General features: G+C 39.5%; 1 protein-coding gene across 3 annotated transcripts; it reads right to left on the reverse strand.

The window, feature by feature from the left end:
• Positions 1–1,629: 1,629 nt before the first annotated feature.
• ZNF608 (zinc finger protein 608) lies at positions 1,630–106,087 on the reverse strand. Of its 3 annotated transcripts, none has more exons than XM_048850855.2 (10): positions 105,958–106,087; positions 101,852–102,912; positions 58,309–58,564; positions 11,893–11,980; positions 8,953–11,404; positions 6,816–7,233; positions 6,104–6,276; positions 5,034–5,187; positions 3,690–3,771; positions 1,630–2,617 (listed from the first exon to the last, which is right to left on the reverse strand). In XM_048850855.2, the coding sequence occupies exons 2-10, from the start codon at positions 102,740–102,742 to the stop codon at positions 2,611–2,613; spliced, it is 4,521 nt and encodes a 1,506-aa protein (XP_048706812.1). In that variant the 5' UTR covers positions 102,743–102,912; positions 105,958–106,087; the 3' UTR covers positions 1,630–2,610. The 3 variants fall into 3 exon arrangements, with proteins under 3 accessions (XP_048706812.1, XP_048706810.1, XP_048706813.1); XM_048850853.2 differs by lacking the exon at positions 105,958–106,087 and adding an exon at positions 103,791–104,403; XM_048850856.2 differs by lacking the exons at positions 1,630–2,617; positions 105,958–106,087 and adding an exon at positions 103,791–104,403 and having other exon boundaries at positions 3,686–3,771.
• Between the last annotated feature and the right edge of the window lie 38,092 nt (positions 106,088–144,179).

Consider the following 144,179-nt stretch of genomic DNA (forward strand, 5'->3'; position numbering starts at 1 on the left):
CTGTCATTAATCATCTTTTAAATGTCTGCTTACCCCATATAAATCAGAGTAATTCATTCTGGTTACTTACGGACACTCATTCTTAAGCCACACTAAATCAGAATCACCAATAGTGTGAATATGAGGTCTGTTTTGCTGTGGAAGTGTTAAAGGCGAAGGCTGCAAATCAATGGCACATTTCAATACAAAACCAATTGAAATTTTAATGAAGTAATACAACACTTATCTAAGTGGTCAAGAATTCTGTATTTGAAGGACACCCCACCTCCCCAAGGAATACATCCTTTTTTCCCCATTTCTTGATTAAGTTAATTTGAACTGTGTCAGCACTACAAGCTTCCCACATGTGTTCAAGACTAGATGATAAGAGCAGCCCAGAGATGAATAATGTATAGTAAAATCAATAAACCTTATTACTAGCCACTAAGGGGGCTGATTTTATGTCCATAAAAGTAAAACAATTATAGCAACATTAATGGCAGATTCATCAAAGTAATATAACAAATTCAAGTATGCTTGTCTGTTGGGAATCTTTAATTCACCCTTGTGCATTTAGTATCCACTAAGCAAGAAAAATGGTACCCACTTCATATACAAGCTCTGATCTCTGGCAGTGCAAGTTGTCATCAGAATAGAGAATGAGAGTTCAAACACCCCTGTATTTGCTGAGGAATGTATCAGTGGTACACAATCAAGGATAAAGTTGACACCCAAAATAACCTGGCTAACCATCTGTTTCTTTCATGCATTAATTTTATTATCATTTTGTACTCTACTTACTGCAGTGGAACAAAACTATCGGACAACCATAGGATCATAGAACTGGAAGGGACCTCGAGAGGTCATCTTGTCCAGTCCCCTGAACTCATGGCAGGACTAAGTATTATCTAGACCATTCCTGACCGGTGTTTGTCTAACCTGCTCTTAAAAATCTCCAGTGATAGAGATTCCACAACCTCCCTAGGCAATTTACTCCCATGCTTAACCACTCTGACAGTTAGGAAGTTTTCCCTAATGTCCAACCTAAACTTCCCTTGCTGCAATTTAAGCCCAGTGCTTTAAGCTCATTGTTTCTTGTTAACGCAACAACATGTTCTTGGGTAGTATGGGTAGGAATATTTAAAATAAAGGTGGCCTAGTTCTGTCCACAGGTACACACAATCAACTCCACACCGTGAGGCTGCAAAGGTTAAATCCGGGGCAAAGTTTGGCTAGCGTTTCTAGTGCACACAGCCAGTCATTTCTCAGCTGAAGGTATTAGAGGTGTAAATATCAGAAAGATCACTCATGGGTACTAGGGACCTGATCCAAAGCCTACTGAGGTAGATGGAAAGACCTCCTTTAACGGCAGTTTTGGCTCAGGCCCTATGTGCCCAAAAGGAAGAAGGGGCAAGGAGAAAATGGAACAGGCTGGGCATGGAGAGTGTGGATTCATGCTTCACCTTATTCAAGGATAGCTTAGCTGCCAAACTGGTGAGTGCTGCTTGGGAACCAAGCCAAAAGTCCTTCTGGGGACACTAACAACTGTATAGTGCCTCCAGAGTCTGTCAAACATACCTGTTGGTAACTAGGACACAATCTCTCTCTGAGCTGGGCAGAGGACAGCAAAGTGAGACAGACGCCAAAAAGTACAAAAACAACTTTTTTTTTTTATTCTGATTGCCAAATTATTTAAGGCAGGTATAAAAATGAAAGCATTCAATATACATTTTACATAAAATAAACTAGATTACAGCATAAAACAAGTAACCAGGCAATGGCATTAAAGTCTCTCTTCTAAAACTGGATAATTGTAAACATTAAAAAAAAGACTGCAGGACTATTCAAGTAATAGAACAATCACAGATGTCTTCTGGTATGCAGGCTATTGGGTTATTTGCCATTCAAGATTATAAAAAAAAAAAAAAAGACATTTCATTATTCACAGATACTCATTATTTCCCCATTTAAAATCTATACATTATGTACAACACAGTTTTTGTGGTACTGGCAACCCCATGCCTTCCAAATGTATATTTCTCACAATACACAATTACAATGAAACAGTGAGTACAGTAACATTTTACACTGATGCATCTTAACAGGAGCCACCAAATAGACATCTAAATTGTACCAAAGTGTCATCATCACAGTTAGCCTCTCTGAGGGCTTGTGGGCAATATTAGAAGGGTATGCAAGGTTCAGGCACACTGATACATAATATTATTTATTTACAATTAAAAAGCAAAAAGCAAAAAAAAAACAAAAAAAAACGGCCTTTTGTGGTTAACATTTTTCTAAACATGACAAATACATTTTTCCTTTATTGTGTGGTTTGCAACTTAGCAGCAGACCCAGTGTGCGAGCCTGGTTACCGATACAAAAAAAAGTAAAGAATATATATATATTTATATATATATATACGCGCATATATATATATATATATAAAAACAGAAGTCTAATTACAGCAACATTTGTTACTCTGTGATAAAATCTGCAATTTACAAAAACGAAATGACTGGTTTTTGCCTGCCATTAAGGCATTTCAAATTAACACCATGGAACTGATGTCTGTAATAAAGCGCTTCCTCATGTGATCCAGTCACATGACAATGTACATTTCCAAACTCCTCATTCTCTAAAAAAAAAAAAAGAAAAAAAAAGAGGTTTTAGTAGGATATCCTTTTCCATCATTTAACTCTGAACTCTTGAAATGCACAAAAACTGTGAAACTAAACACATGTAATTAGTATTGCCAACCCTAGCCCCCTGCTCCAAATCATGAGATTTTTAAAAAATAATAAAATTGAGAGGGGGGAAAGGAATAGTTTGTGTCTCTTCTAGTTTCTGAACCTTTAGGGTGCACTTGGGTCATGTGCTCAGGCTTTTCTCTACAACACTGAGTGCTAAAAACTTGCTTTTTATTCAAATGAAAGGTGAGATTCTCATGTAATCACTGCCTCTGGGGAGCTGGGACTTTAAGAAAAACACCATATATCACGGCACTTGTGATAAAGTCATGAAAATTGGTAATTTTAGTGCGTAAGATTTATTCTGGAAGTGTTCGTGGATACTCCATTGTTAAGGCAGAGTTGAGCTTTTCACTTAAGACAGAATTTTTATTATATATCAGGTTTTCATTTCCTTTAGAGGTTGAAAAGTAAATTCTATTTAAAAGCAAGTAAATCGTTTACATTTGATTCTTAGGTAACTTTAAAATAATATAATCTTTAATGTACCTTCTAAAAATATTTTATTTCCAATAAAAGTATCTGCAAATCAGGAAGCCAGATAGACTTGTACTTATACATAAGAGCAGAAGTTTACTCAACTTTAGATGGATCTACTCCAAAATGAATCCCTTGCTTGCCTTTTATGAAAATATTTTGAATCCTAATTATATACTTCATAATAACTTGTTTTACTTTAATAGTACCAAGAGGTAAAGGATATTCTCTGAAAATCTCAGACAAGAAGCAGTCTATTTCATTGATTAATTATCTACATTATGATTATAGTATGAGGGTCAACGACAAGTGTCTTGTTTGGAAGAATAGAGCTACAATTAACCAAAAAAACCCCCTCCCTTCTCAATAAAAGCTGCTGTCTATAGGGATGCAGATCTCCAGTCTTAGAAACCTATAATTTGCTTCCTCCCTCCCTATTAAGATGTCTATGTAAGTATAATTCAAGGGTTACAAGATATTTACCTTCTTTGTGCAGGAAACATACCAGATGCAGATGCCTGAGCAGCCACCTGCTGAGTGGCAACAAGGGCAGCAGAGGTCAACCCTGAAGGAAAGAAGAAACAGAAGACTGTGGATATACTTTTGGATTTTATGGTGTTCAGGAAGATAAGTATTGTCGTCAGTTCAAAAACCATAAATAGCAGCCAATCACTTTTTGCAGGATGCATACATCAAATATTTCAGGTAAGAGAGGTAAGACAATTTGCCTGGTCTGACCAATTTGCCTTAATATAATGTACTGAATTCTCCTTAATAGGCATTTTACAAGAAAATATGGCATTTTACCTTATTGTATTTCTTTCCAAGCACTGCACTGCATGGTGCTAAACGGTTTGTATGAATTCCTGAATAGGAAGCTCAGTTGAAATAATGGGTACCAGGAAACAACAAGAATCAAAAGTCACAGTGAATTACAGAAACGACATGCTAGCTGCTTGGAATACAATACTTCCGTAGTAACTTATCATTTTAAATTTCTCCCACTGAATGAGCATAATGCATCCCATAAGGCGTATGGAATCACTGAATCCAATTTAGAAATATTCAAGACTTTTGCATAGGAAAATGACTCTAAGGCACTGAGAGAACACAATGAATTAATGTCATTTTAGCTACAAACTGTACTAGTGTGTACTTCACTGCAGGGGAGGAAATCTTAATTCTGCTAGAACAGTGTCAGAAAAGGAAGAAAACCTGGGGTAAATCAAGAGAGAATGAATGATCTTTCATGCATCTCTTATTGTGCTTCTTTTTCCTTGACTGCAACAATACGTGCTGAATTCACCTAAATAAAAACAGATCATGTGCTATTGAGAAGCTGTACCTGTGAAAATCTCAAGGTTGACTGCAGGGTCTCTCTTGTACATAAAATTTGTTCAAAATTAAAAGCTTTTCTCTTTGCCATGCTCTCTCCATTGTTTACACAAGACTAATTGTGTAAAAAAGTTTATTTTTTTACTTCCTTTGGGTCTTTCTAATCAGTTAGTGTCAGTTTTTATCATCGTTGAAAATACTCATGTGAATGATATCCTAGCTGACAAGTAAAATTTTAATAATTTACTGGCAATCAGTGGTTGAGTTCTAAAACAGTATTACTCAAGCATGAAGCTGTAGCTATAGTGTCATTTGGTGTTACCAGCTTAGTCCTTGCTGAGTGTTTTCAAACTTTCTCCCTAGATGTAAACTATTTTTTCTGGTTTCCGTAAAACACGGGTTTCTATTAAAATAGCTTCACATCACACTTGCAACATCAATTAAATGACTTTAAAAGACACATCGATCCTACAGTCAGAAGCCACAGCTCACCTTGAAATGGGTCATATTGCCCGGGTATAAGTGGGTAGCCCATTCCAACGTGTGTGTGGTGGTGTGTATGAAGGTGCCGCTGGCTAAAGGGGGAGTGACGATCTCGCTCCCTCTCTGCTTCCCGCTCACGCTCAGCTGTAGATTTTTCCACAGGCTGACAATAAAAAGGTAAAAGAAAATGTATATAATATTTTTTAAATTGAGAATATCACAACCAATACACTCACTCTGGGTATCTAGCAAAGGACATTTAAACACGAACTATGAGATCTGATTCTCCAGTACACTGGAGCGGATTTGCTTTGCTCCCCAGAATAGAAAGCTGCCCTAAGGCTGGTGTAGCCATACTCTCAGGATAAAGGGATCCTCAGGCATCACACAGCAGCCACAAACCACCTCTTCTCCCACCAATTCTGCAGGAGGAGGTGGCCTATAGGCTCCCTTATGCCCGGCTGATTCCTGGCTGCTCTAACAGCCTATTTGAGCTGGTGGCAGCCGGTGTAAATCAGTCCTTGGACTTCTTTCATTTGCACTGGGGACTGAACCAACTCTCAGGATCAAGAGAGCTATTTCAAAACTATCTTTCATCAATTACAACTTTACTGACTTATCTGAAGGCAAAATAACACGGTTTACTCTGACATGGAAGTCTCCAAAACAGGATTTTAGTAATTTGCTATTCAGAAGATAACAGCTCCGCAGCAAATATATTGAAGGGATATTACCAAATCCCGGAGTTCAACTTTTTAATCTCATTATCTGTTTTCAAACAGGATCTTCTTGGTAAACTTTAATAAAGTGTACCATGTACCAAGAGCTATCTATGAATCTGGATTTCCATATAAATCTGCTACTTATATTAGGAAGTATATTAGCAAGAATCCTATTATACTTGTCACTTCCAGTATATGCCAGGGAAGCACCCTGATTTTAAATTACTTTGGATTTAGATGCGGATATTAAAAATATAGTCATAGCTTGACTATGCACATGTTTGGATGATGTTCTCTGCCCTTTCCCTACCCAACCCCAAATGTATTGCTGTTCAATAACAACAGATGAAGCCTTACAGCAGGGGACTTGCTGCGGTACTGGTTGGCATGCTGCTGGAGCAAATCCAGTGCTTTAGATTCAGTGGTTGATTTTGCGTTGATGCTAGGGCTGGTATTGACTTTCTCCGCCTCTTCTCTCCCTGACATCTTCCCATAAACAGGATAATGAAATCCTGGCGAGAGATAGGCCCCTGCAGATAAACAATAAATGCCACATCAAGTTACTGTTTTTACATTTGGTTATACATTGGGGTGGAGAGATTCCTATACAGGGGATTACATCAAAAATGGATCACGTGACTATAAAATTGTATCTTTGTTCTTCGATTTTTTCAGCTAATTCACCCTGATGAATGGAGGTTATAAAGAGGGTTGAGCTTACAGACATTTCAGACATTTATGGGTCCTCTTAAGTGAAAGGAATAGTAACTATAATGGTTCTGACAGTAAGTGCTTAGAATATTTTTATAGGCAATAAACTATCTGTCAGTCTAACAGCAACAGCAGCCTGTCAGGGGTTGTGGAAACTGTAACTGGGAACTCTGACAGTTCATAAAAGGAACATCTTGTATTAAATCAGTTTAATCTGCAGAACTTTCCCTAGCATAAGAACAAGCAAAACAAATGTCATCCGTGAAGCTGCTAACAGCCAATATTAAAATGTAGGTTTTACTCCACTGTTAGTGTGTAAATCTTTACTAGTGTACAATGCCAGTTACAGAACACATACCAGGATAGCTGTGCATTAGAACAGGAGAGACTGCACGGTATGCAGGATGGTTGGGATCATACATCTGTGGGTAAGGATAAGCGTGCAAGTACTGTATATAGGACTGATGCTGACTCATTGGTGAGGAAACGGCCACTCTAGCACCCCGAGAGTCCTTCCAATTTACAGGAGTCTTTCGATCATCGTTTTTGATCTTGCTCTCCTCCAATGACTGGGAATCAGAACGCTTGACCTCTTTCGGCTCCTCTTTAATGCTTGTTAATGAGACAGGGAGGTTGGGTATGGAACCTTCCTTATTAGGTGTTTTTCTAGGGCTGTCTTCTTTTAGTTTTTTCTCCCGATCAAGTTCTTCTGATTTTTGCTGATCAAGGTATTTGGGCTGGTAGACATAATGATGCCATGTTCTTGAATCTGCGTCCTAATATGAGGGAGAAATACATTTGGTTCTAAATGCACACTGTGAAACAAGATAGTTATTGATATTTCTCATACTTCTGTAGAGGTCTTTTTTTTATAGAAGTGTTAACAACACACCCAGATTATGTATACTGTAGGACAGACATGCTTCTTATAGGTTCATTATACTTTTAAGCTCAAACTCCAGCCAATATTACAATGTAATAGCAATGTAATAAACTTCTATCATAATCTGATTGAATTATTTTATTTTATATCCTTTCCATGCCTTTGACTAGTTTAATCATGAATTACATATATATTAGGTGTTAACATTATGTGATCATACTATATATGTATTTTGATTAATGGCCATAGAGAGAGAGATTTTCCCATCTGTGAACTACAACATTGCTAATGCTACGTCAAAGGACTTAGATAACCTGGAATGATGAACCTGAAAAATGGATCTTGCTGGAAAGGTGCTTATATTGGCCTTGATCCTGCCAACATTTGTACACTTGAGTAACTCTACGCATTACAGTCCCATTCAATTAAGTGGGACTGTTCACATGTGAAAAGTTATAAAATCACTGTTCACCGAGATTGAGGTCAGGGTTTGAGAAATGTGTGTAGAATATGTCTAACTATTATAAAACAGTTTATAAACATGCTAAAGAGTGGGTACATGGTTTCTTTACAGGATTACTTAAAACAGCACTATCTTTACTGAATAACAAAAGAACATTATTTTTTATGAGATGTACAAGGGCTAATTACTATTACTTTACTTTAATGGTCAATGTTCACAGCATAAGAAATACTAATAGGTAAACTGGATCAGCGTTGGTTCAGATACTCATCATAGTCCATGGAAATCTTCTCCTATCCAAACTTGAACCATCCCACTTTCCTTCTAGTTCCATGACCCTCAGCCTTACCTTGAAAGATGGCTTATGAAGATGAAATCTAGGAGTCAATCTAGTGCCAAATGCCAGAGCATGAGGATATTCAGTGTGGGAGCACTGGATCACAGCAAAGAAACAGTAAAATGTCTTGGCAGGGGTGTGTATGGGAAGGCTGTCTAAAATGTGAGAAGGCCAGGAGGAGCCAGAGTGGTAAAACCATCATTGGCTTCAGTGGGGCCAGGATTCTACCCATTGTGTGGGCCTGCAGAGGTCAGGAGCTTACTGACGACAGATAGGGAATGATGTCCCCGATTTTGAAAAGGTCACGTCGGATTAGGATAAAGAGTTGAGCATCAAAGAACCTGCTTGCCCTTCTTTAGTAAATGCCAGCTGTCATCAAAAAACAAAACAAAACCAAAAAAAAACCCAAGCCATTTTTTAAATCTACTTTGCACTTCATTCATAGTGAAGAGTGCTTATTTCTTGAAATTTCACTCTGCTGCACTAAGCAGAATGACTTAAATTTACATTTAAGAGTTTTAATTCTACTTGTTTCTATATGGAAACCATGAATTCTGTTTAATTAAGATTAAAAATTTTCTAACTAATTTCTTAAACCTGGATTCTGTCACCTCTACTCATGCTCAGTTTCCTCTCTCTCAGAAGCCCCACTGAAAGCAATAGATCTATTCAAGGAATAAGGTACTACTCAACGTCAGAAAGGGTGCCAGAGTTTGGCCATTTAGGTAAGATAGAAAAATACAATAAAATCGTGCCAGTAAAACCTTAAGAATAATTCAAGATTATCCGTGTTCAAGTTCCAGTGGCCTCACCTGTTTAAATCTTGTGGTAGGATCTACTCCTGTTTGTTTCATTGAATCCATAACAGATTTCATTTCCACAGCCTCCTTTATAAGCTGATGGTTTTCCATTTGTTTGGCTTTGAAGCTATCAGACTGAAGCTGCTGCTGGTGAGTGGAAAGAATCTGTGATTTGCTTGTCTCTTCAGCTTTGCTGGGGACTGATGACCCCATTTTAGTGTTATTTTTGCTTGTCTCTGGAACTGAAGGAGCCTTTGAGATAGTAGCAGAGGGGATATTTTTCTGCTTGTTGTCATCCTTTCCTAGTTCCTTCAGTGGAGGTTCACTCTTCCTTTCACAGTCTCTCCCAGTTTGTGCCATTTTCTGCTCTGCCAGTCTCTGGTCCTCATAATATCTTTCATACTGCTGCCTATAGGCAGGGTTAGAGGCCATTAAGGACTTTTGGTCCATGTAAAGCCCATAGGCATACTGTCCATAATAAAGTGACTGGGCAAGTGCAGGATGTCTCTGAGTTATTACTGACTGGTGCTGAGGCTGTAAATTAGTGGAATTGGTATCATTTTTCTTGGAATCTGATGGTTCTGTCTTGTCTTTCTTTTCAGCCTCTTCCTCAGCCTCCTTTTTGATCTTCAGTCCCTGTGAGGTACTGCTGTTCCCAGCTGCAGGGGTGCTGACCTGTCCAGAGTGCATGTAACTTGGAGAATAATAAGGATCGTAGCCATGGTAATAGGGAGAATGGGACTCTTTTACTTGTGATGATTGTGCTGTGATTGAAGAATGTCCTTTTACAACACTTTCCTTATTAGAAATAATATCTGAAGGAGAGCTGGCCTTTGACCTCATGCCCTCTGACCTGCTGTCAGAACCACCATCGTCCACAGCATCAGAAATATCAGAGTAAGCCGGGCTGTTGGTTTTAGCAGCTCCACTATCTGCACCATTTTGTGTCAACACATGCAGTGGCGCCAGAGAAGATTGTCCATTCACCAAAGTGCTGCATTCCATTCTGGAGGCACTCCCTATAGAAGGGCTGGGTGCATTGTCTGTGAAAGTGTAAACCTTATCCGCTTCAGCTTTAATACTTGCCATCCTGCTCTCTTGAGACTCTGACAGTCCATTAGCTAACACTTCATTCTTGTTGAGATGGTCCTTTAAAAAATGTCCAGATAAATCTTTCCCAGACCCTTTTGAATCCTCTAGCTTTCCCAGCTTAGAATCCATTTTAGGACTTCCAGACTCTTTGCTTTCTTTGTCCTTCAGCTTTCTCTTCTCCTTTTTCTTTTTGTCTTTGAGTGACGTGAGAGCGGGGTTTACAGTGCTTGGCTCTCCCATAATAGTGGGCTTTGGTTGAATAGGTTTTAATGGAGGGCTCTTTGGTGTAGCCTGAACAACAGTAGTTGTGAGTGAGGGCAATCCGGGTATTGTCCCTGTAGTGGTGGTTGTAAAGGCTGTAGTGGGTATAGCTATTAATTGGGGAGGAGTAGGAGCTGGAGCTGGGGCAATGGGCCTAGCTGTTTTAAGTTTTGACAGATTTTTATCCACTTTGCAGGTATTGGCTTTTTTGCCCCTGTCTTTGTCTCCCAAATTTTTCTTGTCCACTAATCCTTCAGCTTCCAGTTTGGGCATTTCAGAGGCCAAACTGCCATCTGCTACTGAACAATTGTCCAGTGAGGCTGCCATATTAGAAATTACAGGAAGGGTGTTCAATTCACTGTTTGGGCCCTTCTTTTTACCAGAATTTTTGCCAGTTTTAGAACTGATGATTGAAGTTGGGCCATTATTGGTCAACTCTCTTTTCCCCTTGGGTGTCCCAGGGGTATTAAGAGGGCAAGGAGATGTTGGTGCTTTTAGCTGATCAAAACTTGATATACTTGTGCTTGGCTCACTGCATTCAAGTGCCACATTACTTAATGCTTCCTCACAGTCTGAAATTTTATCTTCGCTGTCAGGCTCAAACTCCAGTTTGTTTTCTGGATCTAAATGTGCATGAGCCTGGTGGTAACGCAGTCCATTAATGTGCTTGTACTTTTTGTTGCAATTGGGGTGAGGGCAATCAATCAATACTGGAGAAGAGCAGCCTTGGTCCAAAAACGTAGTCTCAAGTTTCCCCTGTGGAGTGGTTGGAGTGCTTCTAGAATTGGTGCGAATGCGCTTTCCAGATTTATTGTCCTCTGAACTGGAGTTCAAGTCTAGCTCCATTGAAGGCTTATTTTTCCTCTTATTTGTGGATGAGGGGCTAGCTTTGACATCCTCCACTGCACAATTTGGGGGTGTCCTGCGTCCACTTGAATTAAGGCTGCCCCGCCTCCCCTTCCCATTGGCACCACCCCTGTTCTTGTTCTGCAGTCCTCTTGACTCTGTAAAGCTAACATCATTTCCAGGTGCAGCTGCAGCAGACCTTGCTCGCTTTCCTCTCCCCCGACCTCCTCGCATTTCCAGGTCACTTGTTGGCGATTCACAAAACCTAAGTTAAGAAGAACAGATGTCAGAACAGATACTAAAACATCACCACCAGACACCATCAGCTGTTTCAGCCATGAACTGATATTTCAAATATCAGAACGACACAGCTTTATGTAACAGAATCTGCAATGCTGTTAGAGGAAGGGTGCTCTCTTCCAAATATTAATGTCATGAAAGAAAAAACATTTGCTTCAGGAATATTACTGACACAGAGAAAAAAAGTAGTTCTTGTATCCAAGAAAATATTTTAAAATAAACTCAATTTCAATTTAATTCCAGAGATATTTTTTCAGTAACACAACAATAGAAAATACAAATTGCCAGCTCAACGTCTGCATTTTGCAGTGTGAAAGAGAGAATTACTCATTCTTCTTCTGAATGGTGTCAATTATATACAGTTGTTCTTTATTAATCTCTATTTGGTTTCTTGCCAAAGATGGGGGTGGGGGGGAAGAGTGGAGAAAAAACAGTCCCAGAATGACTGCCTACCTGGGAGGGGCCCAATCATGCTTTGTACAATCCAGCAGGGTCCCGACATAAGTCTTGTTCCGCCATGTAACATTTACCACTAGGACACCTGTAGGAGGAAGAGAAACAAAATATTACCACAGTTACAACTTTTTTTAAAAAACGAACAGAGCCCCATTCTTATTTGCTTTCAAAAGCTGTGGTCTACACTCTTCCTCTTTTCTGGTTTCAGGGACCTCAAGTTAAAACCCACAGGAAAGACTGTGTGTGTGGGTGCGCGCGTGTGTGAGATCAAGATACAGCTGACAGAAGGAAATGGTTTTTGCCATGTCCTGCTGTAAAACGGCAACATTCACCTCTTAATTTTGCTATTACTGCACATAATTGCTTTCATTTGGCAGGCAGCCAGCATAAACTGAGCACCAGTTACCAGTGCTTAAATCAGTAGGTGACCCAGAAGAATGTGCTTTGTTTTCAACAATACTATAGTGGTGATATTATTGATCTGAAATTACAAATATCCAAATCACCACACACACAAGTTTTGTTATATAGGGATATCTACAAACCCTCTATATTATTTGCATTCTCTCTGTCATTGTGAGCCTTCCATTAACCTGGCCTCCAACCTAAATTGAGGCATTTAGGAAGACAAATAATAATAATAATAAATAATAATAAACCAATGTGCTGTTTCAATGTTAATGTCTTTATCATTTAAAGCTTTGCTTTAAAAATACTTATGTTAAAATTTAAATAAATCTGCACAATAAACGTGGGCTTAAAATTTTGTTTTATCTGAAAAATCAATGTATTATTAAGTATGTACATTAGGGGCTTCTTTTAAAAAAAATTAAATGGAGGGTTTCATTCAAACTCATTCAGCTTTCTCTCAAACACTTTCACAGACAGAGACAATTTATACTTTCATTTTCACAGACAGAGACAATTAATCATGTTTGTTGACCAGTCAACATAATTACCCCTTTAATTCATTAGATACTGTAGATAAACATAAGGTAATATTCTGAATCAGTTATCATTTCTCTTTAGAATGCATGCTGAAAAGATTAATTTCACCTAGGCAGAAGAAGAGGCATGGTGCAAAATGTTAGCAGATTCACAGAAATTCATTCTAAAGAACTAAATATTTAACTAAAACTACACACGCGAATCTCATGGTTTGTATTTCTCTACACTCCCCTTGTTCTAGCTAGCTTTAGCTTTCCTACAATGGAAATAATAATGGCACTGTGCCAAATACGTTTCTAGCCTGTCTGCTTGCTTTGTGTTACCAGTGTGATTTCTAATTTTACACTAAAACTATCCCACTCTGCAGCACCAATGTAAAGTAAACATGTAACCTCCAGCTTATTTCCTTAGGGACCTTTTAACAGCAGGAAAGTATTTGAAGTGCTGTTAGCTAAAGTACTAGGGAAGAAGGGATTTCCTTGAAAATTCTCAATAGCAGATTTGAAAATTGTTCCCCATATGGTTTTAAGTTGCTATTATTATAAGTTGACAGTAGAATACCATATATTGTGGTAAGATGGTCTAAAGGACAAAAAATAAATCACTCTTCAACGAAGGCTAAAAACAGGCTCCCAGGATATAAAAGATCAGGCTAAAATTCCTATTTAGACAATCAGTATATTAAATTTATTTTTTATCATCTGTGCTTTGATATTAACAAAATGGAATAGCTGGGGACATATATTTTATTCTGACCCCTTTAAAATAAAAAACAAACACCTGACAAAGCTATGGGGGGGGGAGGGAGTGAAGGTTTTTCCCATCATTTGCTCTCTAGGGCATCGTGTGTGGTGTCAGAGACCTTTCCAGCTGCTTAAAATTCTTCAGCATGTCAGCTATATTTACAACACTGGAATATATTTGTATTGCCAGAAGGTTACTGCATTTTAGCTTTAGATGCAATAGGCTGAATCACTGTGTTTCAAAGTCTCTGATGTAGCACAAATGTATAATTAAAATTGCTTGAAAGGAAACATGAAAGAAACAACAAACCGTCCATTCTTAGAGTAATAAAATTAAAAACGAGAAAAGTCTGCACAGACACTTAACATTTGTCTGCAGTGAAAGGCTTTTGTTATTGCATTCCCCTAAGGGTTTCACGTTTCCAGCAAAAGCAGGCTTTGGATTGGCCAACTCCTACTGCGAGCATTACTATCTGATTGGCTGGGCAGAGCACTGCAGCACAGACCACAAAAAGCAAGTGCCTCGGATAAGTAAGCTTCAAAGGGAAAAAATGATGCAACACCACAGAACAGAGCAGTAAGTGAGAGGGTGACTGACTGAGTGAGAGAGACTGTATATGCAGAAACTGTTTTATCAGGCAGGAATAATCCGAACAATGAGAGAGGCTTGCCTAATGCTTCTTGACTCTGTAAATCAAACACTGGTTTATTTGCACTAACTAGGCTTGTCAATGTGACGAAAGGTTACTGTCTGCTAAACTGCGTTGTGTTTATACACTCAGACTCATGTCATTGAACTGTTTAAGATAGCATTCAAACCTATTCAAAACTGTAAGAACTGAATTTGCTCACAGGAAAACAGGATTAAGAAAAGGATTACTTAAAAAATAAGTTATTAATCATTAATCATCTGTGGCACCGTTTAAGGCAGGGTAAGATTTTATAAATAACGGCCTAAATGAAACTGATACCTCAAAATAGTAAACCATTAGAGGCTCAACTTAAATGTATACCCCAAATTAAAAAACACAGTAAAAGAACTAAAAAAAGAGCCACCGTGGCTTAACAACCACGTAAAAGAAGCAGTGAGAGATAAAAGGCATCTTTTAAAAAGTGGAAGTCAAATCCTAGTGAGGTAAATAGAAAGGAGCATAAACACTACCAAATTAAATGTAAAAATGTAATAAGAAAAGCCCAGAAGGAGTTTGAAGAACTAGCCAAAAACTCAAAAGGTAATAACAAAATATTTTTAAAGTACATCAGAAGCAGGAAGCCTGCTAAACAACCAGTGGGGCCCCTGGATGATCGAGAGCACTTAAAGACGATAAAGTCATCGCAGAGAAACTAAATGAATTCTTTGCTTCAGTCTTCACGGCTGAGGATGTTAGGGAGATTCCCAAACCTGAGCCATTTTTTGTAGGTGACAAATCTTAGGAATTATCATCACTAGAGGAGGTTTTGGAATTAATTGAGAAACTTAACAGTAACAAGTCACCGGGATCAGATGGCATTCACCCAAGAGCTCTGAAGGAACTCAAATGTGAAATTGCGGAACTATTAACTATGGTTTGTAACCTGTCCTTTAAATCAGCTACTGTACCCAATGACTGGAAGATAGCTAATGTAACACCAATATTTAAAGAAGTGCTCTAGTCTAGAGGTGATCCTGGCAATTACAGACCGGTAAGTCTAAACATCAGTACCAATCAAATTAGTTGAGACAATAGCAAAGAATAAAATTGTCAGACACATAGAAGAACATAAATTGTTGCGCAAAAATCAACATGGTTTCTGCAAAGGGAGATCATGTCTTACTAATCTATTAGAGTTCTTTGAGGGGGTCAACAAACATGTGGACAAGGGGGATCCAGTGGACATAGTGTACTTAGATTTTCAGAAAGCCTTTGACAAGGTCCCTCACCAAAGGCTCTTATGTAAATTAAGTTGTCATGGGATAAGAGGGAAGATCCTTTCATGGATTGAGAACTGGATAAAAGACAGGGAACAAAGGGTAGGAATAAATGGTAAATTTTCAGAATGGAGAGGGGTAACTAGTGGTGTTCCCCAAGGGTCAGTCCTAGGACCAATCCTATCCAACTTATTCATAAATGATCTGGAGAAAGGGGTAAACAGTGAGGTGGCAAAGTTTGCAGATGATACTAAACTGCTCAAGATAGTTAAGACCAAAGCAGACTGTGAAGAACTTCAAAAAGATCTCACAAAACTAAGTGATTGGGCAACAAAATGGCAAATGAAATTTAATGTGGATAAATGTAAAGTAATGCACATCGGAAAAAAATAACGCCAACCAAACATACAATATGATGGGGGCTAATTTAGCTACAACTAAACAGGAGAAGGATCTTGGAGTCATCGTGGATAGTTCTCTGAAGACGTCCACGCAGTGTGTAGCAGCAGTCAAAAAAGCAAACGGGATGTTAGGATTAATTAAAAAAGGGATAGAGAATAAAACGGAGAATATTTTATTGCCCTTATATAAATCCATAGTACGCCCACATCTTGAATACTGCGTACAGATGTGGTCCCCTCATCTCAAAAAAGATATACTGGAATTAGAAATGGTTCAAAAATGATCAGGGGTTTGGGACGGGTCCCATATGAGGGGAGATTAAAGAGGCTAGGCCTTTTCAGCTTGGAAAAGAGGAGACTAAGTGGGGATATGACAGAAGTATATAAAATCATAAGTGGTGTGGAGAAAGTGAATAAGAAAAAGTTATTTACTTGTTCCCATAATATAAGAACTAGGGGCCAGCAAATGAAATTAATGGGTAGCAGGTTTAAAACAAATAAAAGGAAGTTCTTCACTCAGTGCACAGTGGAACTCCTTGCCTGAGGAGGTTGTGAAGGCTAGGACTATAACAGAGTTTAAAAGAGAAATGAATAAATTCATGGAGGTTAAGTCCATTAATGGCTATCAGCCAGGATGGGTAAGGAATGGTGTCCCTAGCCTCTGTTTGTCAGAGGTGGAGATAGATGGCAGGAGAGAGATCACTAGATCATTACCTGTTAGGTTCACTCCCTCTGGGGTACCTGGCATTGGCCACTGTCGGTCGACAGGATACTGGGCTGGATGGACCTTTGGTCTGTATGGCTATTCTTATGTTATGTTCTATTCCAATCTGTTATCATTTATAGAAGCTTTAGCTGAGTGGTCAATAAAACCAGAGCAATATTATACTGTGATTGATAAAAACAAATAAATGAAGGAAGTTTCATCTTCAAGGAGGAGGGGAGAGAGTAGTTATACTCTTTGAGAAATCTCATCCATCTACAATGTTCCTCTGCATGAGAGCTTTACAGTTGCAGACAGATATTCCTATATACACATATCTATTTAGAACTGTGTGTCTGTATTATGTCCATATGTCTTGCATATAAATTCCTGTGTGGATTGCTCTCATATAGGGAAGTGTACATTCAGTCCACATATGCCACTAGAGCCAAATGAGAATGGCAAGTTTTGGCTTTGGGAAAATAAATGGTATAGCATTTTACTCAAGTGCTGAAATCATTTATTTAATGTCCCCCCCCCACTCTCCTGCTGGTAATAGCTCACCTTAAGTGATCACTCTGGTTACAGTGTGTATGGTAACACCCATTGTTTCATGTTCTCTATGTATATAAATCTCCCCACCGTATTTTCATGCACTGCATGCATCCGATGAAGTGAGTTGTAGCTCACAAAAGCTTCTGCTCAAATAAATTTGTTAGTCTCTAAGGTTCCACAAGTACTCCTTTTCTTTTTATTTACTATTTTGCGATCCCTGGACCTACTCAAGTGAATGGGCAAAAACTTAAAAGAAGGAAGGAAGTGCCAGTGAAGATATATGATGACAATTAATGATTGGTCACTGGAAATTTGGTTTCTGCAAATTAGAAGCTCCAAACTAAATGTCAACTCTACATTTCTGAACCATGGAGATACATTAAAATTATTTCAGTGGTAATGTTAATACTTTCATCTCATTTTATTCTAACGACCATAACCCTGAGAGTGGAAATCATAGATCTTCCCCATCTTTAAATTCTATTATGCTATCTAGCCCATCTCTCTCTGCTACTACAGAATTGTTCCCTAACGTAGATTTTCAGTATGTTGTCCAGTTTTGTTCTAAATGTACAAAGCAACTGGGCTTCTACGTCTTCTCTTGGGAGATTATGCCAAAGCATTAGAATGCTCTCTGTATTTTCCTAATATTCTGTCTACATTTAACCTTAGTTAAATTCATTTTGTTACTTCTTGTTAAAACCACATGTATCATCCTCAACGATTCGTCTCCCTCTTTGGTGTTTATATACTTGTATTCCATTATATTTCCCTGTACTTAATAATGTTAAATGTATGTAGCTTTTATATTGTGTATATATAGAGTATATGCATGTTACATTTTAAAAAAAGAAAAAGCACAGAGACAGGCATCAGAAGTAGCCACAAGCACAGAATAACTGAAATCAATAAGAAATTCAATCATTCACATGACCTTCCAGTATAAGAAAGTCAATACTGTATATTTAAAAAAATAATTGTCAAGCAAATAGGAGTAAGTTCTTTCCTTATAAATCAGTTCTACTAATATCCTACTCATTTTTGTTGGTCATTTCTACTGCATCAATCCTTAACTTTAAGCATGTGTATAGTTCCATTTCAATGGGATTGCTCACATGTTTAAGTTAATGATGTGCTTAAATTTTTTGCTGGAATTGGGTCTAAACTTCCTTCTAAATTTGCCAATATCTTTTTGGTAACAACATGCCCAGAACGAAACAGAATGATCTAGGTCACCTCAGAGACATCTGTAGAAAGGAAGCCTTCACTCTCTACTCTTTAAGAAAAGTTATGGAAGAGGATGAATTCTCATTCCTTCATGTACAGAATACAGAATCTCTTTAGCCACAGGCAAGTTCTCTAAGAACGTGCTGTGAAGGAAGCACTTTTAATCAACTAAAATTATAACAGACATGCTTTGAGAGAACAGAAGCAACATGGGATTTTAGGAATGCCTCATAAAGAGACACAACTGGAAGGCCCACTGCAGCAGAGCTCTGGAAGATGAAAATGGAGGTGATCAAAATACTGGATAGCTGGAAAAAAATGACTTATTGAATCTAGTTAAGATGTACTATTATAATTGGTTCCTTTAGTCCAAATCTTTATCCTGGCACATAACTCAAGTAACAAAGCTACATAACTGGGAATTCGCTGGGGATTGAGGGGGAAGGGATCTTCTTGCCAGGTTTCAGAAGCATTACACGGCCAGTAGCTTCTAATCTTGCTGCATCTGAATCCACATGGAGTGTACCTGCAGATTCACTGGCCCTTCCCTGACCTCACCCACAAAACTCCCCTATATGCTGAGGTGTTGAGAGCACATGTGCTTTAGTGGTTACAGACTCTTGTGTGGTTCTTCACATCCTGACAGATGCTTCTTCCTGTTCAGAAGAAACTCAATTGACGGAGATGAAAAAAATGTCTGTGTGCACATCTCATGAGTCATAGCACTACTACAAATTATGCCACTCTGTCTTCACTAGCTTTCCATCCACAATTCCCAGACAGGACAAACCATTTCTCTGATAACACACAGCAAAAGCATTCACAGACTCTTAGAGGTGTGGCACATTATCTCACCTTAGGTGGGTGCCAAGGTATAGGAAACAGCTGTAAAAAATAATTACTTCCCTTTCCATAACTATTGTTCTTTGAGATGTGTTGCACATGTCCATTTCACTATAGGTGTGTGCATGCCTCGTGCACAGTTGTCGGAGATTTATACCCCAGCAGTACCTGTCGGGACACCATGAGTGCTCTCTGGTGCCTTGCACCATTGCAAGCATATATAAAGGGCTCTGCTGCCCCTGAACCCACTCAGTTCCTTCCTACCAGAAAGACTCCAATAGAGAGGGGAAGGAGGACAGGTTGTGGAATGGACACATGCAACACATCTTTAAGAACCACAGTTACATAAAGGTAGGTAACTATTTTTAGTTCTTCAAGTGATAGCACTTGTCCATTCCACTGTAGATGACTCACAAGCAGTTCGAATTGGAGATGGGCGAGAAGTCTATTTGAACAGGGATTGCAGCACGTCGTGTCCAAATCTGGCATCCTCTCTAGATTAATGTGAGATGTCATAGTGAAAGGGAAATGTATGGACTGATGACCAGGTTGCCACCCAACAAATGTCCAGTATGGGTACACAAGCCAGAAAGGCTATGGAAGTTGCCTGTGACCTGGTTGAATGAGCCACCACTTTGGCTAATATTGCACCTCAGGGTAATCAGTAGCTCAAATGCATATAGCTGGAAATCCAGGAAGAGATCATCTGGGTGGATACTGCCTGGCCCTTTACTCTGTCTGAAACAGCAATGAAGAGCTGAGACAAAGACTTAAAAGGCCTAGTCCGATCCAAGTAAAAAAACCAAGGCTCTTCTAGCATCCTGAGTATGGAACTTTTCTTTTCCTTTATTTAAATGAAGCTTTGGAAAGAAAATCAGTAAATCAACGGCTTGATCAATGTGAAAATCGGAAACCATTTAATTTTGGGTGAGGTTGAAGGAAAACGGTGCCCCTAAAGAAAATTCTATAGGGAGGCTCCCGTACTCTCCTAACTGAAGTAATAGCTACCCATAAAGCCACCTTCACAGACGGGTGCAACAGAGAACAAGTCACTAGCGGCTCAAAGGGGGAACCCATCCACTTTCCTAGAACTAAATTTAAACTCCACTGTGGAGGGTATTATCTGAGCAAACATTTTAGAAATCTGAGGGACACTGGGGTTTGAAAAAAGTTATCAGTTATACAGGGAGGATAGAAGCTTGAGTTAGTTCCATCAGAGTCCATTTGGTGGCTAAGTGCTAACCCTTGTTTCCAAAACAAAAAATAGTCCGAGATATAGCAAACTGGTGCCTGAGCTGAGGGGATGTCTCTTAAAAAGGAACAAATGGATAATCTCTTCCATTTAGCAAGATAAATAGACCCAGTTGAAAGCTTCCTACTATTTAGAAGAATTTTCTGCATCCCCTTAGAGAAAAACTCATTCTGAGGTTGTCAGCCATGAAGCTTCCACAGTGTCAGGAGGAGGTCCTGAAGATTGGAATGAAGGAGACAGCTGTGGAGGTTTGACGGATAGAGCTAGTAGAATTGAAAACGAATGCTGATAGGGCCATGCTGGGACTATTAGAATAAGGTAAGCAGACTATTTCTTGACTTTGGATATAACTTTGGGAAGGAGTGGAACTGGAGAGAAAGCATCCAGACGACCTTCTGACCAGGGTAGGAGGAAAGCATCTGTCAGTGAACCTGGGCTGTGATCCCCTTGCGAACAAAAAAGATAACATTTTTTGTTTGCTATTGTTGCAAACAGGTCCACTTGGGAAGTTCCTCACCACTGGAAAATGGATGTAAACACATCTGGATAAAGAGACCACTTGTGATGACCTGTGAACGACCTGATTAGGTGGTCTACTGAAGTGTTTTGAACTCCCAGAAGATAAACAGCTCTCAGGTTGATGGGTCTGGTGATGCATAAATCCCAGAGGAAGATCACCTCTTGGCATAACTTTGTCAAAGGTGTCCCCCTTGTTTGTTTACACTGATCATGGCTGCTATGTTGCCTATGAGTACCAACAAATTTTGCCCCTTTATATGCGGAAGGAACTCCACACAAGTTAAACAGATGGCCCAAAGCTCCCTTGATATTCATATGGACACAGATATGAGGCGACCAAAGGCCATGAGTCTGAAGGGGACTGAAGGGACCCCCCCGCAACCTAGATCTAATGCATCTCTGACTAGAGTGAGTGACTGTTCTTGAGAGTAAAAAGGTATCTCCCTCACAAAAATGTGCAAGTTCTAACCACCAGTCCCGGGAGGATAAAACTTGTGCAGGTACTTGAACCACCATGTCCATATGATGATGGGCCACTGAGTACACCAAGGCCAGCCAACCACGTTGTTCTCTGGGTTGTAGCCTGGCATGCTACACAACACAAGTGCATGCCGCCATCATGTGTCCTAGAATTTTGAGACAATTCCAAACTAAAGTGAGAGGGTGCACTTTTAGATCTAAAGCAGTGATGCGCATTGTTTGGAACCTCTGTTCTAGCAGCAAAGCCCCGGCCTTTGTAGAGTCCAGAGCTGCCCTAATAAATTCTGTTCTTTGAAAGGCATGAGGATAGATTTCTTTGTATTGATTAGGAGCTCCAGAGAGAGTGTCAAAAGTGGACTGAATAGTGGTTAGGGTTGAAGAGTACCTGAGACCTGGTGCAGCCTCTTAGCCAATCATCCAAGTAGGGGAACACATGAACACCCAACTTTTGCAGGAATGCCACTACTACAGCCATGCGCTTTTGTTGGATCATATTAAAGAAGTTCTGTATTAAAATCACAAATGAGTTTGATTCCCCATAGTTTAAATTCTAGGGTATTACTAACTAAGAGGTCTCTTGGTTTTTGGTACTGTTTCTCTCCCTCTACGTGTGAAACTTGCAAGCTGCTAATTGTGTTAGTACATTCTAAGACAGAGTCTGTTCTCAAAGCAATTCACACAGAGAGAGACTCAAAGCAATACTCTGTAACAACAGAAACAGCACCCAGAGACTCCCCGCCCTTTTGTTGTATTAACAATTGTGATTAAAATAGAGATAGAGGATGTATGTGGATGGATGCTTGGTGTGGATAATAACTGAATGATCAGGGAGGTGCCAGCCTAAGAATCCAGTGTCCATCGGCTGAAGAAGGCGTCAAGTGGAAATAACCAGAGGACCCCCCCGGAGGGCAGACTGGAATCCACCCAACAGCCTCAAGAATGGGAGAACCAAAGAACAAGATAACATCTTGGAGCCGTCAGAAATGTGCTATCTGCTGATTGATTCAGCAACAGCATGATGAAGCAATTCCCATAGACTGGCATAGGAAGAAATTCCTATAAAAATAGACTCTAAAAAGTGAGAACTTTGGGGTCTGATTCTGCAAACCAACTTCCAGGAGCATCAGATGAGCATCTGACAAGGCCCTGCTCCCGCCTCATGTCCAGGCCACCTGGCCAGTGGCTTGGCATGAGCAACTCTAAGGCTGGTAACTACGGCAACAACCTTGCAGAACCTGTGTGTGTGTGTGTGTTTGTATGAATGAATGTGTGAATAAATATGAGATTGAATGGAATGTTATAACTATAACTAACTGCTAACTATGATTCTTTCTGTATTCACAATAAATGTGGTATTTTGCCTTTTCCCCTTTAATAAGATCCTGCTGGTTTTTATTTTATTGGTATAACATTTTGTGACTAAGCTAGGGGATGCTGACAAGCCGAAAAGCAATACTGCAGTTTGGTTGTGGGATCTGTTGACCATGAATCTGAGAAACTTTCTGTCAATCTCCATGTGAAAAGAAGCATCCCTTTAAGCTAAGAGCAACGTACTAGTCCCCAGGATTGAAGGAAGGGATAATAGACACTAGAGTAATCATACAGCCTTTTGTTTTCATTGTTTAGCTGCCTTAGATCTAAAATAGGCCTCAGAGCGCTGGGACATGAAGGACTGAAACCATTGGGACTGCTGTAGGAGGAACAGCTTTCTTTTTGTTGTTGGTGTATAGATCTCCAGAGACTTAAGGGTCTCCCTTGAATCCTTAAGACTATGAAGCCTCTCATTTGTTGTATTGGAAAAGAGCAAGGGACCTTCAAATGGGAGGACTGGATGGTTTGTTGCTCCTCTGGGGGAAGACCTGATGACTGCAGCCAAGATGAACATCACATAATGATGGCGAAAGCCATTGCTTGAGCCACAGAGTCCGTTGCATCCCAGCTCACTTGCAATGATATTTTGACAATTAATTTCCCCATCTCCCCCACAGCACTGAACTCCTGCTTTGCCTCATCAGGGAGCTTGTCTTTGAACTTCACGATACTATCCCACAGGCTGAAATCGTAGAGACCTAGCAGAGACTCTGGGTTCATGATCCTCAACTATAAAATTCCTCTGGAATAAAACTTTCTGCTTTATCAAATGGGTCCACCTTGTTTGTTTACACAGACCATTGCTGCTATGTTGTCTATGAATACCGACAAATTTTGCCCCTTGATACGCGCAAGGAACTCCACCCAAGCTAAACAGATGGTCCAATGCTCCCTTGATATTTATATGGAGACACAGATCCTAAGGAAACCAAAGTCTAGCTTTTTTTGCTTCTTTTCTTTTCAGGGTAGAGGCCCGGTATCTCTGTCTCTCTTTATGTTAGCAGCAGCAACTACCAGGGAGCCTGGATGTGGGTGGTTATAGAAGTGCTCAAATCCCTTTTCCATCCTTTTAGCAGTAGGAGGCAGGGAAGATGGGGTTTGCCATAAAACCTTGATAGGTTCCAGCTTAGCTTCATTAATAGGGACAGCTATCCTAGACCAGTGTTTCTCAAACTTTTGTATTGGTGATCCCTTTCACACAGCAAACCAATGAATACGACCCCCCCTTATAAATTAAAAATACTTTTTTTTTAAATTTAACACTATTATAAATGCTGGAGGCAAAGCGGGGTTCGGGGGTGGAGGCTGACAGCTCACAACCCCCCATTTAATAACCTTGTGACCCCCTGAGAGGTCATGACCTCCAGTTTGAGAACCCCTGCCCTAGACAGTCCTGCAAAGGCTAAAATATCCATGGGCCTGTGTGACCCTTGCTGCACCTCTTCTGGGTGGAAATACAGAGCTGCAGCCACCTCCTCAACAAGTATTGATGAGCTCTGAAATCATCAGGAGAGGGAAAAACAGACTCAGTCACTACCACCTCATCAGGCCATGAAGAAGAAGCAGCAACAGCTAAGGGTTGTTGAGGGGGTCCCTACTCCAGTTACTCCACAGGAGAGTCCCAAGCACACTGTCCGACACCAGTCCTGGGGGGAAGGAAGATGTTTACCTTGCTGCAGATGGTCCCTGTGTCTAGCCAATATTGAAGGGTGGAAAGGGAGCGGAGAGGCTCTAGAATGTGGAGGGAAGCCCAAAAGAGCCACTGATACAGAGGCAGAACCCAGCTATGTGCAGGCCATTGGCTCATACAGTGCTGAAGTTGTGGCTGGTACCACAATGGGAAGGCACCCACCTCAGAGTCTGATAAGGATTCCACTTTCTCAGACCACAGACCAGCTCCAAGTCTGAAGATGGGGGTACCAACAAGATCATTGCTGGCTTCCCTCTAAATGGAGCCCCACGTAGAGGAGCCACAACTGTAGAGGCCACTGGTACCAAACAGTGCTCTGGGGCTGGAGCTGGGACTCCAGAAGCATATGCTTCCAATCCCAGTAATGGGTAAGATTCCTGAACAGCAGGGGAAGCTGGCACTGACAGGTTATGCAACTCTCTGGCTACTACAAAAGTCAGAATTGTAGATGGCACTGAAAAGGGCTCCTGAGTCTGCAGTACCGAAAGATATGCCAGTCTTTTAGGGATTGATCTCCTTGGACAATTATGGTCCTCCAGATTCAGCAATCCCTCCTGTCTTATGAACTGTGTCAGGAGGTGACACTTCTTTGAGTGTACCTTTGAGTCCTTGCCTCCATTCGGTCCCTTCACCGTAGAATTTGAAGGCCGCGGTACAGAGTCTTTGGTGTCTTTTCTTAGGTACCGGCAACAAGGATCTGCCTCTGGACTCAGAAAAGGGGGAGCACTCCTAACTGAGTCAGATGTGCTCAGTACCCGTTCTGAACAGGAAGGTTCTGACAGCAGGCGAAGTGCAGACTTCAATAGCAAGTACTTGAGTCTGGCAACCCTGTCCTTTTTCTATTGGGGTTTGAACCCCCTACAAATGTGACATTTGTTACTCACACGCACCTCTCACAGACACTCAAGGCAGCTGGGGTGTGGGTCGCTCACTGACAAATTTATTACATGGCTGACAGGCCTTGAAGTCAGGAGAATGAGGCATTAGTCTGGTATAGACCCCAGTATCCAAACAGGAACCCAACTCTAGAAAATTACTATTCCAAACTTATTCTTATCTCTAAATATGTACAAACACACTACACTAGACTAAAAACTAACTCTACAGGTACCATATACACTATTAGAGAGAAGATTTACAGACACAAAGATCAGCACTCCAACAGTCATCACTGGCAGTAGGAAGGAACTGAGTGGGTCAGGGCAGCATGGCCCCTCATACCTGCGTGCAGTGGCGAAAAGCGCCAGAGGGCACTCATACCGCCCTATATGAGAGACATTTATTCTTAGTTCACACTTTGAGGACCTTTCATTGCTCTTCAGCTTCACAGCCACATTGTAGGATGTGATAATTATGGCAAAAATGAAGCTAAACCAGTTGCGAAAACAGAATATACATAAATATCCCCAAGGACACAACAGGGTGTTCCCAAAAACATTTTGGGATAGTATTACTCAGTTTAGTGCATATGAAGGGTAGAAACTGTAAGCAGGTACTGGCGTTTTGTTATTGGATGAAAGAATGACATGAAAAGTGAAAATTTAAAATACAGTCCTCAGCAAGTTTAAAGAAGAAGTATTTTGTATGTTTTCGTGATGTTTTCATGAACCCACTTTTCTTTTCCTTCCTTCTTTTCACTCATTGGATACCAAATAGCAGGCCTGAAATTCATTGGCTACTGAATATAAATCTAGATAATAAGGTATGTAACACAATTTTGGTGGGGGAAAAGTCTATATTATTTCAGCAGTGATTTAAAAACAAAATCAGTAAAAGTAAATATCATAGCAGTGCTATATATGCTAAGCATTACAATACATATAACTCTAAATTCTTTCTTAGTGTTAACTACACTGTATACAACTTAGGAGACCGGTTGTGACATCAGTAAAAGAGAGAAAGCATAAATACTGTCTACACTGTTCACCACAAGGATCTCAGCTGGGCACTGGGGATCGCCAAGGTAAGGGTGGCAGTAGGGAGGGAGTAATTCTTCTCCCCCAGACTTTAGATTAGGAATGGGGCCACCTCAAGCCTAATGCTCTGAGTAGCTTCAGAAACCCTTGTAGTCACCCCAACAGCCCTGCAGCTGAAAGAACTAGACAATACATGTAAGATTATGATAATACATTATTTGCTTTCATAGTTCTGTTACTAAATCATAATAATAAACTTAAGCCAAGATTTTTTGATGCCAGGGCTCAAAAGTTTGAAAATGAGATTACTAATTTAGGTTCACCATTAACAATTTAGGAGCCTAACTTTAGACCCCAATTTTTGAAAATCATGACTTCATAAAATATGTCATACTTTCAAAGCACTACACAAGTAGCCACTAAATGAATTATAATAGGAGAGCAATGAAATGCTCACATGAGATGTAGATCACAGCAACTACCAGAGAAATGCTAGTTTACTTAGATCAACTCTAACCTATCTTCCTAAATAACTCAAGGGCTCGATTATAGGGCCAAATTCTCTACTGGTGTGAATGGGTGCAGCACTGATGCCAATAGTGCTGTTTCTATTTACTTCCATTTATTTGGCCAGTAAAATGAAGTCAGCAGGTTTACACAAAGATTGTCTGAATATCTTCCAGATGATCTTCTAAAGGTGAGAACCATTTTTTTCAATCAAATGCCTCAACATGGATGACAGTCAAGCCTAATTGCCTTGGCATGCTGGTGTACCGTGGAGACTTTTCCACTTTCAGACAGTTTTTGCTCACTTGAAGCTGCAGAGAAAAACTCCCAGACAGTAAGTACTGCACTTCTTTTTTTGTCATTGTGTCCCAAACAAAGTCAAATTGGAGAGACTTTTATACCAAAGCTTTTCTGATTTAGCAGCTCTTGAACATCGAGAGACCAATCGCAGGACTTCAAAACGGCATATTACCACATGTGTCACTTGATGCACACACACAAGCACACAAAATCAATTCTGAATATCTTCACTATCGGTAAATTTGTACACAAATCAAATTCAAATTGGTATTTGGCCCCTCTCTGCTGAATATACATAACACAGATTGGGACACCTAAGATAGCCCAAACTATGGGAAACGGTCAGCCATGAAATAAATTGCTACCCAAGGATTAAGCTAGCTTTATTCTACACTTGTGACCGTCAACTAAGTTCTGCTCATACCTATTTGACATCATTATGTCCACAGTAACTAAAGTATTTCAAGTGTCAAAATGTATGGGAAGGAGAGGAGAAGGAAAAGCCACAATTTAGGAGACTAAGACTCGTATATGGTCTGAACTTTTTATTGTCACTCATTTAGGAGGACCAGTATAACTCCTGTGTTAAAAATTTTATACAACAGCACCATCCATCATATAATCCTCCATCTATCCATCCATCCACGTTCAACAAAAACAAAAACCCATACAAAATTTCATATTTTTCTTTCAATGAAAATTATACAGTATTTTTTCCTGTTCCATGACTTCCAAGTATTTTTTCAATAGCCTAAAACCCACATGAAATTCTTATAAATCTACACTGAAGAGTGAATTTGTGTTATAGTGATCCAGAAACTCTATATTTTTCACTAGTTTTATCACGTAATACACGTAACACCACCTAAGAATCTCACCATCTACAGCAGGTATATATGTTGCAGAAACCAAGATCAACAAGTCTGGAACTGTAATGTTTGTCAGGTGACCAGAAAATGCAAGATGGGTTTGTTTGTTCCCCCCTCCAGAGAGCCCTACTGCTGGGCCGAATGTTTGAAGAGTTGCTTTACCCACATCCTGTAATCAAACCATCTGGAACACAGATCTGTGATTAGTCATCCTGAACATTAGGCTTTATCTGAACAAATAATGGACAGCAATGGAGCAGAGGAGATAGGGCAGCATTAACAAAGAGAACCGTAATGAAACACTTCATGCCTTAGGGTGCTGCTGCTACAGTCACAAACCTTTGAAACACATCACGCTAGTATTAATGTACTACTTTATGAAAGCACAGTGATCTTAAAGATTAAAGGTCTGAAGGAGGACTAAACATTTCTGGTTTAGATAGTGTTGCTCTGTCGAAGGCTAGCGAAGGTTGGCCTTACTCTATCCACATTAATTTATAGCCTCATCAACAAGGTACCAGACTCCATTCATTTTCATGTGATTTCCAGTAGGTTTTGAATAATGTCAGTTTACATTTGCCAGGTGCTTAATCCAAATACTGCGCCTTTTTTATTTCTCCCTTAACTAAGACGTCATCACCACAAGTTACTTAAAACAACAAGCACCTTGACTTGAAATGATTTGTTATTCATTTGGCTAGTTGCAACATTTACGTAACAAAGAATATGTCTTGTACCTATTGTTTCTGGGCATCAAGATGACAACCTTTTTATCCCATGTAAAAAAACTCACAAAAACCTAAAGATTTCTCCCAAAGCACACAGAACAAGCATTGAAAACCATAACTGAAGAAAGCCCGTTTCCCCACGGGCCCACATGCTTTAATTCACAAAAGAACATACAGCCACTTCCATCACTGTCACATCCCCTGCAGCCTTTGTTCTGAAGCCTGATGAGCTGTATTGATTTGGGAAAATCGTTGAGCTTCCTGGAAAACTAGACTCTAGCTTATTCACCACCATCTATTTCTTTCTCATGAAGACAGTTGGTCAATATTCAGTTGACTGGTCAGCCAAAAGAAGCTCTTGCTGCTTTTCTTTTTCTTGCCTCCCTAGTAACATTATCCTTTCCCAGCTCTAGAATAAAATACAACAGCATGTTAGGAAGGCTTGTTGCTAAGGGTGATATGAAATGGTAATGTCTGTGTGCACAAAGCAACCACCTAAATGCTAATGTTAGTGAAGTTTTAGAAGCTAGTACAGTGTAAAAGCCAAGCCCTAGTATACCTTATCGACTTTTCTGTATTATATTTTCACTGTAGGTTTCCGTTAAATAATTTTTAAAAATGCCTTCGTTAAAGTATAAGTGAACTCTATTATTCTATTTCCACCATCTACATATGAGTAGATAACTGATAATGCAGAAGTTCCTAATTAATGAAGGGCAAAATCCTGCATTCTTTTCCTGGGCAGCAAAAGACTTACTGAAGAGTGAGTTACCCACACTGCAGATTTGGCCCAAAATGACTAGTAGACTTACTGCAAATTGAATAACTACACAAAAATATAAGCCACTTGGAAGAATGGTTTCCAAAACTATGAAGCCATAGCCATCAACACAGATAGTTCTTTCTTCTGTCAAACTGACCTGAAAATGGTTAGATCTTCCCAGAATTAGGAAAGGTTTTGATCAACTGCTGCTACACTCTTGCTTTTGTTTACAAACATTAGACCACCCTTTGCATCCTTCACAGGAAAAAGTGCAATTAACGTTACTGTAAACTAACTACTCTTATCTGACCTCCAGAGTACAACTTGAGTTTTATTATTTTTAATCTCTATCTTTTCCATGGTCACAGCAACTGAACCATTTCACTGTTCTTCGAACGTTTGAAAACAAAGCTGCAGACCTAAGGTTTCGGTGTCAACTGAAAGATAGTTAGTTGAAAAAATCTTTTAATATCCACATATTCTGAACAAGATCAAATCTGTTTCAGAAAAAAAAATCAATTATTTTTTCTCCAGCAGTACTTTTTGTTCTTTAACTGCAATATTCACAATTTGTGATTCATATTCTCTAACATTAAAGTCATATGGTAACAATTTTGATATAGAAAAGGAAACGCTCTTTTGTAATCTCCCAAATTTACCACTCGTTTCTCAAGGAGAGTTATTTTGGTCAACGGCTTTCCACACTATGTTATTGCTTTGTGGAACACATGGCCAGTCTTCTGCATTATACTGCAGAGGAAAGAAAAAAAAAATCCACTGTCTTTGCTTATACTCCCAGCACCACATGTCACTTGAGATAAGCAACAGAATGCAAGGCCTTTCAACTCATCTGTCACACTCACTTCCTGCAGTCTATATTAATTACAGGATCTCTTCAGCTAGTTACTCCTCCCTCAAACTCTTTCACCTTAAAAACCAAGTAAACAGAAAAGTAAAACAAGATTAGCGTAAAAGAGCCATAGTGTTTAAATCAAAATAGTGTAAGACAAAAGAGGAAAATCAAAACCATTCTTCCCCACATGGTCAGGCACTCAGGAGTCCTTTAACGATTATCTGCCTCCTTCCTATTCTCTCTCAGATGTCAGATCACGTAAGCGCTGTTTAGAGCAGTAAACTGTTGAGAAACAGCTGAAGAAATAGGGAAGCTCATATTTTAAAACAAAAATTGCTAAAAGAGCTCATAGTACTAAATAAACAAACAAATAGCTAGTCAGCATTAACACACATCAACAGAACTTTGTTTCCTGGCTCTAAGTTATACCTTTGTAGGAAAAACGCACTGGGAGTGTAAATGCAAAAAAGCACCAAACAACAAGTGTCTTCAGTGATTAGTCCCCCATTGCTATCTATGGTGATAAAATGTTGCCACGTGTGAACACTGGCGCAATTATTTGTCAGAAGTGTGGAACAATTAATGAAACATAAGCCAGCAGGGGACAGGAGTGAAGGAAGTGGAGTTTGGGGGAAGAGAGGAGTAAGGATACAAACAAAACCCCCACAAAAAACAAATCTGTGGACTGCAGATATCAAAATGCAATGGGAACAGAAAGACAGTTCAGCTCAACCTCAAAAAGCTGCTGCTGATCCATGTATCTCGTTGGGACCAAAAAGCAGAGCCTGATATAAATTATGATGCTTTATTTAAAGTCAAAACGTTTATTTGCTTTTGTGTCAGCTTTGGAGCCTTTTCATCTCTAGATACCAGGCCCAAGAGAGAACACATTCCTATAGCTCTGTTTGCAGCCAGCTGTGGCTTCACTAAATCATAAAGCCTCCTAACAAGCCATTCTTTACAAAGGCCAACAGCAGTTACTAGACATGATCACTTCTCTATTATTTCACTCACTGGAATTTAAAACAGCAGCTGAAAATACTGAAAGCCACTGAACTGCATTCTACCAGCGTGTGTGTCTGCATTAAGTTTCACATATCGTTTAAAGGCTTCATTGTCCTCAGTCTGGGGAAAGGGTAAGTAATGAGGGAAACACCTGAACCAGATGCTCTCAAGACAAATGGGGATAGAGTTTGCATGGGATTTCTTTTACATGAGTCTCTAAGGAGTTCCTATTACAGTTAATAAAAGACCAGTTCCCCATTTTTATTTGTCATGAGGCTTTGGCCCACATCTTACATGTCTGTGGCGGGTGAAATCTTTCAAGCTCTTCAGGCAATAACATCACATAATGAAATGTCACAGTAAAATAACCAAAGCTAGGAAATGATGAACTCTAGCTAAGAATGGTCAACAATAAAATGTACACTAGAGTAACCTTAATAATTTCCAGTTACAATGATTCCAGTGTTACGATTTACAGTGTTAGCCTCTTAACACTGTGAATCATTGTAACTGAAAATTATTAATGTTACTCATCTTCCAGTTTACTGTTTTACTCCCCAACCCCACTTCCCCACACCTCTTCATATTGATTAATTCAGATTAGTACAAAACAAACATCTCTCACCAAGAACCTACTAAGCTTGACCTGTTCCATCTCCTAAACTATCTAGAAAAAGGAGAGTGGGAGGCTTGTGAATTTGAGGACATCCCTCACTTAAAATTCTTTACAACCACCAGCTCGGTTGAAGCATCCGATGAAGTGAGCTGTAGCTCATGAAAGCTTATGCTCAAATAAATTTGTTAGTCTCTAAGGTGCCACAAGTACTCCTTTTCTTTTTGTGAATACAGACTAACACGGCTGCTACTCTGAAACCTGTCAAAATAATCTTCCCTCTGACAAACCAGTTTTTCTAGAAAATAATAGTGGTTTTCTTGCCACCTTCCCCTGCTGTCCACATTCCAAAATTCTTATCTTTTAGTAGGGGAAAAGAAGCCCAACACAGTTACAAGTATTTCAATAACATGCTTAGAGACCAGCTCTCTTCTGTAAACAAGCCTAATGAAGTGTGACTAATAGTGTTCTCCTTGAGCAGAGGAAAGACAAAAAGGGCCTTTGTTAGCATTTACTGAAGCAAAGTAGGCATTTTGCTGGGGCAGAACAAAAGTTAGCTAGCTATTGACTGACCAACCTCAGTAGGCATCATAGTCCAGTTCAACTTTTTTCTTTAAATTACCCCGCAAGTGGGTGAAACTGGTAGACTCTCTGATGACCAACTGGTTAACCAATATTGATGGAATGCAGTGGGAAACTACCAGAAAACCAGTTTCCCTGTAGTGATCAGTACACTTTGAGGTAGGTATCTCTTCTTTTGTCTGTGATTGCATGGACAGTTTTCCTAACACTCTCCTTTGTGCAGTGTGTCCCAATTTCTCTGTTTATGAGTAAGAGACAAGCTAGCTTTCCTTGACCTGCTGTGATCCATACAGCTGCTACAGTTTTACCCCACTTGTAAAGCTGATCCGCCTTTGACTTTCATAGATTTAGAAACAAAACTGTGTTAGACACTGAGCACAGGACAATCATACCCACAATTTCAGCAGAATCTTATAGTTTGTGTGTTAATAGCCCTAATATAATCAGCTGAAAAACTCCACAGACCATGTTACCTGGGAAGCTTTGCACAGATGACCCCACATTTCTCTCACTCTCTCTCTCCTGTGAAACTGACACGATGACAGAAGCACATTTCAGCATTAATGAAAACTTGCCTGGCTTCAGCAAGAGCAAGAAGAGGCTGAACTCTCAGCCATGACTTAATTCTCACCTTGGTCAGACAAACAAAGTCAAGATAAAACTTGCCTTACTTGAGAATCTATGCACAAATTTCTGTATAAATTATTGGCTGAACTTTGGCCTCGTCTGAAACATTGGCCCCTCAGGCTGATAAGCTATGACCCCAGGTGGCACATCAAGTCCTCTCAGTTGAGGCAGGAACATTATTGCTTTGCACAGGGGATTGCAGCGTGAGAGCCAATCAATCAAGCTCCTTGACAGTTTTTACAGCCTCCTAACGTTAGGCCTAAGTCAAACTCCACAGCTCCTATTGTTCACATTATTATCTTTTTTTCTCTACTCTGATGAAGTTAGGGCAAGTCCAAGGCTTCAATGAGAAAGAAGGCTATTATGAGCAGCTCAGGGTTTATTGACTCTGATCTGCGGAACAATGTCCCAAAAGCCTTTCCCGGAAAGTAACACATTCTTAATTGCTAATAATAGTCAGTAAAAATAATCTCTTCCATACATCCTCTCATGAAGGAAAGATAAACAGTCAGACATCTCTTCTGATAAGTTTCCATTTATTACACAGCATGCACTAAGCATGCACACAAATAAAGACTATAAGCTTTCAATCAGCTACATTGACTTGCTGTAAAAATACTGAATGTTTAACAGAATACACCTAACACACCAAAAAAACCCAAAACAAACAAAAAACCCTATAGAGACTAAAAACAGAATAGGACTAAAAAAAGCAAATGCATGTCACATTATGCTAGGTAAACAGACAAAAGGATATTTTTTCTGTTAAGACTAGTGCATTTTAAGTTCTATACTATCCTTTGCTCAAAATGATGCGAGGAAAAACAGTTTAGGAACGATTTGATGGTGTTATATTTCCTTCTAGCATTCTTCATGAAGGTCTAGATGTCTTGTTCAGATTAAACATTTTCAACTCCTACATGGAAGTAACTGAATTTGTAGTTTAAGTACATTATGCACTAATTCTCGTTATTTTTGAGTACCAGTCTGTCACTCTAGCTCAGGGATTCTCAAACTTTTGTACTGGCGACCCCTTTCACATAGCAAGCCTGTGAGAACGAGCCCCCCCTTATAAATTGAAAACACTTTTTAATATTTTTAACACCATTATAGATGCTGGAGGCAAAGCGGGGTTTGTGGTGGAGGCTGACAGCTCGCGACCCCCCCCCATGTAATAACCTCACGACCCCCTGAGGGGTCTCGACCTCCAGTTTGAGAACCCCTGCTCTAGCTGTATGTACAAATCTTATTACCAACAGGCTGTAGTCATGATGCACCACAGTTAAAGCCTATACATGACCTCCTTTTGTGTAAGGATTTCAGTCTTCCTTTACAAAACTAATTTCTACTGCTGGGGAGGATGCATCTGTAAATGAAAAATTGGAAATATACTTTCTTTTCTTCTGATCAAATTTAGAGCTGGAACTCCAAAAATAATAATAAAAAAGGGTCGTTCTGGTACGAATGGAACTCTTGATCATAAGGACATAAATCAGAATTTATGAATCAATTCTGCTGGATGCTAAAGAAACAGAATGGCTCGTTTTTATCTTAACTGTAGCGTTAGATGATTCTGCCGTAAAATCTCCAGCCTTTAGGAAAGCATTATGTCATTTTAAATTCTAAAATAGAACTTGATAGCAGTACATGAATATTTACTTACTTTCTTAAACCTGAATACCAGTACAAAGCTGACATTTCATCCACGTATGTTAGGGTACTGACTTCAAAATGTGAATGGAACCAGTAAACTACTCAGTGAGCTTTCTGCAGAGGTGCTGGTTGAGAGAACAGCAGTTTCTTTCTGCTAACTCCTCTTGATACAGCAGCTTGCCCTTTCAGCTGTCATTCAGCCCAACAGCACTTCTCATACAAAACAAGAGGATATCACGTACTTGTTTCAAATTAAGGATTCCCCCCTTTCATCTTGCCACATTTATACCCTGAAGAATGAAAAGAATTCATATTGTATAATATATCCAATAACGTGTTTTCAGACAGTGCCAAAAACAGAATTTAATGATTATTTAGGAAAACATCCGAATAAACTGATCACAGTCAATGAAGCACTAGACTTTTTAAAAGAAGCATAACAGAAATCGGAGTAAGGCAGGCCTTTCAAATTACTGATGTAATTATTGTAAATATAAACAGCTTTTATGTTTATACCTATTCTGTTATTCTATCCCAAAATAATAACTAAATGCCCCATGACATATCATGTTTCTTGTCCTTTAAGACTAAAGTCCATCTTCTGGCTTTTATATACATTTTAAAAGACACTGGAAATCAGCAGTTAGGTCGAGTAGAGACTAAACAGCTCTCTCATCACTAGAGGGTTGAAGAACATTGGAGGCAGAATGAAGAGGCTTGCACTGGTGTAGCCTGAACTCTATTTGTTCTGAAGATATATAGTGGATTCCAGTTTCCAGCACAGTCAATCAGACACAACATTCATTTTGATGTTGGTGTGTGTGTGTGTGTTTTGTGTGTGTGTTTTTAAAAAGAAATAAGAGTGTAAAAAAAAACAAACTCCAATACATCGAGAAGGAAGCTTCTCTTTTCAATTTTCAGCTGCGGGATAAAGCATTCAATGTGAGTGCTGTGTTTTAATGGGTGCTCCATAAAGCAAACAACATAGAAGTTAGAGGAATGAGAACACTTTTACTGGTCTTTCCAAAATAAACACCTATTTTAGTTTAACAAAACAACAGGAGACTGTTGAGGTGTATTTGTCTTTCAGCTGATGTATATGCACTAAGTACAGCCCATAACCCACCTACCCACAGTAGCTCCATACAGTTAGCCTCACCCACAGCTCTTTGCAATTTAATGAACAGTCATATCCAACAAATCTCTTTCCAACAGCCTGACAGTAGTTATTCTCTTAGACTCTGGGCCCAAAAGAGAGATTTGTCATTGCTTAAATAAATTTTACAGATGTAATAGATAAAGGCAATAAAGAAAACAGGGCTTTTATAAAACAAAGTCGACAGAGCAGAAAGCTATTCCTCTATAATGTGCATGTCTCTGTGTGCGCACACGTGTGCTTGTGTGTACCAAAGGGAAATAGACAATGAAGGTTAGGAAGCATGAAATGACAGCATTCTTTGCCTTTCAGGGAACGTAAATTTTATTTGCAGAATGTAAATCTTGAAGCCATGGTTTTCAATCTGCATGTGTGATCACCATAAATTGATTTCAAGGAGATTTTAAAGTATTTAACTTATTGTTCAGAAATGCAAATCCCATCCAACACATTCATTACTGTAAAACAGAGAAAAATCTAGAAGACATTTGAGGACTCTGTTTACGTATTGCAGTTTTTCAGGCACACACTGGTTATCAAGCTTTCAGTTAAAATTAAGCCTGTCTATACTAAGGAACAAAATGTATATTTTCAGTTGGGTTTAAGTCAGTTTAATTCTGCTAAAGGATAATATAGTTAAATTCAACCAGCTTTAGAACACATTTTTAAAAACACTGTTTAAACATGGTTATGCCCCATCCACAATGACCAGCAGAATATTGTTTAAAACTGCTTCAGCAAACATGGTAGTGAGGATGAGACCTATATTGGAAATGTGTAAATATAGCTAGTCTTCAACATGTGACTTCTGAGTCTCCACAGTGACATTCTTAGTGCAAACTGTAATGTAAAAAAAAAAAAAATTTTTTTTTTTTTGATACTTCAGTTTACTACTAAACCCAGAAGCTAGAAGAAGGAATTAACTTCAGAAATCCAAAACAATGTGTTCCTTTAACATAGTAGGGATGCCTGACAGTAAATCTCTCTGATGCTAATTGCTGCTTCTTCCAAGGAGGGGGGGGGGGAGGGGAAATCTACTCTTAAACACGAGCGTCTTGATTTGCCTGCACTTAAAACACAAAGAAAATGGGTTCATTTCTATCTCATAATTTTTACAAAGCAATACAAAACTTTGTAGTACATGCTGAGTGTTTTGTTTCGCTTCCTTGTCACATAAATTGACAAAGAGTTTTCCTCCCCGAAATTCTTTCTCCATACTAACTAAATTTTACACTAAAAAGTACCTTTGCTGAATACATAAAAAACTGAAATCAACAGTCCTCGAAGACTAAATTCTCATTTCCATTCCCTCATTCTCAAAGATTTTTAAAGTATGGTGAGGTACTGCCTACACTTCTTCTTATACTTGGCCATAGTTCTGAATGAATTTCTGAATGAATAGTAGTTCAGTCTAATTACCTTAAAAAGACGGAAATCGTGTTTTTTAAACTGAGTAAGTTTAGGAAGATCATGCTAGCACAATCTCGTTTTCTAGACATCCTGAAAGTTCTGCCTATATATTTTCAATTTTTGAGATTCTAGGATAGGAGCATAAGAAAAAAAAAGTATTGTTATATGTTTGGGTAGGTACAAGGAATGGTGAACACTTCAGACAGATTAAGTATAAGTCTTTACTGCATGTTTTATTGTCATTTAAGTTTTACCTGACCACATGAGGAAAGCTGCTTTTGACAAACCATGATTTGTTCCCGCACTGCAAATCCCATGATGCATTCATTTTCTGACCTCTCTCCAAATATAAAATTGCAGCTCACTCCCTACATGATCATCTTTGTCAGAACAACTTCCACTCAGACAGCAGCTCTAATCCACTGCAGCTAATGGTTTCTGTCAGGAAGGAAGCAAGGGAGATGATACCATCATTATGCTGTACAGAATCTTCCACATATCTCATGGGTAGCTCTCCTTTCATCGAACGCAGGGTGATAGATCAAGCGCATAAGGAAACTATTTTTCTTAACAATAAAATGAGCAAACACATTTCTCCCTACTTGTCAATATATTTACACATGGTAGCTAATCACAAGAAGAGAGTTTTGCACCGCTCTCCTTCATCTTGCTCCTCCTATTATGGCTTCCAAAAAATCCTAAAGCAATACGCCTTACGGAAAGCAGCCTCTGTGAGTGTTTCTGCAAAGAAGACTGCTTAGGTGACTTTTCTGAAGCTACAGAATCACAGAAGAAGAAGAATTAGCCAGTAAGAAATACAGTAACTTGTTTTCTCTGTAACTTAGTTGCTCAGGAAGGACTGGTGTTCCTGGGAAACTGGTATGTAGAGGCAAGAAGCCTTCAAACCAATAGGTGGTTTTCTCAGGCATGTAGCCTTCAAGGTAGTCCAGAATGTCTCCATCCCAAATTTTATCTATATCACTGATTTTACCATTTCAAGCGCAATATTGACCCTTTAACCAACTCTAATAATTTTGGAAATCACAAAACAGTAGGAGTCTCATTCTTGGGATACCATTCTTTAGTAGAACAACGAGGAGTCCGGTGGCACCTTAAAAACTAACATCCTTCTCCTAAAGATTGAGGGGATAGCCATGTTAGTCTGTATCCACAAAAACAAAGAGGAGTCCAGTGGCACCTCAAAGACAAACGGATTTATCTGGGCATAAGCTTTCGAAAGCCTAACATGGCTACCCCTCTCATTCTTTAGGAGAAGAATATGAGAAATGGCCACTTTTCCTGCAGGAGGGAATTCAGAGACCTCCACATTTCTTTTGCTTTGCACAGAAAGAGCCAGCTTGTTTGTAGCAGTTTCCTGAAAAACCTGGAGTCTTTGAAAAGGAATACGATCATTCTCAGCTCTAACAAAGTCATCCCATTTGATAGATCTAGGGGCTTTGAGAGTCATAATAGAGAGTTTCCTGAGTTAGAGGCCGTGATTCCAAGAGGACCTGATTCAGTCAACAGTGGGCTGTGTTACTGAGGTTACTGATGGTAAAGACATTTTAGACAGAATCTTCTAAACTCCTTTGGATTTCAGACATCCATGCAATAGCTGCTATGACATGTATTGAAAACTGACCTGCCCCAAACTCAAATTTTTTTCTAACTGTACCTCCCACTCTTTCCTGTCTAGTTGATACATTAGAAGCATAGTTGAATCCAAGGGAAAGTCGGGCTGTCATTACTTGATGATCTCTTTTCTTCAGGGCTTTTGGATAGATTAATCAATTATTCATATTGTAAAAAGAAACACTTCTAGAGGGATTTGGGGTTTCTGTACTGGCTCTGAGCAAATTTGCCCTTTCCGTTGACAGAGATTCTGAAGAGAGAAAGAAACAGAATCCTTTACAGTGACTTTGCACCTACGTTTCTTGGTGTGGCAGAGGAAGCAAATATGCACAGAGCCCACTCCTTGGCCAGCTGTGGATCAGTTTCAGGATGGGAGATTATGTGGTGTACCAACCCATAAAGTCATGTGAACAATTTAAACCTGACTAATCCAGACTATGGACATCTGTGGCCCAGGGCTGTCATACTTTATGAGCAAAGGAATTCTTCTTGTCACTAATTCTTGGTGCTTAGATACCAAAGTTCTTCATGCCTCAGAAATACTATGGATTGACAGACAGACTAATGCTGGTTTTTAAGGTACCTGGAAGGACGTTTGCCTCATAATTTGCATTTGGGATAGGTCTGCCAGAAATGACTACTCAGTATAGCTATATTTGCTGCTTCTTTGATCCTGATGGTGGATGTAATAAATGACTGCAGAAAGAACCAAAGGATTCCATGATGAAAGGAAGAGTTTTGCTGCACAGGGCATATTTCGTTCTTCTCTCTCTCCATGGTGCTGGAACTTGGAGAAAGTAACACTAAGAGAAAACAAGATGGTGACTGAGAATATCCCACTATGAGCTGCCTTGACATGAGACAGGAAATAACTGGGAAAGAACAAGAGGAGTGGAAAGAGCTGGAGGACATAAAAACCTCATCATATGATTGACTGCCACTTGCCTTATGATGCAGAGAGATAACACCTATTAGACTCAGTAAAACATACTAGATTACAACTGTGAGCCCTTGGAGGGAAATGTTTTCTGTGGTCCAATCAAGATTCAAAATGCAGCCAACACCACTAAAAGAACAGGCAAACACCAATAAATACTTACTGCTGGTGCTTTCCAAAAATATCCAGTTGGAGATGTTCTCTTTTAACTCGTCAGACTAACAATAAATTCCACTCATCCTGCCAAATGAAAACTAACAGCCATCTTCACTGAGCCTAGATTGCATTATTTATGTGCTTTGCTCAGAATCAGCAGTTCATTTCTTGGATTTTAATATGGGCTGCCATGTTTACAGCTCTGCCTTCTTCTGCCATTTATAACATAACTCGAAAAGGTTATTTATTTTATTGAGAAGGGTAGATAACTGAGGAAGTGCCCTTCAAAATTTATGAGACAGGAACTGACTTGATGCTGGCATGAAAGATGGAGGCCCAAGAAGGGCCAGGTGCAGCATTCTAGTAGAAATACCAGCACCCTCTCCCTTCCCAACACACAGGGAAAGGACAGTTGTTCATCAGTGTGTTGCCCATAGAAAGTGGGGTCTTATTTTTCCTATCAGCCGCTGGCTAATAGAGTAGCTATTCTGACTAACAGGTATCGAGTATAATTTTCACGCTCTGACTTTTAGCAGTCTTTACACCTAGCCTTTAAGTATTATAAGCCACACTTGTCACACTTTCTAGGTGGGTTACTGAATGTCAGGCCAACTGCAGACTAGTATTCAGCTGAACAACATGCTTGTACCTAACATAAAACAGATCACTCCATTTGGATTATGCTGGGGTTTACAGAAAAAGAGGGAAGTGATGGAAAAGCACACACTCAACATTACACCTTTTAGATTGTTTTTTTTTTAAAGCTGGACAAAAAGCTAGCCTTCAGAAAGAAGTCACCATGGCAAATAGTGTGGGGCCAAAGTCTAGTGAACACATTTCTACATTTATTACCTTCTATCAGTATGACTACTGTAAGAATGAGAAATCCTTTGTTGTAATTTGTGGTCTCCATTAATCTATTAAGAATTTTTAGCCATATATTTTTTCCATTCTATGTTATTCACAACAGTGTCATTCTTACATGCATGCAACCTGCCTCCGCCAATGTTGTTTTAAATATGACTAGTTTTAGGTGTAAAAGAAATTAAGGATTACATACTAACTTCACAGCAATTCCTTGTATGACAAAGGAAAGTGGAAAAAAACAACTTCAGTTTATCACAGGACCTTAGTTCAGAAAATTCATCTAGATCTAAATGAACTTTATTTTTTTTATTGCAATCACATGGTAATGAATGCTTTGCAAAATAAATCTACGAAAAGCAGATTTACAACTTCACATTTTAACATGCACTTTAAATATTGTGATAATTCCTAAAAAGAAAAGGAGTACTTGTGGCACCTTAGAGACTAACCAATTTATTTGAGCATAAACTTTCGTGAGCTACAGCTCACTTCATCGGATGCATACTGTGGAAAGTGTAGGAGATCTTTTTATACACGCAAAGCATGAAAAAATACCTCCCCCCACCCCACTCTCCTGCTGGTAATAGCTTATCTAAAGTGATCACTCTCCTTACAATGTGTATGATAATCAAGTTGGGCCATTTCCAGCACAAATCCAAACCTGAAACCTGTGATAATTCCTGATACTCTTCTACCACTGTACTTTCCTTCATCTTGTTTGATTACAGAAGACAAGGGTCTAAACAGATCATGGGGCAATATGATGATTGATTAATTAATTTAAGCTCTACTAGAGACAGGGAGATTTATTAGTCACCTCTCCACCAAAGGATGCTTCCTGCAGGTATGCATCTCTGGCTGAGCCGGAGTACAACTTCTGTCTTTCACCATAATCACCCCATATTAGAATTGCACTTAACCATTACCCTTTTTCATGGAGTTTATCAAAGAGCTTTTCCTTTAAAGGACTGAAGGGGAAAGACTGTTGGCTTTACTGCACTGCTTAACCACAAAACCCTCTTGTGAGGTCTTCAAAAATAACAATTCAGCAAAAAGTAAGAGTGTTGCAGCCACCGAGTCAGCCCCTATAAACCCTTTTCTAAAAGGCAGCTTTCAATGAATCCGTTTTCAATGTTTTTTCAGTTATTCTTATATAGAAACTTCCCTCCCACACCCGCTTTCTCTTTGGAAATTTGGTAACCATAGTTTCTGTATCCTGCTGAGACTTGATATGTAGAGCTGTATTCTACCTGCTATTAAGCTGCTGATAGCAGTGTTTCTGTTGCAATTTATGAGAAATGTCAGTTGAAGGCAGAGAGTATTGTACATACTATATTTTCCCAGCTGGATACCTCCGTGAATGGAAAGCAAAAACATGAGTATACATGCACTGTAGATTTGAGGGGGGAAATGAAGAAAAACGCTGCAGGTTAGATCTGCTGGGTGGTCTCAACCCACCAATGAGTAAACACATGAATGGGAAGATGCAACTAAGATTATCAAGAAACAGTGGAGACACCCAACACATTGATGCTAAATCACCTCCTCTAGGTGGTTTAAACCCATAAACACCCCCCATCTTTTCACACATTCAGCTTATCTGCTTGAATTTACAACATAAATTTGTTTGCCTGGCTGACCTAAACTTCAGGGTTTTGTTTAACATTTTAGTATGAAGACAGACATTTTAATCCTAAATGCAGGCATCTGTTTCCATATTAATCACACTTTTTTTATAAAACGAGTACTGAGTTGCTAGACACAGGAAACATGATCAATTTTCTACTCCCCCTTCAAGATCAATTTTGCCTACTTTTAATTTTGTCAATCTGTTTGCTAACGAAAATATTTTAACCTTTCCTGGCAAATATATATTCCCTGTAAAAGCTCTTGGTTTCTTCATCACACAAAGGAGGCAGTTGCAGGTAATAGTCCTGACAGCACAGTAAGATGGAAGCCCAATGCAACGAAGACTGGTGGAGAAATCATGAGTCAATGTCTGCTATATCTGTCTTCTGAAAATATGGGACTATAATCTTTTCCCCCACCAGTACTGGGGATTACAGTAGAAAACACTGACAAATGATTATTATCTAAACATTGTCAATCTGAACCAGATTCAAAATTCTGTGGTCCAGGTTTTGCCTCTCCAGAGATTATTATATTAGACTAAATGTTTTAAGGCAAATGAATTGATCAAGTTCCGTAGTTTGTGCTTACCGTACAGTCCACAATATATGAAAGCATTCAGTTGTCTGAGAGAAAACTACTATAAAGTTTCACATCTGGAGTAAAGGAGAGACAGATGATTACAAAAGCAGAATCATTTACTTAAAAACACATGTTTCTCAAGTAACTTGTTTGCCTTACCAAAAAGCTGTCAACTCCTACCACAAGTAACTGGCTCCAAATTTGCAATTAGTCTTTGTCAGTTCCCAAATCACCCTCTCTGTTAGAAACACAAAACTGAAATAATGAAAGTCCAAAAGCTGCTAAACTTAGTCAAACTGAGGAAAGAGCCAAATTACCATTTAAATAACAATATGAAACTCTTTGAAGGAAGGGCCTTTTGATCTCAAAGATTCAAACGCTGATCGGTGAGAATCTGCATGCTTCAGATTTCCAGGGGAAAAACTACAGAAAGGAACTATGACCCAAGCTGTCTGTCATATGCTAAATTCCTAGCATATTTTAGTGTTGAAACATAGGGCTCTTGGCTTGTACTTAAAGGCAGTTTCATTGTCAATACCCTAGTTATCAAATGTGTATTGCTTTTTAAACAGGTTTTGATAGGAAGGGACATTAGCAAATAGTAGGGGTGAATAAAGTTAGACTGATTAACATCCTCTTGCTCACCCCAAAGTTTCATGAGTGAATCACTCTTGCTTTTTGTGCCAATTTTACACATTTAATGTTTTGTTTTATTTCATATTCATAAAATACGGATGGTCAAACAGAATGACAAGTTTATGACAGAAACAATGATCCCAACCCTTTTGAAGAGGAGAATCAAACAATAAAACTGTGATGAACTGTGGCTCTGAATGCTGTCATTTTTGCATTTATTTTCTGAAAAAAAAAACATGAACAGTTGATGCTTTTGAAAACTACTCTAGCCTTTGAGAGCTTACGGAGTTTGCTGATGTCACGCCTGGTAATTGACACAATGCAAGGTCTTCATGGCACATTGCTACAACATTTGTTTTACAAGTGCACATTTCACAGGAAACCAAGGATTAATATTCCCCAAGACTTATAGACATACACTTCCAAAAAGAGAAAAATAAAAAACAGTTACATATCCATACAAATCAAAAAAGTCATAGAATGGTGGCAGGCAGCCAGCCAAACTATTTCAGGTCTGCTTTCCCATCTGCTTGGCCTGTTAACTATTGTAAAATACAAGCAAATTGCTTTTTCTCCAAACTAATTCTCAGAAGGACTCCTTAGAAAACAGATTCCATGATAGAACTTTAATAAAACAGGATGCCTTATGATGATCAATAAACCTTCTAGCACTGAAAAAGGTAGGAAAACCATCTCAAAAACGAATAGCAAGAAAAACTGTTCCCTTCCTCCACCTTGGCACTGAGCCATGAAGCTACCACAGACCAGGAAACAGTTTTATCTTGATCCCTCTGCTAGCAAACAAAGTTATTATCAAGTCATAGTAAATTACTGCACCAATATACATTATTTAATTTACTGCAAGTTTTTTATTTATAGATTAAAAATAGAGTCTTGCATAGCTGTAGGCAATTTAGCACTGCACCAATATACAGTAATTAATTTACTACAGGTTCTTAATTCATAGATTAAAAAATAATTTGCCTAGAAGCATTTTCAACAGCTGCCCATAAATCAGCCCCTTATGCCTGTAAAGTTCAACTCAGGAGTTATTGTGTCTATTGTGCATTTTAAGGTTCAAAGTAAGAATTATTATTGCATTCATTCATAGCCAAGAATGTATCCCAGCAATGAAATTTACCCTTCAAGGCTGACCCAAGCTTTACCATTGGACTGACTAAACAAATTAATTTCTCAATGATTGCTAGCTCCCTTTTCTAAAGACTATTTTTGGTGAGCATATCTAGGATTATGACCAATAGTATGTAATAGCACAAATTGTAAAGATGTAAACACTTGCTGTCTACAAACAATGCCAAATTGTGAATAATGGAGTATGAACAAACCTCCCGGGGATACAGTTGGGTTCTAAAAAAAATGTTTGAATTATAGGGTTATAAAATGAGTTTGTGGAAATAAGGATACAGAAGATGCACTGCAGACTAAAGCAAAGGTATTATTTGCAGAATGCCCCATGTGAAATATGCAAGGTATAAGTAATGTCACCAGCACAAAGTGATAGCTCTGTCACCTCTCCATAGCCAGCAACTGAATTTTTCCCCACTTACTGTGTGAGGTTTTGTTATTAGACACAAGCGAAGTGTGTTTTCATAATATACCAACAAGTCAGAATAGTCCCTGTGCAACTTCTCCGTGTCCTTCAGAATGAGGACTCTGGTACAGCAAATTCAGTAAACATTCCAGCCTTTCCTTGCTACATTAATCCAATGCAACTAGACTGACGATTAAGGAGCAGGAAAACAATTACACTGTGTGCTACTGCCAAGGATGCAAAGACTCTAAATCTCCTTGAAGCCGAAAACAAATTAGCAGTTTTGCCTGCATCAAGCTGTCTGTCCAAATGGAGGCTGCTCTTCACAACGACATTACTAACTGTGCTCCTCTCAGATAACGCTTTAGGGATACAAAAACATTTTCTCTAGCTTATTTCCTGTCATTTCTTGTCTAGACCAACAGAACAGTTTGTAACCCAATCACCACCTTCACCCCTGGAGCAACACCAGGCTGGGAATTCCTACCTCCTCTGAAAAAGCCCCCCACTTCGTTTCTACTAATCTAATAAGGTCACTTGGTCTGGCAGAATTAAGATAAGAGTGAAGAAATGGGTTAACTTAGTTTCCCCGTTTCATAAAAATACACCATCAATGGAAAAATCCAAACCTCTCAGAGTAATCAGTTGTCACCTTTTACTTTAATCTCTATCTCAAGAAGAGACTGTCTACCTATTCTTGTGGGAAAACCTCCAGGCTGAAATCAGGATATAAACTAACTCATTTCTGTTGTTAATGGAGAAGAGTTAGCAGTAAGATAACATAGTCATTCAAAACATGGGTGAGACGTCATGATGGAGCTCACTGCTTCTCTAGTCAGCAGTTTGAAATATATCTCAGTTTAACAAAACAAGAGGGTGAAGGCCCTTCAGAACCTTCCTCTGCTGAGGAAAGAAAAAGTTAAAGATATCAACTGGAGCAGCTCGTGCTGCTAAAACATGCAGTGCTCAGATGGAATAATAGGCCTCTGACACCCTATTTTTAAGTGAGATGTAAGGGTTTTGCTGCAGAGGTCCATAGGAAATTTGAAAATGGGCTAGTTTGTTGGAAAGTGCCCCACGCAATATGGCAGGCTCATACTGGATTGGGAAAAGCAGTATGGAGATGCTTTCAGATTTGTGGTGGTGGCGTTTGTGGGGAGAACTATTTTGCTCTCTTTAGCTCTTTCCACACTGGAACGGATTAAGGAGCAGTGTTTAAACTTTGTTCCAGTTAATATGGTTTCTAACAAATCTTGGCTAGCCAGCGTGGTTACAAAGAAACTGGTTAAAAAACGTATTGAAAAGCCATGATGTTTATCTCCCATCTTAACTAGCTTTTTGGTACAAAAGAAGTGAAGCCCAGTTGCATAGCTGTCAACTTTCAGCAAGTTTAGCAAGGGACAGTTACCCAAATAAGCTAAATTTCTGAGGCTGTGACCGGAAAGTTCAGCGATTGGAAGGTTACACAGGCATTTTGATGTGCTTACATACATTACATTCTTAATGGTCACAACACTCCTGGGAGGCTGGGTGTATATCCTTTATATGTTAAAGAAACAGGCAAAGAGAAGTTTAAGCGAATACTTTCAAGCTTGGATGTACACAGTTAAGTATGCAGGTCTATATTTTAGCACCTAGATAAAAGTGGCCTGCATTTTAAAGGTGATGAGCACATATACCACTCACTGAACTCAATGAAAGCTTCTGGTTCTCAACATCTCAGTATTTAGATGCCTAACATCAAGGACCCATGTTTGGAAATACTGACCTATGTGATAAGTCTTTTGTTCTCAGCATCATTTAGCACACTGCCCATGGGGCCTCTTTCTCTATTGACTTGCCCCTTCTTATGCTCATATGCAGGAAGAGGAAGGTTGTAGAGGACCCAGTGCCACCAGTGGTAGCTTGGGCACAAATGCTCCCTGCAGATGTGAACTGATCTGGAGTTTTCATCAAAAAAATGCACAGCCCAGAGCCATGATTATTCTAGACTCTAGAGACCAGTCCTAGAAAATAATTTGTGAAATTTGATTTTTTTCACAATGACAAGCTTTCAAACCTCCCAAGGAAAAGTGTTTGAAAAACATACTCATTTAATTAAATCTGAGATTCTCCTTTATATTTCTAGGCTCTCCAAATGGAGGTTACACAGATGCACTGAAAAGGCTAGCTCTACTTAAATGGAAGCTCCCTTTACACAAAAGCATATGAACAAGTCTGGTGGTAAAGTCAATCTCAGCAAGAGAAAGCAGGCAGTAAACCCTAATAAAACATTGTCCCATCTGAGGGCAGAAATTTTAAAGTGAATTTTTAAGCACCAGATTAACTGAAGATTTTTTCTGGAATTGTCTTTGCTTGTAACCATTGTTTCAATGTTAAGCACAAGATATGGAATCAGTAGCTACTGAAAATTAGCTTCAGCTCAGTTTTATGAATGGAGATCTTTATGCTACTGACTCCCTTTTTTGTACAGCTTGACCTACTTCTGGTGAAATGAAAACAAACAAAATACATCCTACAGCTGCTTTTGAATTAGTCAAACCACTTAAATACAGAAAAACATAATGCAATGCGTTCTGTCATTATCTCTCTGACCTTCCCTGAAAAGCGACTATTTAACAAATAAGTCACACACATTAAAAAGAATGACAGCTACACACTGTATGGGAAAAGAGGTTTTAAAAATACTTTTCCCCCCTGTATTAAAAAATAGAAACACGAGAACAACTTCCTCATTTCTGTATTTACATTCACTTAAAAAAATCTATATGAGATTCAAAAGTCTGCATCAAGGTAAAAGTTAAAAGAAAATGCAAACAAACCCTCTGAGTCTTGATGTAAATAAAAAACACTTTCAAAGCTGGTTAACGCTTTTTTAGAACAAAGGATTAGAAAGAATTTTGTCATACTGGAATGAACTGTGGATTAATCAGATTTTATGTTGTTGTTTTTTCACAAATCTAGAGGCGTTTAGGACAATAGACTTGATGAACTTCACTGAAGTTTCCATTGCAACATTAACTTTGTGAGTGAAATTGTAGGATGCGTTGCTTGTGATAGTAGGGGGCAGGGTTCAACAGCCCTGGGGCTCACTTCCAGTGTATTTCTTTTGTTCCTAAAGCTCATGCTTCAGGGTTTCAGCCAGCCACTGGCAGATCTCAGGAAGGGATTCCACCCTCCTACCCCTCATGTAATCTGGGAAAGTTATTTTTATCTCCTTCTGAAGCATCAGGGATGGCCACAGCCAGAGAGGAGACACGGGTGGGGTGTGTTGGGCTTTGAGGTGGCACCGAATATTCTCTCTCTCTCTCTCAGGTGGTTGGCTGGCTGGTTTCTGCTCACATGCTAGGATCTAATTAGGTGGGGTCGGGAAGGAATTTCCCCCTAGGTCAGATTGGCAGTGACTTGGGAGTTTTTGGACTTCCTCTGCAGTGTATGGGTGTGGGTCACTTCCCAGGATTGTCTGGGTATATCTCATTGAGTCATTCCTCTGATATTGCAGGGGCCTCAGGCACTGATGCACCTAGGGATCCCTTCCACTTCTCTGTCTGTGTCACTTAATGCTCTAGTCTCCTGTGGGCTGTAATACCTTGGTCTCGTTTCAGTTGTTGGGTATAGTGTGCAGGTGCAGGGTGGTACTGGTGTCCTGCGATATACAGGAGGTGAGACTGGATGATCTAATGGTCCCTTCTGGCCTTAAACTCTATCACTGACTAATAAAACTGGACCTAGTTTTTCAGTCCAAATCAAAGCACACCATTTCCCTTGAAATTTTCTTCAGTTGATATTCTCTCTCTCTCTCTCTCCACCCCATTCTCCTTTTTCACACTCCCTCTTTCAGAACAAAAACATAATCTGAAGGCCAAAGATTCATCATAATTTTAGAATTCTGAACTGAGATTTCCCGCGTGGTCTTTGGATTTTCTTTTGGGCAGCAGCAGCCATTCCTGCCAAGTAGCAGTTACTACTAGATTCATTATTAATATGCCCTAAACTAAACGTTAAAAAAAAAATTCAGTTGTTAGTTGCTGCTAATTCTAAAATATTAGGGGCCAAATTCTGTTCACCTCACCGCATGCAAAGCAGTAGAGAAGAGGACAACAAAAGGAAAAGTTCCTATTCTCTAATGTAGAGGTTCTCAAACTGTGGTCTGTGGATCAACAATGGTCCGCGAGCTCCATTCAGGTGGTCCACGGCCGCACACGAGAGAATGAAAGGCCACCCACCTAATTAGTGAAGCCGCACAGGCGTGGCTCCACTAATTAGGTTCCTGGACCCTGGAGAAGACGCACATGTAAGGTGAGGTGGTGGCCTTGGGGGGAGTAGGGGGTAGGTGGGAGGGGGCAGTGGGGTGAGAAGAGGGGGTGGGGGGAATTTGGGATGTGCAAGGCTGCGGTAGCCAGAGAAAGAGGTGATTTTCTCCAGCTCCAGGGCTGCGGTTGCCGGGGAGAGATGGCCCTCCTTCCCAGCCTCAGATCTGTGGATGCTGTGGTGGGGGAGCGACCCCCCCTCCTTCCCAGCCCCAGCTCGGGGGCTGCCGCAGCAGAAGGGAGAGGGCACATCCACCGCATTAGAAAGGTAAGACTACTAATATTAAAATATAAGCTGTGTGCTTTTATTTGTAGAACAAAAAACGCTAATTATTATTAAGGGTTTTTTTATATAGTGCTTTTATCCAATGTGCTTTACAATAGTTAGCTAACGGTACAAACAACATTCGGAAAGATCATTGAGTTGTCCGCCGAGACCCTCAGCAATTTTCAAGTGGCCTGCGAAAAAAAAGTTTGAAAACCACTGTCTGTATGATCTACATATTAATTCATATTAGTGTAGACATACACCTCCAGCAATAAGGGGAACCAAATTTGTTTCTCCTTCCCCTATTGCATACTGTAACCCAATACTGCCAGCATAACATGCATTTCAGAAGACATTCCTAAAGGGAACCGAGATAATTGAAACATTTGCAAAAAATAATGTACAATAGTGGTGCTAGTAGGTAATTTTTAAATAAATTATTTAATCCCTAAAACAAGCTAGATGCATATGTTTTCATTCCTCACTTTGATGGTATTCATTAGTTTAAAAAAATACCCATGCACATTAAAAATATATTCTTGCTTTGCAGTCACTCCACCCTGATGGCCTGTTATAAACAGGAGTAGAACATGCAGTGAGTACTTTATAATGAAATGGTGTCAGTCATAAAAAAACTGCTGCTGAGTGATTTTGCTTTGGAATACTGACTGGCTTCAAGGAACTGCTGTGTTCATACCTCATTGATGGAGCAGGCTCAGTTTCATGCTCAAATAGCTCCAAGCCAATGTTTCTAATCTCAATCATACTCCTTCCTCTTCCTATGCACCCTCCCCACCCCCATATGTTTGTTTGAACAAGGAATAATTTTCTATGTACGTATAAGCAGAGCAGGGAGTCTTGCACTGCTGCAGTTTTGCAAGAAGCAGGTTTTTATGTAAGTATTGTCTGCAATTTGCTAGCTTTTCACATTCTGTGCCTTGGGTTATACTCATTTAGCTGTACTTAATCTTTTCACTGAGCTGTGAAAAGTGGCATTTGCTGGTTCCCTTTAAAGAAGCTGGCCTTTACTGCCCTTGCTAAATAAGACACCTTAGATATTCTTGGTCAGCTATTTCAAATACCGTCAGTAAAAACGGTGGCTATGCTCTGCTTAGCGTTACAGCTGGTCAGTCAATATGAATCATATGAATATGAATCAGTATGGATACACAACCTGCATATTAAACAATGTCATATGGATCTCTCTCTCTAATACAAATTGGCTGAAAGAGAATGAGAATGCTAATGAGAAGCAATATTTTGAAGTTAAATTTAATGTATTTGGCAATAATGTTGCTATGCACGTTTCTTAAATACTTTTCCCTTAAAGGTGACTAGTCAAGTTCACCAAAAAAAAAAAAAAAAGCCACTGCATTGGTGTGGGGTTGGGTTTTTGGGGAGGTGTGGGAGCGAGGAGGGATTGGGTTTTTTATAGCACAAGAAGAAAGCATGAAAGGCTTTTTCCTTTTTTAGATTCTTTTCAAACATGTACAATGCTATAGAAACTAGACAAATAGCCTTGTGATGATATTACAAGACAACAGACTGAAACCTGGGCAACCGAGAGGAGAAAGGAGTTTTAACTGGCTGCTTAAAATATATGTTGACTTTGTTTTTAACACTAATTTAATTTTAATGACTGAGTATTTTAGAAAAGAACATCTTTGTTAGAGACTCAACACCCATAATGAAATTATGAGAGGTCAAAATATACAGCTCTGGTATACAAAGAATGGCTCTTCCTGCTACTTCAGGGAAAACCCAACTTGACATTTCAGCCATTTCTACAGTTAAAAAACTCAAGCAGAAAAAAACTAATTTAGAAAGGGAATTTTAAAGAAAAATACACCACCACACATTTCAGGCTTCCTTTATAAACAACAAAGAAGCAAAAGAAAAAAGGGCACAAACACAATTTTTAAAAAATGGAAGTCATCTTTAACAAAGAAAGAAAGAAAGAAAGAAAAACAAACAAGGTAATTTAAGGAAAACCATGCCTTTTTATAACAACTCATCAAGTGGTTCAGCTTAGAAAACATTGTACTATGTTACTGAAACACCTTAAACTATGCTGTTAATTCAATTTAGACCCAGGATTTGCACTAATTTTTAGTCAATAACAAATACCAGCAGTGGGGGCAATGCTAACGACTGCATTAACCAGATGTCACACCACAGAAACTAATTTTGGCTTTATAAGTGGCCAGGATGGCTCTCAATTTTGGCATGCAAAGTTATATCATCACACACTAAGATGCCAATGGGCTCTACACTTAGCCGTGTTTCAAATCTCTGGCGTGGGAGCTAAATTGCGGGCCATATCAAAAGCGTGGCTAGAGTGTACGGCACCACCACTATTCTCTGCTTCCTAAAGCCCACAGGTGGTACCAGGAAACAACATAAATTATTTTGCTTCAACTTCCAAAGACAGCTGAGCAGGCTTCCGTGCAGCCCCCGAATATATGGGATGGCTTGAAGGCACCTTTATCTCATCCACCTACAACCCTGCAGTCCTGCTGCAAGTGCAGGAATTGAGTAGCTAAGTGTCATTCTTCGGCTATGTCTACACTACTGCGATAAGTCCACTTACGCTACACAACTTCAGCTATGAATAACATAGCTGGAGTCGACATACCTTAGCTTGAGTTACCATGGGGTCTACACCGTGGGGGGGTCGATGGGATAAACTCTCCCGTCTACTTACCTTACTCTTCTCCTTGGGGGTAGAGTACCGGGGTCAACTGGACAGCGATCCGCTGTCGATTTGGCAGGTCTTCACTAGACCTGCTAAATTGACCGCCGGTAGATCGATCTCAGACTGTCGATCCCAGCTGTAGTGTAGACCTGCCCTTCATGTTTTAAAGTTGTTGTATTGCAAAAAAAAAAAAACATGACCCAAAGGCTCCAATGAAGACCAAGGGTTTATGCTTTAAAGTTATAGTTTGGTCCAATTTGTTATAACATACATTTCAGATCAAAATAATTTGGAGAAGTCTTAATAAAAGCACCATTTTAATTTGGAAACCAATAGTTGTGCGCTTAACTGTTAGTTGGTTTGGTCTGAAGTAATTACCTTTCTGCTTAAGACATAGCAAAAGACAACCTGGGTTTTAGACAGATGTGTTATATCCATGAAATATACAGGAACATAATTACTGGCCAGATTAGATCACAACAGTGGTCCACCTAGCCCACTATCCTGTCCCAAACAGTGGCTAGCACCAAATGCTTCAGAGTAAGGTAAAAAAAAATAAAATAAAAAAATCCTGATGGAAATTCCTGTTATCGAATCATCTTTTAATATTGTGCGCATCACTGAGAAATGACTGCAGTTAAAGAGACACTGTTGACTTAATTGCCCTTCTGGTCTATTGTTCTTACACGGAACGCCTAAGATTCCTCTAACAAAGAGATCAGAGAAACCAAAACTTATTTTTCTTTATTTTTTGCATTTGATTACTTGGGCATATGACAGTACTTTCAGTACAGTGAGTTTCACTGTTCCACCACAGTCAAGTTTCCTCTGTATTTATGAGTTTTTCACATGTGAGTCTTGCACACAAAAAAGAAGAGAAAACAATTTTTTGGAAGTAGGAAAATGTGGTTGTTAAACCACAAAAATTGCTAAGGGGATTCAGCGGCAGGTAAACAACTTTTACATTATCTATATATATTTCAACGGAATAGATTTCAAATTGATTGTGTCCCTTTAAATACCTTTGCAAAACCAAAGCCATGTGGGAAGGGAATTCTCAGTCTCAGTTCTGTATAGTAACTACAGTATATTTTCGAAACCGTACCTACACTCAAAAGAGTTGGATGGGGAAGTTGGAAAAGCCTTCTGTAATAGATTTGGGAATGCCTGTATGTGAATGAAGGTGTTTTGTTTTGTTTCCTTACGTGCTCTTCTGCAGAGTTATGGCAGAACTGGCTGCAGAATAAACAATGAGATATATTTAGCCCAATTCCCTATTCGCAGACCCCATTTCATCTCTAATAAGAACCAACATAATGAAATGAAAACAAACCTCAGATTCCTAGGGTTTAAATTTGAGAAATCTCAATTATAAAAAGAACATGCCAACGCTGACAACAGCACTCTTTTCAAAAATACAATTCATTTCTCCATTATTTATTCTATAATGACAAAAACAAATTGTACCCAAACTCCACAAAGAGGAAGACTGTCAATCCAGCAATGTGAGAACCTGAACACCACATGTTGACAGCTTGTTCTGCACACAAAGGCAGCAACGTGACTGATGGCTGTTTCCTGATTCATTTTCAGGCAAACAAGTAATCATCAGTATAAGTACTTCTCACAGCTAACAGCTGACTCCACTGCTAGATGCAGAACCAAAAGCAGGACATAACCCAGGGCAACTGACTGTGAGAAACAAAATAATAAAAACAACCTCTAAGCAGTTTAGAAAGTTGGTAAGTGTTTTTCCCTTTTTTCTAGGAGATTTTTATTTCCTCCAAGCAGTATGAACCAAGAAGCCCACTGCCTTTTTGCACGCTTCAGAACCATTTTAACAGAAGTTAATTAAAACATTCAAGGTTAACCTTATTTCTCAATTTAAAAATACGCACTCTTAACAGTTGTTTCCAAGAGAAAATGTCCAATATTAGATACAAATAAAACAAAGCCAAACCATACTGCTGTTTATCAGTGATTCTTTATGTTCCTAAAATTGTAGTTTATAGTATTATAGTATCAAATATCCACATCATCTGCCAAGTTTCAGGTTGACTTACCTATAAATAATTCCTCATACCACTACTAGAAAGTAGCCCCACCAGTTCTCCTCTTTCCTTTTTCCTCCACAACAATTAAAAACATTCCAAGTCCCAGCCAAACAATGAGATTATGCAGATGAGAACAGTAAATGCCTACAGTACACATGTGTGCAAACTGAACACCCATGGACCATTTAAGAAATACCCATCGGATAACCATCATTTGGTAAAAATTATATTGGTGAAATCACAGACACATTTAGTTACAAAGCTCCATCATAAAATGTGACAGATTTCAATTGTCTGCTTCCCACATCCTAAAATTGAAACATTCAGAGGAAAAAATGGTCTTATGTATGAAATCTTCTGATCAAACTAACTGGATTGATTGGCCTGGGATAAATGAAAAATAGGGTAACAAAAATTCTCTTTGTATCAGCCACAATATTGCTTGAAATCCTATGTGTTTTTTTTTTTTTGCTTTGGACTGGCTACCCTAAAAACAAGACTAATAAAACCACAGCCTTCTTATGACCTAAAAAAAGAGAACAAATGCAGTAGAACGTGCAGAATGTGACATTTTGTGTAATGATCCTAAAAGGGAACCAGTTATTTCAAATACTAGCCATCCTCAAAACATGAATCCTCAAGTATACTTCCCCCTTGTCTAGAAAAGTACGATTAGACTTAGTAAAGAATGCCAAATAAAATATCAGTTCATCTCCTTTACCCACTGTAACTGTTCTCATTATAGCTGTAACCGCCACATCCTCTCTATATTTGCATTCCCACAGCTAGCGTTTGAAAGCTCCTCAGCAAGCACATTTGGTTCATAGTTCCCATATGCAGAAGAATGTAGGGTGTGCAGACATCCTACAAGCACATGCTGATCATTAAGCAACTCGTTTTACCAAATGGCTAATTACATACAAAATTATTCAAATTTCTCATAATTTCTGACCTTTGTCCAAGTTCTTACATACTTTAGTCTGTTACAACTCTTTCGACTGTGCCTTGAAAAAAAAAAACAGTGTAGGTTTTAATTTTTTGTAATGGGCTTTGAAGCGAATGGGAAAGAAGGAAACCCAAATTTCAACTGTGCCTTATAAACAATGGACCAGATTCTGACCTCAGTTACCTTGGTGAAAATTCAGAATAACTTCATTGACTTCAATGGAGTTCCTCTAGATTTAAAGCAGTAGTGCAAAAGGTCAGGCTTTGACCTAATTAAAAGTCGAAATCAGAACTAGAAAAAATAGACACCTGATAATAAACCCAATGTTTAAATTAAATAAAAGGCACATGTGTACCCTGCATTCATAAAAGGATTATGACAAATTTCAGCAAACATCGATTCATGCGAGCTAGAATATAGACCTTCTGTGAAAACGTGAAGTCTGAGCAAATTTGAAAACAGCTAAATACATGTGTGCACCTGTGCTGCAAATGTCAAAACTAAACTATAAAGGAAAGTTAATCATCTGTTCTACTGGTACACTGTTTTTGGAAAGGATAAGAGAATAACCAAACATCCAGATATAGTAATCATATATTCCATTAAGCAGGGTCTGAATTTTTTCGTTTTTTTTTCCTAGAGGGAACCATACATATTATCTTACTCTTTCCACACAATTTAGGCTCAAGCTATACTACCATTGTTGAGTTGCTAGTATTATCATTATTCTAGCAGTATCCACAACCTTTTAGGCACTATCCATAGACATGAAGATACAGCCTGTGCCCTGAAGAGTTTACATGTAAGAGCCTGATTCTGTACCTCCCTGCACTGCATGTAGTCATTTACACCTGCAACCCCGCCACATAATATCTGTTTACCCATAGTAAGATTCATAGGCATTCAAAAACTATTTCACAATTTCATTGCTTCCTCAATTGTTTTAGAAGAGCGTTTTATGCAGGATGGAGAGAGGTTAATGATATTTGGGCATTAATTTTTAATAAACAACAGGTAGAGCACTGAGAGAATGCAGATGGAATGTCATCCTCACAAGTGTGCTAGAACTTTATAAAATACCATATTTCTGGCCTCAGACCTTAAACAAGGAGGGCTTCTTAAAGTCAGTGGGGGTCAGAAGTTTAGATTCAGCAAGAATAACATTATTAAGAACTACTGCTCTTTCATGTCACCACAGTTAACACCCACACATTTCAACACTGGTTAATACAGACCCGTAATGGGAAGATTGTAGCTGCTAAGGACAGCCATCTCTGCTGGAATATTCTAAAACAGAATTTATACTGTGCTTTACAAACAATCTGCTTTATTAATCTGTTGTAGATATACGGAGAGAGAAAAATGGATGGATGAGAGCATACAAAAGTAGGTAAATCTGACTCTCTATATTGATTTTTCAGAGGACACTGTAAAGCACTTTGGTGAGGCCTTATATATCATTGCAAAAGACCAAATGCCATTGTGCTTATATTCCACGGATGTCAGGATATATTATCAACTGATGCACTTTTGTATTCTTTCATTATGTACTTTTATAAATAATCTGGTTTTCATTGCAGAGTTGAACACTACAAACTACAAACCACCTCAAAACAAACAGGAGACAATACTAACAATAGTATCTTTTAGTCGCTTTTAGACATAATTTGGGAAATACCTTATTACAGTTATTATTACATCAAAACTTGCAATGGTTTAAAGTACACACACAGTATTTCTATAACTAACAACAGGAAGCTCAAATTTTAATAATGAGCTTTTAGAAATCAAAATGGAAAAATCTGCATATATTGCAGCATAATCCTCTCTCTATTTATTTTATTCTAAATCACCAGCCAATCAGCATCTCATATTCCCCAAAGCTCTACAGCACTCCTATATGGCCAAGTGCCATCTAAGGATATTGGAGAAATCAGACTGGTTTAGCTAGCACTTCTGCAACCAAGGGAACATTCCTTTTAAAACAAAAATGTTTTCTCCTTAAAACATGTTTCAAACCAGCAAAATGCAAATAATTCATAACATAACATAGGAATAATTTTAATACAAGTCTTTAGAATAGCTTTTATTACATAAACATGCAGTATCGATCAAGGTGCCTGGGGCCAGAATTGCTGTTTTACAGTTTTCACCTGTACTACTCATAGGAGCACTCATAATATACATACCCCTCAAGAAAGACATATAATAAAACTCTATTTTGCTAATGATTTGTTAATATTATGTTTTACTGAATACCATGATAGGAAACGATTAACTACATCACTAAATGATCATTCAGGCTTATACAAAGACAGTTAGCACAACACTTTAACAATAATGTTTTTAAGGAAATGAACAGTCTCACTAAGTTTTTTATAAAACTGTGACAGACACCACAGGTGATGGGAGATGAATAGTCTTGTACCACCTCAGACAGGTAATACAGAGTGAGTCCCCTAATATACCTATCTCATATACAAGCCTAATGGGGAAAAAACAAACAAACAAACACACACAATTTACCTTCTTCGGTTTCATGCCACACAATCCCTTCCAAGTTCACACTGGTCCCAGGCTCACAGGGTCCAAGGCATTCCGGTTCTGTTACTACTCCAACCTCGCAAGTATTTACACCCACTGAACGAGTCCGTACCAAAAGCTGTTCAACTGGTGCAGCAATATTGGATGAAGATGAGGAAAAGTAGGAAGGTAGAATCTGAGGCGTGATACTGCTGGAAATTGGAGGTGGAGGTGCAGGCACTGTAAACAGGGGGTCAACCTGAAAACAACAGACAAACTTACTATAATGGTGCTGAAAGATGTTTTTTTTTTTTTAAATCAGTTTCCTTAGAATTGTATCAGCTTTAGAGTACATAGGTATTTAGTATATCATAGCGTGATTTCAGTCTTGCACTCTCCATTTTTTTTACATGGATCCCACATGCTTCATATGAAAAAATTATAGAAAAATCTGTCTTGCTAAACAAGACAAAACACTAAAGTTCTAAAAGAATATTCCCTGCAGCCTTAGATTACTAGCATGAAATAAAAAAAGAATTAAAACCACTGTTTTTCTTGCCTCTGGCAGAAGACTGATTTGTGGAAGGAAATTAGTTTTGCAAACTGGGAACAGCATTTTTCTTCCTTAAGAAAAACATTTATGAAGGCATAAAGACATAGAAATGTCTTGTTTTTCTGTAGACCATACAGAAGTGATGTACATGGAACAACTCAAACACCCCTATGCCATGAAACATGATCTCTTGTCATTGAAGCTTTTAAAACACATTATTAGGCTCATCCAACCGATAACACTCCGACACAGTTCTGTCTACTATCTATGCACTTACAATGTCAGAGATTATGGACTTCTTTAACAATCACAACTATCCAGCTAATTTATAGGGCTTATCAACACATAGATTTTAGAAGAATAAAATTAATTAGACAGTTACTCTATATGCTGATTTAAAAACACCACCACATTTTTGCAGTATGTTAATTATACCTGTGCAACAGGAGATTTTTCTGCACTGGGGCTTGAGCCTGCAAGGTACTGAGCATTTTGGTCTAACCTAGCAAAGTCCTTAATCATGTGATGGGAATTTGTTTTAGTTTTCCACTCTGCATGCTCAGTCATATATTCACTCTTAAGCACTTCAGAAGCTCAGTACTTTACTGTGGACATAATGTTCTCTTCTTCACATAAAAATGGAAATAAAAAAAGGAGGAAATGAGCTCCCAGTTAAACAGCTGAACCAGGCATCTTGTCAGCTTTGCGTTTATGTTAAACAATCCTCTATACAATCGTACATTAAAAGGATAAACTAATGTTCATTTGGTCCATCTGAGCCAAGACTCAACCAAGAAACACTTCACCCATCTGAATGTTAAAAGTTTCCTGCTTTCAAACCTGTAATAAAATTTCTTTAACTCTATGTTCTTTACTGTTCTGCATACCTGATAATAATGCCCAAGAGAGAAGATATTTAGAAGTCACATCCCTATATGTTTTGATTTATGTTTCATGTAAATGCAGCTTAAAGCAGATCAAAGTTCACATTGATGGTTACTCTTTTAAAGCCAAGTTGACAAATGTACAGAGAGGGAGGGAGATTAGAGAGCACATGCTAATATCCATATTATTTATAGCCTAGAATTTTCATTATGAGAAAATCTAATCAAATATGAAATGACGAAAAACTTTTAAAAATTGTAATCTGTTCTAACAACAAAGACTGCCAATTTCTCTTTTAAGCATCATTCATACAATTGAAAATTGACACTCTCCAGCTATGCACACAATTCTGAATATATGTAAGGACTGAAACTATTTCCTTAAAAATCACTTATTCTTTGTCTTAATTGTTCATAAACATATAGGAAGAAAATTATGATTGCAAGGGCACGAACAAGATGAAATGTAAAGATAACTGGCTGGATTCTCATCTCAGTTATACTGGGGTAAACCAAGTATCAGGGGTAGCCGTGTAAGTCTGTATCCACAAGAACAACAAGGAGTCCGGTGGCACCTTAAAGACTGGGGTAAGTGATGTAATTGAGATCAAATTCTTGTCCAACATACTTATCACATTAGGACTAATAACATTTCTGAGCTAAAAACATAGTGGACCAAACTTCCAAAAAGCAGAGTCTAAATTTTTACCCACAATTCTGCATGTATAAATTTTTTGCATTGTAACTGCATTTCTCAACATGTGTTAGTTATGTATATGTAAAATGCATTTGCATGTACAAGCAGGATAAGTAATGGTCTGACCTACATGCACAAAAGCAATTTGCACACACTTTTAAAAAAAATATTATACGCTATTAATTTTTAAACCGTTATTGCAAGAAACTAAATTTTGTTTCATACAAGATAACACTACACATGGAGAAGAAAAAAAAAATCAAAGAATGCAAATATTACAGCAATTTGTAAAACTGAAGGCCTGATTCTCCATTTATTTACACCATGTTTACACCAGGGTGTGTCTACTGACTTCAGTGGTGTTATTATGGCATAAAAATGATGTGATACAGTACAGAATCAGAGCCTAGCATCCTTATGCTTATCTTTCTGCCATCAAACTTGCAGAGGTAGGCAATAATAAAAGCAAGAAAGCTTTGTACCATGGGCTGAAGCAGGCAGGTCAACTACCAGCTGACTCCCCAATAGATGATCATTGCAAGATTTCCCTGAACTAAATATGAAATAAAAGAATATCTATGTATAAGCAGCATTCAAAAGACACTGATTCTGCGCTACATAGATCCTGACAGTACCTTGCCAGCAGATAATTCCCTGGTGGAGGGGAACTACTAGCTGAGGTAGAGCCCTTGGAACTGGCTCCTGCCATGGCTACCCTTGCCATCCGAGTGTAGCTCTGCATGGTGAATCTCCACTCCTGGTATAAGATGCCTTGGGGATCATATGCCATTGACATAAAAGTAGAGGAGCTCCTAAGATGCTCTACTTCACACTGGCACAGAATCAGGAAGTCATAACTGCACACACATAAGCCTCTACTTATTTCCCTCCTGTGCTGAGTGCAGCTCAGCTGCAGAGGAGAATTTGAGCCCTGTGCCTTTATAAAATTGAAAAATGCTAAATAAATTGCCGGGCTGATGGTTTGCAGCTGGGAAAATTCCTGTGTCATAGATGACATCATTCTTCCATAGGATGTACTCATCACAAAGAGAGGAGAAACACTAAATCTTTGCTTCTGCAGAACTAGAAAAAAAGGACATATTATAAATGGACAAAGACAATATGGCAGACTTTGTTTTTCCATTTCCAAAGTATTACAAACAATTGAATGGGGGGAAAGTGCATATTTGATAGTGTACCCCTTTAGCTATTGATATAAACAGTTTTATTCAGTTCTAGTTTCTCTCCACTTACTAATAAATATTTAGACTTTATTGTTAAAAATACAATACAGCCATAAGGAACCAGGAGGGGGGAAAAGCTGCAAGGTGAATATTACAATAAAAGGAAAGATTGCTCTGTGGAATTAATATAAAACAAAAATCACTGGTAAATAGAAAGATTGTACTGTCCTTTTGAATTTGTGCTTGAGGTGAACATTTCCTCACTCATAATAAAAGTGGTGTGGAGCTTCAACAGTGCTCCAGTTTCCAATATTTTAAAATTATTTTAAAAGGTTGCTTGATAATCATAAAGCAATAGTTCTCAGTGATCAGTGTGGTGTCACAAGTGTTTTTTTTATGAATGCTCAAAAGGGCACTGATGTAATCTATTAGAGTTAAAAAGAGAGAGGCAGGAAGGCCGCCATCTCCAGTGGAAAAAAGGCACATAAGTTTAACATCTGGTGGTGGCAGTCTGTCAACCTGAAGAAAGTTAATGTCAAGAACAGACGCTCTGCCATTTCTCACTGTTATTTTTGCATGATTATTCCCAGATGCTGGTACATACGGAGCAGTAGCCTTGCTATTTAACGCACAAGAGATTCCAAGGGGTGGGGGGAGTTGAAAGACAGGAAGGTTATTTACACAGATCGTAGCTCTTAATGTACATAATCAAAGGGCTTAAAAAATGTACAGAAATAGTAAAGCAATATTTTCTACATTCACTGTATTTCAAGGGCTTTTGAGAGCTGATTAATAATGAAGGCTACAAAACTGGAGTGTTGTTTGTGGCCGCTTTCCATCGCGGAAAGTTTGATTGTATCAAGCAGTGGTGGTTCTCAGGACTAGAAAGCTGACTGCGAATGAAGAATGTCTGCCAATGAAGGGATAGTAAGTGCTCCAGTGAGCACATCTCCAGCTGAAAATGACAAAAAGACATTTTGGTGGCTGCACTATGAATGCCTTGGTGACTGTATTTGGGTGGGAGAGTTTTAAGAGAGAAGAAATGTCATCTGAAGTGGAAACACATGTGAAGCTCTTAATGTATGCAGATTTCCTTCAATTTCTCATTGGTTTTATTTTAGATACTGAAATTAAGCTCTGTGCATGACAGCCAGTCTTTCTGATGCAGTCACTAATCTCCAGAAGTACAGTTTTGGAGCTTTAAAATTCTGCCTCTCCTACAGCGTGGATTCCATTGAAAAACACTGAATTTCTGTAAAAAAAGATAAGGCCTTCTGTCCTGTAGAAAGGAAGTATGTCTCCAAGGGCCTCACTACACCTGTGGAAACCCATGCTGATGAAAAAATAATCTGGACTGTACACAAGCCTATGGATCCTGGGGTTGTGGTGATCGAAAAGTGATTTAGAATTTTGTTCTAATGAAAATGTTCTGACCTTTTCAGAGACTGTAAATAGATTACTTTAAATTATTAAACATTATTACATATGTCTTTGCTGTTACCTGGATATTTAGTTTATTTATTTAAACATATTAAATATTTTTAAAAGGTATCTTGCTGAAACTCTAGATGTTCTTGACACAAATTGCAAAAACACAATAAATTATTAGCAGCTATACAATAGCCAACAAAACTTCGACGATCAGCTCTGGTTCAGCAAAGCACATAAGCAGGTTCATACTATAAGTAATTAAATAGTCTCACTGAAGTCATGACAACTGTCTTGCTGAATTAGGGTCAACAGATCATGATTCTCCCCGCTCCTTTTGAAAAAGTCTGAGTGAACAGATGTCCCTCAGAGAACGCTCTGAAGATCAACAGAACTGAACTATTTCGGATCAAGGTAGAGAAGCAGGTTCCAAGCTGAAGGCCCTTTACGGAGAACACTCTGACACCAAACCTCCTCTTTTAAATCAAGACAAATCTAGCTTGAACACTTCCAGTGATAACTACAGCAGCATGGCTGGGGGAAAGAAACTTTTTTTTCCAGGCAGGAAAGGTTCCAAGACATTTTACGGGTCATTTTATGGCATGCCTGAAAATGAAAGCATGACCCTTACCAAAACACACCCTCCATTTAAAAAAAAAAAAAAAAGGCCTGCAAGGAGGACTGCAATATACAAGAAAATGGCAACTATTAATACTGGCGGCAGCATTCACCTTTTTTTTTTTTTTTTTTAATACAGATGTATTAGCTCACATTTAATGAAACCACCGCTTCTCAAGTAGGGCTGGGGGAGCTTGAATAATCTGTCCTTGAAGCAAGCTCTCCTTTTCTCCAAATGCCTTTCCAAGATTCCAAGGCCAAGCAAAGATTAACTTGGTTTTACTTTAAAAGTATGCCTCTCCTTCGTCAATGGAGCACTGAAACAACAATGGCCCCAGAAGGCCTGATTCTAATCCCATTTACGGTGTGTATAAATAGCAGGAGCTATTCTGTTGAAATTAATGGAATTAAATAATGGGAAAACAAGTATGAGAGGAGAAAAACTGACCAAGAATGTATAGATACAGATCTAAAAACCACTGCTCTCCCTACTAATTCTCCCACTTAATGAAACTGATCATATGAAATAATTCCTTCATCATCACCACAGAAGAATAATCTCAGGCTCATCTGAAAAATCTCAGTTTAATCTCAGTTCACATATCTCATATTTAAATAACTAACTATCAGCTTTGTAACTCTCAACAATCCACCCAACCTAACCAGTCTGACACAGCAGCTCAACAGACTCGGGTACCAAATAACCAAATGTAAAGTGCAGCTGCTTTTTAATCAATCATTTTGAAAGCTTTGGTCACTACTCAACTGCAGTGCTCTCGAAAGACAATGTAAAACAAACCAATATTCTTCTCAACATTAATTGGGAAAAATGTCATGAAATATGTATGGGAAATATCAAGAAATCTTTTGTAAGCTACATATGTTGCTTAAAATCCTCAGTGCTGTACAAGTTTGATATTGTCCAAAAAGGGTCAATTCCCCCTATCTTCAAGATTTACTGTAACAGTCCAACAGCTGGGTTATAGTTTCTCCCAACTGCCAAATACATACAATACACAGAAGTATTTTGATGATCACATATCCTCATATGCATATACGGCTCTACCCATCTCTCAGATTTGAGATGAACACTTCAAAAGTTGTTTCAAAAAACTGGACTGAAAACACAGGAAACCAACTATGTTAATGATAATTCACAACACGAACTAAAACCTTTCAATACATTCTCATGCAGAAATGAACTTGAATAATAGATGCTAAACTACACAGATAGCACTTCAAGACCAGAAGAGAAGATCTTAAAAAAAGAAGATTAACAGGCAACGGTAAAAAAATCCTCTTTTTCCTTTGATCTTCTATACAAGTCCAGATGCTTGAACTTCCCAAAGCAGCTCACCCCTTTTTAGAATGGGACAGATTAGCATTTGACAGCTGCCTGCAATATTCTGCTGCCAAAGACTGCATCTGCAGAAGCCTGTTTGTCAACTCCAATGTTTGGCAGAGGCATGGGATGATGGCCAGATGGCCACCTTGCCAATTTCTAATAAAGAGACTTCTCCTGTCCCAACCAAAGAAAATCCCATTGATTGGGATGAGTATCCCTTAAAAGTCTCTGTCACGACCTTTCTCCACAGTAACATAAGCTTTCCTGATCCACTTCAAAATGGTCACCTCAGGCTGCCTTCTCTAGTGCAAAATAAACAAACAGTCTCTGAAACTCCCTAAATCTAAGGGTAGGTCTTCACTACCAACGTTAAAGCGCTGCCGCGGCAGGACTTTAACATGTCTGTAGTTGCGGCACCAGAGAGAGCTCTCCCAGCACTGTAAAAAAACTCACCCCCACGAGGGGAGTGGCTCCCAGCACCGGTGTACTGTCTACACTGGCACTTTACAGTGCTGAAACTTACATCGCTCGGGGGTTGGGTTGGAGGGTTCACACCCCTGCGCAAGAAAGTGTCTGTGTAGACAAGGTCTCTGTAGATTCACACCCCTCTCGGGACAGCAAGACAATGAGTCTACCTTTCTTTTTACTGTTTGGGTTTGGGCAGAATGTATATAAAATTAACTCCCGTTTCATATGGAAGTCTGATGATATCTTGAGTCTGAATTATGAAGAGTTCTAAGCCCAAGCTTGTCCCAGTGAAGGATCAGTTATGGTTCTTTGCCTGAAGGTGCCTGGAGTTCTGTAACCCTTCCAGATAAGCATTCCACAACAAGGAAAAGAAATGTACATAGATATTTTCCTCAGATGTCTGAAGGAGGAGCCTTCAGGATGCTGATCAAGTTCAAATGCCATTCAGGGAACAGGCAATGCACTACTAGATTCAGTTTATGAAAAGCCTTCGGAAAGCTGAATAAATCAGGGTCCCTGCCTATGGAAATGCTGCTGTCCAAGCACTGAAAGCTGCTACTGCCGATGATTGAACCTTGGAGCAGCTGGTACTTAACTCCATGTCCAGCCTAGCTTGTAGAAACTCCAGATCGCTGGCACTGACATGGAGTGAATACATCCTTGCTCTATCACACCACCAAGATAAGGTTTTCCAATCTCAGGTACATATGTGAAGTTAATAACTTCATTGCTTGCGCCATGATTGTAATAACCTTACCTGATAAGCTTGTCTTCTTCAGGTTTTCACTCTCAGTATCCAGGGTTTCAGAGCAAATCACCAGAGATCTTCAAGGCAAATAGGCCCTTGGCACACTAGTTCTCTTACTGGAAGTCAAATCCAGCTAGTCACTGACATGATTGCTGTATCCTGGGACAGAGGTCTCTTCAGCCAGTCTAGAGCCATTGAAGACGCTGTATGACTCAGTAATCTCTCATAGAGATTACTTACCTTCATACGGGTATGGAGTCTTTCCTGGAGGGAGAGTAGTATGCAGGATTGACTCCTACGGTATTGGGGAGACTTTAAGGCCATAAGGAACCAATATGATCATCTAGGGATCTCCTGAATATTGCAGGCCACAGAACCTCATCCATACACTCCTTTAATAGACCCCTAACTTCTGGCTGAGTTACTGAAGTCCTCAAATCGTGATTTAAAAAGACTTCAAGTTACAGAAAAGCCACAATTTACAATAGTTTATTTAAACCTGCAGTGACCCGTGCCAATGCCACAGAGGAAGGCAATCCCCTCTACCTTGGGTCTCTGCCAATCTGATCTAGGGGAAAATTCCTTCCCAACTCCAAATATGGCAGTCAGTTAGACCCTGAGCATATGGGCAAGACCCACCTGCCAGACACCTGGGAAAGAATTCTCTGTAGTCACTCAGAGCCCTTCGCATCTAGTATCCCGTCAGCAGCTGATGGAGATATTTTCTGCTAGCAGTAGCAGATTGCCTACAATGGCATATAGCCAGTCTCATCATACCATCCCTCTGCAGGATCTGTAAGTGAGGCTGAACCTCATGGGAGAGCTAAAGAATCTATTTTATCTGCTCTGGCCTCCTTAGAATTCACTAAATACTTCTGTACTTTTCTGTTCTTTCTGGTCATCATTAGGTCAACTTGTGGTCTGCACCCCACTTTTTTCCACATTCAGTCAAGCACTGTGATTTAGCTCCCAGTCTTCTCAACTCAGATATATCATCAATTCAGGTGCATCATGCTGAGTCAGTCCATCGTGTTATTTTTATTTCCTGTAATGTGGACTGCCAAAACGAGGGTCTATATCTTTGGACATTTCATGACACCATGTGCTCCCCCGATGTGTGCCACAAACTTGGCATTGTCTGATTAGATCCTTACAGAGGAGACTTTCAATATGTTCTGAAAATGCAATGTCTTTTTGTCTGGTGTATTTATGGATCACTTACTTTCTTTCCATGCCCATTGGCAGCGTCCTAATTACTTATAAATGCTAGATATTATTATTGTCATTATGTAAATTATGACACACACTCATAACCACTACATGACCAAATAAAGTACAACAAAAAATGTCCTCTCTGTTTTCTTTCGCAATCTGGTAGTTCTAATCCTGAAAAGGTATTTATATGATTAGTATTCAACTATCAACTTGAATAACCATAGTTGAAAACACATAGCTAACAAAATACTCTTTTTTCCCCCTAATATCGTTTGCAGTATTTAAGGAATCTTAAATTATCCTAATGAACAAATTCTGCTTTCAGTTACACTGGTGTAAATCCACAGTAACTCCACCGAAAGCAGAATTTGGCGAGGGTGTTTGTTTTAATTGGTAGGGAGGAAGTTAGCTTTTCAAGAGATTTTTAAGGGGCATAAAAACCTTTTGAAAATAATCCAAGTGCAGTGAAGATTTTGAACTGGAAAATAATCCATGTGAGAAAGAAACTGCTAATAACCATTCCTCTCCAAGATGTTTATTTTCTCCCTCTTTTAAAATGGAATTTTGTGCTATGAAAAGTGCCAGACCAATAGCCCTAACCCACAAAGATAGATACACACAGCATAGGAGCTAGCAGTGAAAGCTTTCCCCACATTTACCTATCAGTGTGCCTCAACTCTGAGCTAGCAGACCTTTAAAAGTGTGTGTGTGTGTGGGGGGGGAACAGGACCTGAGATTCTTTGCCCTATTAATTCTTTTTCTCTCTGATGTAAATACTAATACGGCTGTCAATTAATGCCAAGTGTAATTAATTATAGTTTATATGAAGACCATCTGTCCACTAGTAACTAAGATCATCAGATAATTTGTTTATAGGCCACTGAACAGATATCTGATCACCAGAGCTTTTCCTCACTGTGCTGAATTCAAAGCTGTGGCCTTGGCATTGGAACCTATTAACTCAGTGGTTCTCAACCTGCAGCCCAGTCAGCAAATAGCTGCGGCCCAATCATGTGACCGCCTCATGGCCATACGAGCAGTATATATATTGTGTGGACGTGGCTCACATAACACACAGAGAGCTGCGTATGTGGCCCACAATGGTAATTAGGTTGAGACCCACTGCATTAACCCATGCCACCCAATCTCTTTCTCAAGCATGTTCCACATTTCTAATGTTTTGCTTTTTCACTGATACTGTCAAGTTGCTTATACAACCCCATCCCTATAAAATCTAAGCATCCAAATAGTTCTGGAGTTTATGCTTGCAACATTCCTGTTAGGGCATTATTATTTCCATTTTACAGATGCAGAACTGAGACACAGCAAGCCCGTGGTAGAGCCAGGAATTTAACCCAGCTCTCCTGAAGCTCAATCCAGTAATTTAACCACGCAAAACCACTCCTTCCTCCTTTCTTGCATTACTTCATGGATTATTTTTATCAAACAACAGTGTGATAAAAACTGATGGAACTGTAACACCCATCTTCCCCACATAAGAAAACAAAAAAAGAAGTCCTATTTTGGGTAATTAATTACTGTATGTTGTAAATTTCTTGTACAATACGCCATCATTCCACACACCTTTTATTTCCTTCTCTCCCTTTTTCTATTTAGATCACTCTGTGATTAATCCATTACAAGAACAACAACAAAAACACTTATTTACACTTGGAAGAAATTCAAATACTTTGCCCAAGTGAAATGAAAAATAAACATAATCTTAACTGTCATAAAATCACGAAATGCCTCTGGCAGTTCTATCAAAGTATGTAGACCTCCAGACCCTTTGAAGAAATGAAACTGCAGTTTATCAAGTGTGATTTATAAGCAACACTGATTTAGCTAGGAGATAACACTGCTTTCTAATCATTAGTAGTCAAACAACAGCCATGTGAACACATCAATTATGGGCCACTGCCAAAAGCCCTTGAGATCCTGGAGATTAACAGCCAATCCTCTGTTTTACAAGCTCACATCAAAAAGAATATTAATAAGAGGAGGGGCAATGTGAAAGCTTGTCAGAGTAATTCAGCCACTGAAACAAGGCTTTTTTTTTTTTTTGCTCTGCCTTGAACAGGTCCATGAAAGAAGCTGGCATAAGCTATAAAACATGGAGCTGCCAATTTCTCAGAAAATGTTTTGCCATTAACATATGAGAAGTTGTAAATGCCCACAAAAGCTCTGTTTGGTGTATAATGGCTACAACTTCTGAGTCTCTATCTTTAAGGCATCAGTTATACAAGAGCAATCATCATTCAAATATTTGCAAATTAACATCCATACACAGCAGCACTCACTGGCTTTTCCCTTCCCTCAAAATCAGAGATATTTGTAATCATAAAAAGAAAAGGAGTACTTGTGGCACCTTAGAGACTAAGCCACAAGTACTCCTCTTCTTTTTGCGAATACAGACTAACACGGCTGCTACTCTGTAATCTGTAACCATAAACAAATTAGCCAGTCTCCAAGACATCCGTCTAATACACCTGACAAGTGAATTAAAATAACTACAAGTGCTAATAAATAGTCATCTCCATATTCATTTTTTTTCTTCAAACGAAACTAAACGAAAACATTTGCCTACTTGTGGAAAAATCCCATGATTGTTCCTTTCTTACTGAATTTTCTCTTATCCAGGGGTGGCTGAGGAAGCCCAACTAGATGTTTATTCTCATTATCATGTAAGGGAGGTGCATGGAGACAAGAATACACCTCCAAAAGGGAGAAGTAATGCAATATTTATTCTTTCACAAAATGTAAACATTCTCTGTGAGACAAGTTTCAACGGCACATTACTGGCACTTAAATAAAATAATATCAACAATAATACTGTAATAGGCACACTCTTACAACTTGATCCACTTAAGTCAGTCCGACCTTATCTAGATTAGGATAAAGGGTGTTGTTTTAAATAAAATGTGTTAGCTAAACCCTAAGGTTCACTTCAACCAGCTAATCCATTTTAGGTTTTGTCTTCACTATGAAAATAGGTGTGTTCTTAACTCAAGCTAGCTAGATTTACACTAGTTAGCGGGTCAATTAAAACTCAACCTGCTAACTCATGTGTAAAACTACAAACTGGCTTTATACTAGAAGTTTAACCCAATTTAATTAATCTGAGTTAAATAAATCTTATTTGCGTTTTTTTCGCAGTGAGGACAAGACCTCAAAATACAATTTGCCCACTAAGATTACATTAAGATTTTATAGTCTGTTAGTTAAAATGTGCTAACCAACTTTTTTGGTTTTTTAATACCTGTTAGCCTGGTCTAGACAATGCCTGGGAATATTTCCGTGGGCACTGGATTGGGCTCTAGTGCTAAGAGTTCTCTTACAATCCCTTCCAAAAGTCATCAAGACCCCTCCAAAAAGTAAAGGACCCCTCCAAAAAATACTACACTTTTACTTCAGAAAGTTTATTATTTCCTTTGTTTTCTATAAAAGCCACCCATTTTAATATTTAGCTGTTTATTTTAAAGAGAATATCTTTAATTAAGTCAGTTATATTTAGAGTGGCATGTCCGCTTGTGTTACTTCTGCTCTGATAAAAATCAGAAGTGGTTCAAGCATCATGCACCTGCTCATTACAAAAATGCCTTCTCATAGTGGTCAGAAATATTTTTTTAAAAAACGTATGCTTGTTTCAAACTTGTAATTTAACAACAAACCCTTAATATTGAACCAATAAAGTTTCCTATATAGCTGGTGTGGCTATGTAATTGTCATCATTACATCATATTAGGATCCATGACACTTACATTATAATGTATTAGATCTGATTTTGCCAATTAACAAGCAAAATTGGGTCAAGGATACAATAGCCAAACTATAGAATGCCTGCTGGTTTTCTCCAAATCTCCGTAAATTCACCTCTGTTTAGCAGATACTCTGCTACAACCAAAACAAGTTACACGTTAAGAGCCAGATAATAGCTGGCCCTTGCATGGATTTGGGAGGGTACAAGAAGCTTTCCCTCCCTCATATGGTGAGCCCAGTACAGCTACAGTTACAATCCCTGCGATCTCCTAAGCCAGTATCAGCTGGGGTGCAGGGCTGGTATTACTTTGGATGCAAAAGGGATGGGAAGATGGTATTGCCTCATAACTCCCTCTCCTGAGCAGGAGAGCTGAGTGGCTGCAGAGGGAAGTACATGCCATGTATTTCTAAGGGGTAGCACAGGGCCCATGCCACTCCTGAGCAACAGGGAGAGTTCCTGACCTCAAGCTGGGCAATGCAGCTTCACACCACCCCGAACACAGGGTAATGATGACCCTAAAACAAACTGATTGAACTGATAAACTGTTAATCCTACCCACAACTCTGTCACTCATTGTGTCCAAGGTGGTTTCAAGAACAGGATACATTCATCTGCCATCTGGTTTTTGTTTAGTTGCTTGGGACAAGAAAACCAACTTCTTTACTTTCTCTAACGATAACTGTTTTCCAGTGTGAATGAACTAATCCAAATGAAGAAAAAAATACTGAATATTTAAAAATTGATCTCAGTGGGTGTATTCATATGAATTAGTTTTGCAGGATTGAGTTCTCAACGTCTAGCAAATCAGAAATAGAATATTTATCCATTTTTACAATAATGTTAAAATTAGGGAGGAGATTTTCAATAGTGACCAATGTTTTTCGGTTCTTCAATTTTTGTGTGCCCAGCCTTCTGATATTTAGAAAGTGTTGAGCACTCACTGTCTCGTGTCTCAAGATGGGCAACCAAAAGTTGAAGTCCCTTAAATCACTAACCGCTCCTGAAAAACTTGCCCTAAGAACATGAAAAATGAATTTAGGGCCTAGTCCTTTGTAGTCAATGGAAAGCCTCTCACAGCTGACTTAGAACAACCCTTCCTCAGCTCTCGTCCCCTAGCGCCCCTCCTCTACTTACGCTACATTGATGACATCTTCATCACATGGACCCACGGGAAGGAGGCCCTTGAAGAATTCCACATGGATTTCAACAATTTCCACCCCACCATCAACCTCAGCCTGGACCAGTCCATGCAAAAGATCCACTTCCTGGACACTACAGTGCAAATAAGTGATGGTCACATAACCAACCCTATACCGGAAACCTACTACTGACCGCTATACTTACCTACATGCCTCCAGCTTCCATACAGGACACATCACATGATCCATTATCTACAGCCAAGCCCTAAGATACAACTGAATTTGCTCCAATCCCTCAGACAGAGACAAACACCTACAAGATCTTTATCAAGCATTCTTAAAACCACAATACCCACCTGGGGAAGTGAGGAAACAGATTGACAGAGAGAGACAGGTACCCAGAAATCACCTACTACAGGACAGGCCCCACAAGGAAAATAACAGAACACCACTGGCCATCATGTACAGCCCCCAGCGAAAACCTTTCCAGCACATCATCAACGATCTACAACTGATCCTGGAAAACGATCCCTCACTCTCCCAGACCTTGGGAGACAGGCCAATCTTCGCTTACAGACAGCCCCCAACCTGAAGCAAATACTCACCAGCAACTACACATCACACCACACACTAACCTAGGAACTGACCCCTGTAGCAAACCTCGTTGCCTACTCTGTCCCCATATCTACTCTAGTGATACCATCGGAGGACCCAACCACATCAGCCACACCATCAGAGGATCATTCACCTGCACGTCTACTAATGTTATATATGCCAGCAATGCCACTCTGTCATGTACATTGGCCAAACCGGACAGTCCCTACTGTAAAAGAATAAATGAACACAAATCGGACATCAGGAATGGGAACATACAAAAGCCAGTGAGAGAACAGTTCAATCTTCCTGGACATTCAATAACAGATTTGAAAGTAGCTATACTTGAACAAAAAAACTTCAGAAACAGACTTCAAAGAGAAACAGCAGAACTAAAATTCATTTGCAAATTTAACACCGTTAATTTGGGCTTGAAACGGGGACCGGGAGTGGCTGGCTCATTACAAAAGCAGCTTTGTCTCTCCTGGAATTGACACTTCCTCATCTATTGTTGGGAGTGGACTACATCCACCCTGATTGAATTGGCCCCGTCAACACTGGTTCTCCACTTGTGAGGTAACTCCCTTCTCTTCAAGTGTCAGTATATTTATGTCTGCATCTGTAATTTTCACTCCATGCATCTGAAGAAGTGGGGGTTTTACCCACGAAAGCTTATGCTCAAATAAATCTGTTAGTCTTTAAAGTGCCACCAGACTCCTTGTTGTTTTTGTGGATACAGACTAACATGGCTACCCCCTGATAATTGATTTCAGTAGGCTTTGGATCAAGCCCTTTTATGCTCCACCAAATCCATTCTTTAACAAGTTTAGGCTCTCATACCAACCAATAAAAATGAAGTCTTTATCAAAGTAACTAGGGATGGAAAAGGACTAAAATCAGTCATTTCAATCAATTCTTCATAGGGTGTGTGTATGTATATATAACTCTTTTAGAGGTAAACACATTTTATGTATAATGAAGAATCAAATGTATGTAAAAATTCCCTGTACTGTAAATCTGAAGTGCATTTAAAATCAAATGTAAATCACAATGAGAAGCTAATGAAATTATATGGTTCCAAGATACAGAGACCATGATGTGCATAGTTTCAGAATCCTTGTCTCCGACAATCCCAGTTACACCTTTTCAAATTCTCTATTAGCAAGTAGCTGATACGTAGGTTTTCAGCACCAAGTGTGCCAGGCATTTAACACTTATTTGATTTAAGACAGTGTTAATGCCTTTGCCAATCACACTTTTTTATAGTTCTACAAAATACTGTGCTGTAAGAATTAAACTGCTGTTTATTATACCTCTGCTACCTTATACTTTCCTACTTATTGCATGAACTCTTAAATTAGTTAAAGCAAATACTGTATTACAATAAAGCATAAACAAATGTACATTGGGTCTGACAGCACTTCTGAAGATGTAAGGCAGAAAGTATTTTATTTCATAAACAGCTGTGCTGTTTTCAGATAATAAAAAGAATGATACATTTATTATTCTATTTGCGGAAGGGGGAGTAATTAGGTATAAGACCTGGATACTGTCAAGCTTAAAATTAAACAGCCTTGCTTGTATTATTATTAGCATCTTAGATTATTTAAACTGGAAGAATTTTTAAGAGGGTGGATAAAAATCAATTTTTTTTTAAATAAAAAATTTTTTTTTAATTTAAATTGGATTTTTTGGATAAAATGCTTTTTGAGGAAAAAACTATTTAAAGATAGTTTTAATTAAGATACTTTATAGCTCAAAGATATCTCATCATGGAATAGGGATTATAAATTCTAATTCTATAGTATGTGACAATATATTCCTGTAATGTTTAAAAAAAAGTTTTGTAAATGAGTTCCAACAGTTCATGGATTAGGGACCCAATCTTATGGGGCTTCTGTATAGATTATTTAGGTTAATCTTTCTATCTACCCAATGGGACAGTGTTCAGTCTAGAAGATACCATCAGAGATGCTTAGTTTTGCAGTTCTCAAACGGTGGATTTGTGTTTCCAGTGATAACATGCTTGTTAACAGCAAAAATGTTTTTAAATAAAATAAAAATAAAGAAAGAAAGAAATAACAGACCTCAACCCTATTGTCCCTCTGCAAATTTGTGTACATAGAGTCAATCCCTTACCTCGCTCTAAAAGTGTACAGTTTCAAAAGTTCAATGAATAGAAGATTGTTGGGGGTGGAATAGATCTGGACAAAGAGAAGAAATCTGGAGATAAATGTGAGAAGGGAGGGACAGGTAGTAGAAACAAAAGTGAAACTGTTGAGCAGCATATTCCAGAAGTCTTGAGGTCTTTGTGAGTATAGCCTTCATTGATTTGAGATCTACCATACCATTCTCTTACTAGAAGGGAAAACCTATAATGGCAGCAGCCTGTAAAAGAGACCCAGTTTGGGAATATTTTAACGAAGTTCCTCTACCTGTGGGTAAGACAGGCACGTGTGCAAAATGCAAAACAGTGCAACAAAGAAATGCAAGGCCTGGTTGCCTGAATAAAACAACATCAGGAGAAGTGTTCTTTCTCAGGAAGAAGCTGCGCTGAAGACGATGAAAGGAACATGTCTGAACATGCAAGATCTTCAGGTTGGTAAACTTTTTTATTTCATACTTCTTTCTTAAGGACTGCTTGTCTTCCTTCTGGACTATTATTGAATTTTCATGTTTGAGCAAAAAATATAGTTGTTACTCTATGGTACTATTATTTTTGATGCACTTGTGATAAAAAATAAATAACTGAAATAGGCACATCTTCCTTTTACAATTTCACCTTTAAAGTAGTACTGAGTGTCAGTGAATGCAGTGACAAATACTAAATGAGCAGTATAGTAATAATAATTAATTAACTGCATTGACTTATTTTGTTTAGGAGAATCCATCCTCAACATACAGGATTCTAAAGACTATCCACCTTCAAGATCACCGTCATTTTCTATAGTTTCAGAGTTATCTGCCAATGATAGTGTTTCAGTCACATAATGTATGTCACATAGCCACAGTATATCACCTATAGCAAAAAGAAAAAAAAATCTCCATCTTCCAGAAAGAGCCATAGATAAGTTTGTGCCAAGAACGAATAGATTATAACAAGAGGTAATTGATGAAAAAATTGCCTCGTTTGTTTATGCAACAAACTCTCCTTTCTGTATGATTGAGAACCCACATTTCATTAACATGGTTCAGTCATTAAGATCAGGATACAGTCCACCCAACAGAGCAGATGTTGCAGGCAAATTGCTGGATAAAGTGTATGAAAAAGAAATTGAGCAGTGTGCAAAAGGTCTAGAGGGTGAAACTGTTCACCTGAGTCTTCCTGGGTGGAGCAATGTCCACAATGATCCTGTTGTATGTGCTTGTGTGACAACAGAAGAAGGGAATGTCTTCCTTACAGAAACAATTGATACATCAGGAAATGCACACACAGCAGAATACTTACAAGTAGCAGCAGTAAGAGGTATAACAAACTGTGGAAAAAAATTCAAATGTCTAGTACACAACTTGGTCACAGACAATGCTGCAAATGTATCCAAGATGAGAAGAAATTATTTAGAAGAGAGTGAAGAGACTCCCAAACTAACAACATACGGTTGCAGTGCTCATTTGATGCACCTCCTAGCCAAAGACTTCAGTATTCCAGAAATAAAGGCTAATGATGTTGAAATTGCAAAATATTTCCATAACAACCACTTTGCAGCAGCTGCTCTGAAAAAAGTGGGAGGAACCAAGCTCCCACAAGACGTGCGATGGAACTCAGTAGTGGACTGTTTTGAGCAACAGATCAAGAACTGGCCTAATCCGATGACAGTTTGTGAACAAAATCATGAAAAAATAGATGGCACGGTCATAGCCAAAGTTCTCAATATTGGGCTTAAGTGAAATGTTGAACACATGCCGAGTACCCGGAAACCTATTTCTGTAGCCTTGAACAAAATGCAGGGAAACAGCTCTTCTATTGCTGATGCTGTTGAAATTTGGAAGGAACTGAGTGAGATCTTAAAAAGAGAAATATTCAACGACAGAGGTAAATTACAAGTATTAAAAAAACGAATGGGACAAACACTATCTCCAGCTCATTTTCTTGCAAATATTCTCAATATTCAGTACCAGGGTCAAACCTTAACTGCTGAAGAAGAGGAGCTGGCTATGACATGGATCTCCAGCAATCATCCCTCCATAATGCCAACTATAATAAACTTCAGAGCTAAGGGTGAACCATTCAAGAAATATATGTTTGCTGATGAGGTTTTCAAAAAAGTCACACCAGTGAAGTGGTGGAAGTCATTTAAGCACTTAGATTCAGAGACTGTTGAAGTGATAATCTCACTTTTAAGAGCAGTAGCTTCTTCTGCCGGTGTAGAAAGAATATTTTCTTCCTTTGGACTAATTCATTCCAAATTGAGAAATCGTTTGGGACCTGAAAAAGCAGGAAAACTTGTTTTTCTTTTCCGGATTATGAACAAACAGGAAAATGAAGGTGGAGACGACTGAGTTAGCTGCAGAAGCCAATATTTTAAGTTTCTCATATTGACCTGGCTGACATAGTCGATTTAATTTTTTGTTGTTGTTGTTGTTGTTGTTGAATATTTCATTTAACTGTTTTAATTAATTAAAAACTATTTTTAAAAAAATGAACCTGATTTTAAAAAACTTGAATGTTTAACTAAATTCAAAAATTCATATGCTTGTTTTGTTAAAATATTATGTTTTCTGTCAAAGAAAAAAAATCCAGAATACATAACTTTATTTTTTAGTTAAATAAAACAATTTAAATGCCTGTCTGGTGATGTTCTCCTCCTAATACAGTGTGGCAAGAAATCCTCCAAATATTAATGATTAACCTGTTGAATTGGAGATATTTATGAAGTCATTGGGAGGAACTATCTGCTTCAATTACCTTTGGTAAATGAAATAACCAATCGTTCATTTTCTGATATAGCTGTAAAACTAATCTGAAAAGTTTTCAAAATAAATCACTTTAAAAATGTATAGTGTGTACCTTCTAAAAATGAAATCTACATTGATCTCTGAGCTGTGAGGAATATGTATTAAGGTTATAACAACCAACAAGAATGCACTTTTATGTAGAAATCCATGATTAAATCGAGTCTTCCTGACTAGTGATTTAAATCAAATCCACCCTGATTTTTAAAGTTGAATTTTCTTTTTATTATTTATTTTTATTTACTTTTTGTATTTTATTCAATTTGGACTCTAAAAATAGACTAGTCCGTTTAATTTGTGTGTGTGTGTGTGTGTGATCTTTAACTGTAGCTAGTACTTCATATATAATTTTATACGATTCTACTCAACCTTAATGTAATTTCCACATGAATAAATCCTGCTAGTGCTTTTGGCAGAAAACATAAGCTTTACCTACTTCTTTTTTCCCGATTTTTTTTCACCACTGTTGCCAACATTGGTTCAGATCCACCAGTCTTACCCATTTTAGGAGCCCTAACAGAGGTGGGCTACTTGCTGCTGCCAGTGTTTTAAGCACCATGTCATATAATCCCACTTGGCGCAAGTATGTTAGGGGTCAGTGTTGCTAACACCAGTGGGACTGAATCAGTGTTAATATTGGAAAAGTACTGAAACATATCCTAGGTGCAGACAAGGTTTATCTAACATGACCTTATGTGTACTGTCATAGCTGTATTGGGCCCTTCTTCAAAATGTTAATCGAGAATCATTACAATTAATGGCTGTGCAGACAAGACTGGAAGGGGAACCTCTACAAAGCATAATGCTTACTATCCATGCCTATTGAGGACTGTGAAAATGGGTAAGGCAGATCCAAATGGTTGTGGGAGATGGGTAAATGGACTTCTGGAATATGGTGGTGGGGGTGATGGGGCTTTTCATAAACAAAAGGAACCTAACAACAATACTTAGCTCTTATACAGTAACCTAGTTTTCCTATAACAAAAAAAAGCTCTAGAAAACTCTGGTTTACAGAGACCTCTTGGATCTGGATACACAAACCATGTTGGGATACTGAACGGCAGAGATGATAAACAGCCAGCTACTCTCTACTACGCAAAGTTTTCATTTTGCTTCAAATATACTAAGTTGAGAGAGTCCAGTTCGCTATACTTTTTACAACAATTAGTCTTGCTGCATTAGTATTTCTGAAAAACAATTAGTTTGATTTGTGGATGTCAAGCACTGTGGAAATGTTTCTTCTGTCCTGGAATCATATCTGTTGGTCTGAATTTTGGACCTCCTTTAACCACAAGAACTCTCTACCTTAATTTTTCTGTCTGTAGAATGGGTGGTGTGTGGTTTAAAACAGACTTTCAAAAGAGCTCAATAACCACAACTGACGCCAGAATTTCAAAATATTCCTCAGTTCCTATTTAAGTATCAACTCAAGTAGCCAGATTTTCAAAAGAGCAAAGCCTATTTACTGCTAGGGTCTTTTGCAAATCTGCCCATAAATCTGCTTGCCATTGTGTGTGTTAAAGACTTAAAAGTCCAGCCCTGAGCTCTTCTGCACATCTACTCCTTTATGTTTATAAAGTGCTTTGGGATTATTGGAAGAAATGAACTAACCAAGTGAACAGTTATTTTAAAATAATTTTTTTTATGGCTGAGCGTTACAGTCCTAATTCAGACAAAAACCTGTTGACTTCAATGAAAGTTTTGCTCGAATAAGGACAGATAAAGGAATCTGGAATTTAGCCCTTCATTTGTATTTCAGTAAATTCCTCCCACTTTGCACAGAGACCATTTCTTGGCTTGCCTCTTCCCTTCCCTGTCAACAAAGGTAAATCTTTCACTGTTCTCTTGGTTCTCAAATGAAAATAAAAACAGAGCTGGAGATGGATGTCACTGCATAAAGTGGGGCAAATTAAGCTATGTTTCCTTCTCCTCCAGAACAAGAACTCAGCTCAGTTACATATATCACAACAGCACAACAGAGCAGAATGTATTGGCTTTTTCCGATTACGCCATATTTGCATGAAAAGGAACAGTCAAACAAAAAAATTAAGCACTTAAACAGCTTTAAAAGGACTAGTTCAGAATACTGTACTTCAGCAAAACCTTCATTGTTATTCAGTGCTTGGCAAATGACATTGCCATCAAATACCAGCAGAGGAACCGTGAAGAGTAAATGCTATCTGAAAAAGAGGCTTGTACTTATGCAGTGCTAATGACCATCTAAAAGAGCGATTCTGCATGGTTACATCCTCTTTTAGAGTCACAGCTGCAGTTTCACAAGAGCAGCCATACATCATAATCTGCAGCCATTTTAGGCTATCCTTGTGCTTTAAAGAACAATATGGGCAGTAAAGAACTGCTAAACTGTGAACTAAAGTTCCCAGTCAATACCAAGTCTATTTTAATAGAAATGATTGGGGAGGAAATATTTAAATGTTATTACAAACAACAGATAGCAGGACCAAATGAAAGGCAGTGAAAGGACTCCCCTATAGTTAGCTTCACTAACATACTCCTTTATTAGGTTTTAATTTCTAGTTAAGTATAGCACAAACACAGAGTAGTGTATTAATTGTATGAGGTCAGACAGTTATATTAAAATATAATACACACATTTTAATTTATGTCATGATTTTGATTTAATCACAATGTTTATCTATCTAAAATGATGCCATTTATTAACGGATATACAGTGACTTTTTCAGAGGTTAAATTTTTGGAAATGGAACATTATTTCATTGTACTTTGAAACAGTTCCACAATCAAAGCCAAACATATGGGCAAAAATCTTAACATTCACTAAAATCAGTCACAGACTTTGTGGGCAAGCTGAAAAAGTAACTGCTATATTCAGTGCTGAGATTTACAGTCACACCCACCACAGCAAAATAATCTCAATTATGTACACACATTCAAGCCCAAGTAAAATGGAGGAAACTATAGGTCACCGCACACCAGATTTCTATGCCTTATTATTACATTTAGTTCTTGAACTGGGTTAAGACAATAAAACAGCCTGGCAGTTCTTTCAACATTTACTCTCCAGGTGAAGGACTACAGGAAAGATCCCATGTCAGATCACTTAAATTAGCTGTGGTTTCCACAGTCCTAAAAGTGACATCAGTCGTCACTGTGGTAACTTTCAGGATACCTTTTTGTATACATTTGGAAGAGGAAGTTCTAGAATAGAGAGATGGGCTGGTGCCAGTTTAAACTGTCAGAGTTCAGCTGGAGGTTAACTATAACCAGGGAAAGAATGTGTTTTGCTTTTGGCTCATAGTTCTAAAAAGAGAGTCACTGGTGATATACATAGATAATGCTTCTTGTAAACCCCAGTGAGATGAAAGCAGCTTGGAGTCCAGGTTACTAGAGGCACAAGCATCTATATGGAAGTGTTGAAGTACTGAAGAGAAACGAACTCTTCTGTAATTAGTTCATACCATATGTTCCTCTCCAGTGTGAAAACACACTGAGGGAAACAAATTAATTCAAAGTGTCCCTGGGCTTGAAAGGGCAGCTGTGATACTGCATCCCTGATCTGCAGGAGTGGCAACAGCATGTTGGGGTACGGCCAGAAAAAGCCACAGAATTAGACAGTCACAAGAAGGATCATTGTACAGTGTCCCCTGCCCTGCCCCCAGCAATTAGCCACTGTCTGCAATCTATGTCTTAAATGGTCTTCATTCCCAAAGGGTGTGTTCCTACTTTGGAATATCTAAAGTGTGTTAGCTACAATGCTGTAAAATCCTAGTGGAGACAAGGCATACAGCGAAGACCTAGTCTATGGCTGCTCTGAAGGCGCTCAGAGGAGGAGTTAATGCTGCTCTAAGCAGTATTCATTCATATTTCATACAAATTTTAGTTTGTGAAGAAAGGAAACAAGCTGCTTTAAGTGGCTTATTCCTCCCCCTGACAGTACCCCTTTCTCCATAGGGCCCATTGTGGAAGGGACAGAGAAAGCTGTATGGAAAGAGAAAAGAGAGTATTTCATATTATCTCCCTTTTCCTTCCACATGGCCCCACAACTAGTTTGATAGTTGTGTCCCACCCAAATCCTCATCTCATGAAAGTCTGCTATAGATGGATGATGTCAGGGAACGTACTCTCCTTGACTCTCGGAAGAACACAGCCTGTGCCAGATTAATCAGTCACATAATGGATTGCTCTCCACTGTTGGTACTTATATGGTCCCCAATATCATCCTATGTGAGTGGCTCACAACCTTTAATAGATCTATCCTCACAACACACCTGTGAAGCAGGGAAGTACTATTATCTCCATTTTAAAGATAGTAAACGGAGTCACACTCCGACTTGCTTGAGATCACACAGGAAGTTTGTGGCAGAGCGGGGATTAAAATGGACATTCTGAGATCCGGACTAGCACCCTAACTATTGGACAAACCAACCTTCCTCTCCTCATTGTTAACTCAGGGTACACTTACACTGAACCTGGATGTGAACCTCCCAGCCTGAGAAGACAGACTCACACTTGCGGTGCTTGAGCTAGCATACTAAAGATATTAGCATGGTCACCGCTGCATTGGTGGAGGCTCAGGCTAGCCACCCAAGCTCGGATTGATCCAACCCCAGTAGTTAATGTGGGCTAGGGATATATTTAAATTAAACATTTGTAAACCTGTAATTTAGATGAGTGAGATTCAATTAATCTCAAAACAACAAAGGTCTTCTCTCCTGTTCATAACTTGACTTCTCAGAGAAACATCATTAGGCATTTAGCCATGACTAAAATAAAATAGCCTATTTATGCAAAAAAGGATTTCTGTACAAGAAACTGTTGGCACTCAGTTTTACGCTTCAGCGGACTTTCTCAAGGACAAAAAAGGAAAATATGAGAATGAATAAATTTGGCGCTGCAACCTTATTCACAGAAGTAGTCCCTACTCATATGAGTAACACCAGTGACCTCAGTGTCATTACTTCTGTGTGTGGGCAACTCTCTCTTTCACTCTCAGGCACACAGAGCTCTCTCATACACTTTTGCTGTAGTCGTACCTTAAACTCAGCAATTCAAAATCACCAAAGCTTCATCTCCTGTGTGATATTTACCATGTGGGTTATTTTGGTAGTTCAAATCACGCCTTTCAACTTCTGGAGGTATCACTATATTCACAAGGGTTTTCTTGGAAGGATTAAAATTTGTTAAACACAGTTTCAAGACCCCGCCACTTCCCCCCCAAAAAACTTTAAAGCTGCTATAATCATCATCATCCATTTTTATCTTAATGAGTTGGATCTATGTCCGCAACTTCCTCTGTTTTTCTCAGCTATTTTACCAGCCCTTTGGCTCCCAAAGCAAACCAAAGTTGAGAGCATAATGAATTTCCAAAAATCCCTAGGTCAAGTAACTTAAAAGGGCAAAAACCTGCTCCCATTGAAATCAAGAGCAAAACTTCCTTTGACTTCACTGGGCCCTATATCCAAGGGAATATTTCTTATTTTTCCTCTTTGTCTCTTCCAGACAGAAATATACAAGATAGACTAACTTTTATGTATCACTTAGCCACATGGTATTATTAATAAAACAAACATACCTTTGTACATACTTTATTGTTTTGTTAGAAATTAAACATAAGCCTGGGATGAATTTGGGCCATTAGAAGTTAATGGAAGCCTTGTGAACTTTGCCCTCTGAGCTTAAGAAACTATGCCTTATATCTTCAGTAATAGTATTTTACCATGTAGCATGATGAAAGTCCATTTGCATATTGTTGGAAGCATCAGTAATAACAAATGGTATTAAAAATATGTAACTGGCTGCAAAAAATATCACCACTTTGAGGACATGCTTGCAAAAATAAACTGAAAAAAACCCCGTTCAATCACTGGCTATCATGATAACTTGCCAGTAATATCATACACATTTCAAAGTACAATGTGAACAAGATCACAATACCAGAACATAAAGTAAGGAAAGGTTCCTTAAGGGTCACTTAGAACATTGCTTTAAATCATTTAACACATGATGTCAAAGCTCCTTGTACCAAGTACATATCCGGTAACAGACTGTAGTTTTAATGTTCCAGAAGAAAATATCCCTTTCATTGCCAAGGAAAAAAACCTAGGATTTATACCCATACACAAATATGCATATAATTATGCTGCGCATAACAGATCATTTCTCAGATTATATTTAGGGCTCAGTTCTGCTCCCAGTGAGTCAGTGCTTGTGTTGCGAATGCTTCCAAAGGGAGCAAGATCAATCCCTAAATGCAATTTGAGAAATGGCCTGTGATTTGCAGTATAACTTTATGTCTTTTATGATATGTTGTCTCTTAATTATATATATAGGTGGAAGCTAATATTGAAAACACATTTAATAGGAAGCCTCTTGTTCATAAGTAGACTATAATTCTGTTAAGTACAAGTACTTCTTTAATAACACATCACTGACTATTTCCCTTATGTGTTTATTTGTAACAGAACTGAGAGGGAAAATATTTAAAATTATAACAATAGACAGTATTCCATTAAGAAGAGTATGTTAAGTGAAAGTTAAGGTTGCATAGCTAAGCACTCAAAAGTCAGGAAATGCCACAATTAAGGTCACATGTACAACCTTTTCTCCGTGAAAGTATACATTACAATAAATATTTCAATTATATCTCAAATGCAACAGAATGTGATACAGAAAAAATGTATCTTAGACCTTGTCGACACACAAACTTGCACTAGTTTAATTAACACAGTTTAACTAAACACATGCAAACCCCTACATGGACACTATTTCAGTTTAAAAGGCTGTATTTAAAATCAACTTAAGATCAATTGGAATCAGGTTTAAACGGAAGTAAGAGTTCCCACACAACCTTTTGCGCCAGTTAAAGTCCACTGGTTTAAAATCGCCCCTTAAGTTAAACCAGTTCAACTCTGCATGTAAACAAGCCCTTATGTGTAACATCTTCTAGTACTGAATACCACTCAGAGTCCGGTGGGCAAACCAAACCCATCAGACTGATTTTTATGGAACAGTGACAGCAGCGAAGGATGCAGAACAGCTTTTTTAAGGTTTACTTGTGGCACCTTAGAGACTAACCAATTTATTTGAGCATGAGCTTTCTTGAGCTACAGCTCACTTCATCGGATGCATACTGTGGAAACTACAGAAGACATTATATACACAGAGACCATGAAACAATACCTCCTCCCACCTGGAACATCTACAAAAAGTCCTTGAGCACATAAGGGAGGCAGGACTAACTGTTAAGGCTAAGAAGTGTCAAATAGGCCTAAACAGAGTGACTTACCTTGGACACCAGGTGGGTCAAGGAACTATCAGCCCCCTACAGGCCAAAGTGGATGCCATCCAAAAGTGGCCTGTCCCAAAGTCAAAGAAACAGGTTCAATCCTTCTTAGGCTTGGCCAGTTATTACAGACGATTTGTACCGCAATATAGCCAAATCACCGCCCCACTGACAGACCTAACCAAAAAGAAACAGCCAAATGCTGTTCAGTGGACCGAAAAGTGTCAGAAGGACTTTAACAAGCTTAAAGCGACACTCATGTCTGACCCTGTACTAAGGGCCCCAGACTTTGACAAACCGTTCCTAGTAACCACAGATGCGTCCGAGCGTGGTGTGGGAGCAGTTTTAATGCAGAAAGGACCTGATCAAGAATTCTACCCTGTAGTGTTTCTCAGCAAAAAACTGTCTGAGAGGGAAAGCAACTGGTCAGTTACTGAAAAAGAATGTTACGCCATTGTCTACGCTCTGGAAAAGCTACGCCCATATGTTTGGAGACGGCGTTTCCACCTGCAAACCGACCATGCTGCACTGAAGTGGCTTCACACCGTCAAAGAAACTAACAAAAAACTTCTTTGGTGGAGTTTAGCTCTCCAAGATTTTGATTTCGACATCCAACACATCTCAGGAGCTTCTAACAAAGTGGCTGATGCATTCTCCCGTGAAAGTTTCCCAGAATCAACTGGTTAAAATCGTCCTTGAGATGTAGAAAATATTGTTAGTCTTTATGTACTTGGTAGTATATTTAGAGATACATGTGTCTTATTAACTCTGTTTTCCTAGAGCTCCAGGAAGAAATCCCAGCCAGTGTTTCACCCTAGCTGCGATTTGGGGGGCGTGTCATCAATATAAAGGGAACGGTAAACCCCTTTAAAATCCCTCCTGGCCAGAGAAAAAAATCCTCTTACCTGTAAAGGGTTAAGAAGCTAAAGGTAACCTCACTGGCACCTGACCAAAATGACCAATGAGGAGACAAGATACTTTCAAAAGCTGGGAGGAGGGAGAGAAACAAAGGGTCTCTGTGTCTGTCTATAGTCTGTCTTTGCCGGGGATAGACCAGGAATGGAGTCTTAGAACTTTTAGTAAGTAATCTAGCTAGGTACGTGTTAGATTATGATTTCTTTAAATGGCTGAGAAAATAACTGTGCTGAATAGAATAACTATTTCTGTCTGTGTATCTTTTTTGTAACTTAAGGTTTTGCCTAGAGGGGTTCTCTATGTTTTGAATCTAATTACCCTGTAAGGTATCTACCATCCTGATTTTACAGGGGGGATTTCTTTATTTCTATTTACTTCTATTTTTTATTAAAAGTCTTCTTGTAAGAAAACTGAATGCTTTTTCATTGTTCTCAGATCCAAGGGTTTGGGTCTGTGGTCACCTATGCAAATTGGTGAGGCTTTTTATCCAACATTTCCCAGGAAAGGGGGGGTGCAAGTGGTGGGAGGATTGTTCATTGTTCTTAAGATCCAAGGGTCTGGGTCTGTAGTCACCTAGGCAAATTGGTGAGGCTTTTTAGCAAACCTTGTCCAGGAAGTGGGGTGCAAGGTTTTGGGAAGTATTTGGGGGGGAAAGATGTGTCCAAACAGCTCTTCCCCAGTAACCAGTATTAGTTTGATGGTGGTAGCGGCCAATCCAAGGACAAAGGGTGGAATATTTTGTACCTTGGGGAAGTTTTGACCTAAGCTGGTAAAGATAAGCTTAGGAGGTTTTTCATGCAGGTCCCCACATCTGTACCCTAGAGTTCAGAGTGGGGGAGGAACCTTGACATGGTGGGAGCAGTGGGATTGTTTCATGGTCTCTGTGTATATAATGTCTTCTGTAGTTTCCACAGTATGCATCCGATGAAGTGAGCTATAGCTCACGAAAGCTCATGCTCAAATAAATTGGTTAGTCTCTAAGGTGCCACAAGTACTCCCTTTCTTTTTGCGAATACAGACTAACACGGCTGTTACTCTGAAATCTTTTTTAAGGTTGAAATTTTCAAAGCTGTCTGAGAGATCTGAATGCCCAATTCAATTCCCTTTGAGGTTGCTTTGAAAATCCACCCTAAGAGTACACAGTAAAATGTATTTACACAACATGCTACAGATTAAGAATAACAGCTGAGAGTGCCAGTCAAAATTTGCTGAAATATTTGAATCAACTAAGGCCCTAAACCTGGAGGCAGGCCTGAACAGAGCCCTAGTGAAGAGCTCTGTCTGGATGCAAGGATCATGCCCACGCAGATCTGATTGCTGGACTGGGGCTTAAATTATCGGAAAAGTCAATTGTTCCATCCTCCAAATTGTAGCCAAGGAACTGTGCACTCTGGGTACGTACACATGGAAGCAAATTAGTTTACTGACTCCCTAATTCGATGCCTATCTCAGGCAACATCTTCACTGTTAAAGAAGATGTATTATTTACTTCAGCTTAACTATCTCCCTGCCAGCAGGTCACCAGACTACTGTGAAGGAATCCACCCCTTTGTCCTCGGTATTTTAAGCTTCCCTGGGTGTCAGAAGGCTGCAGAATGTCAGCTATCTTTGAAGTAAAAACACAATGAAGAAAAAGCACTTGAGTTTTACTGTGAGGGTAGGCAAGGTGTATAGCGATGACCTTGCCTAGTTTACTGCATGGTAAAACTAAAACTGTCTTATCTTCACTGTGTTTTACCTCAGGATAGCTCACACATGCTAACAGGTTTCAGAGTGGTAGCCGTGTTAGTCTGTATCAGCAAAAACAATGAGTCCTTGTGGCACCCTAGAGACCAACAAATTTATTTGGGCATAAGCTTTTGTGGGCTAAAACCCACTTCATTAGATGCATGGAGTGGAAAATACAGTAGAGAGGTATAAATACACAGCATATGAAAAGATGGGAGTTGCCCTACCAAGCCCCGCCCTACCAAATGGGGGTCTTGGTAGGGCAACTCCCAGTGTGTCATGAAATTGATGTCCTGAAATTCACAAGCCACCCGTCAACTGGTCTTTTTTAGAAAAAAAAAAAAAAAAAGTATAGCAATAAAGCAGTAACCACAGCCTTGCTGACCATTAGCACTTGCCACTAATGAATTACGATATTGAAACAAAGACCCATTTACACAACTTTTTTTTTTTAAAGGTTCTGTGAGCAGGCCAAATTGCATTTCAGGGAGACAGGTTCAAGAGACTGTATTATGTTTGTTCAGATTAGCAGAGGTATTTCTCCTCTCTCTTTTTAAATTCAGGCGAACAAAAGAGGCAAGCTCTTCTTGCCAACAACTGGTGCCCCTTAGCTGGAAGTAGCTCGAGTTGTCAGGTTCCTGTCAGACTGCAAAGGCATACCGACACTTCCCTTCCCCCACCCTTTTGTTGTTTTTAAATATGTGCACTTTGCTCAGCAGTCCTCACCATTAAACAATTCATTTTTTCCTTGCCTTCTCTGGTTTAGGAGGGGGTAAAAATAGCAGAACCTGGTCACAAAATATAAAGCCAGACATTCATTTCCTGTACCTCAGGGTCTCATTCTTTCACCTCCTGGTCCATAGAACTTGGCTACCAAATAGGTCTTAATCTGTAAACAAATGATTTGCTCTACAATTAAACCATTCATTTCTTTTTCCCTTTCTGTGGCTGCTTGGCTGCTGTCCAATGTGGAGGCTCACAGGTTCTTCTGTTATTTAGTGCTCATGATGGTTAAAAGGCAATAAGCTCATTTAGAGTTTATAAAACTATAAGCCATCAACAAAAGCATTTAATGCTTCTCAGAAGCACCGTGGCTTTCGCCTGCAAAATTAATAATACTTTTAAATGTGCTGACCCTGGTTATGCACTTTGGATTTCTTTAAGTCAGTTATTGTATATTGCAAATACATGCATTCCACTTGAATTTTAATTGTCTGTGCACTTTCTTCTTAACAACTGACAAATCATAGCAAATGCAATTTGTCCTGGAATTAGTATTGAAGCTCAGAGACTTCTGATGTTTCATTTTTAAAAAATGTTGCTGGAGCATTTCACAATGTGTGCCAATATTGTTTCCTCATAAAAACGTGATGTGCCTCATTGGAGGTTACCGGAGTAAGCAAAATAAAAAAAAAAATAGGTTTCCAATCTTTATATCAGGAGTCTCATATCAGAGCTTTATGATCCAAGAGAAACTGAGTAATATCAAGGTCATCTTCCTTTGCCTCTATTTTAACCATTTCCTGCTGAATGAAAATCAGTTTCTCCAAAGATATTGTGTATATGTGGGTATCTACATTCATGTTTATATGGACAGAAAAGAGAGTGTGATGGTGATATGCTACTACATAAGCGTAGGGTAGCTAATGAAATTTAATTATTTTTTACATTTTCATGTCCATAAATAATAGAATTGTTGATAGTGTACCAATAGCTCAATTTACAGGTGCAAATCTCATTTAGAAATGACAGGTACTTAGCAATATCAACTTCAGCAATTTACTTTCAATGAAATTCTGCAAGCCTATTTAAAGTCTATTACAGCTGCTGACATCAATCTGCCAAGCTGTAGAGTGCTAAGCTGTACTAAACATTTGCACCTATAAATTTAGCTACCGGTATACTTGAGTTAAATACACAGCATTTCTCCAGATATGCTACTAGAGATATAATACAGTGAGGTGGAAATGCAATATGGTGGGAACGTCAATGGGAGTTTTGCCTAAACAAGGTCTGCACATTGGGGTCCTCTAGAGTTTTAGGTTCCTGTGCTTCCCCCAATCCTAAATGCCACACAAATTAAGGTCTAGTTCTGAAAGTCTTTATGGCACTATTTCCTACTCATCCAAGTGGCCCTATTATAAGGGCAGTAGTCCTAATTGAACTACTCATGTGAGTATAAGTACTGTTGCCAGAGAAGTTTGCAGGATCACATCCTATCCATTACAATATACATTTAAAAGGGAAACACTCACATTTTAACAGGTTTCAGAGTAGCAGCCGTGTTAGTCTGTATCCGCAAAAAGAAAAGGAGTACTTGAGGCACCTTAGAGACTAACCAATTTATTTGAGCATAAGCTTTTGTGAGCTACAGCTCACTTCATCGGATGCATTCAGTGGAAAATACAGTGGGGAGATTTTAATTAGCCATATCTATTTTAATCTTGCCAACACCAGGAAATAAGATGAATCTAAGACTCTTCCTCGACCAATCAAATAATTACTCTTAGCTGACGGAAGAAGAATAGAAAATAAGCATTTTCTTTCTCCTGCACAATATCTTAAATCATCAGAAAAGATTTCTGTGTTGTGGATCATGCACAGGATCGGTGTTCTTATATTTTGAATTGCCAAGATAATTATAAATGAGGAAATATAAAAAGAAATTGCTGTAGTTTTAACTTCTCTATATGTACTACATTTTCAATAATCTCAGAAAGCTGGGAAGGTTTATGGGTGGGTTTTTTTTAAATTCAGAGGACATCTTTAAATCTATGCTAAATATTAGAGTTTGAGGGAAAATGTAAACCTTGCAAGTCACTTGAAAACAGTTGGCAACTTTTCCTCTGAAAGTAAATCCAAGGGCTCAAAAAATAAATATTCAAGAGCATTAATTTGTTTCTAGATGTGTGCATGCAAGTAAAACAGCAGTCATAATGTGGAAATTTCAGTCACATTTTGCAACTAATTGGAAGCAGATTAGAATTCTGCCTCAGGGGAACATTGTCAAACTAGAAGCTGGAGCAAATGAAGAAAGAGGTGAAAGAATCGTGAAGAGCTGACAGATTTACAGTGCTCAAGGCAATAAACGGGTACTAGATGAAAATGAATGTGCTTCACTGTACTGCATGCAGTTCTCTCGGTCATATCTCAGCAACAGCAGCTTACAGCTATGAAACTATTATTTTCAGTGGAGCGGGTAGAAAAGCAAAGTGTAAGAGTTCAAAGTATATATTCAGACTGAATGTAAAAATCACACAACAGTTGTCAGAGACATAAATCAAATTATTAACTTAAGGTTCTATTCTGCAATTTATGTGCACGTTGAGTAGTATTTACTAATGCAACTAATCCCAGGGACAACTAACGCGGGAAACTGCTACTCAACGCGAGTAAGGATTGCAGACTCAACATGATCAAGAGTTGCAGAATCAGGCTCTTCATGGAAAAAAATAAAAGCAGATTTTTTTCAAAAAATACTAGCAATGACAAGATAACCTGGGGACAGATAAATCAGAGTTCCCAAATGTCAGTGGGGAAAATGTATTTAAAAGAGAGGGGGATACAGGGGAAGAAAAAAAAAAAAAAAAGATACACAGTTATGGTGGAGAGTATAGCAATGGTGTAATGGAAACAGCTGCCTGCCTTCTTCTTCAGTGTCTGGCATCTGCTGAAGCATCATGGGAAAGGTTGATGAAGGATTTGGACAAGGAATGTAAATATACACAACTGGCCAAAAGTAGCTGGATTCTGAAAAGCTCAGTTGCTATATTTTTTTAAACAATAGCGTGTTTTTATATTTTGTTTTATTTTTTTACAGCAACAAGCAATATTATCCGAGTTATATCAAATTATACCTTCATACCAGCTAAAAGAGTAGGGAATCTGAATATCTTTTTCTTTTTCCGCAGTAATTGATGATGTGAAGCAACAACATACGATATGCTCAAATTATGACCAAAATGATTTTTCTCAAAGTCCAGATCTCAGCACAATTTAACCTTCATATGTACATCACATAACATTTGGTCAAGGGAGAATTAATAAATTATTTTTTTCCCTGAAGATATATGAAAGATACACCTGGAGTATATTTGAATATTAAACTAACAACTTCTTAGCTATTTGGCCAATCTTATGTAAAACTTCCAACATCACCACTGACTCTCATTGAGAAAAGGGGTCAATTTCTGATTTGTTTGTGTGTCTAATTTTCACGCTTTGTTGCTAAGATATAGATCTAATTTCATTTCCCTCCCCCCAAAAGAAAAACAGGCAACGACATGAAACCCAGAAACATACAACTACTGCTGATGCTCTCCAGTTATAAGCTTATAATAAAGCCCAGATTTGATAGTATTATCCATGTACTGTGGCAAACCACACACAAATAAACAGTTCTCCATGAAGAATAAAAACCTAAAGACCAAACCCGTCCAATTCAAACATTATTGTTACTTTTAACATGAGCCATCCATAAAAATCAGCCAAGGAGTTGACAGGAAATCCAAAAATAATTTGGTCTGGCCCTCTACACTGCGTGAAAGGAGGTTACAAGTTGCTTTTGACTCTTCCAAATGGTTGAGGTGGAAGAAACAGCAAAAAACTATAAAATCTAAGTTTATTTAACAAACCTATCGTAGTACTGCTCTGACAGAATCAGAACATTTTCTAGCATAGGTTATTATAGCATAGCTGAAATATCACTGAAGGTGGTTTTTTGAGTGGATTGTGCTTTTGGGTAGGAAAGAACTTTAACAAAACCTCTGAATTAAGTCAATGGCTAATGTGAAAGACTAACAGTGTGCAAAATTAAACTGTATAGTGTGAACAGAGGCCAGATGTGCATCAAGCTTTCCTGGGAAACTGAGCCTAAACTTGGGAGCTTTCTTTAATCAAAAGGATGAAAGAAGGTGACTTCTAGGAGTTTACAAAAGTGTGACCAATTGGAGCTTAGTCTTCTATTGCTAATTGAAGCATAAAAAAGAGCCAGTTTCTTAGAACCAACTACAAACATCTACGTTTTATATTGCATTGCCACATGATAAAAACCAGAATCAAGCTAACTAGTAGAAAGTTGACTGGCAACCAAAGACCAAGCTATTATTTCAAACTGTCATGGGAAGGCTATAAAATTGCTACCAGCTCTCCTCAAGTTACTCTTCAATAAAAAGAAGCCATCAGGGAAATAAGAGAAAAGAAAACACATCAAAACCTTTAAAGTTCCTTTAAGTAAAATTATACTTCTGTGGCACAATGCCATCTGCTTCCTGGTTAACATAATAAGACAATACCACAACCTGAACATCAGCTTTTTAAAATTGCTAAGCAAAATAAAAAATATGATCAATATACTTTCATCTGTTCTTTTAACTGCAAAAGCTGCATTCACATGGTGTGATTGGAATATGCCTAAAATGTCCATGTGGACACATATTTCTTATGTTACTAGTTGACAGTGAAGGTTCCCAGGAGGCTGAAAACGCAGTTGTCAAGCAGGGATAGTCCCTGTGAATAATATTCAGACATAAAAATGAGAAAAAAGTTAAATCAAAAATCAAGAACAATTTCAGTGTTCACAATAATTATTTTTTCCACACAACTGTCTGTAGCCATGAGCCAGAAAGGATTCCATGTAAAGGATTCAAAATTCACCTAAAGCACTGCTTTTTTTGTTTTGTAAATTTACTGGGAAAAATAACTTCAAATTTAAACAGACACTAGCTTTGTAGAGTCTCTGAAGACATTGTGTATGCGAAGTGCTGGAAAAGGTGACATCTTTCTTTTCAGGTTTAGTAGTATTTGCCTACCTAGATTAAATAAGAATACTAATATTATTAAACTTCTCTCACACTAAAGCATAATGTATTTTGAATCACAGTGTTGACCCAGGATTTTAGCACTTATAAGGGACACAGACACCAAGACTGTGCAGCCTGAAGTGTAAATCCAAGCAAAACAGACATCACAATTCACCACATGCGTCCATAAATTAACTGATCTATTCCCAAATGTATTTTAATCAAAATTCAACAGCCATAGGGAAAAAGTGCCAATCTCCCCTCTTGATTTTTCTTTCAACTTTCTCTTCCACAAACACAAAATAAAAAATACAAACAATTCAATTGTCAGTCACGCCATTCTGAATAGTTTTACAACCTTTCTTTCAAGTGTAAATGCTTTGTTCCAATTGCCAAGACCATTTACTGTGAATTAAAGAGAAACTGCACAACAGTGATTAGTGCAACCTCAGCTACAGCACAGTGCAGTTCTAGACTAGTCTTTATAGTTCAAGTAGCAATTCATTGCTTGCACTCAGCTGCTGATTTTTCATGGGTAAGATTGAAGAATACATCTGATTTAAAATTTGAATGCTTTTGATTCTAAACCCAGCTTCAGATGATTTACACTGGCATGTTCTGAAACTACCAATAGGACACATTCAGCAACTATTCTGTTCTAAATGTATTTTTCAATGTAGTGAAAATGGCTTAGAAGTTTGACAAGCCCTGAAAAAAGAACCTATGGCTTCTGTGATAAAAACCAGAGTAGCCATTTCTAAATTCTAAACAGCCATTTATACTGTGTATTCAGATAATCCTCTAAAAGTAATGAAGAAGAAACAAACACTAGTTTGCAATCCTCAGCTATACAGAAATATTCTCTGTTTTTCCTATCTGTGTATAAATACAATTTCTAAATTATGCTTATTATTTAAAAACCTTAACAATATAACAGTGCTGACCTGAGATTTCACTATAAATAGGCCAAATCCTCAAGTAGTGTAAGGGAATCAATAGAGCTAACTATCTATCTAAGGATCTAGCCTGATGTTCTAATTGAAGGGGGAAAGGCACAAATAAGAACTGGACAAGCTCATCAACCATTCACAGAAATGCAGTGATGTGTTGAGGATTCTGGCTAGCATAACTGTATGTTATGACATTATATATAATTATTGGGTAAAGCTTGTATTGTGCTTAATGAATTAAGTACAGAATAACCTGACACCCCCATCTGATAAATCTCTCTACAGACTTTGTCCAACAGGAATTATCCCAGCTAGAGGGCAAGAGATAATCTGAAGTACTACAAAAACTTGATTATAGTCATGAAGACTAATTGAGTACCATGGAACAAGTCAAGAAGATGCATCATTGCCTACTGCTTGAGTTATGCAAGGGAGCAAAACAGAGTAATAGAGACTATTCAATAACTGTATCTAGAGGGCAGGTAAATACTGTAGCTGTGAAAAAAGTCTAGCCTGCCTGTGGGACAGTGGAAACTCCTGCACATATACAGCATTGTCATTTCGGTCCCAGGACCTGAAGAAGAGCTCTGTTTAAACTCGAAAGCTTGTCTCCCTCACCAACAGAACTTGGTCCAATAAAAGATATTACCTCCCCCACTTTGTCTAACTCCTGCACGTTATTTTGCTCAAAACAGTCATTTGTCCACAGGTGAGCCTTGGTGGCTTGGGTAAGAGTCTGGTAGGAATCTTGAGTAAGGTCTGACAAGCACCAGGATAGTGCATGCTTAGATGCCATAGGCACCAGTAACACCACGCCAAACACAGTATGCAGGATGAAAAATTACACACAGGGCTTGAGTTGCAAAGAACATACATGCATGGTGTATCTAGGCATTACTTACATAATTTGCATCTTTTTAGCTGCACTCTGCCTAATTTCATATTTGACTGTAGCCTCTTATCTCCATATTTCTTTATAGTATTGACTCTAATCTTCTGATGTAGCCCTTCCTGGGTCAAAACCTACAACTTTTACTCACACATGTAGTCCCTACTTGTAGTCCTAGTCTCAGTGGCTTCAAGGGAAATAAAGGTTTCATGATAGAGCACTATATTTGGATCACTTCCATCCCTGCTCAAGCATGGGCACCAGAAAAATGATGGCTTTTCTCTCCTGATTTCCCATCTCTACTTCTCATAGGATTTTGCCAAGTGCTCCTGGATCACAGTGCATACTTTATCTCTCAACTCAATCTCCAACTGACTGAGGTTTCTGTGTAACAATTTAAAGAAGTATAGTATACATTCTGTGACCTGCCAACCTGCAGCATGCCCTCGTTTTGGTCTCAGAAACTGAAGCAAGTTGGAAGTGCACAGGAGATGCATTAGAACCAGCCAGGCACTGTAAACTTTCAAATAGAATAAATCTTTGCCCTTGCTTCACGGAACAGTGGAAGGTAAGTACCTTCTCACTGGAAATGGTGAGCAAGAGGCCTGCTCCTAGAGATAAGGAGCAGACCTATCCATCCTTGAGTGACATCAATCTCGCAGCTTTCTAATATGTACTATTAAGTTCCATCACCCCACAACACCTTTCAAGACTTTTCCTTTTTCATAGAGAAATGCAGTTTATACCAACCTAATAAACATATAGGTTTTACAAAACACAGAATAAATCCTGCTCCCATTGAAGTCAATGTAACTTTTTGCTTGAATAAAACAAGCAGCATTTGGCCTCATATCTACTTTTACAAATACAAATCACCAGGATAACACAGTCCAAATGCAGAACATAACGCTTAACATCCAAAAGACATGTTCAATTAATGGAAAGCAGGCCACAAATTCTCATATAGATGTCAATATTATACAGCCTAGAGCTGGCATCTTTTAAAAACTAGAGCACACACTTCTTAACAAAAAACACACAAGTTTTAGTATGCAAAGAAACTAGGAGTTTCAGATTATGATTTAAGTGCTTGTTGATAAAATAGCTTTCCAATTATCATGGCCCCCATAGGAAAAGCAGGAATGCATTATGTGTTAATGATCACAACCAGGGGTCCATGCTTTACCCTTTTGTCAGAACTATGGCAGATCCTCCCTGCAGCTTCACCATTAACATGTCTGTTTCCTGTCAGCCCACTCAGAGATAATGTCATTTATCTCAGGGCGGCACAAGACCAGTCATTAGCTTCAATAAAAGACCTCAAACAAAAGCCGGATGATGTTTTATCCGGGGCTCATAGTCTGCAGCCAAGAATCTTATTGCCTAACAGTTCAGAACTTAAAAGGTATCTTTAAAAAGAAAAATGTCCAGCTATCAACAATTTTAGGACACTTGTTTGAACAGCAAAGTCTCTCCATGGATATTTTTAGTTAATGGTTTTATCACATGCAATTTGGTAACTGATAGGAGCTCACTAAATTTACCCTTCGAAAGATTTTTCCCTCATTGGGGAAAGTTGACAGAATAATTCAGGTTCTAGCTAAACAATAAGATCTTTGAAGAAATGGCCATCCTTGTGTTTGCCTGCAGGAGCTGATTCAGTATAATAAATTCTTCAGTGACTGAACTTCTGGAAATGTCTTTAAATAAAAGTAGAACTGGTTAAAATATGCGTACAAACATGTGTTTTCACAGTCTTGCTTGTATTATTGCAATTCAGAAAGTTTCAAAAAAAAAGTTCCAGGTGAACTTTTTTAAGTAATTAAAGAAAAGCAGGAGTCAAAATATGAGTAAATCTCAGCTATTCAATTCTTGTCTTTATGTTGAAAACTAGGAACAGATGGTACTTTCCATGTTACTTGACTCTGGTTATTGAACACCTTTGTGGTTATGGGAGAATTTTGGTTAGCACTTTTAACATACATTTCATTTATTGGACTATAAAATGCTACTTTGGAAAAACAAGTCTTTATATAACTCTAATTAAAACAATCTTGCAGTGAAACCATTTAACGTCGAGAACATGCTTAACCTCATGACATCTGGACAATCAATCCTTTCCTTTTTAATGGGTATTTATGAAGTTATTAAAATTGTAAAATTACTGATGTTCTAAGTGAAATATAATTTGCCTGAAGTTCAGAATAACCTCATCACCTTCAATACTTTGTGATATAAACATTCTAGACCACCTTCAATTGTTTTAATGCTACTTTAGCTTTGCACAGGAATTCAATAGCAAAGCTGGTCATACATATTCTCAGAGGTCAGCAAGTTCACATAGAAAGCTTTCCTCAGCCAAAGGGCAACACCTCTTCACCCAGCTCAGAAAGCTCTGTCACACTACTAGACAGCACTACAGCATATTAGGACCTTGAGCTGTGCTTATTGTTAGACACCCATAGTTATCAATGATTTTAACAGCTAAATCCCTTATGTAGCTTTCAAAACAGTTTGCTATCAAACAACAATGGACTTTGTTCTTTAATTACAGCAAGTGACCTTTTTGCCCTTTTATTTCACAGTGAATAAACTACACCCAAGAAGTAGTGTTTGTAAGGCGCAAAATATATGGAAAGCATATCTCTATAAACTCATTAATCAGAACATGTTCTTCAGTGATTTACAAGAATTCCCTGATTAAGTGTAAAAACAACAGCTATACAAGAAGAATAAAATAAATGATGCCAGTCACATGTGAGTTAATTCACTGAAGACAACTTTCAGATGTGAAATGCCGTCTTAATGAAAGCCAATAAACCAATACAGGAGAAATAAATTCCATTCTGGAATATTACCAGATTTATTAATTTTAAAGATGGAACACAGCTAGACTTTATATATATGTATATAAAAAACTGTTGATATAGACTTTCTGTATTTCTTCCCCCCTCCCTAAACAAACAAGGTTTTCATAGCATATGCTTAGTATTCCTATTTGTAGGGTCTGTTGTGAGCCCCCACACACAATAAACAAAATCTAGGACATACTACTACTTATAATCTGAACATTTCTCAGTGTAAGAGCAATTAAAATTACAAAAGTGTAACATGGGTGAAGAGTATATGTTGACCAATATTTACTGAGTAATTGTCCTTAAAAAAAACCTAAAGGGTGGAGAAAGGGGACAGGTTTTAACACCAAAAATCTTAGGAGTGGTTAGCCTACCTGTCAAATCTACCTATTCAGACATGGCACTGGTGTCTTAACCACAAAATGAGCTTCATGAATATAGCTCAAACATCTTAGAATTATAGCATACTTTGACTTTATCCACGTATTAGGGGAGTGGTGACTTTTACAACATACTTGTGGTTTTTGCATAAAAGAGCCAGCAGAACACAGTCATTGATTTAATTAGACTTCATGAAATCCAATTTATCATGTTTTACATGACTTTCTGCAGTAAGGAAACAGAACAAACAGACCAAAAATAGACATTTGAGCATACTGTGAAAATTAAACAGTGACTGCAACTCTTGGGAATCTACTCCAAGCTTTTAACAAAGAGTAAACAAACAATAAAATATCCTCCAATACCACACAAAGAAACTCAGGTTTAAAATTTGTGGGCATTAACTAATTTGTATCTAACAAGATATTATTCAAATTTACGAGACAACTCATTCATAAAAGATTAAAACAACTGGAAATTGATTTTAACAGCCAGCCTTGAAAATTATATAGTCATCTGCGGTCACAACAGTGCTTTTTGGTCATGTCACATCTATAGATACACGTGTGTATAGCCAAAGCAGGAAAAAAAAAAAGATTCAATCTTAAATCCCTAAAATAATTCTCTTGAATGATTTGTAAGTCTTTTTTAAAACTGAAGTTTCATTGATCGCATTACAGGCTGGATCTAAAATTGCAACCAAAGTCTGCAGTGAGTTTTACTTTCATATACCAAGTAGGAGACGTTCTTTAAAGAAAATTGCTCTCTGGAGTGAAACACTAAGGGATGTTGTTTAAAACAGTAAGCCAGCACACCAGCGTGATAGACAATGGCCAGCACTGCAGGACTCTAACGTGTGAAGCCTATATTAAAGTCACTGTGTGCCAACAGCAGTGGGTGTTAGTGGAATTGCAAGCTCTGAGAATTCTATAAAGCCAAGAGCTGGAAAATAAGGTGTACCTTTGGCTCAAAACTACTCCTAACATGTTTGTTCTTAATTTACCTATTATCCCATTTACATTACACTGACTGAAAATTACTTGTATGTATATGAATTCATTCTTCATACAATTTCCTGTGTGACTAGAGTGAAAAGAACACAAAAACTGAGAAACCACACTACTCTCTAATCTCTGTTGCCATGACAGCAAGCCTTTGAGATACTGAAATGTTCAGATTGCCAGCTAAACAAAATTGTTGAATGTGAACATTTGGCTGAAAGATTAAAAGGCTAAGGGGGTTGCAAAAGGGCAGTACCTCCCACATTCCAGGCAGCCACTGAATCCAATCAAATGGCTCTGACTCTTTAACCAGAACCATTGTGAAGACTGGATTAGGGCAATTTATCTAGATAGTTAAAGCAGATTAGAGAACTGCAATTTGAAGACTACTGGTAACAAAAGTAAATGTCTACTGTATGTACTAAATTAGGAAAAAGACCATGGGATTTTAGGACACCTTTCTGAGTGACAGCAGACCTTTAGTAAATCAGAGTGCAAGTTTACACCTGTGAATTAATTAAAGCAACCTAGTTTCTCTCATCTGTATTTAGAAAAATCAAACAGATCATTCAAATTGACCTGTAGATATATTATCCTAAAAGTGGCAAAATACCTACAAATGTGAAATTCAAATTTTCTCCTCATACAAGACTTTTGAATCTATCTTTACGTTTTCTTAACATATTTAATGTCACAACCCCCAAAATCTAATCCTATCAATAGCCCAAGGGTTTGTTGAAACGTTACACAATCTTAAACATCAGCAATGACACACAAAAAGAGGCTCATAATATGTTGTAAATAGCATAAATTTTCCCAATGATTTCAATCCAGCTGGACTCTGGTAAACAACTCTGTACACTTAACACTAGCCAGAAAGTTTTCCCATCACTTAGAAGTTAGTCAGGGAAGTTGTAAAAGCAGGTAATTTAAGAACAATTCCAGACAATCATGCCACAAATTAATACCCTTAAGGTTTTGGGTTTTTTGGGGGGCGGGGGAGGGGTGAGGAGAAGGTGTCTTTGTTTAACCCAACCTGTAGAATTCATTTGACTCTTAATCATGGGCCAACAATAGCCCCCTAGATCCTAGAGAAGAAACCTTCTGCCCTCTGGATAGAACAATTGCTGCTGACACTAGAACCTGCCTGAATGAGCAATAACAATAGCCAAGAAAACCAGCTCTCTCCCCGCCCTCCCTTAACAATACAAGGCCATTTATTCTTACAGAGAGCATCCTTTATGCATTAACACAGAAAGGAAAACACACACACACCACTTGATTTCTTTCACACATTTCAACCACTCAGCAAACAAGAAGTTCACAGCCAAGAACCTATAGGGCTCAGATAAGAAAGACTGCCCTGACAGGAGAAAACTGTTGCCCCACATTTGAGAGAAAGATATTTTGTACATATATCAGAGTACAAGGTGCGGTGCACTCCCCTCCCCCAACTCCCTTCCTCCAGGCTGATTATTACAGGCACTGAGTGTCTTCTGGCTCAGTGCTCCCCTTTCCCCACGCCAACTTCCGAGGCCTCTTGGCTGTTGTAAACACAAGAGCCCCCCAATACCAAAAAGACCCCAGACTAGGGTGGATGAAAGAGCCAAAGTATCTGCAGATGCATCTCTCCTCCCTATCACAATCTAAACCCCAAAGAGAAGGGTGGGAAGAAAGGATGTGAATTTCCTTTCCACCTTGGCAGAAGGAACATCCGCTTTTATACTAGAGTGCACAATAAAAAGGATAGTAAACAAAACCCAGGCAGGTAGGTCTGAGCCACACACACACAAACCAGCCTCCGGTCTGCAAACACGTGTCCTCAGGGGTTGCAAACATCACTTCGGAATGTTACACTAATAACAGCCCCATCAGGGAGGGTCACTTCGAATTCTCCTTTAAAATAAACAAAGGAAGAGACACAACAACACGAAACACACGTTTGGCCACATTTGGGAAGATACTGGGGATGGGGAGAGGGGGAAAGAGAAATTAAAGACAGGACGAAAATAAGACTCCAACGTAGCATTTTCTGTCCGGGAGTGGGGTTTGTACACACAGATTATATGTCTATCACAAACGCATAACATCAATAACAGGAGCTAGGAACACAACTGCGGGAAGTTTGTAATAGACACAGGGGGGAGATAGCTAGGGAAAGAAGAGCTTGTCCTACCTTTTCTGTTTTCAATTTCTTGATTCGCCTGTGGTTCTCCTCCTCCTCCTCTTCCTTCTTTACCAAAATAGAGTTCCCCATTAACCCTGAATCCGGGGCGCTTTTGCTCACCTCCCCCACCGTGGAGGAGCCGCAGTGGAAGGGGCTGTTGCTCCCACCACAGCCTCCCTTGGCCCCGAAGCCATACAGGTGCCCAGAGGGAGCTTGACTGCTGCCACCCCCACCGTTGGGGTGGCCCTGCTGCAGGTCATGCTGCTTGTCCTTCCTGGATTTCCCCGCATCCTTATCCCGCTTGGAGCCTCTGCTGCCCTGGCTTTTACCTGGTTTCTCCTCTTTGTTTTTCCCGCAAGAGGCAATAGGGTTGTTGTTGCTGGTGTTGTTGTTATTGCCGTTTGGGTTGCTGCTCACACTTTGACCCAGTGCTGAATTCATGCCAGTTGCCTCTCCAGGGCGCCCTTGGACTTCCTGCCTCTTGCCAGCACTGCTGATCTCAGGAATCCCATACAAGGCAGCAGAAGGCAGAGATTTATTAGCATCCTTAGAAGTTTTACTCCTTTTCACTTTTGATTTGCTAGTCTCTTTGTGAGAGGAATTCCCCTGGGGGGCAGGGGGCTGAACAGAAGCAAATTTTAGGCCATCAGCTAAGGCTGAGGTAGCATTAGCCCCACTGGAAGCCAGACCCCCACAATCCTTGGAGCTGGTGCTGCTGCTGCTGGTGGTGGTGGTATTAGTGGAATTATTCATCTCAAATTTCTGTCTGTCCTTCTCCAAATCGGCGTCCAAATCGATTATTAAATTTCCAACACCGATTTCCCAATCATCGCCACTGTCATAAGTATCAACCGCGTTTGGATCCACACCTTTGCCTGCACTGGAAGTGTTCACTGACATCCTGAAGATGAGATCTCTAGAATAAAAATCCGATGAACTTTCCTTTGGAGATGAGGGGACATTCGTTTATCTCCGTTGGGCTTTTCTTTTTAAATTATTATTTAACTCTTCTTATCTTCCTCCCCCTGGTATGTCTAGGTTTATACCCTGAAGTCCAGGTCCACCTTTTCCTGTGAGGAGGGGAAAAGTCGAATATTTCTTGTCTGGATATTACCAGAATATAATACGATTAATATAGGGGGCAAAGGAGAGGGGGAGCAAGATCATTCAATGTTTCCACGTTTAATTTTGTTTTAAAAGTTGTTAAATAGGAGGCAATTGCTTGTGATTATTTTATAGTGAACAGCTTGAAGCTAGTTGTACCCCAACATCCATAATCACTCTTAAAATAGTCATCTATAAAAAAAACCCACCCTAACTACATGATTTAAATCCACAAAGTCAGGGACATAGGGAGTTAGGGCTGGTGACTAGCTGTTGGAGCACATGTGTAATATAAGCTCCTGGACCACCACTTAGACACAAAAGCCAGAAAGGAAGGACACAGCTTCAGCCCTCACTGCATTCCTTGGATTTTGTGGCTTTATACAAGACCCTGGAAGTTTTGTGACTTTTCTATACTATTTTTTACCCCAATTTTACTTAACCTTGGGGAGGCGGGGGGCATGAAGCCTGTTTTTCATTAACACAAGATAGCTTCCATTAAAAAAATCAACAACCTATACTTTAAATGGTGCATTTACTTGAGAAATATCCATCTTCATGGGTAAAAGTGTCTTTTCTTTTTAAAATATACCCAAGATAATTCTAAAATCAGTTTTAATGCACTCCTAGGTTACACAATTGCTCACTCTGTTAAATATAGTATTACTGACTGTACAGGAAACTGATTAAGACATACACTTTAAGTGATCTGCACCAAGGTGGCCTCAATGACCGCAAATGAGTGTGTGTTTGACAAAGCTTAGTTAAAACGATTTTTAAAGGGATCTATCCCTTTTACAGTTGACTGTCTCAATATTTATACATATATAGGCATATTGCTTACCTTTAATCCTTTATCATTTTTAATTAAGCCAGCAAATCAAAATGCTGTCCCCACTCGACTCAGCAACAACTCTGTGCCTCATTTTACTTAAAGAGCAAAGTGATCAAGAAGTAGAAAACAAAATAACATCTCAGCCAGTATAATCGCTCAAAAAGATATCTCCCCCCATTTTGGCACACGGATCAGGAGTCCTTTTATTTGTGTTGGTTTTCCTCCTTTCTTAAAAATGTTGTTCCTCAACTTTACAAGCTGGAAGATAATATTTCACATTCAGAACAGGAGCATCAAGGACCAGGGTTTTTTGTTTGTTTTTTTTTTTCTTAACAGGCACCGAGATATAATAATAACAATTTTAAAATGTTTTCCAACTTCACATTCCGTCTTCAACTCCAGACTTCAGAGCCATCCTGATCAGTAAGTAATGATCCCATGAAACAAACCTACAGGCGTCCGGTTGTTACAAGACAGAATGTGCTAACATCAGGATAAATTAGTGAAAGGGAGGAAGGAAAAAAAGAAGAAAGGACTGAAAATCTGGGCTGGATTCCGCCTGTTAGTCGGGAAGTGGCATTTTTTCCGCCGGTCCTGACAGATCTGATTTCTTGAACTAACTTAAGGAAGGGGGGAGGATGAGGAGGGGAAGGGGGGGCGGAGAAGAGGGAGGGGGAAATCAGTGTTCTGATAAACCAGTTATCAGAACATTTCGTGGGAGTGGAGGAAAGAGTGTGTTTTTAAATTAAGTAAATCTTCCCAAGGGTATGATCCGGGGATTCCCCCCCCCCTTTTTTTATCTTTTGTATATTGTAAAAAAAAAAAAATAGCATCCAAACTACCCGGGGGAGCGGGGGAAATCTGGGAGCTCAGGCTAATCAGTCATGTTGCAAGTAATTCAGTAATTAGAGACCAAAGAGATAAAATAGACTTTGGGTTTTTGCAGGACACATTTTTTCCTTATCGTTTCAGCAAACGTTGCATCGTCTTTTTATTTATTACCCCTCATGACTTCCTCCCCTTTTGCCTTTAAGTCAGATAGTCTCGGAGCTTGGCTTAGTATTTTTAATTAGCTGGCGTTTGGAAGCTAAAAGCTGTAATGAATTGTTGATGGATTGGAAAGGAGAGCTGGTTTGCTGGAAATGTTAGGGCAGGAGGGGGGAAGGGCGAGTTACCAACAACCAACCATCTAAAAGGAGCGATTTTGTTACAGTTCAAGCCTTTCTCATCACGTGACGATCAAGGGCTCAATTGGTTGTCGTGAGAACAAAAATGGGTGACAAGCGTATCAAGAAAATACTGATCTGGTCTTTAGGGGAAAAAAAAACTTAAGGTCTGTTTCTCTCCCTCCCCCTTCTGCTGCTGGCACAGCTACAAGTTATGAATGTGAAACATTTCTCTCTGCGAACTGGGTCTCTGAAGTTAGGAATGAGTAAAATGTACTGAACACCATGGCAAAGCATATGTTTTAGAGAAACACCTTATAAAATCTTTCTTCGAGTTATCTGCAATTTGTAGTAGTTTAGAGACACGGGATGGGGAGGTTATTTCAAGGTTTTAATATCTTCGTATATAAAACATGACTAAACATTTGATAGCTTCTAACTTAGTCTCCATTCTAAACCCTGGGTAGATTCTGGTTGGGGGATGGCTGGCTTTGGGGGGGTGGGGGTGAAAAACGCTCACTGCACCACAACGTATGGGCGTCACTATCCCCTAATTTAGCATTACATTATTGGTATTAACATGTGACAGAAGAAGAAAAAAAACCTCCTGCTCCACTACGCTATTTTGTACCCCTAAGGTCCTATTAACAAGTTGCTTGCTCATTTTTAGGGGGGATTGAGTGGAGAGAGAGAAAAAATATGCTGGCAGGCTTGTAGTTGTGTCACTTTGATTTTCCCCTCTTGGTTAGTTTAAAAAAAAAAACCAAAAAGGTAAAAACGCCCCCCTCCCCCCGCCGAGTGCACCGTCAAGTATGATTTGTGTGAGAAGCTACGCTTTCACCCTCCTCACCTTCATATCCCTTAGATAACTCAGCCTACTCGTGGTTTTTTGTTGTTTTAAAACACAAATAACTAGTTCCTTATTTCAATGCACAAAACTCATAATACTCCCCTTCGCATGAAAAAAATCCCCTCTAAGTGCTAGAGACACACCACGCAACCGTACTTACGATCTGTATTGGATCGAGTTGACCTTTTCCTTCTAACTGCATTGAGTGTGTTTTTGTTGCAGCCGCTTTTTATTTTTGGAAAAAAAATCTAATTTCTTCAACAGATTTATTGTGTTTGGAAGAAAAGAGCACCCGATTTCATGAACCTTCTTTTTTAAAACAAAATTAAAAAAAATAAAAATCCCCCTACACACATATACACACATACACACTACACAACAAACTGGCTTTACTGCAATAGTGAGCTGCAGAAATCAGAACTGGAGAAGGGAGAGTGTGAAGCAAGCACAGACTCTGTACCTGAAAGGGACTTTTCTTTGTTCCCAATGCCCTTTCCCATCTGCCCAATCAGAGACCAGCTTTTATGAAACCGGGCTCTCCGATTGGCTAGCTGCTCCTCTCGGCTGCTGAAGGGGGTGAAAGGGAAAAACACACACACACGCATACATACATAGAAGCCTTGTATTTTGCAATCCTCAAACTACATTTAGTGCTACAGCAGGCAGCCTCCTGCTGCAGCAAGATACAAATCATGTTTCCCATTTCAATTACAGCATTATCCTATATAACATTTTATGTCAAGACAACCAAATAGGGAGGCGAGCAGCCCAGCCAAGCCTCACACAGTGGGAGGAGGACTTCCTCATTTTCTTTTTAATTTAATTTCAAGGCAGTTTTCAAAGCAATGATGGATGATTTTTCTGTTTCAAAGAGGCAAATTAAAATCTCACTCTCCGTTTTTAAATGCCCCCTCATTCAGAATTGCAACAGTTTGACACGAAACCGAGAGAGAGAGGCTGTTACATGAGTGCGATCATTTTCATGTTTAGTGAAGGAGAAAAGCAAACAATGTCTTAAGAAGGGGAGGCTCAGCAAAGAACAGAACTGGATTCCATTCCTCCCCCTCACCCACCCCAGCGTTAGAGAGACACTCAAGGTACTGCAGCGTGTTCGGTTTGTCCTTATTCCTCAGCCTAACGCTTGTCCCTTCCTCAGAGTTTATTTCATGTTCATTTTTACAATAGGACTTACAGGAGACAGTGCGGTTTCTCTGTTGTTGAAAAAAACACGTAACCCTTTTGTTTCCAGTTTCCTCATTTACTGCTGCAAGCACTGAACTGTGAATGCAAGCGACCATATAACTACCACGTGAACAACACCCTTTCACAAGAATCAGTAACACAAATCTTTTCTAGCAGGCTTTGTCTTGCGTCAAAAAAGGGGGAAAAAATCTTAATCAGTTCTTTTGTTTAGCCTTAGATCCAAATGTTCTTTAAAATGCATTTGAATTGATTAAAAAATGTGAGTACGTTCCTTATGCAGCTTAAATTGATCAGTTTGCCAGGCACAACCCCTCCCCCACGCACTCTGCAGAGAACAATTTCTACATTGAAGGGACCCAACAAACATGAATGTCTTGTCGAGAATTGAATTAACTGTAGGACGAAAGGCTGATAACCCAGATAATGTGTCTCTGCGGTCACATATCATGAGGTTGATGGGGTCTAGCATGAAAATAATAGTTTGTATGGGTAATTTAATATTAAAGTCTATTAACTACCCTGGAGTCTGGCTAACTGTGCGCTTTTATTTTTCATTTATGTCTCATTTCAAATCCTCTGTGTGTGTATTTGTGTGTGTAAAGTATCTCACTCTGAAAATCAATATTGGACTTTTCTTATCTTTGAATAGCTAATTGAAAATTTTGTCCAAATCATAGTTTCCGGGAAGAAGTTAAAGCACGACATTTGTAGAACTGCTTACAGATGACAATGTGACAAGATACGCTTTTGGATTTTGTCCAACTGAGCAAATTATGTGCATTAGTGCTTATACGGTCGACACTTAACATCAAAATGATGTTTAGTAGAGTATTTTCGGATGAGTAAACATTTTAGATCCTTCTCATTTCAGAAGTAACAGTTAAAGAAACATTTGGTTGAATAAAAATCACTTCTGATTTAGTTGTCTTACCAAAACACTAGACAGCCTCTGTCTGTTCTTTAAAACCAAACTGGAGTTGATGCTGCAATAAACAACATTTTCCATTCTTCTCTGTGGCGAGTGCATACTTCTTTCCCCTCTGGCCGCATAGTGAATCACAACACGTCTGAATTATTGCTAATGTATCATATAACTGAGATCGTCTTTAAACGTAATGAAAACTATATTTTAATGACCGTAAACTACAATAATGGGTCGCGTCTCCTGTTCTCCTTTCCCCAGCTATACTGAAATTTGTTGAGAGTAAAGAGTACACATCACGCCATATGTTGTTTGGATAGTTGCATGGAAGGAACGATGTATGCTCCCCTTCCTTTTCTTTTAAAACATATCACCTTTTGGAGCTGCTAGAGAAGGGTCTAATTCGCTCAGATAAAGTAATTGCCAAGAAGGCCCTTGATGACATTAAACATTTGAAATTGTTTTTAAAAATACCAGTTTGCGTACACTATAAGTAGGAAAAGGCATTTAACGATAGTGTCAAAGAATCAGTCGAGAATACTTCTTAGGGGTGGGTGAGAAGGGGGATTCTTGAGCATGGTTGTTATGTAAGCAGGGTTTGCTGTGTGGACTCTTACACAGGCAATCTCACAATACACAACACTATGCCAACAAAGTAAGTGCTTGCAAAGTGCCTACTTCCAAAGCAGCAGTGCAATGCAAATCAGTGTAAACACTGAAGAATACACGGCTACTCCTGCCTTCTATGTTCTTTAAATTGCTATGCACATCATAACTGGTATGGATACTGTGACATGGTTGTGAAAAGAGTGTGAAATGAAACTATTTTAATGATTTAACTTTGTGCTAGTGAAGCTTTTAAAATCACCGACATCGAGGCTACTCCCCCCTCCCCCACTACTTAAGGCAGATCATTGTTGCTGGGTTTTTTACAATATGTGTTTTACAGATTTAGGTAATAGCCCTGATTTTTCAAAATCGACCTCTGTTTAGACACGTTTCACTTTGGGCTGTTTCTTGTCTGCAAAATTACAGTCATTTGCACGTTATTATTACAGTGAGTAGGAGACAGATTGTATTTAGCATTGGGTGGGGGAAGGGTTATTATGGGACGTGATCTGCTACCGTCAGCACATAATTTCATCCTGAAGAAAATTGCTTCTGAATGGCTGGTCTGTTAGGTAGCCAAGGAATGGTCACTGGGAAAGATTGCAAAAATGCGCCCACTGCTTTATCTGAATTAGTCAACCTTTCTAAATTTTTTGAAAGGACGGCCTATTGAACAGATGTTTGTGCAACTGAAGCGGGCATTATGTAGATGAAATAGCGTCACCTTACCCCGCAGTTCATATAACTCGGGGGGGGGGGGCGACGGACCCCAATACATATAGCTACATGTTTTGTGTCGTTTATTGACTGATTATTAAGAAGCTTTTTCGAAAGGAACGATTACAGCGAGCCCATTGCCAGGGGCTGCTGTATCTTCAGCGCTCACACGTCATCGTGAGTGGTTGCAGAAAGATTTCTCACAAGAACTCCTTTGTGAAGGAGAAAATGTCCTTCATCCTAAAAGAATGAATGAGCATCCAGAGGCTTTTCCACCTTCATTAATTTCTGCCTGCTCTCCGAACTGAATTACAATTTTGGATTCGTGCACATTTTAAAAGACCCGCACAAGGCCTTTTAATAAACTTGTGATGTTTGTCAGAAATAGCACAACCTTGTTTAATTAAAGCAATTGTAGACTGTTATGAATCTTGAAGAAAACCTCACTCTATTTAACTAGCCAGGCATGTGCATCAAATTTGCTAAGCAAATTTACCAGCAAAAATCTATTTTTAGCAAAAAGAATGATAGGCTATTATATGAAACCCTTTGGCTGTTTGAAACCTATTTCTTGTGAACAAATGTTTCCTTTTTCCCCCAAAAACAGCTTTTTAAGAAGATGAATTGGTACCGAGAATATTTAACAAGCAACAGAAAGTTGTGTTGCCTATCTTCTCAGCAAAGCTCCTCTTTTTCTTTCCTTTAAAGGCTGAAGTGAGCCTGGAGTCCGGCAGCCAATCATCATTATGGAAATATGCTTTTAAGCCTTCTCATTGGCTGATACACAGGCCAGTATATTCAGTTAGCAGCAACACAGCAGAGTCTGCACACCGACCTCCGCCTGGTTTATGCCTTTTGTGGAGGAGAGAGTCAGGTCATCTTATTTTTCACATTCCCTGCTCCACAAAGCATTCTTTGTAAACAAGCAGTTAACCATGGAGAAACATATTAGCTTTGTGCAAATATATTCCCATTGGGAAGATGTTCATGTTTTTGTTAACACTAGTCCCTCTGACATGTCTGATTTTAAAATAATTGTATTTTTTAAAAGTATTTTTTAAATGTTTGAATAAAATCTTAATTTTCAGCTGGGTTTTTATTGTCTTATTTTATTGTTTAAAAATAAGAGAGTCCCTGACTGTTGCTCTTTGTTTCTGATTTGTAAAAGGACTGTGTGGGATTTTTTTTAACTAAGGGAGCTGAGAGGTGTATATGGGAGCTGAGAGGTGACAGTATCGATTCTAAAAGTACCATAGCAGCAGTAACTAAACCAGCATTTCTTCTTTTAACCTGGCATCCAAAAGGAGACAATATCTAGTTTTCTATTAATTATTTTACTCGATGAATTAAGTAAAAGTAGAATGAAATGTTGTTGTTGTATATAGCACCTTTTATATACAAGGCACACCACAGTACTTTTGAAAGCAATACATTAGATACTTGTGGGGCAATGATTGTATAGACAAATAGAGTTAGCCATTATACACTTAGCAAATAGTTCATAAACAGACTTACACAGAGTGTATTTTACTGAAAGAGAATATTAGTGAGGTTATCCCCTATTCCTTTAGAACAGTCTTTAAATTTCACCTGAATAATCACAAGGTACCTCAATTTAATGTTTAATCTGAAAGTCAGTCTCTCTAATTGTGCGGGATGCAGGTAGGTATTGCTGTGCATTGTATATGACCACAAGTCACCTCAATGGTGTTTAGAGAAGGGCAACAAAAATTATCAGGGGCTATGCATCTGTGTTAGACAAGAGTACAGTTAAGAGTCAGGGGCTGAAAATAATAGAGAAAAATTCAGCTGAAGATCAGGAAAAGAATCCTGCCAGTGAGATGTATTAATCTATGGAATAATATCTCAAAGGAAGTTGTTAAATTCCATTGCTTGAGACTTTAAAACTAGGTTTGACAAAACACTAGACAAATATACTGTAGGGAGCAATCCCATGCTGGCAATGAAATGGACTGAATGATCGAATAAGTCTCTCATTTCTAACTTCTGTGATTCTATGAAATCCTGCAGTAGAATTTGAGCTACTGACCTTTTGACCCAGACATGAGTGACCCAGCGGTATAGATACTCCTTTTTTCAAATAATTTCAAAACTATAGTACTTAGTGTATTGTGTAAGTATTCAGCTAATTTTAAGAATACGTTCTATTTATAAGTAGATTGTGCATGATAAATAAAAATTTTAAAACATACATTACTTTTCTTATAGATCTAACATATTATGTACGCAATTGTTGTATAGCGTCTTTCATACAAAACATCACAATGCTTCATAGTGAATTAAAGTCTGTAATACATGTGATGTATGAAGGTACAATATTTTATACAGGTAGTAGTCATAGTTATTATAGTGCTAAGGTGAAGGAGCATACAAAGGCCAATGACTGAGTGCCACACTTTAGATTTTCAGGGAGAACAAATGAGCATGGGGAAATGAAACTAAGGCTTAAGGAATAGGATTAGATTGTTTTATTAGAGGGAAGGCTAGAAGTCATAGGCCAGGGAGAGAGGAGATGAGTCTTGAATTGGAATTTGCAGAGTGGTGGTCAATTAGGCATAGGGAGTCTATACTAGAAAATGAGGGAGAGAGGGATGTGTTGTGCAATGTGAAAAGAGGGCAGACAGAAATCTGACACTGAGTGAACAGAAGGAATGGGACAGGCAATGGAAAGAAATACAATCAGATAGTACATATTCGGAATAAGATCACGGTGACTAGGAGGCAGAGTGTCTACTAAAATTTGAAATGAAGAGTGAATTGGTGAAAGTTTCTGAGTATGAGGGTAATAGGTTCCTACCACTGAATAGGCAGGACAAGACAAGCTGCTACATTTTAGACAGAACAAAATTTGGAGAGTTGTAACACTGGAATTTCAGCAAAGAAGGTATCAGAATGTGTTTGGAAAGTAACAACTGGCATCCTGACAAGCCTCATAAGTGGAGGGTTAGAGACACAGGGACAGAGGACTGTGGGAGAGAAATGAGAGAACTGTCTGAAAAGGTGAGGGAGAAAAGATAATATGGCAGACAATGCAGAGGGGAAAAACACAACAAGAGATAGGAGAGATTGGAACCTAGAGATGGAAAGGGAGGAAAGAAATAGCACAGGTACAAAAAGAGGAAGAATGATCTTGTGGTTAATGCACAGCACTGGGAGTCAGAACTCCAGGGAGTTACTTTCCTATTTCTCCAACTGATTTGCTGTATGGTTTTGGGAACATCCTGTCATCTCCCCATGCCTCCCTGTTTTTAAAATGGGGACAAGACAATAATACTGACCTATATCTCAGATAGGTAAAAGTACCTTAAGATGCTCACTTGAGAGTATTAGCGTTAATTTGTTATGTCTACACTGCAGAGCCTCTGATGGCATAGTCCCCAAGTGTAGATGCAGCACATGGCAACAGAAGGAGTTTTTCTACTGGTGTAGAAACATCAAGAAACCATCTGAGAAGCCCTCTTCTGTCAGCAGGGCTATGTCTTCTCTGGGGGTTTTGCCAGCATAGCTATGTCACCAGCGAATGTGCTTTTTTCCCCCACACATCTGACTGACATAGCTATGCCGGTATAAATTTTAAGTATATACCAGGCCTTAGTTAGGGGAAGAAAGGCTGAATCTGAAAAAAGCTGTTCACTCCATACACTCCTTATGCCACTAAGGGCATGTCTACACTTACCTCCGGAGCGATCGATCCAGCAGGGGTCGATTCATCGCGTCTAGTGAAGATGTGATAAATCAATCGCTGAGCGCTCCCCTTTCGACTCCGGTACTCCACCGGAGCGAGAAGGTTCTAGACCTGCACCTTCAGATCTTCACAAAAAGGTTTAGAAAACCTGACCTATGAGGAAAGGTTAACAAAACTAGGTATGCTTAACCTTGAGAAAAGACTGAAGAGGTCCTGAAAATAGTTTCCAAAGATGTTAATGGCAGTTGTAAGGAGGATGGTGATCAGTTGTTCTCCATGTCTGCTGAAGGTAGAACAAGTGGTAATCAGCTTAATCTACAGCAGAGGTTCTCAAACTGTGGTCCGTGGACCACCAGTGGTCTGTGAGCTCCATTCAGGTGGTCTGCGGATAGTTCCCTATAAGGTACACGCCTGGGTGACTGCACACGAGAGAAGGAAGGGCCACCCACCTAATTAGTGGAGCCGCACAGGCATGGCTCCACTAATTAGGTGCCTGAACCCTGGAGAAGACGCACAAATAGGGTGAGGTGGTAGCCTTGGGGGGAATAGGAAATAGGTGGGAGGGGGCAGTGGAGTGAAAAGAGGGGGTGGGGGGAATTTGGGACTTGCAGGGCTGCAGTGGCAGAAGAAAGAGGTGACTTTCCCCAGCTCCAGGGCTGCGGCTGCCGGGGAGAGACCCCCCCGGCTCCTTCCCAGCCTCAGCTCGGGGACTGCTGCGGTGATGGAGAGACACCCCCTCCCCCTTCCCAGAGGGCTGCTGCGGTGGGGGAGAGAGGGAGAGACCCCCCTCCTTCCCAGCCCCAGCTTGGGGGCTGCCACGGTGGGGGAGAGAGGACACATCCATTGCATTAGAAAGGTAAGACTACTGATATTAAAATATGAGTTGTGTGCTTTTATCTGTAGAACAAAAACTTTAATTATTATTAAGGGTTTTTTATATTGCACTTTTATCCAAAGTGCTTTACAATAGCTAACGGTACAAACAACATTCGGAAAGATCATTAAGTGGTCCGCTGAGACCCTCAGCAATTTTCAAGTGGTCCGTGAAAGAAAAAGTTTGAGAACCACTGATGTACAGCACGGCAGTTTTAGGTCAGATATTAGGAAAAATGTTCTAACTATAACAATAGTTATGTACTGGAATAGATTACCAAGGGAATAATTGTGGAATATCAGTCACTGGAGGTTGTAAAGAACAGGTTAGATAAACACCTGTCAGGCATGGTCTAGGTATACATGGTCCCGCCTCAGTGCAAGGAAATGGACTAGATGATTACTTGAGGTCCCTACAGACCTCAATTTTATGGATTCTATGAAAATTAGAAGGTGGTGTCTAAGACCCCAGCAAATTCTTCCCAGTGATCAAGGTAGCAGTGGTGATGGCTCTCTTTGTCTTATTCTATCTCTGTTAATGTTTTTAGACTGTAAATTCTTTAGGGCAGGGATTGTCTTTTCATTATGTATATATATATGGCACCTAGCACAATAGAGCCCCAATCCTTAGTTTGAGCCTTTATACTCTACCACCATATAAATAATCAATCATCATAATTACTTATCATTTTTATGAGAGAAGAAGGATAGTCTTGAGTTAACCTTGGGTAAGTTATTTAGGCCCTCATTTTAAAACTGTATGCACTATTGTATATGATCAATTGTGTTTGCACAATTTGCATAAACAAAACACCTGGTCTATTTACAATTTGATTTGCATACACATATTCCAGACTTGCGTGCACATTTCTGCCATTGTGCATTCATGATCAGGAGCATTGGGGGGTGTGTGTGTGTGTGCATCTTTACAGACATATTTTGAAAAATGTGGGTCTCACCATCTCAAGTGCTGTCCTCTTCTGTAAATTGGGGTAATAATGATTACCTACCTTATAGGGATGGTTTGAGGTTACAGGTTTCAGAGTAACAGCCGTGTTAGTCTGTATTCGCAAAAAGAAAAGGAGTACTTGTGGCACCTTAGAGACTAACCAATTTATTTGAGCATAAGCTTTCGTGAGCTACAGCTCACTTCATCATCGAAGTGAGCTGTAGCTCACGAAAGCTTATGCTCAAATAAATTGGTTAGGATCTAAGGTGCCACAAGTACTCCTTTTCTTTTTGCGGTTACAGTTTATAAAGCATGTTGAGTCCAAGTGTAATGTAGTTATGAATACCCAGCTACTACAGGGAAAGTGCCACAAAAACTGTGTTTTAAATAATAATATAGAGAATAGACCATTCCCTCAGGTATGGAAGGCAACTTCTGCAGCTGGATCTGCTGCCTTCCACATGGAAGAGAAATTCAGCTGCTTCAACAGCACCACCTCTAAAGTTGCATTAAGGAAGTGAGAGGGATGTAGCCAGGAGAATCATTCCCATGGGAAATCTGCACAAGCCGAGGCTGAATTACCTTTTGTGTGAAACCCCTCTGTCCTGTGGAATTCTTTCACGGGGCAGGATCAGGGACAGCCACCTGTGTTTTCCCAGCAGCTGAAAGGATGCAGGCGGGGAACAAAGATCCCTACCACTGGTGACAGCCCTAGCTTAAACTTCGTACGCCAAGCTTTAGCCTGGAGCAAAGTTTTGTGACCCCTAAACATTGTTGTGTTTTTGTTTTGTTTTGATTGTTTGTTTTTAACGGTGATACCAAGAGATACCTTTAACTATAGTGGTATTAAAGGGACATACTAAAATAAGAAATTTTAAGAAATTATTAAAGATGCAAATATGTGCGGTGTGAAATATGTCTAGTCATAAATCTAATTTCTTTGCTTAATATATACCTATTTAGTGTAGGATCTGACCAAAAAAATAAAAATAAATTAAAAAAAAGAGAGATAATTGGTAAGCCTCACTTTGTTTTGTTGGTGAAAATCCATTCCTGTGGTGTCAAAATCAAGGTTGTATCAAATGCAGATTGGTATTCTAATTCAAAATGGCAAATTCTTTTCAAACCATTTAATGCAATGGGATTATTCTAGCATAAATCATTTGTGCTTGTATATACATAGGATGGGACATTTTGAGGGGAAAAAACTACACAAACACCCTCCCCTGCAGAATTGCATTATATACCCACTATTCTTTTGTGTCCTATACATTAAAACTGGATTACAGTTCAGCTATCTTGATACTTCTTTCTACCTATTGGTTTGCAGGAATACGTCACAAATTTCTAAAAGGCAAAAAATAAATGAATGGTACACCCAATACATGATTGCTCTTCTAGATTCTGATAGCCATGGTCGTGTTGAATAATTCCTTACTTTGTCAGTAGTCCGCTTGACTTCAGTGCAAGGAAGTGTGGCATAATCTGACCCTGAGGGGAAAAAGATGATGAACCAAATATTATTTGCATAACTTTTAAACACGTTCATACACTTTTATAGTGGCCATAAAATTGCAAAGGCATATTGCTATAGAAAAACAAGTTTATCATACACATCACAACAACTAAGATTGCAGGTGATTATTTCTATTTTTTATTTTCTAAAAGGTGCTTATGGAGAGCCTGGGGAAGATGTGATTGTATTCATTTTATTTCTCCCCATTTTCACCTTATTAAAAGAAGAAAATATGCATCTGAAAAGAAAAACATGAAGAAGAGATCCCAGTGCCATTACTTTGGAGTGCTGAGAGGTAGAGAATGAAAAAGCCATTGGTCTCAGTTTTACTACCACAATGGCCTTTTATGAAAGGGATTAGATACGCCTAGAACTGGTGCAGCATTCATCGCTGCCCTGGACAACAATCTGGGAAAAAAAGACAATAAAAATCAGTTTGTTGTAAGGTTAAATCACCACAGACTTGCTAGATTCGCTTTTCAGATTGTTTTTTGTTTGGGAAGGGGAAAAAAAAGAAAGAAAGAAATATGTCTTAAAAGCTGATTTCTCTCTCTCTCCCCTCCCTCTCCATTCCCCCCCCCTCCCCGCGCGCAAGATGTAGCATTCAGAAAACATGTTGAGCGAGTTGAGGCATTAAAAAGATCAGTCTTTGGCTGTTGAATGAAAGACTGTTGTGCGTGTGACTCACATACTAAATGGAAATCTGCCTTCAAAGCCTATTTTACTGCCTAATTATATATACACAAAATGTAGCTGTCTGTTTCAATCAAATCATAGGAAAAGGAATAAAACTCCTCTTAACATGCAATTTTCATGGTTTGTCATAACCTTAGAACACACACTGCTAATGCAAAAGGAGGAAGTACAGCTGCAAGGTCCAGATAAGGCTCCAGTAATTGTTTTTCTTTTAATTATTACTTTATAAATACATTATAGCTCCCACTCAGAATAAAGAAAATTAGTGTCCTCTGTTTTTTTAAAGATTTTTCCTTTTTCAGAGATAGCTCGTTGATATGCATTTCAGGAGCAGCCAGCAGCCATAAAAACTAATTTTAAGTAACCTATGTAATAAAAAAGCCTTCAGGAGGACTTTAGGGATTCAAGCATCCCGAAATCTATGTATTGAATGGAACGCTCCTATCCATGGCATCAAATATAAAAAGGAAATGTTCTGCAAATATACAATAATAGTTTGCAATCATCTTTCTTGGAAACGTTCAAGCTGTAGAACATGTGCAAACCTTTTCTTTAAAGAGTGACAAAAAATGTTAAATTTTTCTTATTATTTCAGTTCTTCTCGTTCGTGTTTGAAAGGGATGTGGTTAAGTATATTAAAAAAGCTAATTATTTTTTTCATCATCTAATATACATAGGTCTTTTTTAGAATAACTTAAACTGTAACATTTAATAGGCCATTACTAATTTACATCCTCTCACCGATACAAATCATTAAAATGAAAATGATGTTTTAATGGTTTACTCAATATATATATATCTAATTGCAGCTTAAAAGTTTCCAACTTGGAACATGGAATGGCACTTGATGTCTCACGAAGAGGCTCTAAGGTTCTTATACTAAACTAGTTATTGACTTCAGAGCAGTTACTCCTGAAAATAAGTAGTGAGAATAAAATAAGAATCAGGCCTTAAGTGTTCCGTTCACAAACAAATAATTTTCCACTCTTGGCACATGGCACTGGCATTACACACTGAAAAAGGTGCATAAATTGAAAACTGGGTGGTGTCCGTTAATGACGGAATTAAATAATGGGCCTTACATTTTCTAATGTGTAATATACTTGCATTCATCCAGAAAAACCTTTTTTGGCATCCTCTCCCACCATCCACTGAAAATGTAGCACCTTGGGCTACAACATGGAGACTGGGGAACATTTCGTATTTTAAAATGACTTACAAATTATCTCTCTTTTTTAATTGGGTGTGTGCACCCTCTTTTATCCTCTTTCTGGACTCTTTTCTTTCAGGATTTTTTTTTTTGGGGGGGGGGTTTTTTGTCAGAAACAGTAGCATTGCCAACTCTGACTTGGTAGGGCAGAACTCAGAAGATGTACATTGTTAGATTTCACCTCTGAATTGAAGAGGTGAGCTGTGGAATTTTTAAACAAGTAGCCCCTCTCCCAGAATGTTAATTAGTTATTTAAATTAAATTAAATAGGTGTTAACAAAAGAGCAACATTTCAAACCATTTGATTAGAAATTCCTTCCCTTCCCAGTTGCTCAACTTTCACTGTCTTGTGATGTCATCATTTTGTTCTCTCTCCACTTACCATTCTCCCATCTCAGTCAAAAACTGGAACAAACAGAATCCAAATTTCTAATGTAAAAATCAAGCAGTTTTTTAAAATTATGAATTTATTTATTGTTACAATAAAATTAAAATAAAATTGGCCCTCCTTATTGAAGGCAGGCATTAGCACCATTGTAGTTAAGGCTGAGACTATCTCCTTGTTTACTAGACAACTTTTCTAAGTGCTGTAAAATCCATATGCTCTCCCAGTTTATCTTGGAAACTGTTGTGCCTCATAGGGATCTGAGTTAAGATTAGTGATCCAAGTTTGAGGTCATTTGAGCAAAGGTTTCTTGACATAATAGCTCCCATTCCACACCCTTGTCCCCAAAAGTGATGAATATTTTACAATTCTAAACTCCTTTTGCACATTCCTGGGACTCAAACTATGTCTCTGATCCTTTCCAGACTGATATCACCCAGGTATTTATCTCAGCTAGTGTCCAGTGCCCATTAGGTTCTTTGGGGAAAGAATACTTTTAAAGTTTTTCAAGATTAAAAAAAAAAGTTGGATCTACATTATGACTCAAGCCCATTTGTCAAGACAGAAAAAGTCATTGTCATATGTACAGCACAGCAAGATTGGAGCTGTCACAAGCCAGTATTTGGTGATATCTCAGAGTAAGTGGGTAGTAGCTCAAGGATACATGCTGTGGCCACTAAACCCAAACAGATCCCAGGTACTGTAAGTTTGAGTCATGACCTGGGAAGCTTTATGAGAATGTGTGTTGTGCACATTAGTTGCATTCTGCAGGGGCTTTTTCTGGAAGTTTTGCCCTGAGAGCAGAGTTTAATATTTCAAAGTACCCTACAATTTGTGTGCATACTCTGATTTTACTGTAGGGTATTGTCAAGGAAAACAGCATTAATGAACTAGAGGGAAGATGAAAGACTCCAGTAAGCAGCAGCACTAAGATAATGTAAGCATGCTACATGCTTTTCACCTGTTTCCTGAATAGTGGGACCGAGCATGATCTAAGAAAGCAGGTAGCTTCAACTTTCATCAAATCAATGTGATCAAAAGGGTTGCTGAATAGAGCTGGGCAGAAATATTGCAATGAAACAGTTTTTTGTTTGAACTTTCTAATTAGTCAAAGTTAAGACGTACTGCACAGAAAGCTTGATTTTGACAAAGTTCCTCCGAAACCAGGCAAGATTCCAACTGAAACCTGCGTTGTTCCCTGCCAACTTGACTACTGATTGCTCAGCAGCCCATGCTTTGAGGATCCACAGCACCTCACCACGTGAATTATCTTGGTGCTGGGGAACCCAGGGCTTTCAGGGTCTATGACTCTGGGATAGCCCACCAAATGGACTGCCTCAGAGTCATGGACCCCTTGACTTCCAGGGTCTGCAGCTCCAGGACTGCCCCACCCATCAAATTGCCCTAAAGCCAGAGATCTATCCCCTTTCTCAGGGAATTTCAAATGGGTGGGGGGTGCTAAATTCGAACAAAACCACATTTTGAAATAGCTAAATCATCTGTGAATTGGAATGCCTTTCTCAATCCAGCGCTATTGTTGAGCATCAGGAATCACAACTGTAAAAGAGAGCCCTGTTCTTAGGAGTGGCCTGTGGTAGATATTGACTAATGCAGCACCAAGAGACTGTTGCCAGTCAAAACAATACCTTATGTTATCATAAAAAATAAACACACAGAACAAATTTCAGCATTCTACAATAATTCATCTAATCCAGTTTACCAAACCCAGAGTTCATACCTATCCATTTTATCTGTCAAAGTGCTGTAGTTCTTTGAAAAAAAGGGGTGCGAAGGAGAGGTCAAAAACTGCACGCTGGAAAAAATGTCAGTCAGATGGCCCTTTTAAAAAACAGATAGCAAATCTCAAATGATATTTTCCTCTACAAACTTCTACAGAAAAATCAAACAGTGGACAAAATACAATATACATTTAAAGGTGATGCCATAATCCAAAAGAGTTTTTGTAGGTCTTTTTCAACCCCATTAAAATGGAAATCTTGATGTAACCTTAACTGTGGCAGCACTGCTACCATAATATTACTATGTCACATTAGGCCAGGGATAGTGTTAGTGGTACAAACTGAGGTAACTGGGAAAGATATAAGTCTCATTATGTTCCATGGGTTTTAGAAACTTAAATACAGGTGCACGTGAAGGGTATGAGCCATTGCCAGTCAACTTGAACTCTATGTTAATGAAGTTTTGGGATAATGAATACATCATCAAGAATGAAGGGGGAGGCATCCCATAGCTATATCCCCCCACCCCTGAAACTCATCTGTAAGCTTTCTCAAAATATCATCATCAAAACATGCATAGTTTACTGCGGACAATTGTGCCAGCCACAGTGACCACAGTTAATGGCATCAGACGAGGCAAGTAGTGAAGTTCCCAGATCGGACTCAATTTCGTGAATCCACTAATCGCTTGTGAGCAGTGCCAGTAGGGTCAAGGCATGTGCCCCTTCACACATCAATGGAGAGTTTGAGAGCCCACTCTGCTGGGGTGTTTTTGTGCATCCCAAATGTCAGAGGACAAGGAGCTCCCTGATATCGAGCAGTGAGTTTCAGATGACCAAACCAGTTCAGTGTACCTCAACTCACTAATGGCATAACCTATTCCAATAGGTGTCATGTCAGGAATCATCATAAAAACTAACATACCGATCTTTATTCTTACATATACAGTAAACACCCAAAGGACTGTACAGTTGCACTGGAAATATGGGACTAAAATGGTCCAAACCAAACAAGTCTGGGTGGTTGATAAACAGGTTTTTCTCAGAGAAAAGGAAAGGCTGATGCCTCCACCCAGGCGCAATTACAATCAATTCATTATTCATTAGTATATCAGAGATTGCAGGAACAGATCAATTGCATTGTAGCAGTCACCAGCAAATGAGGGGCAGGGGTAAACCAGCATGGAGCCTTATCCTTCAGACCTCATGCTACTGTACTCAGTACGAACTAATGAACTTTAGCTGAAGGTACCCTTCAGATGAATACATTTCAAAGGTTCAGTGGACTATAAAAGAGAGGGGCAAAGAACTCCTGAGTTCTCCTTCACCTTAGGAGGCAAAGAACCAAGTAATTTGATCTCTGTGATAGATCCTGGCCAGTAAAAGCTGGAAAGGAGTCTGTGTGTAAAAGAAGCCATCTAGAAAAAGACTATCTTGCTAGAGTAAGTTTTAGTGTTTTAGATGATGTTTTCACTTTCATGTCTTGAAATCATTTCTACCTTTATTTCTTTTAGTTGGTGTCACTTAACTTATGGCTTTTGGTTAATAAACATTTTACTATATACAAACTCAGTACTGTATTTAAAGGGAAGGGTATGTGTACCCCAGTTAAGTTAATAAACTGTAATGTACTGACTTTAAAAGAGCAGTTAACTTAATGTCATGTGTGAATGCACACTGGTAGGGGCTGTGCATTGAAGAGAAACATTTCTGAGGAGTTCAGGGACTGGAGTTCACTGATTCTTACCTGCTAGGTGAGGTTCAGGTCAGGAGAACCTTGAGAAGTTTGCTGATGAGGAAGAGAGACTGGTGTGGCAAGAAGCTGACACAATTTAATCTCTAGCAACCCTCACTCTTGCTGAGGCAGAGAAGTAACACAGTGGTTCATAGCTCTGGGTGCTTCCAGCAGCATATGACAGCTACTTTTGAAGGTAATGTGCAATTGAAAGAACAGGTCCCTGCAAGATTGATATTTTGCACAAAGTCAAACCACTTCATGCTCAGGATTTAGCACTGACAGCTCATATGGAATGCTTCTAGTCACTCCAAGTCTGCCTGCAAGAGGGTCCAGGTTTCTGACCCATATAGCAATACAAGTAGCACACAGGTTTGATAGATCCTGAACTTTGCCTCAGTGCAAAGACTTTTTTGCATTCATAACTGAGACATGAACTCCATGTAGGAGGCAGCAAGACCTATTTGTTTGTTTCCACCATTCAGATAATGCTTGCAGCATAGGATATGAATTTGTCAATTCTCTCCCTGGTTCTCTACCCTTCCTGCACCGAGGGTTCTGGTGGCCCAACTCTGAGGTTCTGAACCTTGGTCTGCTGTCATGAGATGTTCCACTCCACAGTGCAGGCAGCAGTATCGTGGAGACCTTGGAGGGTGGTGTTGAAATTCTCTGACTTCCACATAAGCAAGACAGTGTCATTAGCGTAGTCTTGGTCAGCGAAGACTTCTTGACCAACTTTGATTCAGACATGTGGAAGGACAAGTCCTAATACCCAGTTGATAGCTCAACAGAATACTGCCAGGGCGAGAATGTATCCCTGAGCACACTTGAGCCTGTCTAGAAACATGGCAAGAGCCCAGTGCCATTAAGCTTTCCTCAGAGTGCTGGAAAAACATGATGTACTTTTTTTTATCTGGGATACTTAGCTATTAGGGTTAGAGCTTTTGGTTCCTGCAGACAATAAGAGTTCCACAATATAGAGTTAGTGTGGTTTCTTTTTGCATCATGGTTTTAATATAAAAGTCCTTAGTAATAAAGCATGAGAGAAGAGAATACAATGTACTATGCATACAGATTTATTCTAACAGTAATTGTGAAAGGTTCTAAACTGGCAGCTCAGGAGATGGAATCCCTTTGGTACTTTGTATTTCTTTTGCTCTTTCCATGAAGAGCTCAAAAGACTTCACAAATAATTAGTCAATCCTCAGAATATCCCTGTGAAGTATGATGCAGCTCCTAGATGCCACAGACACAGGTACCTTTGATATAACTTAGGTAGAAACATGGAGATAATAATACCTAGCCATTGTTCAGCAGGGCAAGCTAAGGCAACTTGCTGTTAAGTCCACACAGGAAGTCTGGTAGAGCCAGAAATGATCTTTGGACTCTGCCACTTTTTAGCAAAACAAGGGAAAGTAGAAGAATAAAATTTTGTGTATTGGATGCCTCTAGCTCAAATTTGTGTCCAAGATGAAGATGATTAAAGTTTAATTTCAAAATTTGAAACATACTTTTAAATTAAACTTGCATTTAAAAAATAAAACAAGTCTGTAGCCCTTTTTCTTAGAGAGGGAGATAGAGGTCAGAATGTATCCTGATCATAAGGGAGCCTTGTCAATGGAAAATCCCAGAACTTTTCTACCAAGGCTTGTGGGAAGATGTGGAGGACCAAGACAAGTCTCCTAAAACTTGTAAATGGTGTTGATGAACCTCCTGAAGCTTGCCAAGTTGTCTCTCCCCTACTCCCTGCAGACCTGAAGTGCCCCACGGGTAGTGTGTGTGTAGGGGCAGGGAGGGGGAAGAGAAGAGAATGCTCCCTATTCTCAGCCAGTTTGCTCTTCCTCAGTATCTCCTGAAATCCTCTGACATTTCTCACAGCAGCAGGACTCCCCTCTGACAAGCCACAGGACATTCATCAGGTGGAAAAGAAATGGAACCACTAATGTTCCATCTAGTCCTTTCAGCTCCTTGCAGCCATTTCCAATGCACTGGCTGTTCGTGTGGTGGACATAGGGAGAAGTGGGTCTCTGATAGGAGAAATGGGGGCATAAGCCTATGTTCCCGGCCAACAGGAGCTGCAGAAAGTGGCGCGGGCCATGGGGACATGCTGGCCACTGCTTCCCGCAGCTCCCATTGGCCGGGAACAGTGACCCTCGGCCGCTGGGAGCTGCGGGTGGTCATGCTGTTCTGGAGCCCTATGCAGCCCCCCACTCCCACCGCGCAGGGGGTGCGTGTGGGGCCCCAGGCCTCTGTGAGGTGGGGAGCAGGGTGGCGGGCCCCAGGCCTCCTTGGGAGGGGGGCCTGGCTTGGGAGGGCAGGGGGGCATCACCCCCCAGCACTCACCGGCGGTGCAGCTGGGGCCGGGTTGCTGCACTTCCTGCCGCCGGTGAGTGCAGGCCCGGCCCTGCTGCACTCCTCAGGGGAGTGGGGGCAGGTCTGGGGCACAGCAGGGGCGGGAAAAGGCGGAGCTGGGGCAGTGACGGGGCAGAGCAGGGGCTGGAGCAGCATGCAGTTGTGCAGGGCACGAGGAAATTTGCCCCAAATTTCCTGGTGCCCTACGCAACTGCGTACTTTGCGCATGGGTAAGGATGGCCCTGGCTCCACTCCTTTCAAGCTACTAGGTCTCACAGGTGAGGAGATTACAAACATAAGGATCACTGAGCATTGGAGGAGCCTCAATATGCCTCCTAAAACTTGTAGATATTGGCAATGATGACCCTGACAAGGATTAGGAGACTCATCAGACTTGATGCACTTACTCAAGGTCTGCAGGAAATGGGCTTCTCTCCTAAGGACCTGAGGAGGTATGCATCAGTGAGGCACATAAGGGGGAAGTGCTTCATGTAGCACCTTGCAGCATAGGGCTCTTAATGAGGAGGGAGGAATGATTCCCATTGGCAGGCTGGCTGCCTGATCAGGAATTTGTAAAGTATGTGTTCTGAATTTCACCATACTGTATGACGGTAAATATGTACTGTATGTGACTGTAAAGCAGGCCATAAAGTAGCACAACCATTAGACAATGTAGAATAAGGCAATTCTAGGTTTTGGGGTTACTGATGCAGAAGGGAATAAGAATATCTGATTTTCTCAGGGCGGAGAATTAAGGGGCAGAATTAAGGTAGTTTGGTTACCTTAGCTTTATTTCCACAGTTAGTTTTTTTTTAAGTTTAACATTAAAACTATATTTTAAAATAATTATAAACTCAGGAACATTCAATGTTCTTTAAATGTAATAAATTCTCATTGCAAAAATATATGCATGCAAATTTAGTGTCATTTTTGTTGGACTGGGATTCAGATGGGTCTAACAAATATTTATGAAGGCAAAACACTCATAAAATAGTGATCACTTACTTACAAGTGGGAAGCGCATACAGGACAATCTCATCACACAATTGTCTCCAGCTCTGGACAAAACAGCTTTAACCTCCCTTTGTTACAAACAAACAAACCCAACCTATTTATAACTCTTATTATCTTGTCTTGTTAGACCTATTAGTCTCATTTCCATGAGAACTCTCCTCCCCTAACAGTACAAGTTTAGTGTTAATTCAAACCAATCTTTATTTTTTCTTGTTCTCACATATGATTATTCTGCAATTTCTTACATATACACAGTTCTACTTATGCTTACACTGTTAAATGTTATCAGAACAGACTCTTAAAATCCACAGCAGGCTTCTGTCAGGCCTAAATATGCCTTTGCTCTCAACAGCGCTAGCAATGTTTTTTGTTTGTTTGTTTGTTTTTACCCTTTTATGAAACCCTAACACACTAAATATAAACAAACCTTTAATGGAGAATGGACACATAAATTGTTAGTCTATCATGTACAACATAAATATGTAGTTTAAAATGTATATCTTATGCATCAGTGAGACAACTACTCTCAATTATGTCTGTTTAAGATGAAGCACTACATTGTTAATATGTGTGCACACAAAAAGAATAAAGAGTGTATAAGCAATAACTGATTTTTAAGTGTCCATTAGATAGTACTAGTGTTGGTATGTTTAAAATATCATAGGGTCCTAGTATCTGTTTTTATTTTCAAAACTTAACCTGTTTTTGCGTTACATAAAAATGCACCAGTGTATTTTTAAAATGCATTTTATTTTTACTCATATATTCAAGTAGTTAGCAAAAGAAAAAAAATCACTCTCAAAAACTAAGACTCCTTGTCTAAAGATTTTAGTTAAAAACTCTCAGGAATGGAAAACACTGACAAACTGTTAAATATAGATGAGCTGACACCAGCATAGTAGAAAAATCCCAAATCATGCCAAGTGCTTGCTGTAGCAATGCTAACATATTTTGTTACAGTGCTCTCAGTCTTTTACCAAATGTCTAATTTCAGATCCGTTTCACGTGCTTTCCTTGGTTTAATGTATGTGATTAATCTTGACTCGCCTTAATACTGCTAGGAATGTGGCAATGACCTCAGCTACACTGGCAAAGTGATTAATGTTACATGAACTGGGATATTTTTTACTCTGGATGCTGAATAAACACAGACATGCAGTATTCAGTTACAGACCTTTGCTCAATTGAAAATGTACCATGGTTTCAAAGAGTAATGTTTCAGATGCAATAAACAACGTTAGAGGAAACATGGTTCTTGTTAAAGAAAATGCTGTTTCAGGCTAAAGTCCCAGTGATCATAAAAAATATATGATGCAATAAACAAAATGAACCACAGGCAAGACAGGTCCATCGATGACTAACCACTGATTGAATTTTCCAACACTCCTGGACATTCTGTGAGATAAACTATTCACAAAAGGTCCTTGTTAAATATAAGGTTGTCATTTCTTTTTTATTTTTATAGTGAGGTCCAAGAACTGTATGATTTTCCACTATTGGATGTTTGTGTTTTTGAATTTTTTATGATGTGGGAAGACAGGCAAACAGTTGCTATGATTGTCAAATGTCTTAAATCAAGTAGAGAAAATGCAATAAAACACAGTTTCCATGGCAATGCATTGTAACCTAGTACTTCTGGATTATGAGCCAGCCCAGCTCACATCTATGATCATTATTTGTTGACAGGCATAAATTGAGCCTAAAAGCATTAATTTCAGAGGTAAAATGGGAATGTTGAGCTAAGTTATAATAATGTTTAAATATATTCAAGGTAGTGGCAGCAAATCAACACTAGTTATGTAGTGTGACAAAGCTGTGTCCTTGTCTCCATGGGTCCCGTGTTTCCTGGTGGATTTCGCTAGCCTCAGAGGCTCACTGTGACCCTTCACATAGCCCTTCTCTCTCTAGAGGCAAGAGTCACAGCCTACTGAACCATTTTCATCATAAGCCAGCGAGGGAGATGAGGAGAAGCTATCCTCCCTTGCACAGTCTCTGTTGTCTCCCAGTCTCAGTGATTAATCAGGGGGGCAAAAGGGGGAGCCTGGGCCTGCCCTCTACTCTGGGCTCCAGCCCAGGAACCCTAATAGTATCAGCAATGATAGCTGACTATTTAGAAACAGGACGCGTACAATTCCCTGGGCTACTTCCCCACAGCAGCACCCACTTCCTCAAGATCCACTTCACCCTTACCTCAGGGCCTCTTTCCTTGTGCCTGATATGATGTGTACTGCTCAGTCTCTCCAACAGCGCAACTTCCTCCTACAGCTCCTGACATGCACACCCACCTGACTAACTGGGAGGCTTTTAACTAGTTTCAGCCAGCCCCAATCATTGATTGGCTTCAGGTGTCCCAATCAACCTAGCAGTCCTCCCTGCCTTCTGGAAAGATCTTAATTAGCCCCCGGTGTCTTAATTGACCTGGAGCAGCTGCCATTTGCTTAATCTGGTAACAGGGATTTGTTTAGCCTGTGGCTAATATAACTGTCTCCCATTACTTTACTATAGCCATATGGCCATGCCCCGTCACAGTAGCTATTTAAATAATGTTAATAAATTAAATGAAATCACTATTCTATTTACAAGCCTTTCAGGGAAGATGGTATTAATGAATATATACATCTCCAAGACGGCAAACACTAGTTGACATATTCTATGCTACTAAAAGAAATACAATAGGAGCAATTATACAGCAAAAATGTACAAGACATTTTTGTCAAATAACATGATTCTGATTTGTGATTGTTTGACAAAAACCTGGAAAGAAGAACAAATATAATATACACAAATCCATCTTACTATTTTGTGCAACATCAACCACCATGCTTTTTAAGATACAAGGTAATAAAAGAAAAAAAATAGATGATCTGCTTTAGCTTTGTTGTCAGCAATTGTATTACAGAAACATTTTTTTGTGGGGGGGGAAGGAAGTGTTGAGAAAATGCAGATTTATCAAAACAGAAACGTTTTGCAGAAAGATAATTAAAATATTGTCAGGAAAGTTTCTCATGTCTGGGATGAACTTTCTGGTAAAATAAGAGAGGGAGCCTCTAGAATAGCCAATGGCCAGTGGTTTGGGCCTTCACCGGTGGTGATATGAGAGACCCAAGTTCAAGTCCCTGCTCAAACTTAAACATGCATCTTCCTTAGTACATGCCCTAACCACCAAGTTATAGAGTCTATCTCAATATATCCTGTGGAAGCTGCTCCACTTTGTATAAATAATTAAATATTAACTGAACTAAAGAGACTGACTCCATAGTCTGGACATGGAAGATGCAGGTTCAAGTCCTTGCTCTGAATCAGGCAGAAAGGGTCTTGAACTTGGATCTCCCATATCCTGGTGAGTGCCCTAGCTGCTGGGATTTGGCTATTCTGGAGTATCTTTCATAAAAAATATCAGAACCTCAGGGTTTTTTTGAGAAAGCCTAGACTGAATAAGCACACAACTTGGGTTGTTTCTCATATTTGATTAGCTATATTAGGTAGGTATCTTATTAGGTAGCCTTTCAACTTGGTATATATGCATCAAATATAATATAAAAAGCACAAAAACTTCTGAAGGATGTTTTCCTCTCTCCACTTTCCACAGCTGGGATCTCCTTGCTCAGAAAGTTCTGCTGTAATGCTTGAATCTTATACTGGATCTCTTCAGCTACACCATAACTGTGTAGGTCATTTGTTTGTAATAAGTTTGCTAACAAAAATGTGGCCTGAGAGATAATCAAGTTCTGGTTCATTTAGGGCCAAGAGTTTGGGTTTCAATTTGGTCTGAAATTGACCTCTGTCATGTGCTTTTCTGAAACTTGGAATACTGGATGAAGACAGACATCACTGTAATTCACAAACACTATTAGGTGCTCAGATACTTTAATGAAGAACACAGTACAAAACCCTTGATAGATCTTCTCAATCATCTTGCCAAGAAAAGGAAGACTGAATGTGGGAGAGCCACAACTGGTGAATTTGTTGGCACTAAGGGTAGGCTTCTTCAAAACTGCTCAGACTACTGTAATCTTTAGGGTGGTCAGTGGCTTCCATTGTTTGAAACAGGCACTTATGATTGCAGTTTTGTGGCTCCGGTGTTTTTTTGCTGGTCTTCATCAGTCATGGCAGGGGCAGTTTTGTTGTTGGTAGGTGGGATGTTCCTTGAGATTCTAGTGCTTCTTTCTGGATGACTGACCCAAATACTGTCAGAAACAGAATGTTGGGCACTTTTCTTGATTCAAGACCCATTTTCCTTGTTCCAGCAAGCCTCTGTTGATTTTGTCCACAAAATAGACATACAGGGCCTGATTCACCACTATTTTGCTCGAGTTTATCCATTAGTGTAATTCCTTCAAAATCAAGAGTTTCACTAGTGTAAAACTTGAATAACACAAAGTTAAATCAGGTAAAGAAAGGAACCACTTTTGCCCCTGTTTGAAATCCTCATTCAAATATATTAGTAGCACAGATCAGTTTCAGAGACCAGTGCAAGGTTGCATAATTTGTGTTACTTAAGCAAAATACCATATAGCCAGCATATCTATCCTGCTGGGCAAATGATATGAAGAAAGAAAATATGTTTATGTAAGTTTAAAAAAAATGAAAGCCAGAATAGACCCCAGAGGGGAGTATTTAGACTGAAGAAGTTGTTACAATTTATCATGTAAATGTGTATTTAGGGATGTAAATACTGATTATAGATGCAGAAGACTAACAGAGCCATTGATCTATCCTGTAAATCCTTCTTTTCTTTCAAATTATTTACACATGACTATGGACTTTAATGGCTCTATGTTTTCCTGGCTCTATTTGCGATGTGCATGCTCAAACTGGGTACTAAAAATAATTGTAAAATGTTTTAAAACAGAATTACTACACATATGAAGTATCCAGTCTTCCGAACAAATTCTCTGCATATATAAATGGGTGCGGCTCTATTGATTTAACAAAGTCCATCAAAATTGAATGGAAAGATTCCAAACACCAGGTTAAAATTTGACCTCCTTCATCCTGGTCATTAACATTTTTCTCTCAAATATAAAAATAATTCATCTAGATTATGAGAAAATTTTGGATTAAGGACTAATTTATGCTGAGTTACAGCTGCACAAACAGAATATGACAACATTTAACTTTGGGTGTTTTCCCTTTCTTAACAATCTAAAACAGGGATGGGAAAATTTTTTGGCCCGAGGGCCACATCTGGGTATGGAAATTGTATGGCGGGCCATGAATGCCCACAAAATTAGGGGTTGGGGTGTTGGAGGGGGTGAGGGCTCCAGCTGGGGGTTCCGGGCTCTGGGATGGGGCCAGAAATGAGGAGTTCAGGGTGCAGGAGGATGCTCCAGGCTGGGACCGAGGGATTTGGAGGGCAGGAGAGGGAACAGGGCTGGGGCAGGGGGTTGGGGTGCAGGAGGGGGTCAAGGATGCAGGCTCTGGGTGGCGCTTATCTCAAGCAGCTTCCAGAAGCAGCAGCATGTCCCCTCTCTCCAGCTCCTATGCAGAGGCACGGCCAGGAAGCTCTGCACGCTGCCCTGGTTCCCGGCCAGGGGGAACTGTGGGGGGCAGCACTTGGGGTGGAGTCAGTGTGCAGAGCCCGCTGGCTGTCCCTACGCGTGGGAGCCAGAGGGGAGACATGCCACTGCTTCCGGAAGCCACACGGAGTGCGGCAAGCCCCTGATCCCACTCCCCAGCGGGAGCCCAAGGGCCGGATTAAAACATCTGGAGGGCCAGATGCCGCCCTCGGGCCATAGTTTGCCCACCCCTCAGTTAAGAGAACACACAGAATAAATTAATGGGTTGACACACTCATTTTTTGTGTTTTTATTAAAATGCTCATAATGTCTGTTATGCTTATTTGCAGGGCTGGATTAACCTTTTGTGGTCCTGATGCCAAACATATTTGTGGGTCCCCATGGGATTGCAGGGAGTCGGTCCCCGAGGGAGGCAGTGGCCGGGGGCAAGAGCACAGCAGGATAGAGATGGGGCGGGGCAGGGGCCAGGGAAAGCACAGCGTGGTGGCAGTGGGGTTAGTCCCTGGAGTGAGGCAGGAGGCAGGAGCCAGGGGCAAGCACAGAGGGGCAGGTAGGGGGACAGGATCCAAAGGGAAAATGGGACACTGCATGGGGCTAGCTTGAGCCCCGCCCCATGCAGGACTGGCCCTAGCCGTTCGCCTAAGCCCTGCTCCTCTCCCCATGCAGAGCCACTTGCCTGAGCCCTGCCTGCCCCCCGCGCAAGACTGGGGCTGGTGTCGCTGCTTGCCCAAGCCCTGCCTGAGCCCTGCATCCCCCCGCTGCGCAGGACTGGCATTGCTGCTCGCCCCCTCTGCACCTCCTCTGCACCCCCACTATTGTGGCAAAAGTGGGCATTTGTCCCGTTCACTCTTGGACAGGACAAATGCCCACTTTTGCGAAAAAAGTCAGGATGACCTGAACAGGGCTTAAAAGAGGGACTGTCCCAGCCAAAACAGAACGTATGGTCACCCTACCCCTGGGGCAGCGCAGAGCGGTACCTACCTCTCTCCACCGGAGTCAGGTCCTTGGGAGCCAGTTCTCTCTCTCTCCAGCTGAGCTGCAGCTCCTCCAGACACCAGTAACTACTCTCCCACCCTCCTGGTGGGCAGACTGATTGCAGTTACTCCTGTAACCAGACTTTTTGATCGAAAACTGGATATCTGGCAACAGGGGCACTGGAACAGATGGGCCAGGGGGCCATGGCCCCATCACTTTTAAAAGAGCCCTCCCACTTTTTTCCAGTGTTAAGGGTAAGCGATGGGGTGAGGGGGCCGAGAGGAGTGAACAGTGGGCAGAGCCTCAGAGAAAGAGGCCGAGTGGGGGCAGGAAGGGAGGGAGTGAGGGCAGAGCCTCATCAGAAGAGGTGGAACGGGGCAGGAAGAGATGGAGTGGGTGCGGGGCCTTGAGGGATGGGTGGAGTGGGAGGCAGGGCCACAGTCCAGGCGCTGGTGGGCCCCCCACTTCTAGGGAGCTTCCAACGCCCCCGCCTGGCATCCATATGGGCCCCTTCCAAGTGTGGGCCCGGTGTGATGACACCATTGGCACCATTGTAGAAGCTGGTACTGCTTATTTGTCTATTACTGTGTTCCCTGCCCTTGTGTTTAAGAAAGAACCACAAATGCTTTGTTAAATAGTCTAAAACAGTGTCCCCCGTTACAACATTGCTTCAGAAATGGTGCTGTAACCTCCTGGTTGCGGATAACCCCCTGCCTCCTGAACGAGTGCTGGAGGCCATCCCAAGAAACGCTGCTCACCACCTTCTCCCAAAGCCTAGAAAGCACAGTGCCAGCTGACAGCCATTTGAACAGTGCAACTGCTTGCCATGCAGCTCGGCCTCATAAAAGACACAAAAAGCAAAGGAGTACTTGTGGCACCTTAGAGACTAACAAATTTATTTGAGCATAAGCTTTCATGAGCTACAGCTCACTTCATTGATGCATCCGATGAAGTGAGCTGTAGCTCACAAAAGCTTATGCTCAAATAAATTGGTTAGTTTCTAAGATGCCACAAGTACTCCTTTTCTTGTTGCGGATACAGACTAACATGGCTGCTACTCTGAAACCTATAAAAGACACAGTAAGTAACCCTTAGATCAAATGGCATTTACTCTAATTCAAGTATAACTATTGACTTATGCATATTAAAATATGTTATACTGACAGCTTATGTATTTATCAGCATTTTTTTGTATTTTTTTTGCTCAATGCTTGAGTATTTTTCACTCTGATATAATTAATTGCCTCTAGGATTAGGTATGGAAGGTAAGTTAACATATCTGCCTATCTGTTAGAGAGAACACTTTTGTTCTTTAAATAGAGCTTTGTAGAATGCAGCAGTATCTGCCATATTCATCCCATGGTATTTAATTCTCCTATACTAATTTTTAAAAAAATATCCCTACTACCACCTTGAAAAGGAATTTGAGATTCTATTCAGATTAGTTGGGAGAAGGAAAGGCTGTATCGCTGTTGTGCCCTTGTTCCACCTCGTCTTATCATTAGTAATTCTATTCCATTCATATCTGATTATGCAGGGACACATTAACTCACTGGCAAATGAATACACTATGGAAAAAAACTCCATCAAATGCAAATGGAGCAGGAGTTGCTGATATTGAACACAAGGAAGCTTCTTATACTCCTACTTGTCTGCTGACAGGGAGCCTCCAGCCTCCAACAAAATCTGCCCTTCCCCCTCAAACAAAAACCCTGTTCTAACAAGTATTAAGGAAATTATGGCTTCCTCCTCTGTTAAAAACAAATTTGATACTTAGTAACCTCTTAACATTCAAATGTATTACCTACCTGACATTACATTTTTAAAATGCCAAATATCAACCTTTAAAATGAAGCAAAGAGCAAACACTGATAACATGTACACCTTGGGCCCAATGCTGTGTGTTGTAGGATTAAATTCAGTGGGAGTTACAGGGTCTTCAGCATCTCTCAGAATTAGGCCCAATGAAAATTAAAGGCACTCAGTATCTTGCAGGATCAGGCTGTGTATTAGCAAAAAACAAAGGCTCTAAAATTTCTTCACTTGGTTATTTCAGAGTTTATATTGTGGTGATCTTTCCTGCACTAGCTATACAACAGATAAAAAAACACCTTACAGGTTTAAAGTACAGATTGTGTTTGGCCTTTCCGAATAATTCTAGTCAAAACACAAAGTAATAGAAAGGGATTAGATGAGAGTCTAAAGAAACCACACAAAAATGTGTGCATTAGAAAACTACCTCATATTTTTTTCAATTTTTCTTTTATTCTAATCTTATTTTGGCCTAAACTAAGTCTTGACAAAGGCTTAATAGACAGCAACTGCAATGCTGTATAAGAACTAAGCTGAATCATCTAACTTTGTTTTAGATACTACTGCTTTCATGGTGACCTTATCATACCTTAGAAAAATGACCTTGAGTGGTATTTTTAAACAGAACTAGGACCTACTTGAACAGAACAGCTTACAGCCAGGTGCAAATTTTAAAAAACCCCACACACAGTTTTGCACATACCTAACTTGCACACCTACAAGGCCTGATTCACATGCAAGTCAAGGATTAATCCCTTGTGTGTGTCAGGCATTGCATGCAGACAAATTCATATGCATTGCTTAGTGTGCATGCATGTTTAGGTTTGCATGTACACACAGCTGTGTATGCACATAACTCCTATGTATGTATCAGGTGCTTGAACTTCTGAAAATTTGCAACTAACAGTTTGATTTGCTGCACAAGTACCATACAGTGGTAAAAAAAAACACTACATACACAGCAAGAAGCACACAAACACAATGCCACACTATCATCCCAACACAAGGCTTAAAAGAATGGGGCGTAGGAGAGGAGGAGGAAGAAGTTCAGAAGTAAATGTTTCAAGTTGCTTTCAAATGTTTGTATGAGAAAACCTGTTTTACTGGTTTCTAGATGATGAGCTTTTTTACTGAAAACAATTATTTTCTATTTTACAGATGTTGTGTCAAGTTACTGATATGTTCTTTTATCTGACGTTGATTTACTTTACTTCATCCTTTAGCTGAAGACGGTGAAAACTAAGAACCTGCATAGTATGAATGTACAACTTATTTAATACTTTGACTCCACAGGGCTCAAATACCTTTGAGCCATTTGTCTCATGGGGTTAGTTGGCTTAACCTTTCTAGATTTCTCCAAACAAACTAACTTGAGCTGCAGCAAGTTGTTTGCCAGAGATTTGAACTCTGGGGAAAACACCCCCAAAACACACACCCTCCCCCCATACCACACCACACAAAGGCTCTGTAGGTGTCTAAGAGAAAAACATGTTTTTACTCCTGTTTGCTTGTCAGACTCATGTTCACCTTTCTTTCATTCTCATTATGCCAATGTCCTGTGCCAAATATGTGTTTGGACTATGATCCCATTCTAGTGTTACCTCAAGAGGCTCCAACATTAGATTTAAAGGACATAGAAAAAAGTAACTTAAAAAAAGAAAGATCAAATTAAGGAACCTCTTCAGTATTAGTTTCTATCTTAAAATAACGATTCCTGGTGAAACTATGCCTTTGAGCTGTGGAACAACTCCTAATGAATTCAATAGTAGTTGTATGAAGGGATCAGACACAGTATATGGCCCGGTATTTGGAACATTTAGGCTCTTTAGACCTGTTACTTTAAAAAATGTCCTCTTTCACTGACACAGCACTAATGCTTTCATAGCAACAAAGAAATAGCAATGGGCTAGCCATATTTTAAAGCCATACATAACAAAGAAGGAAGGTCATCCTTATGGGGGGCAAGGGGATTCTACCCTGGGAAGCATTGACTCTAAAAAAGACATGGCATTCATGGTAGATAATCAGCTGAACGTGGGCACCCAGTGTAACACTGTGGCCAAAGGGCAATGCAATCCCTGGATGCATAAACCCAGCAATATAGAATAAGAGTAGGTTATATTACCTCTTGTGTTTGGCACTGGTGCAACTACTGCTGGAATCTGTCTCCAGTTCTGAAGTCCACAATGCAAGCAGGATATTGATACGCTGGATAGGGTTTGGAGAAGAGCCACAAAGAAGGATTGGGAAACGTGCCTTGTAGTGAAAGGCTCAAGGAGCTGGATCTGTTTAGCTTAACAAAGAGAAGGTTAAGGGGTGACTTGGTCACAGCCTATAAGTACCTATATGGAGAACAAAGATTGATAAAGGAGGACTCTTCAATATAGCAAACAATAGTAATAAGATTCAATAGCTGAAAGTTGAAGCTAGAGAAATTCTGATTAGAAATAATGTGCAAATTTTTAACAGAGAAGGTAATTAACCATTGGAGTATTTTAGAAGGGTTGAGTTGGATTCTCCATCACTGGAAATTTTTAAATTGGATATCTTTCTAAAAGATGTGCTCTAATTGAAGCAAGAATTAGTTTAGGGAAATCTTATGGCCTGTGCTATTCAGAAAGTCAGACTAGATGATCACAGGGATCCCTTCTGACCTTATAATCTATTAATCTATGAATAGTGATAGGTCTAATTTCTTCCTTCTTTTCTGAAAAAGATAATTTAATGCCCATGATAGCTGGCTCGTTGCCACCTGTGACAAGTATTTTGTCTACAGAAGAAGTCCACCATAACAAACTGTATAGCTGCCAAGTCTTGTGCAGTTCCAAATATAACATTTATGCAAATTATGTAATGAGCTAATTTGAAAACAATCATAGACTTCAGCTTTTGGCCTATATACTCTGCCCAAGCAGTGATGGAGATAGGACATGGAGCTGCATAAAACTTGGCAGTGATGGCTGGCATGTGTGGGTAGGTGAAAAGGAGGTTGATGGGGGTGCTGAGGTAGGTGATGGATTCTGTCTGGGCATGTTTATGAGATCTCTGGGGGATCATGTTTCCCTGGGTGGCTGAATCTGGCTGAGGAGATGTGGGGGGAGGCCTATTTTGAGACCCCTCACCTTCTGAATCTGCTGCTTCTCCCAGCAGCTCCTTCCTTACTGGGATCAACAATGGGATCAGCAAGAGGAGAGGCAGATCAGCCACATGGCTGCATGCATAGCAAGTACTCTGAAGTCCCTTGGTGGCCTAGAGGAGCAACTACTGCTGCAGCCCAGAAGGATGCATGAGGATAAAGCTGGTCTTGGGAATGCATGACAGGGCTGCCAGATACATGAGTGTCACATGAGATATGAAGGTCTTGGCAGTGCCTCATTCCTGCCAATGCGTGAAGAAGCTTTCAGCCCTAGTAGTGAGAGAGTAGTTTAGTTTCCATGGCTCATCCAGTCCTGCTCAGTTGGAGGAAACTAGTAACATGGGTGTTTATTTGTCTAAATTTTGGTAGTGATTTTCATGATGTAGACACTTGCTACCAGGAACTGAACTGAGACCACCAACTCATTTTGTATGTGGCATAAGATAGCCTTCAAACAGTAATGACTCTCAGATGCTATTAACCTGGGTGGTTGGTACAGATTAAATTTAAACATGAAGTCTCTGTGTTCTTATTTAAATCTTTATTTTGAAGGCTGAGCTTAAAAGGGAGACATTTTGCATAGTCAATGTCCTTCAACAAATTCTTCCAAGTCTCCAAACCTATTCTCAGGTCAAATTAGACATCTTACCCTTGGCTGGATCAGAGCAGGAAAAGTTATATTCACAGTACTAATAAATCATTTCAGTTAATGAAATAAATGTCTATGACTGCAAATTCAAGAGGGTTTAGGGTTTAATTTAAATATACAGGGAGAGTGTGTTGACCATGCAGTTCCCTCGCACCTCCAAAAATAATCTAGCAAGATTTTATGGTGTATATTTTCTGATTTAGCACAAATGCAGTAACTGAATAATTAACCCATTTTCTCTTAGAAAACTATTTTTAATTAATCCTTATACATGGACAATTTCTCCATTATTGGGAGAACTTTTTAATGACTGCCACATTCCACGGCAGGAAATTGGTTACTGTACTCCTCTTCTTTGTATGCTTCACAGTTACTTTTCAGTTCAGGTGTATGATACAAAGCCTTATTAATGAAGCAACAATCTGTGATCAGCATCTGAAAGCTCTTTATATGCTGTGCTAACAATGTTTTGATATACTCTCCCCCCCCCCTCCCCTTTTCCTTAGCTGCCTGAGCTGTTTGGCCATGTCTGACTTCCTGATGATGAAGCCTTTGCTGGCAGGTTGCCCAGATTGCTGCTCTCCTGTAGATTCCAGTCTCTCTCCAGGAGTTGCCTGCCTTCAGCATAATGGGCAACATTGAAAGCAGCAAGGCATTCGGTCGACAAGGTCAGAGTGCCTTTCATTCCTGCAATAATCAACCAGTGTAGCTCTTCCTCAGACCTGGGGAGAGAGAAGATAGAGGTCAAAAGAGCAATTACATTTCACATTGACTCCAGGAAAGGCTTGGCACACAAAACTTGGGGGGGCGACCGGGGGACGGGGGGGGAGGGACACCAAAAAACAGCACAGAGCTTCTCTCTTTCACATTTCTTTTCTGGTCATTATTAATAAAACAGTACAGTAACCATGTCTATTATGAACATTATAACAAGAAGAACCATTTTCCTCCAGTGGAGGACATCTGTCTTCTCAGACATTTAGCACTGTCAGCATATTGCAAAGGCATGTAAATGAGATACACAATGTATAGCCAGATACAGTGAGCAAAAGCTATTAATTATGTTAAAGAATGTTAACCCTAGCAGACTGTCGAACAAGTAATTGTGTTAATTTCAGTCTGTAATCAGTCCCTTAATTAACATAACTTTATTTATTTAGCATTAAGACAACAATTTAGAGAATATAATTTAGTTGGAAATGTCAGTAATTTTCTGCTGGCATATTGTTGTTACAAACTTACCTTTATTTGACCGTACAGCTGCCAGGGCTAATTACTTTAATGGTATTAATTGTACTGCCCATTCTGGTGGTGTAGTTTGTAATTGCTATTACTGCATAGTTGGGATCACTGCAAAATGTGTCATGTTCGCTCCAGTCACCTTCCATTGTTTCCTTGTATATCTTTTAAAGCAGAATCTGCCAATGGTTTATAAAAAAAACTCCCCATAAAGAATAAATCAAAGCCAGCCCTTTATATAGATGAAGCTGCAAATTCTAATGGTAATATAGTTTGATATTAGAAGAATGTATTAGAAGAATGATCTATTTACTCACTGCCCTTCCCTAGTTTTATGAAAGCTGAATTAGCTCAGTGTTGACAAAGGATTAAGAAACTTGGTAGTGACATTCTTTACAGTCAACAAAACCTCCCTCATTGCACATTTCACATTGAAGGCAGTCACTTTTCACTCTTTGTTTTCAGCTGTAAAATGCAAACATAGCTTTATTCCACGGTTTTCAACTAAACAAAATGTGAATACAATGTCTCTATCCCACGGAACACCTGGTATTAGGCACTATTCTGCTGAAAACACTCTATCACCAAAGAATTGAAAGATATATTATCAACCACAATGAGCAAACAAAGTTTCCCCCCTCCCACACACACAGAATTACTGCTAAAAGGCAGGAGGAAAAAATCCACAGAATTTGGCTCAATCTCTGTTTAGAAACTATAGGAAATACAGTACAATTAGCACCCAAAGTTTAAGAATCACAAATAAATATGATTTTAAAGGGCCAAAACCTAAAGTACTTACTGAGGCAAAACTCACTAAAACCAATTAAGGATGAGACAAAACTGAATAAGGACTTCAGGATCTGGCACAGAGGCTGTGTACACAATGGGCAAAATTCCCACAAAATTCCCACCAGTTTTAACACCACTTCAGCCACTTTGGCATTTGAAATTGTGGGAACTATACTGAAGATTCAGCTGTGGTGACGGGAACTATTTTAGTGAATCTTGCTGAAACAGGAGTCTAATCAAATTGGTGGTATAAACTTTTCTAGCCACCACTGCTTTATTTATTCCCCCCCCACCCCCGACATTCTTGTCAACTGCTAGAAATGGCCCACCTTGATTATCACTACAAAAGGTCCACCCCAGCCCCCCTTCCCCCCCCCCCCCCCCCCCCCCGCTCTCCTGCTGGTAATAGCTCACCTTAAGTGATCACTCTCCTTACAGTGTGTATGGTAACACCCATTGTTTCATGTTCTCTATGTATATAAATCTCCCCACTGTATTTTCCACTGAATGCATCTGATGAAGTGAGCTGTAACTCACGAAAGCTTATGCTCAAATAAATTTGTCAGTCTCTAAGATGCCACAAGTACTCCTTTTCTTTTTGCGAATACAGACTAACATGGCTACTACTCTGAAACCTGCTTTATTTATGGGTCCCAGTGTTTCAAAGACTTATTTTCTTTGAAGCAATGGGAATTTGGGGGTAAATTTCACCACTGAAGACAATGCCTAGTGTAGTTTTCTGGTGTGTTACAATGGAAACTTTGATTCTTCCTGCTCTTTCTTTAAATACAAGCAGACCATATTGACATAAAGCACAGATCACATGAAAGAAAATATGCACTAAAAATATGGCACAGGAAATAATCCTACACTAATAAGGAGCTGGGTAAAATGGCCAAATTGAGAGAGAGATAGAGATAATATATAATATAATTAATTAATTAGTTATAATTAATTATAATTAATAGTGTTTACTCTTATTTCTATTATAAAAAGATACCTAATCCTTTCAGGCCTTCTGTCTACAAAATACATTGACTGTGTAAGATGCACAGGTGCTCAGATACCACAGTGATACTTTTAGTATGTAAGAACCTAGCTGGAAAGAAAGAAAGAAAGAAACAGCAATACTATTGGAAAACTTGCTGCTTCAAATAGATATATTGATTGTTCACCCTGTCTTTACTTTATTTCGGATAATCCTTCCAAAGGAAGAAATGCAGTCATAAATGATCTTGATTTTGTACTGATAGCCTCATTAAACTAGGTGACTAAGGCTATGTCTATACTACAAAATTACGTTGCTTTTATAGAAATTGATCTTTAGAAATCAATTTTATACAGTCGATTGTGTATGTCCCCACTAAGCACATTAAGTCGGCGGAGTGTATTCTCAATACCATGGCTAGCATCGACTCACGGAGCAGTGCACTGTGAGTGGCTATCCCACAGTTCCCGCAGTCTCCGCTGCCCATTGGAATTCTGGGTTAAGCTCCCAATGCCTGATGGGGCAAAAACATTGTTGCGGGTAGTTTTGGGTACATGTCATCAGTCTCCCCTCCCTCCGTGAAAGCAATGGCAGACAATTGTTTTGTGCCTTTTTTCCTGGGTTATCTGTGCAGATGCCATAGCACGGCAAGCATGGAGCCCACTCAGCTCACTGCTGCTGTTGTGGGCATTGTAAATACCTCGCGCATTATCCTGTAGTATGTGTAGAACCTGGCTAAGAGACGCCAGCATGAGGATGACTGTGAGGAGGACATGGACACAGACGTTCCTGAAAGCACAGGCTATGGCAATTGGGACATCATGGCAGCAGTGGGGCTGGTTGATACTGTGGAACACCGATTCTGGGCCTGGCAGACAAGCACAGACTGGTGGGACCGGATAGTGTTGCAGGTCTGGGATGATTCACAGTGGCTGCGAAACTTTTACATACATAAGGCCACTTTCCTTGAACTTTGTGAGTTGCTTTCCCCTGCCCTGAAGCACAGGAATACCAAGATGAGAGCTTCCCTGACAGTTGAGAAGTGGGTAGCGATAGCCCTGTGGAAGCTTGCAACACCTGACTGCTACCTGACTATTGATTCAGTCGGGAATCAGTTTGGAGTGGGCACATCTACTGTGGGGACTGTTGTGATCCAAGTAGCCAATGCAATCACTGACGTTCTGTTATCAAGGGTAGTGAATCTGGGAAATGTGCAGATCATACTGGATGGCTTTGCTGCATGGGGTTCCCTCACTGCGGTGGGGCAACAGACGGAACGCATATCCCTATCTTGGCACCGGACCACCTTGCCAACCAGTACGTAAACCACAAGGGGTACTTCTCAATGGTGCTGGAAGCACTGGTGGATCACAAGGGACATTTCACCGACATCAACGTGGGATGCCCAGGAAAGGTGCATGACGCTCGCATCTTTAGGAATTCTGGGCTATTCGAGCAGCTGCAAGAAGGGACCGACTTCCCAGACCAGAAAATTACCACTGGGGATGTTGAAATGCCAATAGTTATCCTTGGGGACCCAGCCTACCCCTTGCTCCCGTGGCTCATGAAGCCGTACACAGGCAGCCTGGACAATAGTAAGGAGCAGTTCAACTATAGACTGAGCAAGTGCAGAATGGTGGTAGGATGTGCCTTTGGATGTTTAAAAGCTTGCTGGCGCTGTTTGCTGACTAGGTTAGACCTCAGAGCAACCAACATTCCCATTTTTATTGCTGCCTGCCGTGTGCTCCATAGTATCTGTGAGAGTAACGGGGAGACATTTATTACAGGGTGGGAGGTTGAGGCAAATCGCCTGGTGGCCGATTTTGAGCAGCCAGACACCAGGGTGATTAGAAGAGCACAGCTAGGCATGCTGTGCATCAGAGAGGCTTTGAAAACCAGTTTCATGACTGGCCAGGCTATGGTGTGACAATTGTCTGTGTTTCTCCTTGCTGCAAACCTGTCCCCTTTGTTGATTTTAATTCACTGTAAGCCAGCCACCCTCCCCACTTCAATCACAGCTGGCAAAGGAAATACAGTAATTATTGTTTTGAAACCATGCATTCTTTCTTTATTCATTAAAAAAAAAGTGAGATAACTGACAAGGTAGCCCGGGTGGGGTGGGGTCGGGGAGGAGGGAAGGACAAGGCCACATTGCTTATTGTAGCCACACTACAAATCAAAACTGTTTGAATGACAGCCTTCTATTGCTTGGGCCATCCTCCGGAATGGAGTGGCTGGGTGCCCGGAGCCTTCCCCCCCGCTACATTCTTGGGCATCTGGGTGAGGAGGATATGGAACTTGGGGAGAAGGGCAGGTGGTTATACAATGGATGCAGTGGGGGTCTGTGCTCTTGTTGGCTTTCCTGCAGATCCATCAGATGCCTCATCATGTCCATTTGCTCCCCCATTAGCTTCAGCATCGCCTCCTGCCTCTGCTCATTGCAGTCACTTAATGCTTTCCTGGCCTCTGCTACTAAATGCCTCCATACATTAAACTGTGCCCTATCAGTGCAGGAGGACTGCATGAGCTCGGAAAACATGTCATCGCGAGTGCATTTTTTTCGCCTTCTAATCTGCAATAACTTCAGGGACAGAGATGATAGGGGGAGCATAGAAACATTTGCACCTGCAGAGGGATAAAAAGGGAAAGTAAAATTTAAGATGATACATTTCTGAGAACAAAAGGGAGACTCACAGTGAATCAAGCAATTCACAGCAGACAGCACATGTGCTTTAGGTACAAGGTCGCATTTTGCCTTTTATATTGAGTGCCTGCCGGTATGATGACACATCACAACAGAATTCGGTTTCCAGGCAGCCATGGTAAGCCAAAGGGTACGCAGGGTTGGCTTCTTAAGCCTTCATAATATGTGGGAATGGTTTCAAACTGCAGCGCCCTCCTTTCCCATAGCAAGCAATGCTGGCTGGGTTTCACATTTGAAAGGAGGAGGCTGCGGTTTTCTGGTAGATGTGCAGCACACACCTCCCCCCACCCCACCGCGTGGCTATTCTCTGGGATGAATCCTTCACCCCTCTCCACGCCATGTGGCTATTCTCCGGGATGATCCCTTTTAGCCAAGCGCAAACAGCCCAGCATGAACGGGGCCCTTTTACTGTTCCCTTACAAAAATTCCCCTATTTCAACCAGATGACCATGAATTATATCACTCTCCTGAGGCTAACACGGAAAGATAAAGACCGAATGTTGCTTGAATGCGACCAAAACCCAGGACCATTCGCTGCCATGCTTTGTGCTGCAATGATTCCAGACTACTTGCTACTGGCTTGGCGTGGTAAAGTGTCCTACTGTGGAGGACAAAATATGGCAGCCCTCCCCAGAAACCTTCTGCAAAGGCTTTCAGAGTACCTCCAGGAGAGCTTCATGGAGATATCCCTGGAGGATTCCCGCTCCATCCCCAGACATGTTAACAGACTTTTCCAGTAGCTATACTGGCCATGAATGCATCCCAATGCTTCAGGGCAAACCAAACATTAAACACTATTGCTTTTAAACCCTGTACCTGTAGTTACAAATGTGCACTCACCAGAGGTGCTTTCTCCAGCTTCAGGGTCGGGGATTCTGCCTTGGGAGGGTATTGGCTCCAGGGTGATGAAAAGGTCCTGGCTGCCAGGGAGAATGGATTCACC

The sequence above is a fragment of the Caretta caretta genome, chromosome 5 (assembly GCF_965140235.1).
Source record: "Caretta caretta isolate rCarCar2 chromosome 5, rCarCar1.hap1, whole genome shotgun sequence".
Taxonomy (NCBI): domain Eukaryota; kingdom Metazoa; phylum Chordata; order Testudines; family Cheloniidae; genus Caretta; species Caretta caretta.

Bases quoted from the DNA above. Each gene is read 5' to 3' on its own strand.
- ZNF608 (XM_048850855.2), bottom strand. From the start codon at position 102,742: ATGTCAGTGAACACTTCCAGTGCAGGCAAAGGTGTGGATCCAAACGCG. The intron at 11,981-58,308 runs GTAAATTGTGTG...TTCCTCCTACAG, and splicing joins GTGGCATGAAACCGAAGAAG to GTGTCCTAGTGGTAAATGTT. The intron at 5,188-6,103 runs GTAAGGCTTCAT...TTTTATTGTCAG, and splicing joins ACCGCAGCAAGTCCCCTGCT to CCTGTGGAAAAATCTACAGC.